Source organism: Melanotaenia boesemani, chromosome 2, assembly GCF_017639745.1.
Source record: "Melanotaenia boesemani isolate fMelBoe1 chromosome 2, fMelBoe1.pri, whole genome shotgun sequence".
NCBI lineage: Eukaryota > Metazoa > Chordata > Actinopteri > Atheriniformes > Melanotaeniidae > Melanotaenia > Melanotaenia boesemani.
In genome coordinates, this window is record NC_055683.1 from 1,356,676 (window position 1) to 1,487,598 (window position 130,923).

At 43.8% G+C, this 130,923-nt stretch overlaps 4 protein-coding genes across 6 annotated transcripts in view; 3 read left to right on the plus strand and 1 right to left on the minus strand.

Moving 5' to 3' along the window:
• zgc:86896 (uncharacterized protein LOC415190 homolog) overlaps positions 1-26,807 on the minus strand; it is a 34,663-nt gene extending 7,856 nt beyond the window's left edge. For both annotated transcript variants that reach the window (XM_042001465.1, XM_042001459.1), the window contains exons 1-8: positions 26,700-26,807; positions 26,088-26,190; positions 18,082-18,186; positions 17,757-17,979; positions 17,511-17,618; positions 10,290-10,496; positions 8,266-8,341; positions 6,933-7,123 (exon numbers count right to left, since the gene is read on the minus strand). In XM_042001465.1, the coding sequence (XP_041857399.1) occupies positions 6,933-7,123; positions 8,266-8,341; positions 10,290-10,496; positions 17,511-17,618; positions 17,757-17,979; positions 18,082-18,186; positions 26,088-26,151 (974 nt within the window). In that variant the 5' untranslated portion in view covers positions 26,152-26,190; positions 26,700-26,807. The remainder of the gene's footprint in view (positions 1-6,932; positions 7,124-8,265; positions 8,342-10,289; positions 10,497-17,510; positions 17,619-17,756; positions 17,980-18,081; positions 18,187-26,087; positions 26,191-26,699) is intronic.
• A 22,333-nt stretch (positions 26,808-49,140) lies between these two features.
• On the plus strand, positions 49,141-108,878 carry trpm4a (transient receptor potential cation channel, subfamily M, member 4a). The gene is made up of 28 exons (XM_042000961.1): positions 49,141-49,345; positions 56,029-56,090; positions 59,416-59,548; positions 60,037-60,217; positions 62,656-62,825; positions 62,900-63,077; positions 72,012-72,076; positions 73,018-73,236; positions 73,312-73,414; positions 78,964-79,082; positions 79,466-79,768; positions 80,200-80,301; positions 86,974-87,102; positions 89,182-89,311; positions 89,567-89,712; positions 96,491-96,603; positions 97,682-97,789; positions 97,890-97,936; positions 101,600-101,832; positions 102,337-102,452; positions 102,612-102,744; positions 102,988-103,162; positions 104,566-104,731; positions 104,816-104,997; positions 106,893-107,025; positions 107,640-107,712; positions 108,052-108,145; positions 108,258-108,878. The coding sequence occupies exons 1-28, from the start codon at positions 49,265-49,267 to the stop codon at positions 108,281-108,283; spliced, it is 3,720 nt and encodes a 1,239-aa protein (XP_041856895.1). The 5' UTR covers positions 49,141-49,264; the 3' UTR covers positions 108,284-108,878.
• Positions 108,879-114,888: 6,010 nt separating this feature from the next.
• Positions 114,889-121,583, plus strand: LOC121650187 (secreted acidic protein 1A). Its single transcript, XM_042001563.1, has 6 exons — positions 114,889-115,826; positions 119,757-119,836; positions 119,929-119,997; positions 120,736-120,787; positions 121,175-121,211; positions 121,295-121,583. Exons 1-6 carry the CDS (start codon positions 115,280-115,282, stop codon positions 121,335-121,337), a joined length of 828 nt encoding a protein of 275 aa, XP_041857497.1. The 5' UTR covers positions 114,889-115,279; the 3' UTR covers positions 121,338-121,583.
• Positions 121,584-125,006: 3,423 nt separating this feature from the next.
• Positions 125,007-130,923, plus strand: part of abcc1 (ATP-binding cassette, sub-family C (CFTR/MRP), member 1) — a 35,990-nt gene continuing 30,073 nt past the window's right edge. The window contains exons 1-2 of one of the 2 annotated variants that reach the window (XM_042000945.1): positions 125,007-125,254; positions 127,261-127,437. In XM_042000945.1, coding sequence (XP_041856879.1) covers positions 125,207-125,254; positions 127,261-127,437 — 225 coding nt within the window. In that variant the 5' untranslated portion in view covers positions 125,007-125,206. The remainder of the gene's footprint in view (positions 125,255-127,260; positions 127,438-130,923) is intronic. The other variant, XM_042000937.1, reaches the window with a different exon arrangement.

A 130,923-nucleotide genomic window follows, 5' to 3' on the forward strand; every position in this document is an offset into this window, starting at 1 on the left:
AACCTTCGCCTGGTCTGTCTGCATCTGCCCGCTCGTGAATACGTAACCCAGGAAGCTGACTGTGTCTGTGTGGAACTCGCACTTTTCCGCCTTCACATAAAGTTTATTCTCGAGGAGTCTTTGGAGCACTAGGCGGACGTGTTTCTCATGCTCTGACTGGGTCTTGGAATATATAAGAATGTCGTCCAGGTAAACGAAAACGAACCGGTTGAGAAAGTCTCTGAGTACGTCGTTTATAAGGGCTTGGAAAACCCCTGGAGCGTTGGTTAAACCAAAAGGCATGACAAGATACTCGAAATGGCCCAGCGGGGTCTTGAAGGCGGTTTTCCACTCGTCGCCCTCCTTAACACGGACCAGGTAGTAGGCGTTCCGGAGGTCAAGCTTGGTAAAGATGGTGGAGCCAAGAAGAGCCTCAAACGCGGAGTCGATCAGGGGGAGAGGGTAAGTATTGCGGACGGTGATCTTATTCAGGGGTCGGTAGTCGATGCAGGGACGGAGGGTCTTATCCTTTTTAGTGACAAAAAAGAAACCAGCAGCTAGCGGTGAGGATGAGTGTCGAATTATCCCCGCATCCAGGGACTCCTGGATGTACTTCTCCATAGTGTCTCGTTCCGGCCCGGAGATGTTGTACAGCCTACTGTTGGGCAGAGAGGAGCCGGGCAGGAGCTCTATGGCGCAATCGTATGGTCTGTGGGGAGGCAGAGACGACGCTTTTTGTTTGCTGAAAACCTCGGCAAGGTCGTGGTAAGCGGCCGGGACTGAAGTGAGATCTGGAACTGCCGTACTGCTAGAGTCTGTGTCTGCTGGGGGAACGGCTGATCTAAGACAGGCCCGGTGACATTCTTCACTCCATCCCATGATGGAGCCGGAGGTCCAATTAATTTGGGGATTATGGAGAGACAGCCAAGGGTGACCGAGCACCAGCGGGGAGTGGGGTGCTGAAATAAGCTTGAACTCAATTAATTCTGTGTGGTTTCCAGAGAGCTTCAATTTCACGGGAACGGTGGTGTGAGTTACCTGGGCGAGGGTGCGACCATCCAGGGCTTTGGCAGTTATGGGCTGCGGCAGCAGCACCTGGGGAATCCGGGCTTCTTCTGCCAAACGTGCGTCCAGAAAGCTATCCTCTGCACCCGAGTCGATGAGGGCCTGCACGGAGTGAGACTGACCGGAAAGGGTTATTGTGGCCGGAATCAGGGTCTTGGTTTGGGTTCGGCCCATCAGAATCCCGACCTGTACTGATGGGCCTGGTCTTTTGGCCGGATGGGACAGGAGATTCTGAAGTGTCCTACTTCCCCACAGTACAAGCACGCACCTGCTTGTAGCCTTTTCTGCCTTTCCATCGGGGTCAGATGTGTGCTACCCACCTGCATGGGTTCGGCGGCTGAAGAGGGGAAGGTCGGGGTTGGTTCGGGCGGTGTGAATGAACCCCGCCCTAGGAACGGGCCTTGGTATGGGGTCCGTCGTTCGCGGAACCTCTCCCGGAGGCGATTATCCAAACGTATGGCTAGATTTATCAACTCGTCCAGAGTTGTCGGTAGATCCAGAGTGGCCAGCTCGTCCTTCATGGTATCTGTGAGACATTGCAAAAAATGATCCATTAAGGCTGCAGAGTTCCATCCAGCGTCAGCAGCCAGCGTCCTGAACTCCACTGACAGTTCTGCCACGCTCCGATCTCCCTGCCGTAGAGACATCAGGCGTTTGGCCGCCTCACGGCCCCGAACTGGGCCGTCGAAAACCTTTAATAATTCGGTGGTGAAGACCTGATGAGAGAGAGTGTGGAGGGGCGTGGTCTCCAGGAATGCCTCCGCCCATGTTAGTGCCCTGGAAGTTAGTAGGCCAATGATATACGATACCTTCGATCGATCTGATGCGTACGTCTGTGGTTTTTGATCAAAGACGAGTGAGCACTGGAGTAGGAATCCCCTACACTTCCCCAACTCGCCCGAGAAAGGTTTAGGATCCGGGATGTGGACTTCACGTGCTGGCGTGGGAGGAGTCGGCGCCGGGACGGGTTGAGAGGCTGTGGAGGCTAAGAGCTGAGATGGCTGATTAAACAGGGCAGATAATGATCGGGAGAGATCGTCTAATTGTTTTTGTAGGACGAGTTGTCCTTCTCCCAGAGATCGGAGTACCTGAGAGTGTTGACCCAGTAGATTTCCTTGTGCGGATACGGCGTGATGAAGATCGCTTCCGGGTTCGGTCTTTCTGGCGGCTTGCTCCGAGGGATCCATGGTTTGGCTGGATTATTCTGTCATGGATGTGGTGTATGGATCCAAGGAGTAAGCTTTTGGAGAATGACAAAGAACAGTTTATTGAAAGGTGCAGATGAGGTTGGCAGGGTTCACTGAACGGACGGGCTGGAGCGGGCAGACAGGGTTTTCCAAGATGCAGGCGAGGCACGGACTGGTTCTTTGGAAGAGAGACGTCAACAGGTTAGTCACAGGAAGACACAACAGAATCTGATAACGTGTACGACTGGTTACCACGATGAGTAGTATAATCCAGCGATGACTGGAGGTCCGGGTGAGGTTTATATGGAGATGATAATGATGCCTTGATGTCCTCCAGCTGCGCTGTCCTGATAGCAGTGATTGGTGATCCAAATATGGTCAGCAGGAAGCAGGGAATGGAAGTGAGCGTGAGCCATGACACACACAATATCATCTTGGGCATAAGTGCACACAGCTTCTTCAGTACTTGGTTGAGCCAAAAAGCTGGACAAATCTTTCTGACTCATTTAGTTAAGCTAAATGTGGAAATGCTCCTTAAACAACTGAGTCTTTAGCTTGGTCTTAAAAGTGGATACGGACTCTGCAGATCGGACGGAGTTTGGTAGATCGTTCCACCACCGGGGAACAACAGAGGAGAAGAGTCTAGCTACTGATTTTGCGCCACGTTGTGGTGGGAGCACTAGGCGTCTTTCGCTGGTAGAGCGTAAGTTTCGAGAGGGAGTGTAGCTCTGGATTAAGGAGTGAAGGTAGCCCGGAGCCGTTTGGGTTATTGTTTTGAAGGCCAGAAGCAGAGCTTTGAATTTGATGCGTGCTGCAACTGGAAGCCAGTGAGAAGAGCAATTAGCAGTGGAGTGACATGAGCTCTTTTGGGCTGGTTGAAGACCAGACGTGCTGCTGCGTTCTGAATCATCTGCAGAGGTTTAACTGAGCATGCAGGCAGGCCAGCCAGTAAGGAGTTGCAGTAGTCAATGCGTGAAATGACCAGAGCCTGGACCAGGAGCTGGGTCGTGTGTTCAGTCAGGTAGGGTCTGATCCTTCTGATGTTGTAGAGAGCAAATCGGCAAGACCGGGAAACCGAGGCAACATGATCCTTAAAGGTCAGCTGGTTGTCTACCATGACACCAAGATTCCTGGTAGAAGATGTAGGGACTAGTGTGATTGAGTCTAGCTGCACACTTATCTGTGGTGGTAAAGAAGGACTGGCTGGGAAGACAATAAGCTCAGTCTTGGACAGATTTAGCTGAAGGTGGCGGTCCTTCATCCATGCAGAGATATCAGCAAGGCATGCTGATATTCGCATTGAGACGGTTGTGTCATCAGGTGGGAAAGAAAGGAAAAGCTGAGTGTCATCTGCATAGCAGTGGTAGGAGAAACCATGAGAGCTAATGACTGCACCGAGTGAGGAGGTGTATAGGGAAAAGAGAAGAGGGCCGAGCACCGAGCCCTGAGGCACCCCTGTTGTCAGCCCATGTGATCTGGACACGCCCCCTCGCCAAGATACTTTGAATGATCTCCCTGTGAGGTAGGATGTAAACCACGAGAGGACAGATCCTGAGATGCCAAGCTCTAAGAGTTTGGAGAACAGTATATGATGGTTGACAGTGTCAAAGGCAGCCGACAGGTCCAGCAGTATAAGGACTGAGGATTGACCAGTGGATCTGGCAAGCCGTAGGGAATCAGTAACTGACAGGAGAGCAGTTTCAGTAGAGTGACCTTGCCTATATCCAGATTGATATGGATCTAACAGGTTGTTGTCTTGGAGGAACTGTGAGACCTGACTGAAGACGGCACGCTCTAGTAATTTAGACATGAATGGAAGCAGTGAGACCGGCCGGTAGTTTTCAACCTGGGCTGGGTTGAGTGTGGGTTTCTTCAGCAGTGGGGTAACCCGAGCTTGCTTGAAGGCAGAAGGAAAGACACCGGATTTAAGAGAGGAGTTGATAATATGAGTTACTGCAGATTTGACTGTAGGTAAAATGCTCTGCAGGATGTCAGAGGGAACAGGATCAAGAGGACAGGTTGTGGGTTTTGAGCTGACTAGAAGTTTAGAGAATTCTGTATATTTCTGTATTGTAACTGTGACAGTCATCTTTAGAGCCTGATAGCAGCGATGTTCTACTGAGGTAAAAACTGGTTTTAAAAGTCATGAAGCTGGTGAAATCCAACTTTCTCAGCAATCTGGATATAAAGGAGGTCAGAGACAGTCTATAGGTGTTCATTATAGAGGCGTCTAGGGGAGGGGCTTAATGGCAGCCATCTTTAGAGCCTGATGGCAGCGAGCTGTTAACTATCAGCAGGAGACCAGTTTCTGCTGAGGTAAGAACTGGTTTAAAGTGGGATGGGATCATGTCCAGAATGGAACACAGGAATGCTGCTGAGTCCAGATCTCTGAACAGCTGTCAGTAGTAGCGAAACTACAGCAGGACCCTGAAGGCATCATGCCATGTTATCTTTGTTGTGAATTCTGCTGCTGCTTGTAAGTAGATGATAGTTTAGCAAGTGTGAATACCAAAGAAGAAGACATCCAACTTGTCAAAGAGTCTCACTGACAAGTTAAGACTTCACAAGTTTGTTTCAAGCAGTGAAAAGGTGCTGGCGACCATCCCAGAAGCAGAACGTATGACTGCCAAAGATCGAGACATGTCCTTGAGTTTACCACATAAATAGAGAGCTCTCGGAGAAGAGTGGTGCATTACACCAGACTCATTTAAGTTCAGAGTTCATCTCACCTTTTGGCCTTTTGGGAAAACAAATACTCCAATAAATGTACAAGGAGAGGGTGGGTTGAGATGAGTAACTTCCGAAAAACTTAAGGCCACAATGGGAGTCCTGGATCAAGGACTTGCCCAAATTGGCAGAAATGCAAATCAGAAGATGTTTCTTACCCTTTGGGTTTGGCAACGTCTTAAGATATGAGCTTCACCATTTTGCAGACACAAGTATCTCCGGATATGTGGAACATTCTTATCTGTGAGTGATTAATGAATCAGGTGAAGTTCATTGCTCTCTGGTAATGGAAAGATCAAGAGTTTGCCATCATCAGTGTCATGGCAACATCAAGACTCAAACCCACTGCTGCTGTGGTTGCAGTTCGAACCAGTGAAATGCTCCAAAAAGAGCTGGAACTTCAAGATCTAGAGTTCATTCAAAAGTTCAAAAGTTGTGCTTGGTTATATAAACAATGATGCCAAAAGATTCCAGGTGTGAAGCATGCGGCAATACAACCAAAGTACAGTCACATATCAGGTTTACTTATCAAACATGTTCATGAAAGAAGACATGACCAAGGACAAGGAATGATGATGAATGAACTGTGAATGAATGGATGGTGGATCCTGGGATGTAGCACTACGGTTTCTTCACACATTTTCAAATGTGTTAAAGCAGAAAGTACAGAAGATGTACCGAAGAACAAAAGACGAGTGACTTACCTTAAAACAGAATGGAAACAACCGCACCCTTTACTCACACTGGCATGGACTGCTTTGGTCCCGTCCATGTTAAGGAAGGAAGGAAATATCTGAAAAGTTATGGCCTCTTATTTACTTTTCTCTGTTCAAGACCCACACACTGAGGTCATAGATGACATGACAACTGATGCATTTATTAATGCTCTAAGAGCATTTATTGCCATGAGAAGACATATTCGTCAACTAAAAGCCAGCATCAGTGCTAGGCTAACCACATCTCCTCATAAACCAGCGGTTCCTAGCATTTTCCTCACCAATGAGGAGGCCACACTCCCACACATGAGAGCTCTTTGAATATCCAGACATCCAGCTCCGTCCATCCTCTGTGCTGTCATACATCAGTTTCTGTGTGGACAACAAGGAAACAGGGAAAAATATTCCCCAACTAGAAACCCTGGTTCAACACCACTGGCAGAGCACTGCTCCAGACCAGGGATTCAGCACTGAGGTCAGGAGATGGGGAGGCCTACGGGAAGGCTAGGGTGGGCCAGAACAAAGGCATCAAGGCTGCTAGAGCAAAGTACAAAGAGCAGATAGAGGCCAACTTCAAGGAAATGAATGGCAAGGTATCCAGAACATTACAGACTACAAACAATGCCACCACCTCCCCCTGCAGATACCTCCCTCCTTGACCCTTTTTCCACGCTTTGAAGAGGACAGCAGACAGGCAGAGGACACACTCCTGAAGACGGACACGCAGACGACATTTCGTCCATCTTCTGTGTCATTTACGCAGATAATTTAGTCTGTTTTCAGGGAGTGTAGCCATCCGTCGCTTGATGCAGAAAACGGAGCAATACCAGCAGAAACCACAGGGGCAGTGCTGAGCAGAACAGCTGACCTGCGACCAGCGAAAGAAACAAACCAGAGAAGAAGAAGAGGCTCAGGAAGGAAATAAAGCAGAAGAAGAATGAAAATGAGGACAACTGTAGAAATATTGCGAGCTTTTGAAGAAAAGCTGTGAGTGTTTAGGGCGTTTTGGGAGGTTGGAAACAACTTCATTAGCGCCACCAAACGGGATCTGAAACTGACGTTGGATCGTGGGAGTGAACGCTGAACTCAGCCCTGCCCCCTAGTGGAAGAACTGACTTAACAACCACGGCAACGTAAAAGACGCATTGAAGTATGTGGATGGTGACGTATGACAACGCTTGAAACAGACGTATTTACGTACGTAAGGGAGCAGAAATGGGCCGTAACACAGCCAGAGGAGAACCACATCATCCCTTACGTGATGCTGTTCTGATGAAGCATGTCCAGCTCGTTGTCCTCCTCTTCTGTGGCCTTTTTGTCCAGGTTGCGGAAGTGCTGCATGGCTGACATGCCGCCCTTGGAGGTATTCTTGGGGATGTCCAGCTTCTTCACAAACTGCAGCGCCCCAGGACCGTTATATGTAAACTGGTAGGGGCAACAGTCGTGACCCTGACATGGACACATACATAAATAAATGTGGTATTTAGATTTGGAAAGTTTAAAAAGGTGAAAAGATTAGCAAAGAACATGTGCCTAAACCTGGGACAACAGGTGATTTGGGTTCACTTCAACCTCAGAACCACATCCTTAGCCTCATAGCATAATTGCTTAAATCGTATTTTGGCAAATTGTGAGACTGTATTGGTCTACCTGTGCTCTTCTAATATTGCTGATTGACTGAATCATTGCCCATAAAACTTTAAAATATGTCTTAGGCAATTATGCTACGAGGCTGATGATATCTCTTGCAGCCCCATTGCTAAACTTCCACCTCTGCTCCCTAAAATTTGGACGGAGGCTTTTTAATATGGAGTAAATTATACAGTACCAAGGAGTAAGAGATTACATTCATATGTGAAGGATTTAGTCTGTGACCCTCTTTTCTCACCCATGTCATCGCTGAGACACATAAAAATAAATAAATGAAAAGCAGAAGTGTTTTCTCTCGTATTGTTTTACTGCAGCGAAGAAAATGATCTTGATGTGGGAAACCACAGCTGTCTCTACATCTAGGACGTAGCTGGAGGACGTGGCTAATACACTTCACTTGCAGCATTTAATTGTATTAATTGGAACAAATTAAATACACATAAATATAAATTAAATTAATAACAGTTAATTAAAAAAAAGAAAGAAAGAAAAAATATCTAAATAAATAAATAGCCAGACTCTGATACTGTTGCTCAATAAAAAAATGTTAAAAGATTTTAAAATAACTGAATATAAGTTTAGAGGATGCAGAATAAAACCCACAGAGTAAGTATTTAAAGTGATGAAATAAGTTTCCTTCTGAGCTGTACAAATATTTATTTCCAGAGAACCGAACGCTTCTCCTCCTAAAAGCTGTCGTAGTACATTTTCCAGCCACTGGGGGGCAGTAGAAAGCATTAAATCTGTTGGGTGATTCTTTAGAAGCAATTTGAGCTTCTGGCTTGTCTGAAACATCACTTCTGGCTTGTAATCTTATTTCTCTGCTTTCCTGGGAACTACATGAAGTAAACCAACCTTTGTTGTTTTAATTGATGTTTTGGATAATTGCAACTTTAAATGATGGACTTTATAAAAAAAAAAGCAGAGGAAGAAATGGTTACCGCAGCAACGATTTCAGTCGGACTGACAAAGAGGACGCTCAGCAGCGGCAGGCGGTCGGTGGTGAGCTGGGTTACCCTGAGCAGACAGGAAGGAAATTTTATTAAACAGCACCTTTCACAGATGAAAACCACAAAGTGTTTCACAATAAGAATAAAAAATAAAATGAATAAAGATACAAGAATAAGATAAGACATGATACATAAACCCTCGTTTAACTAAAAAACCTGTTTGAATAAAAATGTTTTCAACTGCTTTTTAAAAGAATTGACAGAATCTAGACATGTCACAGAGAGAAGCAACGTTCCACTGCCTGGAAGGACCGACGGCCTCTGGATGCGGAACTACCGGGAACCTCTGATCTGAAGACCACAGAGCTCGGCCTGGTATGTGTGAATGAATAAGGTCCAAGATGTAGACCACATAGAGCTCTAAAAGTAAGGACTTACTTACTGACTTACTTAAGGAAGGAGTAAGTCTTTTAAAATGAATTCTTGAATGGACAGTAACCAGTGGAGAGATGCTAAAACCGGGGGGATCTTGGTTAAACGCTGTACAGCCTAAAGACGGTTCAGCTCTTTCTTATTTAAACAAGGCTGTTACAGCAGTCTAAACAGGAAGAAATAAAAGCACGGACCACCGTCTCAGGTTCAGTCTTTGACTCAAAGGTTCTCAGCTTTTCTGTGTTTCAGTTGGAAGAAGCAGTTTCTGACTAGATGTCCAGAATGTTCCAGGGACAAGAATCAAAGATGTCCCCTAAATTCCTGAGGCGTGGCCGGACAAATGGCCTAAAGCTCTAGTATTATGTTTAATCTGAAATATTTTATTGTCAGGTGCAATAATCGAACAGAATTCAGCTGGAGGTAGTTTACATCGGTGAATTGTCTAATTATAAAGCCAAGCGGGAGCATATACAAGAGGACCGGGATGGGCCCTAAAACTGAACCCTGTGGTACCCCACACACCAGTTCAGCTTATCTGACATAATCTGGTTCACATGAACACTAAAAGTTCTATTGACACGTAAGATGAAAACCATTTTAAAACTGAACCAGACATCCCAACCAGATCATGGAGTCTGTTTATTAGAACGCCGAAGACAAATCCAATAAAACCCAGAAGGAGCATGCTCCAGAGTCAGCTGACACCATGATGTAAATGGCCTGTACTTATATAGAGCTTTTATCCAAAGCGCTTTACATGTACGTCACATTCACCCACTCACACACTGATGGCGGAAGCTATCATGCAAGGCGCTCAACCATGACCCATCAGGGTGTCTTGCTCAGGGACACCTCGACATAAGCTCTCCGGGCCTGGCTCGAACCGGCAACCCTCGGGTTGCAGGACGACCACTCTACCCACTGAGCCATGCCGCCCCTAACTGCCCCTAAATGTCACTGACGCCGTTTCTCTGGAGGGATTTTTACGAAAACCTGCCTGAAATCTTTCACCCAGGTCAAGATGTTTTAGAAAAACTGTTAGTTGTTCTGCAGCCACTTTTTCTTAAAGTTTTGACGTCAATGGGAGTTTAGATATGGGCCTGTAGTTTTTAGGTGGGGATGGGTCCAAGCTGGGCTTTTTAAGAACTGGTTCAACAACAGTGTGTTAAAGAAAGCAGGAACTACCCCAGTCAAAAGAGAAGTACATCCCCAGTCAATAAAGAAGTACATCCCCAGTCAAAAGAGAAGTACATCCCCAGTCAAAAGAGAAGTACATACACCAATCACACATGGACCAATAAACTCAAAAACACTTAAATAACACAGCTGGGAGGATGTCAGTGGGACAGAAGGAGGGGTTCATTCATCCAGCAAGACAGAGAAATCTGTTAATGCCACAGGTTTAAAGTGTGGAAAGGAGACTGGTGGAGTTTAAGAAACATGTTGCTGTCTGATTAGGAAAACAGGGATTTGGGGCATTGATGGGAACTATATACAGCTAATGGTGTACAGGGAGAGGTGATGATGTGAGGAGACAATGAAGATCAAGGTGGGGGAGTGATGGCTTTCTCTGCAGTACTCACTCCTTCCGCTGTGCAGCATCAACCACAGCGATGCTGCTGTTGTGGGCCACAAAGGCCAGCTGGTCTCCAGTGGGGGAGAAGGAGACGCTATGCACCCACCCACCACAGTCCTTATAGTCCAGAAGCACCTCCCCAAATGGCATCTTGGCTCCCCATGCCGTGGGTCCAGGCTTGTCCTCGATGTCCTTGATATAGGCAGAAAAAACCCTGAGAAGAGGACAGATCTGCCAGAGTTAGTCAGGTTTGATTTGTTCTCAAGCTTCATGTTTCCACAGATTAAACAATCATCACGGAGCAAGCTTTCCTGCTGCAGTCTGGCCTTCAGGAACCTTTTACATCCATTTCCAGAAAGTAGTGACAAAAGAAAGCTAAGCTACATATAAATACATCCTGCAGAAATGCCAAGAAGCTGTGATAATCAGTTTTAAAAACTTTTACAAAAACATGCTTTTACTGGGGTTTATTGTGAAGAAGATGACTGGATCAGTTCTCATTTCACTTCATTCTGCAGTATTCTACTGTATTCCTTTCACATTATGAATGATATTGTCATTCATGATGGGAAATTCATGGCTGTCCGTCCTCTCCTAACACCCATACAGAAGATTTACACCTCAAAGACACCAGTTGTAACCCGATCAGAGGTGCAGGGATCCCCAGCTTTGGTCCTCCAGGCCTACTGTCCTGCAGACTGTCCCTTCTTTAACACACCTGACTCAAATTAATGGCTCAATAGCAGACCTGTGCAGAGCTTGTCAGAGATCCATGTAATCTGAATCAGGTGTGCTGCAGCAGGGAAACATCTAAAACCAGCAAGAAAGTGGGCCTTGAGGAGCAGGGTTGGGGATCTGGAATGTAGTGGATGGCCATCATGTCCTGGTCCAAAGCACAAAATGGCTGCTGGGGCTCAAACTACACTTCTTCCCTCCTCAGTGGGAAGGGTGACCTGGGTTGGTCGACTGTGGAAAAAGGACATTTCTCACATCCCTGCCCAAGGTTGGGCCTCCACACGGGGCTCAGGCTCATCAACATGGTCACAGAGAGGGACAGTCCACCTGGTAGCCATGTTATGCAGGACAATACATGCATGTATGATGTTACATGCTCCTGGTGGTTCCACCTGCAGGTAGTTAAGGCATGCAACTCTCTCCATAACTCCATTTAAAAGCTGGACTCCACATCTTGTTCTGCTTTTAGCAACACTGAAGCGCCTGGGCTGGTGTGGCTGCAGCAGAAAGGCAGTCATCAGCAGTGGTAGGAGTGGATCTCCTGACACAATGCCATCCGGTCGGTTGGTTTGGAGCTCTCTGTACAAGGCATCCTCTCTCAGGTTACGAGCATCATGAACAGACCCCGGCAGTTTGATGGTGAGGTCAACGTCGCCCACAAGTTGGATGTTGATGCTGTGCCTCCCCTCCTCTGACGAGGAACAGTCTTCAGTCTGGTAACATGTGGACTTGGAGCCTTTTTTATTTAGGACATTTTCACAATAAACACACTGTAGGTGGACATGTTCTTGTTTTATATGTGCTGTGGCTCTGAAGAGGTGTCATACAATCGGAAGTAGGAGTGGGTTGGTCTCCCAGCTGTCCTTCAACCTGTCTACAGACAGCCACCACCCCTGGTTCAGAAGTCCAGGTTGATCAGGAGGATTATCCCAATTTGACCAAAGTACTTCTAGAATATCATGACCTTAAAGAGGTATTTAATAAACATCATGCCACCTCTCTTCCCCCACATCAACTGTATGATTGCGCTATCGAGTTTCTATCAGGAACTTTTCCCCCCAGGGGTCAGTTGTATTCGTTGTCAGGCCCAGAGACTCAAGCCATGGAAAAGGATATTGATCAATCTCTCAAAGCAGGTATGATTAGGGCGTCATCATCCGCCGCTGGAGCTAGTTTTTTCTTTGTAGAAAAGAAAGATGGGTCATTAAGACCATGTATAGACTACTGAAGACTTAACGACATTACAGTAAAGAATCGTTACCCCCTTCCCTTAATGGTTACAGCGTTTGAACGGATCCAAGGGGCTTCGATTTTTACTAAGTACCACCTCATCCGCATCAAAGAGGAGGACGAATGGAAGACTGCATTCAATACCCGTACTGGGCATTACGAGTATTTGGTAATGCCTTTTGGACTAACAAACGCTCCTGCAGTATTTCAGGCCTTGGTCAACGACGTCCTCAGGGACATGATCGGAATATTTGTTTTTGTTTATTTAGACGACATATTGATTTTTTCCAAAGACCTGTCATCCCACAGGAAGCACGTCCGGGCTGTCCTTCTCCGTCTCCTACAGAACAGACTGTACGTCAAGGCGGAGAAATGTGATTTCCACAGGCCCACCACCCCATTTCTCGGATTTGTCATCCTGGCTAAGGAGGTCTTTCGTCTTCATGGTCTTCCTGTCACCATTGTTTCTGATAGGGGTCCGCAATTCGTGTCAAAGTTCTGGAAAGAATTCTGTTCCCTACTTGGGATCCAGGTGGCCCTTTCTTCCGTCTTTCATCCCCAGACTGACGGGCAAACGGAATGGGTCAACCAGGAAGTGGAAACCAAGCTCCGCATTTTGTGTGAGCAGGATCCCTCTATGGGGTCACAGAACCTGCCGTGGGTGGAGTATGCCCTCAACTCCCTTCCTTCCAGCTCTACCGGCCTGCCCCAATTCTACACCGTGTATGGTTACCAACCCCTTGTGTTCCAGATCAAGGAGAGGGTTGCTGAGGTTCCCTCTGCCCATGCTGCTGCTCATCACTGTCATAAAGGTATGGAGCCAGGCCCGCCGGGCTCTGTTAGCTACTTCTGCCGTGTATTCCAGGTCTGCTAACAGGCGACGGATCCCCGCTCCCGACTACCAGGCTGGACAGAAGGTGTGGTTATTGACCAAGGACCTTCCCCTTTGGATAGAGAATCGTAAACTGGCTCCCCGCTTTATTGGTCCTTTTCCCATTGCTAAAGTGATTAACCCAGTGGTTGTCCGCCTTAGTCTGGGCTCACACCAGAAGACTTTTAAAAGATTTCCACAAGACTCTGAAAGACTACCAGCTCACATCTAAAGACCAATGTTTAGAGTCTTAAGTCTCAGCCTAATCTCAGACTGAGATTTGACAAAGACTGTGAATCTATAGGGTCACAAATTACAAGACTGCAACTAGATTCTTTTAGCATTTTTTGTGACATGTTGGACAGCTGATATGGAACAGGGCTGATCTGCACACAGTAAAGCAAGCAAGGGGAGAGTTTCCCTCCAGGAGGGAATTACACATCATCATTATTAAGTGTGGCTTTGCATCTCCACCAGGTGTTACACCGACTCATCAACATCTGGAGGATGAATGAGTTTTTATTCTCTTATTTGTTAGATCATTATACTGTAACACATAAATGATCCACAGCAGACATTTACTTCTAATAACCACCCGCTCCTCTTTCTGGACACTCCACCCGCGACGTTTCATCACCGGTTCTTGTTTGGTTTTTTTTTTCTCCCCCCCACCACCCCGTCCTTTTTTGCCGGTGGTCTGAATGTCGGGATTCCTGTTTCTGCTTTTGTCAGAGCTCATCTATTGGTTGTTGATCGTGTTTCGTCACTGCGACTTGCGATAATATCTAACATGTTAGAAATTGTTGCAGATCCAAGACTGGAGAAAGATTGACGTTAAACAGCCAGATTACCAGCTCACACCTAACGACCGAGATGACGGGAGCGCTGTGACTCTAGTAAAACTCCTAAGATTTCCTAAAGACTTCCATTTTTAGTCTGCGACCGTGAAAATCGTTTGGTGTGAGCCCAGCATTAGTCTGCCCAGGTCTCTCAGGGTACATCCTACGTTTCATGTCTCTCGGATCAAGCCTGTCATATCCTCTCGACTCGACCCTCATCGGATTATCTCGCCCCAAATTTACCTGGATATCAAACCCTGTTTTGGACCAAGCACGGATTCTGGCCTGCCCTGGATAAGTAGTCTCTTTCCTGCCACTCTGTGTATGACCTCTGCCTGCTATACTAACCACGCTGTTTGGATTTTGGATTGATGCCCTTATATTATATATTATATAGTTTTTGCAGATTCCTGAAAGCCACAGTCTTCCTGGATCCTCTCTCCTCGTCCTGTCAGACTGTTCCAGTTTCCCTGCACTTCCACCTATGCACTTCCACTTTTTGCCTCATCCTGCTCCTGTTGTGGTTGAATTGTCGGGTCCTCTGGGAGAACCCTTACATTCTGAGGGTGTGACAGTTGACTAACTTCCCTCCGAGTTGCCTTGATTGTGGCTTCCAGCCTCCTACTCCATGGTGCCTCTTTCTTGCCCTTCATATTGATGTTATGTTGGCAGAGCATCTCCAGGATCACTGCTGCTGTATATCAGCTCATTGGTTTCAGTGATGGCTGCAGTAGGGATTGTTCTTACTGCTGCATTCACATCAGCTAGAAGACTTTCTGGTGGTACTTCTCTCATTCTTGCTAGTCGGTGTCGGGGTTGACAGGCTCTCATCTTAGCCAGGATCTTATTCCTCAGGTCAGTTTCTCTCTCATTCATCTCATTCATCATTGGGGCTTGGTACCCAGTCTCTTGGGGGGGGGGGTTGATGTTAACTCCCCCTTCTGAGCCATCGTCCTGTCTCCCCCTTGCCATAGCATTGGCGTGTTGAATCTCATCATTCTCTAACTGTGATAGCAGCCGTTTGCAGATGCTGGAACACTGAGCTACGAATTGGTTTTGATGTCAGTGTAGAATGTGGGTATGGAAGTTTCCATATATCCCACATTCTCTTCATGTAGCCCCGCCCACTAGGATTACTAGAGTAGTAGCATTCCAACAGTGGAAACTTCAAGACTTTACAATTTATGACTTAATCTTAACTCGCTTTATCATACATCTCAAGAAAAGAACTTGCTTCTTTAAAACTGGTTTAGATACTGTGTGCGTAAAACTTTACTCAATGTTGTGATTTCCTTATATTAACTGGTTAAAATGGTTCCATTTATCTGGAAAACACAGTTAGGAATTTCATTCACAATTTTGGAACAATTTACTACATAGCTGTCAATAAGTGGAGTTAGAACGCCACCCAGTGTGTGTTTGTTCTTCAAGAGTCTTTGAAAAGTTTAGTATTTAAAACTTAAAAGCCTTTGTTTTGTCCGTCTGCGCCTTTGTCTTTGTTTATCCGTTTTTCGTCTCAGTTGTGCAAGTCTTTCATTTTTGCTCACTGCTTAAACCAGGAAGTGTTACCAAGCAACAAATACAAACCTTTTCTTCATCAGTGTGAAATCGTCCGTTTAGACTATTTGATTTTTCCCATTTTGAGCAAACTTTGGGAAGCAAGTCGGAAGCTGGTCCAGCAGGGCCAGTGAAGTCTTTACCATGAACGCTCCAGAAACCACCAAACATTTCTGTTCGAGGAATCGTTGCCAATCCGCCCCAATCCAGCAGACGCCAAGTAAGAGCGGCACAAAGCCATCCTTGATTTTAGCTGGTCCATTAAACTTCCTTTTCATTTAGAGTCCCATCGGATCTAATTTAGATTCACCCTTTAACTAGAAATTTCTAGGATACGTTCTATTAGTTTCACATTTTGATCAGACTAAATTTACAGGATAATTAAATTCAACTTTTACATATTTTCAACCTTATTTAACACAAAGTTCCCATTTACCAACAAATCATTTATGTTGGTTGTTTTTTCACAATCTTCCTTCTATCTGAATTCTGCTTTAAACTTCTGTTAGTAACCGTAAAGTGATGCTTAACCATTTCATATTTTTCTGATTTATGCTGATTTTCTGTTCATTTAATTATCGAGGGTTAATAAATTGTTGCATATCCTAATTTGTCATTTGCGTGGTTACTGTGGAAAAAATATTTCCTCAAACAAGAACTCACTGAATGTTCGTTAGATACTGACTGATTAATTACCTACCTGCCTAGATTTGAACTCACCGTGTAATAAATGTCCCAGGGATGACAAGACTCTTTGTGTGTGTGTGTGTGTGTGTGTGTGTGCGTGGGGGGGGGGGGGGCCTGGGAGCGGTGTGTGTGTGTGCGCGTGACTGCAACTCTGATGAGTAAAATGTGCCTTCAGACGCGAGTGTTGTGTGGAAAAGAGGAGTGGGTCCGGTGGGCAGGAGGAATCATGGACCAGGCTGAGGACGCATCGGAGACGTCTGCCGGGGTGAGAGTGGACAATGAGGACCGACCAGGTGACAGGACGGAGACAGGATGGAGAGGAACCTGGTCGTGTACAGAAGCTGCCAGTAGAGGGCCACCTTACTATTTGGACTTGGCTGAGGCCTGGCTCGAACATTTGTTATTTATTTATTTTAATCTAATTTTTTAAGAACTGTTTAATGAACATTCTTTGGCATATTTGTAGGAAACTGTGTTGCATGTTCGTTCATATAGTGTTCCCCCTCGGACCCATAGCTGGTATATTAAATATGATATATATTATATATATTAGGGCTCTCCGCTAACTATACTATACTATACTATACTATATTATACTTTACTATACTGTACTATACTATATTATACTTTACTTTACTATACTACACTACACTATACTATACAGTACTATACTATACTATATTATACTTTACTATACTATACTATACTATACAGTACTATACTATACTATATTATACTTTACTATACTATACTATACTATGCTATACTATACTATACTATACTATACTATACTATACTATACTATACAGTACTATACTATACTATATTATACTTTACTATACTATACTATACTATACAGTACTATACTATACTATATTATACTTTACTATACTATACTATACTATACTTTACTATACTATGCTATACTTTACTATACTATACTATACTATACTATACTATGTTATACTATACTATGCTATACTATACTATACTATACTATACTATACTATACTATACTATACTTTACAATACTATGCTATACTATACTATACTATACTATACTATACTATACTATACTATACTATACTTTACAATACTATACTATACTATACTATACTATACTATACTATGCTTTATGGAGTAAAGGACTTTGTGCTGCTCGTGTATGAAAAGAAATGCTCTATCAATAAAATTTGATTTGATTTGATATGATGCCTTACCATCCGATGTGATATGGTATCATATGGTTTCATGATTGTGGAGAACTGATCAAGTTTCCTTCATGTTTGGGTCTTGGTGGTGGTCTCACCTGCAGTGGAGGTCGGCAGACCCACTGGCCAGCAGGATGTTGTTGGGATGCCAGTCCAGACTCAGGACAGTAGAGCGAATGGGCTTCTTAATGTGTTTACTCAGCCACCTACAGAGAGGAGGAACCGTGCAGTGTGCAGGTAAATAAATTATGTTGTGAAGCTGCTGCACCACATTCACTAACCAGTAACCCCGTCCTCTACATGTGATGACAGCTGAACCACTCCAGTTGAATCCTGGTGCTCACCAGTTGTTCTCCTTCTCAAAGTAGCAGACAGAGATGAGCTGAGCTCCACTGCCCAGAGCAAACTTGTTCTCCAGAGGGGACCACTTCACGCAGGTGGCCGCACGGTTGATGCGCACCAACACCAGGGTGGGTTTCCACGCGGCGTCCTTCAGAGTCCACACGTAGGCGTTACGATCAGAGGCGCACGTCACAATACGGTTGGACTCTGGGGCCCAGTCGATACCTGGAAACAGAAACAGATGAACAGCTCTTCATCGACTGGCTTCAACAGCTGGAAGAAAAACCCAAACCTCTTCTTTCCGGGACAGGGGGTAAGCTACGGTACCTGTGATACGACCGCTGTGCTCAGTCAGCTCATGGATCTTCACCCATTCTTTGCCTTTTTTCTCATAGATGTTCACCTCATTGTTGTTGGGACTCACAGCGATCTCTGAAAAGATAACATCATCACAGTTTAGCCACGTCTGATCCGTAGCCTGAATGTTTCAGGGTTCATCTTCCAGCAGTTGTTCCTGTTATTTCTGTCAGCATGAAGACAGCAAAAGCTGAAAGATTGGTTTCTTCTCTGAGAACGTTAGAAGAAGGAAAAGTTGTTTTATTTCTGCATGTATAGGTATATATATATTAGGTATGTATATATTAGGTATAGGTATATATGTTTATGTATATATATCAGATTTCGGAAGGCGGATTTTCCTTTTGAACAACCCATTTTAAAGATGGGATCCTATCTGATAACCCGAATCCGATCGGATTACATTTGAACAACCGGCCCCAGGTGTTTACTTTGGGTGATGCTGCTGTAGGACTTTTATCACAGCTGCACAAACACTCACTTCTTTCCAGATCATCAGTTTTACTGGTTTCTTCATCAATGTTGTATATATATATATATATATATATATATATATATTTTTTTTAACAGAGCTGTAGGAGACGGCTGCCTTACCAGTATCTCTTACGCACCCGAGTGTTTCTTTCTTTCTTTCTTATCGTTTTATTTATCGTTTTATTCCTTATTATATATATATATATATATATATATATATATATATATATATATATATATCCTATTGAATATTTTTTTACCTCTAGTATGGCACTTGCACGTCGTCTTGTTTATTCAAGAGAGGAACTCTTTGCATTGAAGACTAACGTCGGAATGCAGCACAACGTACCGACAGAGCTGAGGAGGAAGTACAGAGGCTGCAAGTCAGGATCTAAGTTAAAGGCTGCTCGACGACGTTTTAAGCCAGTGATCCCCTCTGTACTAATGGGGAACATCAACTCACTACCTAACAAGATGGACGAGCTGTTGGCACTGAACAATCAATGGAGTTATCGCGAGTGCAGCTTATACATCTTCACAGAGACATGGCTCACTGATGCGATACCGGATGCAAACGTGGATCTACCGGGTTTCACTGCTGTGAGAGCTGACAGAGACATGAACGCCTGCGGTAAGAGCAGAGGTGGGGGGCTCATCATATATGTGAACAAACGTTGGTGTTGCCCAGGACATGTCTCAGTGAAAAAGGAACTGTGTTGCCAGGACTTGGAACTGTTAGCCGTTAGTCTGCGGCCATATTACTTGCCGAGGGAGCTTAGTCACGTGACCGTGCTCTGTGTTTACATCCCGCCCAGCGCGGATGCATCAGCTGCCTGTGAGAAGAAAGCCACAGTAACAGCAAGGCTGCAGACAAAGCACCCCGAGGCGTTTATGGTCATATCTGGGGATTTTAATCATGCTTCCCTGGACTCTACCTTGGCCTCCTTCTACCAGGCTGTAGACTGTCCCACAAGGAACAACAGAACAATAGACCTGCTGAACTCCAATGTGAAGGATGCCTACAGAGCCACCCCCCTCCCCCCACTTGGAAAGTCTGACCACAACCTGGTATACCTACAGCCACAGTACACCCCCCTGGTCAAAAGGATGTCTAAAACCACACGCTCGATCAGGAAGTGGTCACCTGAGGCAGAGGATGCTCTGAGAGACTGCTTTGACATCACTGACTGGGATGTACTGCTGAGACAACATGGTGAGGACATAGAGGAGCAGACTCACTGTCTGACGGACTACATCAACTTCTCGCTGGACGTAGTTTCCCCCAATAAGACTGTCCGTTGTTATCCAAATAACAAACCTTGGATAACACAAGATGTCAAAGCTGCCCTCAACAGGAACAAGGTGGCTTTAATGAACCATGACAAGGAGGCAATGCAATTAGCACAGCGGGAGGTGAAACAATGCCTGAAGGTGGCGAGGGACACCTACAGAAGGAAGGTGGAGGATAAACTGAGTGAGAGCCGTATGAAGAAGGTCTGGGATGGTGTCAACACCATCACAGGCTTCAGATCAAAGGCCATAACAGCGGGGGGGACAGTGGAAGAAGCAAACAGGCTGAACATCTTCTTTAACCGCTTTGACCAGCCCACGGTCCCCCCTCCCCCACTGCAGTACACAACCTCCCTGACTTCATCCCCTGTGCAGCCCCCCTGCCAACCTTTACCCCTCCCCCCACCTCAACACCCTCCACACATAACAGCTGAACAGGTGAGGGGAGAACTGAGGAAGCTCCACCCATGGAAAGCAGCAGGCCCTGACGGAGTGCCTCCTCGTCTGCTTAGGACCTGCGCTGCTGAACTGGGGGAACCACTCCAGCATGTCTTCAACCACAGTCTACAGCTGGGGAAAGTGCCTACCCTGTGGAAAACATCCTGTACTGTTCCAGTTCCAAAGAAAAAACATCCTGGTGAGCTGAACGATTACAGACCGGTGGCACTTACATCTGATATGGGAATATCTAATTTGTGTCCTAAAATGACCATCTGTATACTATTGGTGTTATATAACTGCTTGTTTTGTCCCAAGTGACCACCTGTATACTGTTTTGTTATATTATTCTGCTTGTTTTGGTGCCTGTGTAACTGCCTATCTTTGGAAGGGTGAGAAAAGGGTGTCTTGTAAATATGTTTACAAGACAGGATCTCAGGACTCATCCTCGCCTGTGGGAAAGGACCGGCCATCCTCTCTCTCATGCGATGTTGTGTTTTTCTAAATAAGTATAAAGACGGGGAAATCCCACATCTCGGTAGAGTCTGCTGCGGGTTACGTATACGAACGCCCAGCCGGGGTTTTCTAAGCCACTCTACCGGGATTGTTGGCTCTCCAGTCCGTGTCAAAGGTAGGGCAAGCTATGCTATGCTTATAAGGCTGAACCCATTGAGATGTAATGATGAGTGTCATGAGCTGCGGGGAATAAACCTGACACATTTATTCTAGCACTCTGACTTTGTGTGTTTCATCTGCCGACCACCACGAACCTCTAAAATCACACATTACAACATCCCAGCTGATGAAGACGATGGAGCGGCTCATCCTCAATCTCCTCAAGCCCCAAGTGCAACAGGCCCAGGACCCCCTACAGTTTGCCTGTCGCGCAGGTGTGGGTGTGGAGGATGCTATTCTCTACCTCCTACACCGTGTCCAAGTTCATCTGGATAAGGGGAGGGACACAGTGAGGATCCTCTTCTTGAATTTTTCAAGTGCCTTCAACACAATCCAGCCCCTGATGCTTCTGGACAAACTGAGGGAGATGCAGGTGGACTCCTGCTTGGTGTCTTGGATTGGGAACTACCTCACAGAGAGACCGCAGTAGTCAGATGAACCATCTCCAGCTTAACACCTCAAAGACTAAGGAGCTGGTTATTGACTTCAGGAAGTCCAGCCCACAACCACGTCCAGTGACCATCAGGGACGACAAGGTGGAGATTGTAGACAACTACAGGTACCTCGGGTTGTGGCTGGATAACAAGCTGGACTGGACATGCTGTACAGATCACCTGTACAAGAAGGGCCAAAGCCATCTGTACTTCCTGCGAAGACTGAGATCTTTTAACATCTGCAGGAAACTCCTGTGGATGTTCTATCAGTCTGTGGTGGCTAGTACGCTTTTTTATGCTGTTGTCTGCTGGGGGGGTAACATGACAAAAAGGTGTGCTAACAGGCTGGAAAAACTCATCAGGCGGGCGGGCTCTGTGGTTGGCATGAAGCTGGACTCCCTGGTGACAGTGGCAGAGAGGAGAACACTAAAAAAAACTACTGGCTATTGTGAATGATGCCAGTCACCCTCTGCACACTGTCATCAGTGCACAGAGAAGCCTGACCAGTAACAGGCTGCTCCTCCCCAAGAGTAGGACCAACCGGCTCAGAGACTCCTTTGTCCCCCGAGCCATCAAACTGTACAACTCTGCATTAGGCAGGAGGGGGAGAAGGAGGGGGGAGAGGGAGGTGTGCAGTCCGCCTGGTACAACACATGCACAATAACCCATACAAACAGTTGCTATAACTTATACGTGCAATAGTGAACTGGGAATCTGTACCACCTCTACTGTGTGCAATGCTTGTTTATATTGTTTTATTTAACTTATCTTATTGTTATTTATTGCATTCTATTTGTGCTTTTCTTGCACCTTGTTGCCTCTATTTTGCTTTGTACCTGTATATATTGTGTCTTGTGCTTGTCCTGCTTTACTGTTGGTGTTGTATTGCTGCTGGTCCCCAAATTTCCCTGAGGGCTCTCCGAAGGGATTAATAAAGTATTTCTATTCTATTCTATATATATATACATATAAACCTATATATGCGGAAATAAAACAACTTTTCTTTCTTCTAACGTCTTCTTCTTATATATATATATATATATATATATATATATATATATATATATATATATATATATATATACCTAAATTATAAAATTTGTTATACTTCCTTTTTTAAAACATGACCAGGGGCCTTATTTCTAAAGCCGGCGTAGGAAAAAAAAACAGTGTACACCAAATATAGTCGACTTTTAGGATTTATGAAAACTAAACTTGACAGGAAAAAGGTCCTACCTCCACGGCAACTCTGACCCAGGTGTTCACACATAATCTGGGAAAACGGAAATGGTGACACCAACGGTCCAGAATAAAACCAGGAAATGATGTGAAATGTAAGACATTTGTACACAATCCACTATCACCTTCCACACCACATGTTAGATATTAAAGCTGTTTGCAGACATGAATAAAGACACATTCCATATTAATCCTCCTAAGAGCCACGCTCGGGGAAACCAGGATTTCCAGGAAAAAGGGAGATGATATTAATAAGAAGCTCAACCACTAAAACATGTTCTGTCATCGTAAAATAAAACTTCATGTTATAAAACCCATCCAGATAAATAAGGAGCCAGTCTGCTGCCAGCATCTAGCAGCCAGTGTGGAAAGTAGCTTTGGTCCTTCGTTCCAGCAGAGCGGGACCAGACTGGAGGCTGGAGGTCTAGAAGTGATGCTACGCTAACGAAACACAAGAGGAGGATTTACTTTATTTATTCTAACACAATGTTTTTATTGTTGTCCTCATTTCTGTCCACATGGTCTTTATTTCCCGCAACTCCTTGTCCTGCTGGTTAATAGCAGCGAGCTGGAGCCCCGCCCACCCAGCTGGAGCCCCACCCACCCAGCTGAAACACCCAGCAACTAGACAGAAATATTATTCAACACTAAATAATCTGCTACTAACCTCAGATGTATCTGTACATATTTATTTTATAAATTAAAACAAATTACCACCATCATTACTGTTATTTAGAAGACGCTTTTCTCCTGTCTGGGATTCGAACTTCGATCTCCTGCATGACAGACGGATGTTCTACCGACTGAGATATTCAGCTACATGTCGGCGTTTCTTCCCTTCCCTGTGATGACAGCATCTCCACCTGCTGCCACTATTCTTTCTGACACCAGTAACGTCCACGCCGTGTCCACCAGTTAAACATTTTTACCTTTTCCAGCGTGGTCCATCAGGATCTCTGTCTCACAACCTGAAAAATTCCACTTAATCTCTCTTTTTCCCTCCTAAGCAATAATTGAAATGATGTGATGAATATGTATTACAGGCGTCCACCATTTATAGCCACCATGTGGGGCTATAAGGCGTTCCCTCACGTGCGCCCGCTATAGAGTTGATTCTGGTTTATAAAGGGAAACAGGTGGAGGACATGCGTAGGTGTGCGTTTATAAATCTGAAAGCAGAAGTGCAGCATTTCCTTTTTTGCACCGCAGACGCCGCCTGTAGTTTGCTTTGCTATGCACAGGTTGATAAATGAGGCCCCAGATCTGTATCAACAGTATCACTACTCTAGCATCACTGTGCCAGGTCATGTTTAGTTTCCAGTGAGTGTATTTAGGGACGACACATCAACTCAGTTCATCAAGATTTTCACAGTGGAGCTGAAATAAACTAGGAAGATGCTCAAAGAGAAGCTCAGTATCCATGTTACTCAGCACTAAGCTAGCGCTACATGGTCTGGTTTCATTTAAATAGGAGGCTAACAAGGCTGCTAGTTGGTTTTAAAGTAGCTGCAGCATTAAAATGTGGAGAAATAGATCCTGTAACCAGTCTGGTTCAGTAGACTGATCAGGTGGAGATGGACCCCAGACCCAGTATCAGCAGCCCCACAGCTCCCAATGTGGAGGTAGACACACCAGGAAGCAGTCCACCACCAGACAGTAGACCAGAACCGATACCCCTACTACAACACCAGGATCCAGCCCACCACCACCACCAGACAGTAGGCAAGAACCGATCCCCTTACTACAACACCAGGATCCAGTCCACCACCACCACCAGACAATAGACCAGAACCGATCCCCCTACTACAACACCAGGATCCAGTCCACCACCACCACCAGATAGTAGACCAGAACCGATACCCCTACTACCACACCAGGATCCAGTCCACCACCACCACCAGACAGTAGGCCAGAACCGATCCCCCTACTACAACACCAGGATCCAGTCCACCACCACCACCAGACAGTAGGCAAGAACCGATCCCCTTACTACAACACCAGGATCCAGTCCACCACCACCACCAGACAATAGACCAGAACCGATCCCCCTACTACAACACCAGGATCCAGTCCACCACCACCACCAGATAGTAGACCAGAACCGATACCCCTACTACCACACCAGGATCCAGTCCACCACCACCACCAGACAGTAGGCCAGAACCGATCCCCCTACTACAACACCAGGATCCAGTCCACCACCACCACCAGACAGTAGACCAGAACCGATACCCCTACTACAACACCAGGATCCAGTCCACCACCACCACCAGACAATAGACCAGAACCGATACCCCTACTACAACACCAGGATCCAGTCCACCACCACCACCTGACAGTAGGCCAGAACCGATCCCCTTACTACAACACCAGGATCCAGTCCACCACCACCACCAGATAGTAGACCAGAACCGATCCCCTACTACACCAGGATCCAGTCCACCACCACCACCAGATAGTAGACCAGAACCGATACCCCTACTACAACACCAGGAACCAGTCCACCACCACCACCAGATAGTAGACCGGAACCGATCCCCCTACTACAACACCAGGATCCAGTCCACCACCACCACCAGATAGTAGACCAGAACCGATACCCCTACTACCACACCAGGAACCAGTCCACCACCAAGACCACCAGATAGTAGACCAGAACCGATCCCCCTACTACACCAGGATCCAGTCCACCACCACCACCAGATAGTAGACCAGAACCGATACCCCTACTACAACACCAGGAACCAGTCCACCACCACCACCAGATAGTAGACCGGAACCGATCCCCCTACTACAACACCAGGATCCAGTCCACCACCACCACCAGATAGTAGACCGGAACCGATCCCCCTACTACCACACCAGGAACCAGTCCACCACCACCACCAGATAGTAGACCAGAACCGATATCCCTACTATCACACCAGGAACCAGTCCACCACCAAGACCACCACCAGACAGTAGACCAGAACCGATACCCCTACTACAACACCAGGATCCACATACTAAACCCCTTAACAACTTTTCTTGTTATAAAACAAAAATAAAAATAAGGTGACAAAAAAAGGAGTGGGCGGAAGCATTAGCTGATATAATCCCACCCTTATTAGCACGTAACTGAAGTCGTGTTGAGATGGATTCAATTTTAACAGTTAGGTTAACTTTTCACAAAAATGAATTTACTGGTAACCAGATCCATCGAGGTCCACCTGCTGATGAGGTCTAGGACAAGTGCTAATGACATTAACACTAATGATAACTGTAAACCAGACATCCTGCTCCTGGAATGTAATTATAGACAGGCAGGCTTTCTGCATCCATTTCCTGTATCGATAATCAGGTTCTCTGGTGTTTTCCAGACAACATTAAAGCAATTTAAGGTAGAATAAAAGCATCAGCTGAGTGTATTTGTGCTGTTTGACATACGGGTCCTGTCTTTGTTCCAGGCATGGCAAGACAGCGGTTCGAGGCCAAAGCTGTAGCGGGACATGTCTGAGCAGAGGCTGGAGAGGCTGCAGGAATGCGGCTGCTGCAGGATTAAATCAGGGAGGAGAACAGGAACTTAGTCTGAGACAAGAGCTCAAACAGCTCAATTACATTCACATTTAACTAACTGAATCGTGTTTTGATCCTATATGAATGTATATGTGACTGACACACCTTCATGTGACTCGTGGCATGACTACAAGATCACAATCAGCTGTTTTATTATGTCTGTACTTTTCTCTGCTTAAGAAAAGCTTAAGGAAAACTTTAGATTTTAGAAAACTAAGATACAACTATGACCAAAAACATTCAGACCAATCAGTCTAAGAGGTCTGAAGCCAAAGTTTCCAGCTCAGGTGGATATCTGGACGTAAATTCCAGTCATTACTTTCTTCTGTATTAACCATTGTCTTGACCAGACAGCAGCTTAATGTCATGATAAGTGATCTGTGTTTATGTGGGATTCTAGAAAGCTGGTGAGCTACATGAAAAGCCTTGGACAGCCAGCTGGCTAGCTCTAGCCTGAACAGTAAGGTGTGAATCATCTCTTACCTTCAGTGAGGAAGTGTTGGAGGAAGGAGCGACAGAGTGTTCGTGGACTCTGGACAGTCGACACGAATGGAGCTGAGCTGTGAGTCTGAGTGAAGGAAGAATGGGGGAGTCTCTGGAGGGAGGGGAAGAAAAGTGGGTGTGCCTGCTAACAGCTGGAACACAACGCTCAGCCATCAGAAAGCTGGCAAACACCAGCTTCACAGCACCAACCGTCTGTGGATTAAAGCCATGACTGATGGATGACTCTGCCTATTTTATCTGGAAATACCTTCTTTATCTTTTGGAAGCGAGCGATTTAATACAACATACATTATCTACACTGGGTCGGGGGGAAGTTGGAGCCTAACCCAGCATTCAGCAGGTGGGAGGCAGGTACACCTGGACAGGGACACCTGGACAGGTCACCAGTCCACTGCAGTAACTACAACATATACAATAAAAAATTTAAAAGTGGTTTTCTTGTCTAAGGTCATTTTAATCACATTTTATGGGAAAACTTTTATTAGCGTCTCACCAGAAGATGTTCCTTCACCTTAAAGCAGAAATGATGAAAACCCAGCCGCACATTTCATCCCTACATGCTCCTTCTATTTTATACCTGATAATAAACTACGGATTGATTTAGTTAGCTCAAGTCACCTGAAACCAGAGGCCTCACGTTGGATATTTATGACAAACCACATCTGGTAATTAATTCAATTCAATTCAATTCAATTCAATTCAATTCTATTCAATTCAATTCAAAGTAAATTTAACATTTAATTGGAGTTCATCTTTATATTTTTCATTTGTTTTAATGTAATTGTAACTAAATTCAGGTGTTGATGCGTAAATAAATGTTTGATAAATTCTTGATAAATATTTCTGAGCAGGGAGTGTATTTTATTTGTTTGACTTATAAAATAATTTTATTCTTTAACAAAACAAAAACACTTCTATAATCGGCTCCTCTCGCTCACCATGACGTCCCCACGACTTCCTCTGCCATGTTGGGGGAACCTGCTTCTGTTTCCGTCTTCCAGGTTTCTCTCCAGTAAACCGTGTTAGAAACATGCTAAAAACACGCTCCTCGCCGTGATCAGCTGACAGGAAGTGAGCGGTGGTTACGGTGCAGAAACTCTGATCCTACAATCTGCTGAAGGACGGATGAAGTTCAGGTTTAGAGGTTTCCACCTGTTCCAGTCTCAGACGTGGAGTTAAGTGGTGTTGGTGGAAGTTCCTACACCTGCCATCACGTTATTAACTACTGACCATTAAATCTAGACGGATGGATTAAACCTGCCAGGCTTCACCATCATTTCTAGCTTCATTATTGATCTGAAATCAGATTTATGATCTGTTCATCTGTCTGGATTCATTTCTGATCAATTCATATATTCTGGGTTTTCTAAAAGGAAAAGACAGACGTCTGGATGTTCAGGATTCATCCATTTAATACGTCTGGTTTAAGCTAAAGAAGCAAGAATATGAGGACGTTTATTTACTTATTACTAGGGCTGAACGATTTTAGGAAATGATCTAATTGCGATTTTTCTGCCCGATATTGCAATTTCAGTTCAATTCACGATTTTTTCAAAGCAAGCTTCAGTACAACATTCACAACGTACAGTAACATATACAAATATGACAGAAAATGGCATTATACCAAAGCATTAAAAGCTATTACTCTAATACAAGGATGAAAGCTAAAGGTAAGAACTGCTTTCAAATGTGTTTATAAAGAAAAACATGTATGCACATTCTTTAAAGTTCTTAACCAATGGCAGGTTTTAACTGCAGAACTAAAAGAGTTTCACCAGACGGCATCTGTAAATTCCTGAAGAGGACCAATGGCTTTGTTTATTGATTCAAGGACATCTGTGTCCTGCCAAGTGGGGACCAAGTGACGTGTCTTCTTGTCTTCAGACAGAACCTGAGACAACGCTTTGCTCTGCTCCAACACCCTCTCAACCATTTTTTGCCTCGAGCCCCATCTTGTTGGACAAATTAGTGAGTGCTCAGGTAAATGTAATTCTTGCTGTCCTTTTTCAGTGCCGTCTTCTTTTTCCAGCTATGAGAGAAGACACCAACCATCTGTTTGCAAAGTCCTGTTGCCCGTTTAACTCTTGCATCATCTTTAACAGCATTTTCTGGACCAAAAAAAAAAAAAAAAAAGAACATTAACATAAACAGTAAATGAGCATTACAGGCTGATAATGTCATAATAATGGAAAACTTTGCAAGGCAGATTTTAGCAAGAGAATAAAAGAAATCCAAGAAAACCATATTATAGAAAGCATTAAATAAATAAGTGATGAAGCACATGACACATTATTCATCATCTAATATTTATGTAAATATCTTATTATTATTAGGCTAATCACATAAATAATTTCTAATGGTTTCAAGGAAATACAACATCAAGAGAAAAACTACTGACTATACTGAGTACAGGTTGCACACATCACATAAATAAACACACACACACACACACACACACACACACACACACACACATATATATATATACTTACCAATTGCAAGATGCAGCCTGTGTCTAAAACACTGAAGTCTGGTCCATTCATTAAGTTCCACAGTTTTGATGACATTTGATGCATTGTCGGTTGTGATGCACGTCTGGGCCTCTTCTTTCAGACCCCAACTTGACAGACACTCTCTCAATCCCAGGGCAATATTCTCTCCAGTATGGTCAGAGGGAAAGTACTCTGTCTGCAGACAGCGACTTTTTAATTCAAAGTTATCATTTATGAAATGCACGGTGAAACTAAGATACGGTTCGGTCGTTCTGCCACATATCTGTAGTTGTGGCGTAATCCTCCACATGTTTCAGCTCTGTTAACACTTTTTCTTTACACTCTGCATACAGCTGTGGGATGGCAACCTGGCTGAAGTAGGTGCGGGAGGGAATTGCATATCTTCTGTCCAGCGTGCTGAGGAGGTTTTTAAATCCGTGTTTGGTGACCGTGTTAACAGGCACCATGTCCTTGGCAATATAGAGCGTAATGGCAGTCGTTATCGCCTGGTGTCTTTTGCTGGTCTTGTCATACGGAGTTGCACTTTGAAACGATGCTATAATTGTAGACTGTTTGCTACAGTGGGCCTGAGGATCATTTTCACTTGACTTTTCACCAGACTTTTTTGTCATGCACTCATCATGCAAATGCCTGTGGTGATTTTTTAAGTGCCGGTATAAGTTAGTTGTGTTTCCGCTAGACGTTGCAACTTTAGCGCGACAGGTTTTGCACAGTACCTGTTTCTGGTGCACATCTGCAGCCTCAAACCCGAAATATTCCCAAATGACCGACGTACTGTTTTTCTTGGGGTTTAAATTCCCCAACTCCGCTTCTGGTTCTGCTGAAGCCATTTTTAAACGCGTAAAGATTTCAAAGCGCAAGGAGCAGGTTAATACTGATTGGTTAGCGTGACCTGTCCATGAGCAGAATGCCACCTCTGATTGGTGAGCTTGCCAGGATGGTAGGATTACGGCATGTATGTGTAAAATAGTTGACACAACAGATCCTGGGTCAGTCAGGAGCGCTGTAAAAACTGCAGCTTTGACGATCACGTGATCACGTTGTCTGAAATTGCGATTTCGATCAGAAAACAATAAATCGTTCAGCCCTACTTATTACAGCAACAAAATACACAGATTTTTACTGGATGTGATAATCATTGATTATGAGCCTCCCTGACCTGCCACCTTATCGTGGTGGAGGAGTTTGTGCGTCCTAATGATCCTAGCGGCTATGTTGTCGGGGGTGCATGCCCCTGGTAGGGTCACCCATGGCAAACAGATGTCTAGCACCAAACCAGACATGGTGCTTATGCACCAAATAGCAGTTCAGAGTACCCACCCTTTTTGGAGTCCTTGGAGGGGGTGTTGGAGAGAACTCCTTCCAGGGACTCCCTCATTCTGCTGGGGGACTTAAAATGCTCACGTGAGCAATGACAGTGAGACCTGGAGGGGTGTGATTGGGAGGAATGGCCCCCCTGATCTGAATCCGAGTGGTGTTTTGTTGTTAGACTTCTGTGCTCGTCATGGATTGTCCATAACGAACACCTTGTTCAGGCATAAGCGTGTCCACGTGTGCACTTGGCACCAGGACACTCTAGGCCGCAGTTTGATGATCGACGTTGTAGTCGTATCGTCCGACTTGCGGGCACATGTCTTGGACACTCGGGTGAAGAGAGGAGCGGAGCTATCAACTGATCACCACCTGGTGGTGAGTTGGCTCAGATGGTGGAGGGAGGATGCCGGTCAGGTCTGGCAGACCCAGGCGTGTTGTGAGGGTCTGCTGGGAACGTCTGGCAGAGTCCCCTGTCAGAAAGAGTTTCAACTCCCATCTCCGGCAGAGCTTCAACCATGTCCCGGGTGAGGCGGGGGACATTGAGTCCGAGTGGGCTGTGTTCCATGCCTCTATTGTCGAGGTGGCCAGCCGCAGCTGTGGCCATAAGGTCGTCGGTGCCTGTCGTGGCGGTAACCCCCAAACTCGTTAGTGGACACCGGCAGTAAGGGATGCCGTCAAGCTGAAGAAGGAGTCCTATCGGGCCTTTTTGGCCTGTGGGACTCCAGAGGCAGCTGATGGGTATCGGTGGGCTAAGCGGAGCGCAGCTTCGGCGGTCGCTAAGGCAAAAGCTCGGGCATGGGAGGAGTTTGAAGAGGCCATGGAGAATGACTTCCAGACGGCTTCGTGGAGATTCTGGTCCACCATCTGGCGGCTCAGGAGGGGAAAACAGTGCTCCATCAACACTGTGTACAGTGGGGATGGGGGGCTGCTGACCTCTACTCGTGACGTTGTGAGGCGGTGGAGGGAATACTTCGAAGACCTTCTCAATCCCACCAACACGTCTTCCGATGGGGAAGCAGAGTCTGGGGTAGCTGGTGCTGGCTCTCCTATCTCTGGGGCTGAAGTCCGCCCAGAGTTCCCTAGGGTTCTAGGCGCAGCCGAGGTGTTGAGGGGATCCGGTTTGGTGGCCTCAGGATTGGGTCTCTGCTCTTTACAGATGATGTGGTTCTGTTGGCTTCGTCGGGCCGTGATCTTCAGCTCTCACTGGAGCAATTCGCGTGAAGCGGCTGGGATAAGAATCAGCACCTCCAAGTCCTAGACCATGGTCCTCAGCCGGAAAAGGGTGGAGTTCTCCCGGTCTGCAATAGGGTCCTGCCCCAAATGGAGGAGTTCACGTATCTCGGGGTCTTGTTCACGGGTGAGGGAAGGATGGAGTGGGAGATCGACAGGCGGATCGGTGCGGCATCTGCAGTGATGCGGGCTCTGCATCGGTCTGTCGTGGTGAAGCCCCCACAACCCGACTCCGGATAAGCGGCAGAAAACGGATGGACGGATGGATGGATGGATGGATGGGGATAATCATTGATAACCAGCATATAGCAGCCGACCACATCCATTCCACTGCGTTCGAATACTGTAGCAATGATCCCACACTAACTTAATTTATAAAGCACTTTAAAACAACCACAGCTGAACAAAGTGCTGCACACAAGTAGAACCAAGGCAGACAAACAGAAAAAAATAAACATAAGAACACACTAAAACCAGTTAACACAAAGAAAGATCAACTAACAAACTAAATGTCGCAGCCAAAGAATAAAAGCAGGTTTTAAGACGAGTTCTAAACATGGACCGTGACGGAGCCTCTCTGGTGTGTAAAGGCAGATTATTCCACAGCTGTGAAGCAGCAGCAGGGAAGGTCCGGTCCCCTCTGAGCTTCCTCCTGGACCTCCTGGAACTGCAGAAGCTGCCGGTCCGCTGACCTCAGGGACGAGAATGAAGAAGCTCAGACAGGTAAGGTGGGGCAAGGCCATTTAGGCATCTTAAAACAAACATAAGAAGTTTAAAAAGAAGCCTAACATGCAGCCAGTGGAGTGAAGCCAGGACAGGGTGACATGTTGTCTTTTGTAGGTTCCCAATAAAAGTCATGCAGCGCCATTCTGGACCAGCTGCAGACACAACGATGAAGACCAACTCGCTCCTACATGAAGTCCGTTACAGGAATCCAAGCGTGATGGTGAGGATGGCTAAAGTGGAGGTCTGGAGGGAGTTTTGTTTGGCACTTAGAGTAGCTTTTACAATAGTTTAGGACATGTGTAGGACAATCTTTGCAGAGGCCAGGCCAGTTAAAATGATGTTTTATCCAAGCTGTGGTTTTATTCTTACCCAGGTGGCCAGCTGAGGGAGCACAATACCCCAAGGAGGGCACCATGTCCCTCACTCCCTGAGGAGCCACTGTTAGCCAGCTAAAAACTGCGGTTGTGCTGCACTCTCCCTTCTTTCTGTGTATATTGCATACATGTCAATCAAAAGGACACGCCCCTAATTATGCCGAATTTCAAGATTAAATAACATCAGATGGATAAGTTAGACACAGCAGGATAACGAGAGTTAACAACTCCAACATTCTAAAGGTAAGTTTGTCCTTTCACCTTAATGTACATATCTGCTGTTTCTACATCTTTTCATCACCATGGATACAACAAATGGGGATGGTGTCATTAGTATGAACAATGTTGGGTTCTACAAACTCCCTCTGGACCGAAGTCCGAGAACTTCCAGAGTCAAGCAGTGCCATCCAAACAGCCTTCTTCCTGAGCTCCTGTTCATTATGCTGACGAGGCGTAAAACACAGTTAGACCACTTTGGCTGAGCTTTTTGGACACATTTTGTATGAAGACCACACTGGTAACAGATGAGCTGTTTGGGGGGCTTTTAATGGCTTTCCACCTTTCTGATTCTCACCAACAGTCTGGCATACAACTCCTTGGGGCTTTCATCAGGGTCAAGCTCAGAACGAAACCTCTGCCTCTAGGTCTCAGGGTTAATGTCAAACGTAGAAAGAAGGGCAGATTTTACTTTGTTATAGTCCAGAGTGTCAACGACCACAAGCACCTCTTTCTCTCCCAGTTAGCAATGGTACTAAGCACAACGCCCCGTCTGTCTTTTGTTATTGATATGCTAATGCAATATGTTCAAATGTGATAAGAAAATCTTCAATATCATCATCATCAGTCAATTTCTTGAACCTGGCTCATAATGTGAAAACATGAGACCGGATGAAGGCCGGGCGGAATCAGCTTGGACCCAGGGCTTAGCTGCAGACGGAAACTCTAAATCTGGATTACCTGATTCAGCAGCTTGGAGTGGAGATGTTCAAGCTGGACCTCCAACTAGAAAAGCTGCAACTGGTGTTGAATCTCTGCTCCTGGGGATTTACAGATATGCAATGAAATGTATAAATGTTTGTGAGCAGCATGGTTATCTGAGAAGATTAATTAGTGGTGATGTGAGCATCAAAAGCATAACATTGCAGCTGTTGAGCCAGGCTGTAACATAAGAAAAATACTTATATATCATTAAAAAATTCAGACATAATAATTTTCTGGCTGGGCTGCAGATGAGACCATGTGCAGCTTTATGTGCAGCAGGTTCAGTAGATTCTCAGTGGAGGAGACTTGGCTGCAGGTCTCAGCTGTTCTCCAGTGGAAACCTGAGTGTTCGAACACTTGTGTTAGAAATTTTTAAAACCAAAGTAAACTGGTTAACTTGTTGATTCTTTCAGTGTGTCTTGTGGGGCTGTAGCCAGGGCTGGTATGTAAGACAGATGTATCAGTTATAAAACATAAATAGTTCAGTATTGATACACACGTATACACACTAATTACTCTCAGAAAACCATGCTGCTCAAAAGCATTTATAAATTTTATTGCATACCTGTAAATCCCCAGGAGCAGGGATTTAAGGCACTTTAACACCAGTTCACACAAATATTTGATTTTCAGTTCTGTGGTTTTATGTTGACTGAGAGGTTGAAAATGTGAGTGTGTTTAGCGTGTCAGGTCAGTACAAAAAAAACCAGGAAAAAGACTAAACATGGACAGATCTGCAGCAAAGCTGTTTTTACCGCTGCTGCTACGTTACATCACATCCACAAACAAAATGCTTTAGCTCTGCTGTAAAAACATCTAGTTTTTCTATCAGTAGCACAGTTTTATTATCTACATTTTCTCACATGGTGGCCCTGAAATTTGACCCCCAATAGATGATCAATGGAAAAAGGTTCAGCAGCGAGGAGCAGATTTCTGTGGCGTGGAGGCGACAGGCCTCCTGCTGCACAGTCTGCACGGTTTTTAACCAAATGCAAGTACTGCCACCATTTTTCACCTGTAGAAGACTTGGAGTAGAGCACTGTGGGAAGAAAATAGTGTGCTGACGAGGGATGTGTTAGTCTGCACCGTCCACAGCGGACTGATTCGTGTTTAATCTCCATGTTGTCAAGGAAAGAGAAATACTGGCTTACAGTCTGACAAGAAGAAGGGAATTCTTTTTCATGGAAAGATCCTGAGGAAAGCCGGAGTATTTTCCTTTTTCCTTTTAGAAACCACAGCGTATTTAAACGCTGTTGCTCATATGAATCATCAATAAGCACAAATGTTACTTTGCTTATCGTATGAACCATGAAGCAGCAGTTTGACGGGCTTGTAGAAAAACTGGATTAATACAAGAAAATCATTAACATGCAGTTTAATTCCACACATGATAAACTAATATAACGTGCTGTTACAGCATATAATGCTAGTCTAGTTCCTCATCGCAAGCTACAACCTGATTTATAAGCAATAAAATTAAAAATCAGCTAAAATTCAGACTGAATAAATTAACTTTGTTATGGTAAAAAAAAAAACAAACACTAAATTTAGTTTTACGGGTTTTTGTGCAACAAATGTTGAAACCAAAAGTAAAGTTATAATAATATTAATAATAATAATAATGATAATTATACTACTACTACTACTAATAATAATAATAATAATAATAATAATAATAATAATAAAGGATTAGATTTATATAACGATTTTCAAGGCACCAAAGCGCTTAACAGCACAGTTATTCCTTCATAGCTGCTGATGCTAAGCTACATGTGTGTCCTGGGGCAGACTGACAGTCTCTCCGACCACCACCAAACATTCATATCCACATTCACACACCAGCAATGCCAACACTGGAGCAAGTGTCTTGACTTGGGGAGCGGGAATTGAACCCCCAACCCTATGTCTATTGGAGACCCACTCTTTCACCGGAGCTACTGCCACCTCAAGCAAGCCAGCTCTGCCAGCCCAGTTGATGAAGTTATGATGGAGTTAATAGGCATCATTATAAAGTAGTTATTTGTAGTAACTGTCATCAACAAAAGAGATGTTTTAACATGATCATAAAGCCTGGTTACAATGCAGCATGTGTCAGCTAGTTGTTCAACAAACTCCAAAAAGCAGAAGACTCAGCTAGCCGCTGGCCTGTAGCAAAAGTTAAGAAGTAGTAGTGAGAACAGCAGAAACGGTGGCAACCCCCCCTACAGGCAAACATACTGCACACAATGTTTACAGTCCAAACAACACGGAGCGTTTGTCATTGCACGGGTTCCTGGCACACCCATTAAACTGATGGACACCTCAGGGTTTGGCTAACAACATTGTGACTTTGGCGCTTTATTTAGTGAGTTTTCAGACCCATCATGACCATATAAAAAATGGACTGGCAGCAAATTCAGAGACTTTTCCTGTTTATTGGAGACTTTTGGAAACTGAGGTGAAAGCACGTTTACTTCTTCTCAATGAGCAGCTTCTAACCCCTCCCCCTTCCTTAGGCCCCTCCCCTGTCCACATTCCCTTCCCCCTTCCTCAGGCCCCTCCCCTGTCCACATTCCCCTCCCCTTCCTTAGGCCCCTCCCCTGTCCACATTCCCTTCCACCTTCCTCAGGCCCTTCCCCTGTCCACATTCCCTTCCCCCTTCCTCAGGCCCCTCCCCTGTCCACATTCCCCTCCCCTTCCTTAGGCCCCTCCCCTGTCCACATTCCCCTCCTCCTTCCTTAGGCCCCTCCCCTGTCCACATTCCCCTCCCCTTCCTTAGGCCCCTCCCCTGTCCACATTCCCCTCCTCCTTTCTCAGGCCCCTCCCCTGTCCACATTCCCCTGCCCTTCCTTAGGCCTCTCCCCTGTCCACATTCCCCTCCTCCTTCCTTAGGCCCCTCCCCTGTCCACATTCCCCTCCCATTCCTTAGGCCCCTCCCCTGTCCACATTCCCCTCCTCCTTTCTCAGGCCCCTCCCCTGTCCACATTCCCCTCCCCTTCCTCAGGCCCCTCCCCTGTCCACATTCCCCTCCCCTTCCTCAGGCCCCTCCCCTGTCCACATTCCCCTCCCCTTCCCTGTCCACATTCCCTTCCACCTTCCTCAGGCCCTTCCCCTGTCCACATTCCCTTCCCCCTTCCTGAGGCCCCTCCCCTGTCCAGATTCCCCTCCCCTTCCTTAGGCCCCTCCCCTGTCCACATTCCCTTCCACCTTCCTCAGGCCCTTCCCCTGTCCACATTCCCTTCCACCTTCCTCAGGCCCTTCCCCTGTCCACATTCCCTTCCCCCTTTCTCAGGCCTCTCCCCTTTCCACATTCCCCTCCTCCTTCCTTAGGCCCCTCCCCTGTCCACATTCCCTTCCCCCTTCCTCAGGCCTCTCCCCTGTCCACATTCCCCTCCTCCTTTCTCAGGCCCCTCCCCTGTCCACATTCCCCTCCTCCTTCCTTAGGCCCATCCTCTGTCCACATTCCCCTCCCCTTCCTCAGGCCCCTCCCCTGTCCACATTCCCCTCCCCTTCCTTAGGCCTCTCCCCTGTCCACATTCCCCTCCCCTTCCTTAGGCCCCTCCCCTGTCCACATTCCCCTCCCCTTCCTCAGGCCCCTCCCCTGTCCACATTCACCTCCTCCTTCCTTAGGCCCCTCCTCTGTCCACATTCCCCTCCCCTTCCTCAAGCCCCTCCCCTGTCCACATTCCCCTCCCCTTCCTTAGGCCTCTCCCCTGTCCACATTCCCCTTCCCTTCCTTAGGCCCCTCCCCTGTCCACATTCCCCTCCCCTTCCTCAGGCCCCTCCCCTGTCCACATTCCCCTTCTCCTTCCTTAGGCCCCTCCCCTGTCCACATTCCCTTCCCCCTTCCTCAGGCCCCTCCCCTGTCCAGATTTACCTCCTCCTTCCTTAGGCCCCTTCCCTGTCCACATTCCCTTCCCCCTTCCTCAGGCCCCTCCCCTGTCCACATTCCCCTCCTCCTTCCTTAGACCCCTCCCCTGTCCACATTCCCTTCCACCTTCCTCAGGCCCCTCCCCTGTCCACATTCCCCTCCCCCTTCCTTAGACCCCTCCCCCGTCCATTAGCTTCTAGCTCCGGAGACGTTCCCTCTGCTCCAGGACCGGACTGGAAGCTGCTGCTGGCTGATCCCGTCCTGCTTACCGTCACATATTAATGCCTGTTAATGAAGTGTGTGGAGGAAATGTAGAAAGTTAAAGTTCTGTAACATTTTGTAGAGAACAGCTGCAGCTGCTGGTTAAAGGACTTAAAACGACTCTTTAACTTTAGCTCTGATCATTTTGGGCCAGGGATGTTTTCTATCTCTGTTTCTACTGTTTTAAATGCATTATTCCAGACATCACCAGAGCTTTACATGATTAATGTCTGTATCTTTTATTTTATTTTTTTATTCAGTTCTCCACTAAAATCCATTTTAATTAAAAAATGTTGCTTTTTGGGGCAAATATTATTATGAGATTAAAATGTGATTAATTGTGATTAATTAATTACAAAGCCTCTAATATATTAGATACATTTCTTTAATCAAGTCCCAGCTCTAATATATACATCCATATACATTACACACTTCATTTAGTTGGTTTAAAGTCTTCTGTAGAGTTCATGTATCTCCATCTCCATCGGGTGTCACATGACCTTTAACTGTCTTGCTTATTTCAAGCAGAAATAGCAGGAAGAAGACTTCCTGAGTTGTCCAGCTACTGTTTCCTGTACTGTCTTCGTAATCTGGCATCATTGCCTCCAAGGCCACACAGACCAACACACAACCACACCCGAGAAACTCATGAGCTGAAGATGTAAACAACATTTTTGTCCTGGTTGTGCTGCAGAGACTTGAAGGTTTCCACATCACTACTGTGTTTTTTGCTTAAACCTGAGAGGCCCAGATCAGCCCAGGAGGAGGAAGAATGTTTTATTTGACTTGTAGGAACCACCTGGAGCATACCCAGGAGAGGGTCCAGGTCCAGACTTCTCCTCATGCACAATTAACTCTTGATCCTGATCCTCTTGGTTCTCATGCTTCTCAGACTCTTTTTCTACAACTACAATTATATTATTATATATTACTAATTATCTTAACCCATTAAGGCCCGACCCATGAAAAACTGGTAAGAAAAGTCCATTTTTTTTAATATGAGGTCTTTATTTGGCCCTTAAACAAAATGTAACAAAAAAATTTACATTTTTATGGGTAGATATCTACCATTTATTACCATGTGATATATTAAAAATATTATAATGTGGTTTTCTGCTTCTGGGTATCTATTAGGAGACAGAAGACAAGTATCAGATTGTGTACAACAGGATTTGAGCAAAGTTTTTACCATAAATTGAAACTGTATGTGACAAATATGCCATGTCTTGCTCTTATGAACTTGCTCTAATTATGAATTAAAGTAATAATATTATATTATATTATATAGTACTATTGTAATTTCCCTTTGGGATTAATAAAATATTTTTTATTCAGTTAATTCCAGATAATAATAATAATAATAATAATACATTTTATTTGTTGGCGCCTTTCTAGACATTCAAGGTCACCTTACAGGATAAAACACAAGAGTAAAACAAATCAATAAATACATTCATAAATTAACGGATAAATAAAACAATAATAAAAGCAGTGTGAAATATTACAGTGAGGATGCCAGTTTAAACAGATGTGTTTTGAGTTTGGATTTGAACAGTTGTATAGAATCAGAGTTACGGAGGTCTGGGGGGAGATGAGGAGCAGAGCAGCTGAAAGCTCTGCTCCTCATGGTAACAAGGCGGGCGGGGGGACGATGAGGTGGATGGAGGAGGAGGATCTGAGGGAACGGACTGGTATGGAGACATGGAGGAGATCAGAAAGGTAGGGAGGAGCGAGGTGATGGATGGCCTTGTAAGTGAACAGCAGGATTTTGTAGTGGATGCGGTAGGTGACGGGGAGCCAGTGGAGCTGCTGCAGAACAGGGGTAATGTGATGGGTGGAGGCGGTTCTTGTGATGACCCGGGCTGCTGCATTCTGAACCAGTTGAAGTCTATGAAGAGTTTTTTGGGGAAGACCGAACAGAAGGGAGTTACAGTAGTCGAGACGGGAGGTGACAAGACTGTGAACGAGTATGGCGGCGGTGTGAGGGGTGAGGGAGGGGCGGAGGCGGTTGATATTGCGAAGGTGAAAATATGCTGACCGGGTTATGTTATTGATATGTGATGTGAAAGACAGAGTGCTGTCAAGGATGACACCCAGACTCTTTACCTGAGGGGAGGGGGAAATGGAAGAATCATCAATGGGAATGGAGAAACTGTCAGATCTGGAGAGAGTGGATTTGGTGCCTCCTAGTAAAATTTCTGTTTTGCTGCTGTTTAGTTTAAGAAAATTTGAGGTGAACCAGGATTTAATCTCTTGAAGACAATCTGTGAGGGAAGATGGTGGGAGGGTAGAGTTAGGCTTGGTGGAGAGGTAGAGCTGGGTGTCATCCGCATAGCAATGAAAATGTATGTGGTGTTTTCTAAAAATATAACCGAGGGGGAGGAGGTAGATGAGGAACAGCAGGGGCATAATCATTTTAAGCTAATGTTCTGAACTCTGATCATGTAGAAAGAAGAATGAAAACGGCCACTGGTTGGCTTTTCTTCTTTTTTAATTGCTCATTAGAATAAAAAAAAACTCAACATTTGCAATTCGTAGCACAATGTTGCTTCAGTGAAACCTTTGAAACCTGGTTTTCTCCACATTAACATGACAGCATCACACAGTTGCTGCAGGTTTGTCGGCTGCATCCATGATGAGAATCTCCCGTTCCACCACATCCCAAAGCTGCTCTACTGGACTGAGATCTGGTGGCTGTGGAGGCCGTTGGAGTCCAGTGAACTCATCGTCATGTTCTAGAAAGCAGGTGGAGATGATCTGAGCTTTGTGACATGGTGCATTATCCTGCTGGAAGTAGCATCAGAAGATGCTCCACTGTGGTCATAAAGGGATGGACATGGTCAGCAACAATACTCAGGTAGGCTGTGCTGGTTAAACCAGGCCACGTTGGTACTAAGGGGCCCCCCCACCATTACACCAGCAGCAGCCTGAAGCGTTGATCCAAGGCAGGATGGATCCATGTTTTCATGATGTTTCCAGCAGATTCTGAGCCGAGCGTCTGAATGTGGAGCTGAAATGGAGACTCATCAGACCAGCAACGTTTCTCCATCTTCTATTGTCCAGTGTTGGTGAGTGTGTGTGAATTGTAGCCTCAGTTTCCTGTTCTTAGCTGGCAGGAGGCACCTGGTGTGTCTTCTGCTGCATCCTGGTCCAGACAACTGCTGCTCTCTGTGGTGGTGGGCGGGGCTCCGGCTCAGCTGTAGGGAGGAGGGGTGAAGCTGTGATTCAGGTGAGGCAGATGGGTGCAGCTGTACTACATGTCTGATCATGATCTGTCTTTATCTACAGTGGTGTGCTGAGGCCCCAAGAGAGCAGACATCCATGCTCGCTGTCCTGGTCGTCCTCTCATGCGTCACAATAAGCCAGAACCACATCCATGCTGTTGCTGTGCCGGGTGAATCCCTACAGCAGCAACACTGCTACACAGACCATTTCTGCCAACCATGGGGTGTCCAAACGTCCTCTTTTACCTGGACATGTCCTCTCTGAGAGCCAAACAATGAGTTTGTCTGGAATTTCAAATTCCTCTGGGATTTTGCTCTGTCTCAGCCTCAGATATGTTTACATGGGATTTGTGTTGTGCTTTAGTCCCTACACTTGCTGATTATTGACACCAAGATGGAAGGGGGGGGGGGGGGGGGGGGGGGGGGGGGCTGCAGTGCTTAGAGGCCAGAGTTACCTGGCAATGACACCATTTGCTCTCATAGATAAACAGAAAATAGAGCTACTTGTTGAACTTGTTTAACAGGGCGATGGCTGCAGGGGAAACAGGAGAAGACCAGGTTCGTGGTTTAGACTGAAGCTTTGACAGTTACACCAAAATCTGTGACCACAGGGGGCGGTAGCGTACATTTCTCTGTATGTATGTCTTAGAAAACACTTTTATTGAAGTCTGAGTTCATTATAATGCAGGTACAGTTAAGTCACATTCTGACGGAGGTGGACTCTTCTAATATGTGAGCCAGGATCACAGAGGTCACCACTTCTTTTCTTCTTCTCTGTCTCCTTTTCTTTCTTATGTTTCCGTGTTCATAAATATTTATTACATTATTGCTTTACAACGGGACAGCTCCACACGTATGTAGATGATACATAAAACAGTAACTTCATCATACTGCAGTAGCTTCGAATATGGACACATATACTACATGAGACCCCCCCCAACAGGTGTGGCACCGGAGAGTCAACCTGCTGCTCTGACTGAGGCTGTTAGGGAGGGAGGAGGAACAAGACCAGGCAGGTAAGACCGGTTCAGGCCTCTACACAGCAGGCTTTGTTGCATGTCTAATGAGTGAAACTGAACCAGCTGATAGGCCTGTCCTAAGAATTTAGGGATTCAGTTCAAACCTTAAATTATTTGTATTGCGCCAATTCATAAAAGTATCATCTCAGGCCACTTTAAAGACAAATCAATTCAAGCCAATTCATTTTCATCTTATCAGTATTCATTCAAGCCAATTCATAATCAATAACCTCGTTAAGGGAACTAACAGATTACATCGAAACTAAACGTCAATCCAATCCCCAACCTGAGCTGCAAGATCTGACAGTGGAAAGGAAAAACTCCCTTTTAACAGGAAGGAAAAACCTCCGGCAGAACCAGAACCAGAACCCGGCTGCCTGGACCGGTTGGGGTGGAGAGGAGAGCAAAGAGAGACCAGCAGACCCTGCAGCTTTTAACCAGGAAGATCTGCTGAGAGGAGAAACACGTTAATGATGCCGATACTGTCACGTTTCTACACGGAGGATGAGGAGCAGAGAGATGGAGAGGAAGAGCCCAGTGCATCATGGGACGTCACTCAGCAGTCTAAGTCTATGGCAGCGTAACTAAGGGATGTTTTAAATCTGATCATATAGGTAGACAGGGCGTCTGCCTCCCAAACCCAAACTGGGAGCTGGTTCCATCAGAGACGGGCCTGATAGGCGAAGACTCTGCCTCCCATTGGACTCTTAGAGACTCTGGAACCACAGGTAGACCTGCAGTCTGAGAGAGAAGAGCTCTGTTGGGAATTTATGGAACTATGAGATCTTTGATCTACAATGGAGCCTGGTCATAGAGAGCTTTATTTGTAGGAGAAGAATTTTAAATTCTATCCTGGATTCAACAGGGAGTCGATGAAGAGAAGCTAAAACTGGAGAAAAATGATCTCTCTGCTGGTTCTCACCAGAACCAGAATGGATCATCAACAATGTAATAATATTACACATTTAATTAGGAAGCAGAGATGAGCTGGTAGGTAGCCTAAACCTTCCAGTGGTGGTCTAACAGTGAGTGCAGTGATGATGAACTGCAGGTACATGGCCTGAGGGGGCTGTAGCGCAACCTCACATGATGGGACTTGTTCAACCAGGGTTACCTGGAAGAAAAAACTGAGACTGTGTTGTTCTAAATGCTGCACAGACAATGTCACAATCAAGAAAAACATCCAGGTTTCCCAACCAAAAAAACACTGATGACCAGTGAGGCCACAAAGCTCCTGAAGGAGCGTCCTACCGCCTTTAGCTCAGTACATCTCTGCCAGAGCTGAACTAAACAGGAGCAATAAAGGAAGCTAAAACGGTCTGCAAGAGTAAGACTGAGGATCAACTCACAGAGAAAAGCACACTGTCACAGGGTGTGGCATGGCTGACAGCACCCACCCACCACCCACAAAAGATACTGACAACACTAAACCGGTTCCAGGACTCCCGGCTCTGGCCATGAGACACGTGTTTCAGCTCGCTCACATGCCACATATAGTATCTCTTCATTCATTCATTATCTTGACCGCTTATTCCATGAGGGGTCGCAGGTTAGCTGGAGCCTATCCCAGCATTTTAACAGATGAGAGGCAGGTACACCTGGACAGGTCACCAGTCTGTCGCAGGGCCAACACAGAGACAAACAACCATTCACACACACTCTCTCTCCTAGGGAGAACTTAGAATGACCAATTAACCTATCGTGCATGTCTTTGGACGGTGGGAGGAAGCCGGAGAACCCGGAGAGAACCCACGCATACACGGGGAGAACATGCAAACTCCACACAGAAAGGCCACACCCCCCAGGTTCAAACCTCCCCCCCAGCCGAGGCTCAAACCAGCGACCTTCTTGCTGTGAGGCTGCGGTGCTAACCACCACACCACCGTGCAGCCCTATAGTATCTCTCACACTGAGAAATCATAGGACGATGCTGAAAAAGTCCAGCATGGACGTGTTTCAAGTGGAAATGTGGAACATCAAGCTTTGTAGTTGTTAAAACCTTTTGTCTCCGTGGCTGCTTGAAGGTGAGGAGCAACCATGTTGTGTCAGATGTGGGGTGAGATGCAAGGGGGTGTTGGAAGAAGTGAATGCCTGGGAACAACAAAGAGCTGGAGGTAAAACATACATCTTTTTATCGGAGCCCTGCCCTGCTGCTCCTGCCTCTATGTTTCTTGCTTCAAAGCACCTGTTTCTGATGCTGTTGCTTTAACACATTTGACTGGTTCCTCCATTTCAGGAGTCTGAGGTTGATTCATATTTTATTGTTTTCAAGCAAATAGCCACTGAGCCAAACTGGCCCAAAGAGTCTTGGTTCCTGTTGCTAAGGTGAGGACTGGTTGGAAAAGACCAGGATATTTGTGCTAGTCTGGCCACCAGTTTGGACGATGGTGCTGAAAAGAACTTTTAAGCTCATTAACTTGTGGAGGCGTAACACTGATGGGATTAAACCTGTATGATGGGATTAAACCGTATGATGGGATTAAACCGGTATGATGGAATTAAACCGTATGATGGGATTAAACCTGTATGATGGGATTAAACCGTATGATGGGATTAAACCGGTATGATGGGATTAAACTGTATGATGGGATTAAACCTGTATGATGGGATTAAACCGTATGATGGGATTAAACCGGTATGATGGGATTAAACTGTATGATGGGATTAAATCCGTATGATGGGATTAAACCTGTATGATGGGATTAAACCGTATGATGGGATTAAACCTGTATGATGGGATTAAACCGTATGATGGGATTAAACCGGTATGATGGGATTAAACTGTATGATGGGATTAAATCCGTATGATGGGATTAAACTGTATGATGGGATTAAACCGGTATGATGGGATTAAACCGTATGATGGGATTAAACCGTATGGTGGGTTAAACCGTATGGTGGGTTAAACCGTATGGTGGGATTAAACCGGTATGATGGGATTAAACCGTATGATGGGATTAAACCGTATGATGGTATTAAACCGTATGATGGTATTAAACCGGTATGATGGGATTAAACCGTATGATGGGATTAAACCGGTATGATGGGATTAAACCGTATGATGGGATTAAACCGTATGATGGGATTAAACCGGTATGATGGGATTAAACCGGTATGATGGGATTAAACCGGTATGATGGGATTAAACCGTATGATGGGATTAAACCGTATGATGGGATTAAACCGTATGATGGGATTAAACCGGTATGATGGGATTAAACCGGTATGATGGGATTAAACCGGTATGATGGGATTAAACCGTATGATGGGATTAAACCGTATGATGGTATTAAACCGGTATGATGGGATTAAACCGTATGATGGGATTAAACCGGTATGATGGAATTAACCTGTTAAGCCCAACGGACCCACCAGTGGGTCCAACAGGTGTAAACACAAGTTCATGTGTGTAAAAAAGTTACTTTAGTGATGTAAGGATTTTTTTTTTATAATGTGTCTTAAAGAAGAAAACCTAATGCCACTAAATCAACTCTCCAAGTGCATTTAGTCAACAAAGTATTTGTTTAATAACTTTAAAATACATATGCCACAAACAACAGCGCCACCATAACCAGTAACACCCGAAACAAAATGCAACACAACGCGTTGGGTATCAAATGAAACTAGAAAAGCTGCACTTTCATATGATACCAAGCATAAAAAGATATTCATCAAGCTCCTCACGTCAGTCTCAAAACAAACACAAAGCTAACCGTCGCATATCACAGCAGCCTTATCAGACAGCATGTTTATCACCAAATACACCAAATCCCAAAGCTATTCTCACAAACAGCGATACTTTTTTTATTTCCTCACCTTTTGGTGGTCATTTTCAGTCTGTCCACATTGTTCTTTAACCAAAACTCACAGCGTAGTAATCCATAATGGTGAAACTGCGTCATGCGCTAACATGTCATATGCTCCCATTCACAGCCATTTTGTTGTCTTGTTGTGGGTCTTGGCAGTGTAAATAAAGTTTGGTCAAATTCTACATCTTACAAGCTTTCCAAAGATATCTTACACATGAACGACACTTTATCTGTCAGGTTTAAATACTTGCGCGTAAACAAGGAGCATCGTTGCCATTTTGCTGCAGTTACGCACGTGGGCGCACCGGAAAGAGCGAATATCGAACAGCGTTCATTTCTTTGCTTCATTTTAAGTTTTTATCCATTTAGAACAAAGGATAAAAGCCATAAACATGTCCAAGAAATTACACAGAACCAAATACACCGCGTTAGAAGCTCTGGAGGAAATACAGACACAGCATAATTTGGCACAGTTTGTGTATCCAAGTGGCCAAAAATAGAAAGTCCGCCTGGTTCTATCCACACTAAAACCTGCATAACAGCTATGAGCTTTGTTCTATTCTCATGAAACTTTGTACAGTTGTAGTCAAGAAGTTGCTGAATCCATGCAGTGGTATCTTTATACACAGAATGATTTCTGTCATGATGTTTTCATCTGTGTACAAAAAAAGGATATTTTTTATTTTTACCTATGGTTTATGACAATTTGCACAGGCATATTAACATTCACAATGTTTCTGACACTGGATTTATATTCCATAGGGTCTTACCTATCCATTGAGACCACGCTTATGTATATTGACCTAAAAATTACAGAGTTATTGTTGATTTAATTTGGGTAGGTCTGTTCAGGCAAGCTACACCTCCAAAAACCCTCGGGCTCAAAGGGTTAAACCAGTGTGATGGGATTAAACCGGTATGATGGGATTTAACCGTATGATGGGATTAAACTGGTATGATGGGATTTAACCGGTATGATGGGATTAAACCGGTATGATGGGATTAAACCGGTATGATGGGATTAAACCGGTATGATGGGATTTAACCGTATGATGGGATTAAACCGGTATGATGGGATTTAACCGGTATGATGGGATTAAACCGGTATGATGGGATTAAACCGGTATGATGGGATTAAACCGGTGTGATGGGATTAAACCGGTATGATGGGATTTAACCGTATGATGGGATTAAACCGGTATGATGGGATTAAACCGGTATGATGGGATTTAACCGTATGATGGGATTAAACCGGTATGATGGGATTAAACCGGTATGATGGGATTAAACCGGTATGATGGGATTTAACCGTATGATGGGATTAAACCGGTATGATGGGATTTAACCGGTATGATGGGATTAAACCGGTATGATGGGATTAAACCGGTGTGATGGGATTAAACCGGTATGATGGGATTTAACCGTATGATGGGATTAAACCGGTATGATGGGATTAAACCAGTGTGATGGGATTAAACCGGTATGATGGGATTTAACCGTATGATGGGATTAAACCGGTATGATGGGATTAAACCGGTATGATGGGATTTAACCGGTATGATGGGATTAAACCGGTATGATGGGATTAAACCGGTATGATGGGATTAAACCGGTATGATGGGATTAAACTGGTATCTGTTCCTCCGTAGTTTCAGTGATTGAGGAAAATCATTTTTAAAGTATACCCCAGGTACTCTGTGTTATTTTTGTGCTGCAGCAGGAATTGATCATAAAAGTCTTTTTTGTGTACTCTCGTAGTAATTTTCCTTTGTTTTTATATTTTGTATTTTTCCTCCTCATCCTTTGTTCTGTGTGAAAAGGATTCTCGAACTAAACGTAGTATCACAGTTTTCCTGTGATCTCCAGACTTAAAAAGTCAGTGCTGAAGTCACCACAAATCAAAACAGTCTCTTCATTATGCTTTTAATTTAATTCAGAAATCTTCTTTGTGAATTGATCAAGGTGTGACCCTGGTGTCCTACAAATGCAACTCATGACTGTTTTTTATCTTTAACCTCAGTTTCAGTGGTTATAGATTCTATCAAATCATAAATAACAACTTGGCTTTAAAAAGCTGACTTCTCAAGCAGGGCATGAAATGTGCTTAACAAATAAAACTGCCTTGCTTACTCAGGATGGAAAGATTCCAGGGAATTAAATGTCTCCTGCCTGCAGCCAATCACGAAGCAGCTAATTGATCAGTTCTTGTGGCTGTGATGCTGCAGCAGACCACATGGCATCACCGGATGACAGAACATCTCTGCGTCCTGCTGCTCACGCTGAGCTTCCTCAGGGGATGCAGTCGGATCCTCAGCTTGCTTCCACGGCTTCCACCATGATAACATGCAAGTCTTAAGTCTGGCGTTCCGCCTAGAAGAAGGAAGAGGGTAGATCATCCCTGCCATGCATGTCATTAACATCCTGACATGTCCTGCGGTGCTAACAGGACTGGTGTTTTCAGGTTTGATTCGCCCTGAACTAAAAACTGATTTAATTTGAGACATGACGTCATTGAACTCATTCCTGCCTGTTGATGACGTCATGAGTTCAATCCTGACGTTTATTTCTCTTCTTTCTCTTCTACGTTGATCTGGAATTTTTTACTGACATAGTTTTGTATTTCCTATTTTTGCACCACGAATTTAATTCAGTTGAATTTTATACTTGTATTTTATTGCTGATTTCCCAGTCTGGGATCAATAAAGTATGTCTGTGCTTCAGGAGTAAAAGAAGAAGAATTTCTGATGCTGCATTCATTTCCAGGGCTTGTTTTTTTTTATCTAAACGCATGGCGTGTGTTCTGGTAAAGAAAACAATGAGATGTTTATTTCAGCCAAGCCATGTGCAAACTGTGTTATTTTCGATTAAAGGGCACTTCTGAAATATTTTGAAGCACGTTTTGATATTCACCCAGGGCGCAACACAAGCCAGGATATTTTTACTTATGTTTTACCTGCAGCTACACAGGTAGTCCCACTGACACGCAGTCTGCTCACCACAGAGACCAGTTTTAAATAACATGTAGTTACAGCTTTAACGATACAGAAGATAAAGTTCATCTAGTGCAGGACCGCCCCTGGTTCCAGTCTTATAACCTGTCTCTTCCTGCACCGGCAACGCCTGTCTGAGGCAGGTGTGAGACTCACGCGCAGAGCCAGGTATGTGTGGGCGCAGCGTGGAAGCTGAGGGAGGAGCTGCGGGATAATCGCGGCTGACCTGTAGCTCCGGGACCAGACGGTGGAGATGCAGCGCGGGATGAACGACGTGGAGAGAAACCGGGACGGAGGTGGAGGAAAGTCCGGGACCCCGAGAGAGAAGGATCAGGTTTGTGTGCACTAGTTCACCAGGAGATTCCAGCTAAGGCACGCGGAAGAACCTGTAGGAAAACTTTGCAGCGTTTCTGGGTTTGTCCGCAGCTGCTGTCACGCAGCTTCTGGACTTAGATCGTGTGACGTTGGTCTTCAGCTCAGAATAAACATCTGCTGTCTTCTAGGTGGGAAGGGTGAAGCTGCGTCTCACTAAACTTCATATAAAGACAAAACTGCATAAATTAATCACATTTTTAAGATTTTAGAAAGAATTTTCATATAATACGGGTTCAAATTTAGATCTGAATAAATCACAGACGCGTGGAGCAGAACCAGCCGCAGAGAGCTGAAAACTGATTTTTAAAATTTAACTGGCTCTACTTAAAAATTTATGCAAACTCTTCGCCCCAAAACTAAAGCTTTGGTTCATAAACGTGAGTAAACTAAATTACTTTTAGTTCCTCAAACTTTTACAAACTTGATCATTTTGATTTTGCTGGAAGTTCATGAAGTTGTGGAAGAAACTTGATTTAATAAATTTCACATAAATAATAATTAAACACTTCTCAAAATCTTGGTTATATGATGATACACATGAAGATTCTACTACAGCTTCCTAAAAGACGAAAAGTAAATAGTTGCTGCTTTGCAGCAGGAAGTTGGCATGGATGTGGGATGGTCTGATGTCCCTGAACGCAGCAGGAAGTTGGCATGGATGTGGGATGGTCTGATGTCCCTGAACGCAGCAGGAAGTTGGCATGGATGTGGGATGGTCTGATGTCCCTGAACGCAGCAGGAAGTTGGCGTGGACGTGGGATGGTCTGATGTCCCTGACCGCAGCAGGAAGTTGACGTGGATGTGGGATGGTCTGATGTTCCTGAACGCAGCAGGAAGTTGACGTGGATGTGGGATGGTCTGATGTTCCTGAACGCAGCAGGAAGTTGGCATGGATGTGGGATGGACTGATGTCCCTGCAGGAAGTTGGCGTGGACGTGGGATGGACTGATGTCCCTGAACGCAGCAGGAAGTTGGCGTGGATGTGGGATGGACTGATGTCCCTGAACGTAGCAGGAAGTTGGCGTGGATGTGGGATGGACTGATGTCCCTGAACACAGCAGGAAGTTGGCGTGGACGTGGGATGGTCTGATGTTCCTGAACGCAGCAGGAAGTTGGCGTGGATGTGGGATGGTCTGATGTTCCTGAACGCAGCAGGAAGTTGGCGTGGATGTGGGATGGACTGATGTCCCTGCAGGAAGTTGGCGTGGACATGGGATGGACTGATGTCCCTGAACGCAGCAGGAAGTTGGCGTGGATGTGGGATGGACTGATGTCCCTGAACGCAGCAGGAAGTTGGCCACCACCATCAGCTCGTGAACTCGTCTTAATTGCACTCATTCAGCGTAACTTTATTGAACATTTTGCTTCAAAGTTCATATAACTTATTTAAGCTTATGATTACGAACAACTAGATTACAGTATTTCTCAGCTGCTAAAACACAGTTTTTGAAATATGCTCTCATTTAAACCCATAATTTAAACTACTTTCACAAAACCTCTAACAGTAACAGCAAACGTTAACAATCAGCTGGAAATAGTTTGTTTGTGCCCAAAAGCAAACACTGCTGACAATTCATGCCCCAAGTTTGTCAAATGTAGAACACTACAGAGCAGTCGGTACACACTTCACAGAAAACACATTAACCACAAGTTATAGAAATAAGTTTAAATTTTCATACATATATACATATATATATAAATATATATACATATATATATAAATATGTATATATATATATATATATATATATATATATATATATATATATATATATATATATATATATATCCATTTTAGGATCAATAGGTCAAGTTTACCTTCATGATAACTGTGAGGGGGGTGAATTTTTTTCTAACTCATCATGGATGTTATTTAATCTTAAAATTCAGCATAATTAGGGATGTGTCCTTTTGATTGACAGGTATCCAAAATCCGCGGCAAGAAGGCAGTGTAGCACAACCGGGGTTTTTAGCCGGCTAACAGCGCGCCTCCGTTAGCTGGTTAGCTACCGTTAGCAGGTTAGCTACCGTTAGCTGGTTAGCTACCGTTAGCTGGTTAGCTACCGTTAGCAGGTTAGCTACCGTTAGCTGGTTAGCTACCGTTAGCTGGTTAGCTCTTAGCTACAGGCAGTTCGGAGTTTGATGGGTGTCAATCATCCACCCCCACCTTCACAGTCCCCCTTTCAGCTCCACCTCCTTGCCCATTTTTGGATTTTCGGGGCATCATGACATGCGTGACGCTACCAAGATGGCGACAGTGGGACCGCCCAATGAGCTTCAATTCAGCCCTTCAGAAACCTACAGGTGATGTCACAGAGGCCCCGCCCATCTTTTATATACAGTCTATGGTTACAACCAGCGGTAGATTTAAAGGTGTATGGAAAAGCCTTTCTAGCTTGCAGTGTGTGTGTGGCTTGTGCAGGGATTTTTATTACCAGCTGGATCTGCTTTCTTTTCATGGTAACTGAAGCAGGAGGAGCTGAAAGTTTCTGAGCTATTCTATCCTCTGCTGATGAAAAGAGGCGTGTTTGAGTTTCTGTTTGTTCTTCTGAAACCTTTGTTCACAACAGAGCTGCACCTTCAATGAAGTGGTTTCATGTGTAACACAGTTTAACCCTTTAAAGCCCGACCCAAGAAAACATGTAGAGAAAATTCTATGGCTTTATTTAGCCTTTTAACAATATAAATATTTAAATATACATACATTATATATATATATATATATATATATATATATATATAATTATTTTGTACATAAAAATTATTGTAGTGCAAAAGGTATCCACCAGAGGGCAGAAGAAAAGGATCAGACTGTGTGCAGCAGGACTTTGAGCCAAGTTTTTACTATAAAGTGACATAAAAGGTTAATAAGGTGATAAATAAGCAGTTCTCGGAAATTGTACATAGCAGATACGATACATACAGGTTTAAAGAGATAAATGTGAACGCTGGCCGTAGACATTTTCCTTGCAGACAATCTGACTTGTCGACAGAAGAATTGCACACATGCTGGAGATGCCTGGTTCCATCTGGGTGCAGCACGCCGAGTCCTTTTGTTAAGTTTGCTGGTCGACCTTTTGCGTGGAACATCGTCCTGTTCTGAGCAGAGGTGATAAGCAGCAACCGTCTCTTCCTGTCTGACGGGTCAAGCCAGGACTCCTGATAACATGAAGTTTTACTAGTTAATCTGCTTCTGGTAGAAACATTCAAAGGAATCAAGGTTGTCATCATCATCATCATCATCACACAGTTAGTTCTCATGTGTTTATTTTACTGTAGGCTGACCTTGAATGTCCTGAAATAAAATGTATTATTATTATTGTTCATTATTTATGACATACATGTTTTATTAATCCTTTCACCTCCACCAAGACAGCCTGTCTCTGCCTACATCCGTCCGTCAGTCCGTCTTTTAGCAACAAAACTCAAAAAGTTATGGGCAGATTTTGGTCAAATTTTCAGGAAATATCAGAAACGGAATAAAGGAAGAAGTGATTAGATTTTGGGGGTGATCCGGATCACCGTCTAAATCCAGGAATTATTTACAGGTTTCTTTACTACGAGGAGATGGGGATCATTTTACCATGACAGCTCAAAAATAAACCCACCTTCTAGTACCAGATCATCCTCTTCACCAGGACCACCTTCTAGTACCGGGTCGTCCTCTTCATCAGGACCACCTTTTTGTACCGGGTCGTCCTCTTCATCAGGACCACCTTCTAGTACCGGGTCGTCCTCTTCATCAGGACCACCTTCTTGTACTGGGTCGTCCTCTTCATCAGGACCACCTTCTAGTACCGGGTCGTCCTCTTCATCAGCCTTCTAGTACCGGGTCGTCCTCTTCATCAGGACCACCTTCTAGTACCGGGTCGTCCTCTTCATCAGGACCACCTTCTTATACCGGGTCATCCTCTTCATCAGGACCACCTTCTAGAACTGGGTTGTCCTCTTCATCAGGTCCTCCTTCTAGTACCGGGTCGTCCTCTTCATCGGGTCCACCTTCTAGTACCGGGTCGTCCTCTTCATCAGGTCCTCCTTCTAGTACCGGGTCGTCCTCTTCATCAGGTCCTCCTTCTAGTACCGGGTCGTCCTCTTCATCGGGTCCACCTTCTAGTACCGGGTTGGACCTTTTTAATCCTGGTGTGATAGATGAAGCAGGTGGTGGAAACCTTCCTCAGAGGTTTTCTCCACATTAACATGACAGCATCACACAGTTGCTGCAGGTTTGTCGGCTGCATCCATGATGAGAATCTCCCGTTCCACCACATCCCAAAGCTGCTCTACTGGACTGAGATCTGGTGGCTGTGGAGGCCGTTGGAGTCCAGTGAACTCATCGTCATGTTCTAGAAAGCAGGTGGAGATGATCTGAGCTTTGTGACATGGTGCATTATCCTGCTGGAAGTAGCATCAGAAGATGCTCCACTGTGGTCATAAAGGGATGGACTGCTGGTCTCTAGCATTAGTGTTGCTATAGAAACCTCTGCTTCTTCCTACAAACATCACACATCGTACCGTTGCTGTTCAGCTCCACACGCGATGCTACAAACTGAATTGAATGGGGCGCAATGCTGAGCCACTTCACATATGACTATAGGTGGAAGATAAAGTAGTTCCTTTCAAATGGGTATAATTTAGAGAAGATCTTGATATTAAAGTTACTTTCCACTGTTTTCAAGTTCTTGACAAACTGGATTTTTACCCCAAAACATTAAAACATCAATATTCTAACATGAAAATCGATTATTGAAGAGAATAAGCTGGTTTTGGTAGTATCAATATTTTGGTATCAGTTCGGCCATCACTGGTTTTTAGCTAAATTGTGGCAGCAACAATATTAACCCTGCAGTCTGTTCCACCTTATCGATGGAGAAAAACCAAACAGAACTGCATTAAGTTCATCAGATTTTATGGCCCAAAATCTGTATGATTAGCATTTTCCTGCTTTGGCTTTTCTTTTTTTTCCCCATTTGTCATTTTTGCCATGGTTTTTCTGTCGAACATGTGTGTTAGTGAGGGGATGCCGGTGGCTTCTACTCATCTGTTAGCAGCTGTATTTCTTCTTCAGTATGAAACTAAGTCAAACCGAGAAGAAGACGGTGGAGACGGGCAAATGAAAACAGTGAGATGAAGAAGTGATGTGGTGAGTGCAGAGCTGGTGGAGGGTGTGGTTAAGGCAGTGGTTCCTGGGTCCGGTTCCGGTACCACATGCTTCCCGATGCTTACAAAGGAACATACGAAGAAATGGGCCAAGAAATAGTCATTATTTTATTGGCTGCTATTCGTTATCTATATTTTTCAGTTGTTGAATAGATAAGTATTACTGAGGATGGCATTAATATTGTAATGATTATTAATTTTTTTATATTATATCAGTTTATTATTTAATACATATGACGCAGTGGTGTGTGGCTGGGGGGTGAATCAGTGCTGGCTTCTTCCCACTCCCTTTGTACTTTTATACTTTTCCTTCGTTTGTATATTCATTTTGTTTTCCTGTTTTTTTAATTAGTCTTTTGTTCAAATAAAAGCTTTCAATCAATTCATTCCCCAAGTCTGTCAAAAGTAGAACACTACACAGAACTACACACAAAAACACAATGACCAGAAGTTATAGAAATAAGTTTTAATTTTCACTGAATTCTTCGTGTCAGGAGCACAAACCTGCCCATTTCGGGTTTACAGTAACGTAGATAAAAAATAAACACTCTGTAAAAGAACATGAAAAATGCCTCATGAGGTATAATTTCTCATAAAATTTAAATATATATCACAGCTGCCTTTAAATTATATTATAGATAGTAAATATAAATTTCCTCTTGAGCAAACTATATATATATATATATATATATATATATATATATATATACTGTATATATATATATATTTTTTATTTTTTATTTTTTATTTTTTTTTTCTCTCCTGATGGTTTCCATTATTCAGCCAATTCATCCTGTCTTCTTGCTGGATCAGGCCACAGAACCTCCTCCACATCCTTCTCTTACCTGTACAGGTATCCTCTGTCCATCGTAAAACCCTCTCCTACCAGTGCTTCTTGAACTGCTGATGTTGGTTCCCTTATCAAAATCCAAAGGTGAAATCAGCTTTGAGACATCCTGTGAGTCGTGACACCAGCTCTTTATAATTGTGATCAAGATGTGTTGCAGGTGTTTACCATTTTGTACAACAAGTGCATCAGAAACTGAAACGTGTTCATAGTTTCTAACGAGGTGAAACATGCTTAAGGTTTTGACCACAGCGGTCTGATTTGATACCCGTGTTTAGGCTTCTGGTTTAGCATAGAGAATGGAGTTCAGTGTTTTAGCAATTGAGAAATACTATAAATAAAAATCAAATGATAAATCAATAATGTAAAAATTAACACTTAAATAATAGTTAATAAATAAAAAAAATATTAACTACATCAACCAAATTAAAAGAAATTACATTTAAATAGACCGGAAGAGATTTTTCACAAATTAGCGACACTAAGCATCAAGAGGTGAAATATGAGAATAAAAATTTCTGCTTTAATGTTTTTCCATATTCAGAATATTCGTGATTCCGAGGAACATCAGAGATTTTTGGCTTTTTATTTCTCTCCTGTGGTTCAGTGTTTTACATGAAAATGTCTTTTATTCACAGAGCTGGATTCCCACTGGCATCAACAAACGAGTGTGCAGCAATTTTGTTCAAGACTCTTCCAGGTAATTATCCTCTCTAAATCCATCCATCCATCCATCCATCCATCCATCCATCCATCCATCCATCCATCCATCCATCCATCCATCCATCCATCCACCCACCCACCTATCCATCCATCCATCCATCCACCCACCCACCTATCCATCCATCCATCCATCCATCCACCCACCCACCTATCCATCCATCCATCCATCCACCCATCCACCCATCCATCCATCCATCCATCCATCCACCCACCCATCCATCCATCCATCCATCCATCCATCCATCCATCCATCCATCCACCCACCCACCTATCCATCCATCCATCCATCCATCCATCCATCCATCCACCCACCCACCTATCCATCCATCCATCCATCCACCCACCCACCTATCCATCCATCCATCCATCCACCCATCCATCCACCCAGCCGTCCGTCCGTCCATCCATCCATCCACCCACCCACCTATCCATCCATCCACCCACCCACCTATCCATCCATCCATCCATCCATCCATCCACCATCCACCCACCCATCCATCCATCCATCCACCCACCTATCCATCCATCCATCCATCCACCCACCTATCCATCCATCCATCCACCCATCCATCCATCCACCCATCCATCCATCCATCCATCCATCCACCCACCTATCCATCCATCCATCCATCCATCCATCCATTAAACTATGAAATAATGTTTGGAATATTTTTAAAATGTCTAAAGTTGTATAAACCTGGTTGTGTAATAATGATTTTTGTTGTTCACAAATGAGCCGACTAATATTCCTCATCTGGATGAGTAAGATCTCTGCTAGGGGCGGGGTTTCATTGTGACTGGTACACCATGAGGCCAATTATATGCTGGGAAAGACTAGAACCATACCATCATGTAAAGGAAGGAAGGGTAGAAGTGATGTGTTACAGACCTGTACCACAGAGACCAGGAGCTGGATTTAAATCAGTTCGTCAGGAAAATGTGGACAACTTAGTGAATCTAAAGTTTCATAGTGTTCAGACTTTCGTTTGTTATTTGTTCATTTAAAGGTTTGATTGCAGGAAGAGGTTTGTGGCTTCCACCTCTTTACCTCAGCTTGGCCATAGAGACATGACCTACATCAACGTCTCTGCCAGCTCAGATGTTGGACACCTGCTGGTCAGCTGGTCATCACCATCTATCCTCAGACTTGCTTCAGTATAGCTTCATTTACAGAGCCTACTGGAACTCCTCCACTTGAGTTGAGTCAGGTCGAGTCGGGTCGGGTCATGTCGGATCGGGGTCAGGTCAAGTTGGTGGGGGTAGAGTCGCATGGGGGTCGAGTCAGGGTCGAGTCGGGTCGGGTCGAGTAAAGTCGGGTTAAGTCAGGGTCGCGGTCGGGTCGGATCAAGTCGGGTTAGGTCAAGTGGGGTCGGGATCGGGTCGGGGCGGTCTTCCTTCTCCTCCATATACCACTGTCATGGATGCTCAGCACCATCGTAGTCCCTCTGGAATTCCAGCAGCCTTGACTTGGCTCTCTGGGTCAGGGAGGGGGAGAGGCCGACCCGCCGCCAGCCCAGAAGGCCACGAAGCCAAGACAATGAGGTCGTTCAGCAGTCGGACGTTGCTTTAAATGCTTTCTTGATGCCAGCGAATTCCTTGCGTCTTTTGACGATCTCGAATGAATAATCGTGGTCGAAAAAGACATTTCTCGAGTTCACCTGGATCTTGCCTTTCTTCCACAGGCCCTTTAAAACCTGCTCTTTTGCAGTGTATTCGAAAAAGTTAACAATGATTGGTCTCGGTGGAGATCCTGGGCCAGGGTTACCAGCCAAGGAACGGTGGGCATGTTGAATTTTAAAGCTGAAATCGTCCTCCAATTGAAGATTTGTCCTCAAGAGCTTCTCGATAAACAGCAACGTGGAGCTGCCCTCCTGGCCCTCCGGGACACAGATTATGCGCACATTATTTCTGCTGGACGGGGCCTCCAGGTCTATTAGTTTGGCCCGAAGCCTTTTCTCCTCCTCGAGGCAGGTGCACAGCGACCGCCCAGCTCTCAACTGGGCCAACGCGGGACTCAACCTCATCTGTTCATTGGGACAGAGCTTGTATTTCACCCACCATATTATCCAGTTTGCCATTCAGTTCCTGGTCCACGTTGTTCCGTGTGCGCTTGTTGTCAGCCTTTATATCCATTTTCAGGGCGTTTATCACCTAAGCACGTCTGAGTCTTTGCTAGCTGCTAAGCTAGTGCTATCGCCACCGGGATTGTTTGCCTTGGAACCCAAAGCGATTTTATCAGAATTTCTCAGCATTCTTGTCCTCCTGCCGTCTTACTCCCTCCGAATCAGAGACACGTAGAGATGGGCTGAATGAATTTTCGATTTTTCTTGGAGACCAAGGTTGGTGTGGGAGAAGGGTCATAAAGTGCGACCGACTACTCCATGAGCGTCACCGAAAGTCTTCTCCTCCATCTTTCTGTCATCCTGCATGCATTGCTGCTGCCTTCTTCTGTAGTTTGCTGACCATTACGATGTCTGGTTGGTTAGCCATCATTTTTTCAGTCCGGATCTGGAAGTCCTGAAGGAAGTGATGCAGAACTTCCTGGACCCGGATACACCTGCTCCACGTATGTTGAGCAGTTCTGGTCATTGAGGGTGTCATGGTTCACGGTGTGGGTTCCTGGTTCTTGTTTGTTTTTGGTCTGCTCTCTGGTTTGTGATATGTTTTGATCTTGGTTTCTAGTTTGTGGTTTTCAGGTTTTATTTCTGTTGATCATGTTTTATTGTTTTGGTTTGTCATATTTAGTTCTGTTTTGATCTTGGTTTCTAGTTTTCTGTTAGGATCATCGTTTGTGTCATGTTTAATTTTTTGTCTTGAGTTTTGTCACGTTTACTTAAGTTTTCCTGCTTGTGTTCCTGTGGTTTCTGTTTCTGTCTCGTTAGGTCACCTGGTCTAATTACTCATTCACTCACCTGTTCCTTGTTCCCTCTGTGCATATATACCCCATGTTTTTCAGTTTTCTCTTGTCAGATCCTTGTGGTTCATCCCCTGTATTGTGTGTTTCCCTGCTTCTGAGTATTTGGAGAATAAAAGCTTTTACCTGCACCGACCTGCCTTCTACCTGTGTTTGGGTCCTCGCTGTCCAAGTAATATAGTACTGTATATAGTACTATAAGTACTGTTCTGTACTGTCCAAGCTTGTAAATGATCCGATCCTCTGAGTCAGGTGGGACTTTTTGGAGGTCTGACTGGATGCTGAAGCAGGCTCATGGATCTGTAGCGTATAACTACATAAGAAGTTTGAGACACTTTCAGCCACAGAATAAGTGGTTTGTGTGGGTTTTTTGTTGTGTGTTTGTCAGTAATGGAGCTCGCTGTCGGTGTGGCGGCCTGCGGGAGCAGCATGAGTCCTTGGAGACCGGACGCTCAAACGAGTGTCCCACCGATGCGTTTGGAGAGCTGGAGTTTACTGGAGCTGGACGCAGCCACAGCCATGTGAGCAGCACTGTTTCACGCACACACTCAGACACACAGCTGCTGCAGCGGTCCAGTATCATTCTGTTCTGCAGAGAGAACTGACCCAGTATGGTGTCAGTTAACTGGGTTGATCTGCTTCTACCAGTTTAAGACCAGCCAGATTCAATGAAGATGTACAGGCGTGTAGCAACTGTGTGTTCTTTTTGATATCATGTGTGTGCTTCTGCTTCCTGCACCTGTGATGCAAATCAAATCAAATCAAATCAAACTTTATTTATATAGCACCTTTCATACATAAAATAGCAACTCAAGGTGCTTTACAGAGAGTAAAATCCCCCAGAACCCCAGCTCAAGAGCAGCAGCCCACCCCCCACCCCTTCCCATCAAACACACACACAACACAGAGGGTAAAAGCAAGTTAAAACAAAGCAGTTTCCCCACTAAGGGACTAAGAAAGGTCTTTTATTCATATTCTTATTTTTCCTAATAACCTCTGTCTCGCCCAGTTCCTGCGGCTGTCATGTGACACTCTTCCACAGACTGTGTACACCCTGATGACCACTCGCTGGGGTCTGCCTTCACCCAACCTGGTGGTATCGGTGGTGGGGGGTGAAGGCCACGAGAAGATCAAACCCTGGGTGAGAGATATCCTGAGAAAAGGGCTGGTCAGGGCTGCACAGAGCACAGGTAAGAACATCACAGGGCCGTCTGAATGCAGCCTGCAGCACAGATAGAAAGACTTTCATTCATCTTTTTGTTTTCATGATCCCAACCAGCTGCAGGAGAAACTGCATTCTAACATTTTACACACATATCTGCTGCAAAATAACACAATAATAATTTTAAACTATTAAGCAAACAAGTCGGTTTTTGTTTAATATGTGGAAATGAAAGAATAAACTTCTACAATCTGCTGGACAGCGAGCAAAAGAAGCAAGTTCATGAGACTGGAGACTGTGTCTACCAGGTGGGATCGATCCGTGAATCGGATGAGTTGGATATTTGTAGAATTGTGCCAGGTGGGAATGATCCGTGAGTCTGATGAGTTGGATATTTGTGGAATTGTGCCAGGTGGGAATGATCCGTGAGTCAGATGAGTTGGATATTTGTAGAATTGTGCCAGGTGGGAATGATCCGTGAGTCTGATGAGTTGGATATTTGTGGAATTGTGCCAGGTGGGAATGATCCGTGAGTCAGATGAGTTGGATATTTGTGGAATTGTGCCAGGTGGGAATGATCCGTGAGTCTGATGAGTTGGATATTTGTAGAATTGCGCAAGGTGGGAATGATCCGTGAGTCAGATGAGTTGGATATTTGTAGAATTGTGCCAGGTGGGAATGATCCGTGAGTCAGATGAGTTGGATATTTGTGGAATTGTGCCAGGTGGGAATGATCCGTGAGTCTGATGAGTTGGATATTTGTGGAATTGTGCCAGGTGGGAATGATCCGTGAGTCAGATGAGTTGGATATTTGTGGAATTGTGCCAGGTGGGAATGATCCGTGAGTCTGATGAGTTGGATATTTGTAGAATTGTGCCAGGTGGGAATGATCCGTGAGTCTGATGAGTTGGATATTTGTGGAATTGTGCCAGGTGGGAATGATCCGTGAGTCAGATGAGTTGGATATTTGTGGAATTGTGCCAGGTGGGAATGATCCGTGAGTCAGATGAGTTGGATATTTGTAGAATTGTGCCAGGTGGGAATGATCCGTGAGTCTGATGAGTTGGATATTTGTGGAATTGTGCCAGGTGGGAATGATCCGTGAGTCAGATGAGTTGGATATTTGTAGAATTGTGCCAGGTGGGAATGATCCGTGAGTCAGATGAGTTGGATATTTGTAGAATTGCGCCAGGTGGGAATGATCCGTGAGTCTGATGAGTTGGATATTTGTAGAATTGCGCAAGGTGGGAATGATCCGTGAGTCAGATGAGTTGGATATTTGTAGAATTGTGCCAGGTGGGAATGATCCGTGAGTCAGATGGGTTGGATATTTGTGGAATTGTGCCAGGTGGGAATGATCCGTGAGTCAGATGAGTTGGATATTTGTGGAATTGTGCCAGGTGGGAATGATCCATGAGTCTGATGAGTTGGATATTTGTAGAATTGTGCAAGGTGGGAATGATCCGTGAGTCAGATGAGTTGGATATTTGTAGAATTGTGCCAGGTGGGAATGATCCGTGAGTCTGATGAGTTGGATATTTATGGAATTGTGCCAGGTGGGAATGATCCGTGAGTCAGATGAGTTGGATATTTGTAGAATTGTGCCAGGTGGGAATGATCCGTGAGTCTGATGAGTTGGATATTTGTGGAATTGTGCCAGGTGGGAATGATCCGTGAGTCAGATGAGTTGGATATTTGTAGAATTGCGCCAGGTGGGAATGATCCGTGAGTCTGATGAGTTGGATATTTGTAGAATTGCGCCAGGTGGGAATGATCCATGAGTCTGATGAGTTGGATATTTGTAGAATTGCGCAAGGTGGGAATGATCCGTGAGTCAGATGAGTTGGATATTTGTGGAATTGTGCCAGGTGGGAATGATCTGTGAGTCAGATGAGTTGGATATTTGTCTAATTGTGCCAGGTGGGAATGATCCATGAGTCTGATGAGTTGGATATTTGTGGAATTGTGCCAGGTGGGAATGATCCGTGAGTCTGATGAGTTGGATATTTGTAGAATTGTGCCAAGTGGGAATGATCCATGAGTCTGATGAGTTGGATATTTGTAGAATTGCGCAAGGTGGGAATGATCCGTGAGTCAGATGAGTTGGATATTTGTAGAATTGTGCCAGGTGGGAATGATCCATGAGTCTGATGAGTTGGATATTTGTAGAATTGTACCCAAAGTGCTGTACAGATAAGATGACAACAAATAAAACATCAAATCATAATAAAACAAGCAGTTTAAAACAGTAAAATAACAGATAAAAATATAATTAAATTAAAAGACCTAGCCTAATGATCCTGCTCTCTAGGGTTAAAAGCCAAAGGTGTGTGAAAATGTCCAAAATAAACTTTACATCCATATAAATAGAGTTCATTCAATGAATGATGAGATGGAAAATCAAATGCTTTCTATATTTATACCTTAGCATTCTTATATACAGTATGATGAACTCCACCTGTCCAGGTGCCTGGATCTTGACCGGCGGTCTGAGAGAGGGTGTTTCCCGCTGTGTGGGCGAGGCTGTGAGAGACCACCGGGCTGCAGCTCCAGCTCCATCCCAGAAGAAGCTCATCGCTGTGGGGCTGGCCTCCTGGGGCCTGGTGCACAACAGACATCAGCTGGTCAACCCCAAGGTACTTGTCCTGTCAGCTGTCTGGAAACCAGAACTGACGGTATCAGCTTCTTAACTCCTGCTGTCTGTTTGAAGGGGAGTTTTCCTGCTCGTTACTACGTCCAGAACACGGCACGTGACTCGTGCTGCTTAGACAACAGCTGCCAGGCTTTCCTGCTGGTGGATGATGGGAGTGTCAGTCAGCGGGGGGCAGAGACAGCCTTTCGTGCTAACCTGGAGGACTACATTTCCCATCAGCGTACAGGGATTTGGGGTGAGATAACGAGATGCTTGATGTGATGGGAGAAATATTTCACAGAAATGATTTTGTATTTCAAATCCGTCCTACTGTCACATGCATGTCAGTGTCTCTGTTTTGGCTGCAATGTCTGTATTTGGATCTTTAGGTGCAAAAAGCTTCCAGTGATGTAAAATTCTGTTCAGTTTCTTTTTGTTTTCCCCTTTAGCCGTGTAACATCAATCTACACTAATACACCGATACATCAATACACAGACACAACAATACTCCGATTCAACAATACATTAATACTCAAATACATCAATGCACCGATACATCAATGCACCGATACATCAATACATCGATACATCAATACACAGATACAACAATACCCCGATACAACAATACACTAATACTAAAATACATCAATGCACCGATACACCAATGCAAAGGGGGGAGGTGGACCCATTAGTGGACTGTAGAGGCAGGTGGCAGACAGGAACAAGATTACTGTCATGGTCTGTGGATTTGGGTGTTGGGGGTTTTGTTAGTCTGGTCTGTTTGAGATCTGTCATTAATTTTGTAGTACTTCCACTTGTGTATTCAGTTTTGCTATCTGCTTTCTGTTTAAGTTGCTCATTCAGGTCACCTGCTCCCTATTACTTCCTCAGTGAATTTATTCCACTTGGTTTTGGTTTTTTCTTTTGTCAGATCATGTGTTGTGTCCTCAGGATTGGCTTTTCAAAGTCTTTTGGTTCTATTTACATTAAACTTTTTCCCTGCATGCATCTGCCTCCTGCCTTTTCATCCTGCAGTTGGTCCTCACATCCCACTCACCATGACATGTACCAATATATGAATACACAAATAAACCAAAACACCAATATAAGATTACACGAATACATCAATACACCAATATACGAATACACACATACACCAAAACACCAATATACAAATACACAAATAAACCAAAACACCAGTATACAAATACACAAATGCATCAATACACCAATATACGATTACACAAATACACCAAAACACCAGTATACGGATACACAATGGCATCAATACACTCATATATGAATACACATATGCATCAATACACCAATATACCAATACACCATTATACGAATACTTAAATATACCAATATACCAATATACCAATGCACCAATATACCATTGCACCAATGTACCAATAGACCAATGCACCAATATACCAATATACCAATGTACCAATATACCAATACACTAATACACCAATATACCAATGCACCAATATATGTGTACACCATTGCACCACTATACCAATGCACCAATATACCAATATACCAATGCACCAATATACCAATACACCAATATATCAATATACCAATACACCAATACACCAATATACCAATATACCGATAGACCAAAATACCAATATACAAATACACCAATACACCAATAAACCAATATACTAATGCACCAATATACCAATATGCCAATGCACCAATATACCATTGCACCAATACACCAATACACCAATATACCAATACACCAATATACCAATATACAAATACACCAATACACCAATATACTAATAAACCAATATACCAATACACCAATACACCAAAATACCAATATACAAATACACCAATACACCAATAAACCAATATACTAATGCACCAATATACCAATATGCCAATGCACCAATATACCATTGCACCAATACACCAATATACCAATACACCAATACACGAATATACCAATATACTGATACACCAATATACCAAAATACAAATACACCAATGCACCAATATACCAATGCACCAATATACCATTGCACCAATATACCAATATACCAATATACCAATACACCAAGATACCAATATACAAATACACCAATACACCAATATACCAATATACTAATGCACCAATATACCAATACACCAATACACCAATACACCAATACACCAATATACCAATATACCGATACACCAATATACCAAAATACAAATACACCAATGCACCAATATACCAATATACCAATGCACCAATATACCATTGCACCAATACACCACTATACCAATATACCAATACACCAAGATACCAATATACAAATACACCAATACACCAATATACCAATTTACTAATGCACCAATATACCAATACACCAATACACCAATATACCAATATACCGATACACCAATATACCAAAATACAAATACACCAATGCACCAATATACCAATATACTAATGCACCAATGTACCAATATACCAATGCACCAATACACCACTATACCAATATACCAATACACCAATATGTCAATACACCAATGCACCAATTTACCAATATCCAATAACACCATCCAGCCGGTGCTGCTGCGGGGGAAGCTGGAAGGAGCTGGTGTGGATGGAAAGCTAGCCGCGTGGACCATCGACTACCTCACCAACCGGCCACAGTACGTGCGTCTGCAGAACTGTGTGTCTGAGGTGGTAGTCTGCAGCACGGGGGCCCCTCAGGGAACAGTGCTCTCACCGTTCCTCTTCACCCTTTACACCTCGGACTTCACCTATAACACCAGCAGCTGTCATCTCCAGAAGTTCTCTGACGACTCAGCCATTGTGGGCTGTGTGTCTGAGGGGAACGAGCTGGAGTACCGGTCAGTCATCAGGGACTTTGTGGACTGGTGTGAGCGCAACCACCTGTGCTTAAACACCAGTAAGACCATGGAGATGGTGATTGACTTCCGGAGAAGGACACTACCCCACACACCGGTGAACATCCAGGGGAAGGAGATTGACCGGGTGGACAGTTTCAAGTACCTGGGTGTTCACCTCAACAATAAACTGGACTGGTCACACCACACAGACGCCCTGTACAAGAAGGGCCAGAGTCGCCTCCACCTCCTGAGGAGACTGAGGTCCTTTGGAGTATGCAGGCCTCTGCTAAGGACATTTTATGACTCTGTGGTAGCCTCTGCTGTCCTCTACGCCGTTGTCTGCTGGGGAGCGAGCAGCACCGACCGGGACAGGAAGAGACTGAACAAGCTGGTCAGGAGGGCCAGCTCTGTCCTGGGCTGCCCGCTGGACTCTGTGGAGGAGGTGGGTGAGAGGAGGATGTTGGCCAAGCTCACATCCATCATGGACAACACCTCTCACCCACTGCACCAGACTGTGGGGGGGCTGAGCAGCTCCTTCAGCAGCAGACTGAGACACCCTCAGTGTAGGAGGGAGTGCTACCGCAGGTCCTTCATCCCCACTGCTGTCAGACTGTACAACTTGTCTGTATAGTCATAATACTGTGTAATATTTATTTATATTTTACTGTGCAATACCCCCCATTATCAATGTCATCATATTCTTCATATCCCACCATCACCATGTAAATATGTATATAGTCTGTGAAGTTGTTGTTATATTTTATTTTATTTTTATGTATGGATGTAGTGTGTGTGTGTGTATGTATATATATATATATATATATATATATATATATATATATAATGTATGTGTGTATGTATGTATGTATGTGTGTATGTATGTATATATATGTATGTATATGTATATATGTATATATATATATATATATATATATCTTTATATTATAACGGTACATATTTTTGCTTTTCTTAGACTTGTAAATAATTTCTATTGCACTTTCTTGCTGTGATGCATGTTCACCTTATTTTGCCTCTCTGTACTTTATTCTATAACAAGAGCTGCTGTAACAAGTGAATTTCTCCACTGTGAGATAATAAAGTCTAATCTAATCTAATCTAATCTAATCTAATCTAATATACCAATGCACCAATATATCATTGCACCAATACACCACTATACCAATATACTGATACACCAATATACCAATATACCGATAGACCAAAAAACCAATATACAAATACACCAATACACCAATAAACCAATATACTAATGCACCAATATACCAATATGCCAATGCACCAATATACCATTGCACCAATACACCAATACACCAATATACCAATACACCAATATACCAATATACAAATACACCAATACACCAATATACCAATATACTAATAAACCAATGCACCAATACACCAATACACCAATATACCGATATACTAATACACCAATATACCAAAATACAAGTACACCAATACACCAATATACCAATATATTAATGCACCAATGTACCAACACACCAATATACCAATATACCGATACACCAATATACCAATATACCAATACACCAATACACGAATATACCAATATACTGATACACCAATATACCAAAATACAAATACACCAATGCACCAATATACCAATATACCAATGCACCAATATACCATTGCACCAATATACCAATATACCAATATACCAATATACCAATACACCAAGATACCAATATACAAATACACCAATACACCAATATACCAATATACTAATGCACCAATATACCAATACACCAATACACCAATATACCAATATACCGATACACCAATATACCAAAATACAAATACACCAATGCACCAATATACCAATATACCATTGCACCAATATACCATTGCACCAATACACCACTATACCAATATACCAATATACTAATGCACCAAAATACAAATACACCAATGCACCAATATACCAATATACTAATGCACCAATGTACCAATATACCAATGCACCAATACACCACTATACCAATATACCAATACACCAATATGTCAATACACCAATGCACCAATATACCAATATACCAATGCACCAATATATCATTGCACCAATACACCACTATACCAATATACTGATACACCAATATACCAATATACAAATACACCAATATACCAATACATCAATTTACCAATACACCAATACACCGATACACCAATATACCAATATACCAATACACCAATACACCAATATACCAATATACCGATACACCAATATACCAAAATACAAATACACCAATGCACCAATATACTAATGCACCAATATACCATTGCACCAATACACCACTATACCAATATACCAATCCACCAATATACCAATATACAAATACACCAATACACCAATATACCAATATACTAATGCACCAATATACCAATACACCAATACACCAATATACCAATATACCGATGCACCAATATACCAAAATACAAATACACCAATACACCAATATACAATATACTAATGCATCAATATACCAATACACCAACACACCAATACACCAATACACCAATATACCAATATACCGATACACCAATATACCAAAATACAAATACACCAATGCACCAATATACCAATATACCATTGCACCAATATACCATTGCACCAATACACCACTATACCAATATACCAATATACTAATGCACCAAAATACAAATACACCAATGCACCAATATACCAATATACTAATGCACCAATGTACCAATATACCAATGCACCAATACACCACTATACCAATATACCAATACACCAATATGTCAATACACCAATGCACCAATATACCAATATACCAATGCACCAATATATCATTGCACCAATACACCACTATACCAATATACTGATACACCAATATACCAATATACAAATACACCAATATACCAATACATCAATTTACCAATACACCAATACACCGATACACCAATATACCAATATACCAATACACCAATACACCAATATACCAATATACCGATACACCAATATACCAAAATACAAATACACCAATGCACCAATATACTAATGCACCAATATACCATTGCACCAATACACCACTATACCAATATACCAATCCACCAATATACCAATATACAAATACACCAATACACCAATATACCAATATACTAATGCACCAATATACCAATACACCAATACACCAATACACCAATATACCAATATACCGATGCACCAATATACCAAAATACAAATACACCAATACACCAATATACAATATACTAATGCATCAATATACCAATACACCAACACACCAATACACCAATACACCAATATACCAATATACCGATACACCAATATACCAAAATACAAATACACCAATGCACCAATATACCAATATACTAATGCACCAATGTACCAATATACCAATGCACCAATACACCACTATACCAATATACCAATACACCAATTTATCAATATACCAATGCACCAATATATGTATACACCATTGCACCACTATACCAATGCACCAATACACCAATACACCAATACACCAATACACCAATATACCAATACACCAATACACCAATACACCAATACACCAATATACCAATATACCGATACACCAAAATACCAATATACAAATACACCAATACTCCAATATACCAATACACCAATATGTCAATACACCAATGCACCAATTTACCAATATACCAATGCACCAATATATCATTGCACCAATACACCACTATACCAATATACTTATACACCAATATACCAATATACAAATACACCAATATACCCATACACCAATATACCAAAATACAAATACACCAATGCACCAATATACTAATGCACCAATATACCAATGCACCAATATACCATTGCACCAATACACCACTATACCAATATACCAATACACCAATATACAAATACACCAATACACCAATATACCAATATACTAATGCACCAATATACCAATACATCAATATACCAATACACCAATATACCGATACACTAATATACCAATATACCAATACACCAATATACCAATATACCGATACACCAATATACCAAAATACAAATACACCATTGTACGAATACACCAATATATCAATATACCGATACACCAATATACCAATACACCAATACACCAATATACCAATATACTGATACACCAATATACCAAAATACAAATACACCAATTTACCAATATACTAATGCACCAATAAACCAATATACCAATATACCAATGCACCAATACACCACTATACCAATATACTAATACACCAATATACCAAAATACAAATACACCAATACACCAATATACCAATATACCAATACACCAATATACCAATACACCAATACACCAATATACCAATACACCAATACACCAATACACCAATATACCAATATACCAATACACCAATACACCAATACACCAATATACCAATATACCGATACACCAAAATACCAATATACAAATACACCAATACACCATTACATCAATACAGTGTCCCGTTTCAGTAAATGTTCAAACCAATAGATCAATCCAGAAATCTTGGTGTCATTTTGGACTGAATTTTAACATCAGAAACCAGATCAGCCTATGACCGGCTGAAGAACAGACCAAGAATAATGAGAATGACACAGCATGATGAAGAAAAACATCTCCATCTGTTTTCAGTTGTCATGACTCCTGGGATGGCGTTTAACAGGTCACTCTAAAAATCTGACACCTGCAACTTGTCCAGATGCCACTGCTCCAGACCCCTCACAAACCAGTTCTGGTTTATGGTCTAGAATATAGACCTGATCAGCTAATAACAAATGAGCTTTCCTGGTTCTGGTTCTGGTTCTGGTTCAGAATATAGACCTGGTCTGCTGATGACAAATGAGCCTTCCTGGTTCTGGTTCAGAATATAGACCTGGTCTGCTGATTACAAATGAGCCTTCCTGGTTCTGGTTCAGAATATAGACCTGGTCTGCTGATGACAAATGAGCCTTCCTGGTTCTGGTTCAGAATATAGACCTGGCCTGCTGATCACAAATGAGCCACCAAAACTTCTAAGATCATCTGAGTCCTGTTTGCTTTCTATCCCAAGAAGTCTGATCCACACCTGGAGAGTCCTGGAAAACCTGGAGTCTGATCCACACCTGGGGACTCCTGTAAAACCTGGAGTCTAATCCAGACCTGGACAGTTCTTGAGAACCCGGAGTCTGATCCAGAGCTGGACAGTCCTGGAGAACCTGGAGTCTGATCCACACCTGGACAGTCCTGGAGAACCTGGAGTCTAATCCACACCTGGAGAGTCCTGGAAAACCTGGAGTCTGATCCACACGTGGACAGTCCTGGAGAACCTGGAGTCTGATCCACACCTGGACAGTCCTGAAGAACCTGGAGTCTGATCCAGACCTGGACAGTCCTGGAGAACCTGTATTCTGATCCACACCTGGAGTCTGATCCACACCTGAACAGTTCTGAGGAACCTGGAGTCTGATCCACACCTAGATAGTCCTGGAGAACCTGGAGTCTTGATTCAGACCTGGACAGTCCTGGAGAACCTGGAGTCTGATCCAGACCTGGACAGCCCTGGAGAACCTGGAGTCTGATCCAGACTTGGACAGCCCTTGAGAACCTTGAGTCTGATCCACACGTGGAGAGTCCTGGAAAACCTGAAGTCTGATCCACACCTGGAGAGTCCTGGAGAACCTGGAGTCTGATCCACACCTGGAGAGTCCTGGAAAACCTGGACTTGATGATCTGTAATGAACTTTTCGTGCCCTCTACATGTGATGATGTTTCCTGTTGTTTGATTTTCTTCTTATCACGTGCACGTGTACGTGCACATGCAGATCAGCTGGCTGTGTTTACCTCGTCTGAGCCAATAATCATAAAGCACAAAAAACTGGAGTTAAAAGTTTTACGTGCAAATAATGGATTTATTTTTAGTCTAATCCTCAACACCTGCATTTCTATACAAACACATTAAACAAAATAAACAAAGAAAAAATTAGATCAAACACTTAAATATTAAATAAATTAACAGTAAATGCATAAAAATGAATATATAAATAATAGTAAATAAAAAATGTAATAACTTAATCGACTAAAAGGCACAGGTGTCCAGAGGTAAATATCCAGTAGCGTACAAGTAGCTGTGAGGGGAAAGAACTGGTCCAGTTAATCCAGGAAACCCAGGAAACCCACGACTTTCTGGAGAGATCTGGAGAGAAGTATTGGATGGGAGTGGAATTAAAAGTGTTTCTGGTATTCTTTTCTTTCTTTTTATAGTAAATGTTTTTTCTTTGACTTTTTTTTTGTTTGAACGACAGGTAGTGGCAGTATTGAAATCCCAGTGATCTGCATGCTCATCTCAGGAGACGCCAGCATGCTGCAGGTGAGGAAGCGGCCACGTCCAGAAATATCTCGGGTCTACATAGACTAGAAACTCAGTTTTTAATCAACTGAGTCAGATTCAATATATCAATTTTTCATAAGATCCCACTCATCAGTGCAGCTGCCATGGTGCACATGCACGCGAGGATTACTACTACTTAACAAGCTGTCCCAGGCAAACATCACCACACTGAAACCATGACAAGTTCCATATAAGCAAACAATCGAATTACTGGATAAGAAACCATTAAAATATCATCACTGCACAATTCTACAAAAGCGTAACCTCCTCAACTGGAAGATCATGAAATATGCAAGCTTGTAATGTAAAGAATTAATGGCCTCCCTCTCCTCCACTTAGCTAGCTGTTAACGTTCGAAATGACTCACTCTGACGTTTGCCCTGCTGACCTCATCACCCTCTTATGTCGTCATAACACTGGTTATTAAATACTTTTAACTGTATTTATTATTTTAGCATTGTGATTGATCATATTTTAGACTCTTCACTGTTATTAGTGTTTTGTATGTACATTTATCTTCATTGTTGTTTACAGTGTGAAATTTTATGTTGCTTTTTCCTCCTCGTCCAGGGACTGCAGATGTAAAGTAGCCATTTGGCTAACTCTGGTACATTTACAGTAACGTCAAACAAACCAAATAAGTAAATAAATCCCCTCGTACTAAGCAGAGCTGCAGCTCATCTAAAGCACTTTTTATTTAAATCCTACTTCATTATTTACTTCTGATTCCTTTAACTTCAACCTGACAAGATAGTTGACGCAGCTTAAATGAAGAGCTTTTATTTGTAAGAACTGAATTTGATCCAGTTTGAAGTTGATGAGGCAGTCTGCAGCCTCTCGATCCGAACCTTCCACCTCACGGCTCTGACGCCGTCCATCTGTCTGACTTCCTGATTAAACAGCGTTCTGCTCTGCCTCAGAGACTAGATGCCTCTCTGAAGAAAGCGACGCCCTGGCTGGTCCTCGCTGGTTCTGGTCCGGCTGCAGATCTCATCGGCGAACTAATGGACACCTTCTACAACCTCGGTCCCACCTCTCCATCACCAGAGGGGGAGAAGGCAGAGTTCTGCGACCGGGTCCGCAAAAGGGTCCGCAGATACTTTCCAGCCGAGGCCGAGCTGGAGGAGCTGGTGGAGAGTGTGAGTCCAGGGATGCTGGGGGATGAGGGGATGACTGTGTTCTGGTTCTGTAAATGTTCTGTTTTCTTTCTCCAGGCTATGAGTATTTGTCAGAACCGGGAGCTTATCACAGTTTTCAACGGAGCCCAGGATGGTTCTGATGACTTTGACACAGTTGTCCTCAAAGCTCTGGTCAGAGGTGAGTAAAATAAATTGTCATTTATTTATAAGGTTCTGTTTCAGGATCAAGATGGGTTATAATAAATGAGAGAAATTTTATAAAACGTTATAAAAACCTACTAATCATCGATCTGGGATGTTTAGCAGCACTAACAGGCTGGGAGAAGCTGTCCATGCGCTTGCCATGACACCATTAATGCAGACTGAAACGCATTCTCGCGTAGGCAAGGCCAGTTTATCTGTAGCATGATTCAAAGTGCGTTGCAGAAAACACAAAAATACAAAACATATTATTTATTTTTTGAAAATCATCGTGAGATTTCCCTGTCCAATCATCAATTGGTCTGAGGTTACGAGTCGATTTGTCCGGATAATCCGCTCCGAAATGGGTCGTAGCCGACAATCGGGAACATTGAACATGTTCAATATTACAGAGCCGATTTCTGAGGAACGCAGACAACTCGTGCATTGTGACTGCGTGGATGGGGACGTGGTACGGACTGTAGCCAATCAGAGAGCGAGCTGGCTGGGGAACAAGGAAGTAAATAAAGTCCGTGTTCACACCGTCTCCAGTCTGTTATTTTTTCACTTCTGGCTTTTTGTTAACAATAGTCCCAAAACCAACATCATTCCCTCGTCCTGTATGTCCTCTTCCATGCTGGGTGTTGTGTTTTCCGGTTGTTGCTATGTTTCTTCTTCTACGTTTTTTGCCGGTTGTTGCTATGGTTCTTCTTCTACGTTTTTTGCCGGTTGTTGCTATGGTTCTTCTTCTACGTTTTTTGCCGGTTGCTGCTATGGTTCTTCTACATTTTTTGCCGGTTGTTGCTATGTTTCTTCTTCTACGTTTTTTGCCAGTTGTTGCTATGGTTCTTCTATAATTTTTGCCAGTTATTGCTATGGTTCTTCTTCTACGTTTTTTGCCAGTTGTTGCTATGTTTTTTCGTTCTACATTTTTTGCCGGTTGTTGCTATGGTTCTTCTTCTACATTTTTTGCCGGTTGTTGCTATGGTTCTTCTTCTGCGATTTTTGCCAGTTGTTGCTATGGTTCTTCTTCTGCGTTTTTTGCCATTTGCTGCTATGGTTCTTCTAAATTTTTTGCCCGTTGTTGCTATGGTTCTTCTTCTACGTTTTTTGCCGGTTGTTGCTATGGTTCTTCTTCTACGTTTTTTGCCGGTTGCTGCTATAGCTGTGTCCCAATTCAGGGTCTGCACACTTCGAAGTGCGGATTCGTCGGCCACATACGTCATCGCGGTGCGCGAAGTACTGTCCCAATTCACAGAATTTGAAGGACCCTCCGAATCCACCCTTCGAATCCGCACTTCGTTTGGCCTCAAACGAAGGATGCTTGTGATGCATCCTTCGCGGCCTCTTTTCTCCCACAATTCGTTGCGCACAGGACGGTGGCGAATCAGCAACCTCAGAAGAGTCGTATTAAGTTTAAATAAAGTTTTATTTTAAAAAAAAGTTCGTTTTTTTAACTACACTTTAGTATAAACGTTACAAAACCAAGTACATTTAAAGCATGTTTGTTAAATGGTGACATTAAAATTCGGTAATATTTGATATTCAGATACTTTTAAGGGGTTAATTAAGTGTGTACCGGCTGGAAAACAACAGAGCCTCAAACCGTTTTTTTTTTTTTTTTTAACTGTCGGTGTTGCCGCTCCGTGTTCAGCGTCTACTAACGTTTCCTACGAGTAATTTCTGAGGTTTAAGTGATTAAACGTCCTGTGTTGTTGCTATGGGAAATTCTTGTAGACTAGGTAGGCTGTCCCATTTCACGAACGTTAAGCAGACTTCGAAGTGTGTAGACTACGGAGGACACTCTGTAGCCTACGTAGTCTGCGCACTTCGAAGTGTGCAGACCCTGAATTGGGACACAGCTTATGGTTCTTCTACATTTTTTGCCGGTTGTTGCTATGTTTCCTCTTCTACGTTTTTTGCCAGTTGTTGCTATGGTTCTTCTACAATTTTTGCCAGTTATTGCTATGGTTCTTCTTCTACGTTTTTTGCCCATTGTTGCTATGTTTTTCGTTCTACATTTTTTGCCGGTTGTTGCTATGGTTCTTCTTCTACATTTTTTGCCGGTTGTTGCTATGGTTCTTCTTCTACATTTTTTGCCGGTTGTTGCTATGTTTCTTCTTCTACGTTTTTTGCCAGTTGTTGCTATGGTTCTTCTACAATTTTTGCCAGTTATTGCTATGGTTCTTCTTCTACGTTTTTTGCCCGTTGTTGCTATGTTTTTTCGTTCTACATTTTTTGCCGGTTGTTGCTATGGTTCTTCTTCTATATTTTTTGCCGGTTGTTGCTATGGTTCTTCTTCTACGTTTTTTTGCCGGTTGTTGCTATGGTTCTTCTTCTACGTTTTTTGCCGGTTGTTGCTATGGTTCTTCTACGTTTTTTGCTGTTTGTTGCTATGGTTCTTCTTCTACATTTTTTGCCGGTTGTTGCTATGGTTCTTCTTCTACATTTTTTGCCGGTTGTTGCTATGGTTGTTCTTCTACGTTTTTTGCCATTTGTTGCTATGGTTCTTCTTCTACGTTTTTTGCCGGTTGTTGCTATGGTTGTTCTTCTACTTTTTTTGCCGGTTGTTGCTATGGTTCTTCTTCTATATTTTTTGCCGGTTGTTGCTATGGTTCTTCTTCTATGTTTTTTGCTGGTTGTTGCTATGGTTCTTCTACATTTTTTGCCGGTTGTTGCTATGGTTCTTCTACAATTTTTGCCAGTTGTTGCTAAGTTTCTTCTTCTATGTTTCGACGTTTGTCCTGTTCGGAGGACTAGATTGTAGATGACTTGCTGGACAGCATCGTCATGTGTGTGTTGTTCTGTGATTACATTTGCAGAGCCACCACACACAGTACAATCATAACTGATGTTTTATCTTCACGTGTGAGGTCTTAACCAGATAAAAAATCTCATAAGATCTAAAAATCGTTACGTGTGTACCAGGCCTTAACAGAACCAGATCCAGCTCTGGACTCTAAATAAAAACTAGTTCCATGCAGCAGAGAACAGGTGGGTCTTTAACCTGGATCTAAATAAACTGAAGCTGAATGCAGCTTCTCTATGTCTGGTCCTGACTCTGGGAACTGATAAGAACCTGGATCCAGATGACCTGAGGGTTCTGGTAGGTTCATACTGGGTCAAGAGGTCTCTGATGTATGTTGGTCCTAAACCATTCAGAGCTTTCTAGACCAGCAGCAGAACTTTAAAGTCTATCCTCTGACGGACCGGCAGCCAGTGTAAAGACCTCAGAGCTGGACTGATGTGGTCCACTTTCTTGGTCTTAGTGAGGACTGGAGCAGCAGAGTTCTGGATCATCTGCAGGTGTCTGACTGATGTTTTAGGTAGAACCTGTAAAAACACTGTTAGAATAATCAAGCCGACTAAAGATGGAAACTGGACTAGTTTTTCTAGGTCCTGCTGAGACATCACATCTTTTACCCTTGATATATTAAGTATAAGGGTAAATATTAAGCACTGAGCTGCAGGAGGAGAGCTCTGGCCAGTAAGCTAACTAGTGCCAGTCCCAGTCTGGACTAGTGCTGTGAAGGCATCCAACCAGTAATCCCTGAGACTATCAGCAGATTTCTCTTCAGCTTCTGTGGATAATCTTTTATGATCAGGTTAAGTTTTAATCAGTCAAACTTACATAAACCCACACATACATACACCCACATATACATACACCCCCCCGCGCATACATACACCCACGCTCATATACACCCAGGCATATATATACACCCACCAAGTGGCAACCTCCATCGGTGAAATGTAAAGCCTATGCAAAGTGCAAAAAGTTGCAGTTCCCCCCTCATCCACTAGGGGCTCCAAAACAGAGCAAATCCCCATAGACTCCCATGTTAAAAAGACCAACTTCACAGCAGAAATAAACATGTTTCAAGCCTGGTACAAAAATCCATTTTAGGATTAAAAGGTCAAGTTTACCTTCATGACAACTGTGAGGGGGGTGAAGTTTTTTCTAGCTCTCCGTTTGGATGTCATTTAATCTTGAAATTTCGCATAATTAGGGGTGTGTCCTTTTGATTGACAGGTATCCAATATCTGCAGTAAGAAGGGAGAGTGCAGCACAACCGTGGTTTTTAGCCGGCTAACAGCGCCTTAGCTTTAGCTCGCCTACCTTCATTAGCTGGTTAGCTCATGTTAGCTCCAAGTTAGGTCGGTTAGCTCTTAGCTACAGGCAGCTCGGAGTTTGATGGGTGTCGATCATCCACCCCCACCCTCACAGTCCCCCTCTCAGCTCCGCCTCTTTGCCCATTGTTGGATTTTCCGGGACTAACGACACGCGTGACTCTACCAAGATGGCGATGGTGGGAACGCCCAACGAGTTTCACTTTTGCTTTTCAGAAACCTACCGGTGATGTCACGGAGGCTCCGCCCATCTTTTTATATACAGTCTATGACACCCAGGCATACATACACTCACAGACAGATAGATAAATTAATGTCCTAAACTTCACCTTGGGAAAAATAAAACACTGGAATTTAACTAACAGATGTTAAACTAACCAAAACATTTCATTGGGTAAAATAAATAAATAAAAAGGAAAAGGAAAATTGGTATTAAAGACTATTAAAAAATAAATAAAAGGCTCTTTAAAACTAATTAATTAAAAATGTGAAAAGTCTGAATGTGTTGAAAAAGTAAATACTGAGTAAACAGGTAAAAAAAAGAGTAATAATAAGAAGCAGAGTTAGCATGAGAGACTTTGGGAGAAATAAATTTAAGTAAAACACCAATTATGAAAAGTACAATCATATTCAATCGAACGCGTTACTAAAAGGTAGGTCTTAAGTTTACTTTAAACATACGAACACTCCCAGCGTGCTCAGGTTGTCTGAAAGGCTGGAAGGTTGATCCACGGGTGAGGACCATGAACACCAAGAGGTTTCTGTCCCACCCCCCAGGAATAAAGAAGAGACCAGCCCCCACGCCCTGAGGGCCCTGGGAGGCTCACAAACGAAAAGCAAGGTTGATAAATACTCAGGAATAAATTACTTAAGAGCTTCAAAACTAATAAAAGTATTTTAAAATCAATTCGGAAGCTCACAGGAAGCCAATGCAGCTCTTTTAAAACTGGTGAGCAGTTTCTGGTCTTCGCCAGCAGACGAGCAGCTGAGTTCTAGTGTTTCAGGAAGAAGAGGTGATAAAAAGATGGGTCAGGGTCTCTGCATTGGCCTGAGAGGAACCGTTGCACTCTGGTAACATTCCTGAGATGAACGAACAATCAAATCAAATTACAATCAAAAACAACTCCGAGGCTCTTCAGAAAGATTAGAAGAGACTGATTTTAGCTTTAAAAACAGTCCAAACTTCAGACTAAAACTGAAGGAGTTTTCCGTGTCAGCATGTGGTCAGTCACTAACTGAACTCATTATCTTGGTCCTGATAAAAAGTCTTTTTTTTACTGTTCTTTCATTTTTTATTTCCATCTTTGTATTTATTCCTATTTCAAACTGCATTTTGGCTTCACCTCACCTGCAGCTACCCTCCAACTGATCCGGTAACTCACACGTCTGTTCTGGTTGTTTCCTGTGTGTGTTAAGCCAGTAAACGTGTGTCCAGTAAAGCCAGCGAGTACATCGACGAGCTGAAGCTGGCTGTGGCCTGGAACCGGGTGGACATTGCCAAGACTGAGCTGTTCACCGGAAACATTGAGTGGAGGGTACGTCTCTGACTGACCGAGCTCACGTCTGATCCCGTTAACGACGCAACGCTCAGTTGTTCTGCTGCGAAAACCGCGCTGCTGAGCTGCGTCTGCAAAGGTCGTTTGTTTAGTGCAGCACTACAGTAGATGCCAGTAAAAACTTTGCACTGCTGCTTCAAACAACCTTCTTAAGTCCAATCCAATCTAACTTTATTTATAAAGCACTTTAAAACACTAGACCAGTGTTCTGTACAGAAGAATAAAAGCACAGAGAATAAAATCTATCAAAATAATAAAAATGAAATGAACTGACTTTGCTGTGAGAAACGTGGTGAAATCCATGTTTGCTCCACAGACTGGTGAGGAATGTCTGATTTAATTAACATGTTTCTCACCTTCAGTATGAGGACCTGGAGGAATCCATGACTGATGCTCTGATCAACAACAAACCCCAGTTTGTGCGTCTCTTCTGCGAGAATGGGCTGAACATCCTGGATTATCTGACATATGAGCGCCTGGAGAGCTTGTACCGCTCCCTGTCGGACGGCTCACTGGCCTACAATCTGCTGCAGAGACGTCTGAATGAGAGGCAGGGCCTGGCCGGGTCCCAGCACATCATGGATGGACCCGTGACCCCGGCTCTGAAGAGCCCTCAAAACGCCCTGACTGCACCTGTTTCAGCGATGGAGCTCAGCTTGTTTGAGGTGAGAAAAGTTCTGTAGGTGCAGGAGAAAGATGTGGACCCTCACCGTCCTCTTCATCAGCTCCACCCTCTGGTGGGCCAGTTTTGGTCCCCGGCCATGTGGTTGACTCCCCTGATCTACCATTCTTTCTGTTGGGTCTTTTTCGTATACTTTTTCATATTCATATTATATTTTTCATCTGGGATTTTTAACTTTATGAGCTGGATTCCTTCCGAATCCAGTTCAGAATTGCTGGGACCAATCCCAGCCCTGGCTGGGTGGAGATCCAGGTCCAGCCCAAACAGAACTCCAGTCTACAGAAACAGAGACCAACTAACCTGCTAATAACTAATGAAACAAGCTGCTGATGTGTTTTCCTGCTAAATAATCTGTTTGCAGAGTGCATTGCTGCTCTGTACGCTGCAGTAACGAGGTGTCTGGTTACGCCGCAGGTTTCCAGGCTGCTGTGGGATCTCTTAGGTGATATCTGTCAGCCCTTCTACTACGGAATTCTGGGTCTTGACCCGAACATCCCCATCTGGAGGGCTCTGAAGGTCAGTAAGGAGAAAAATCTGTCAGACATACAGGTATGAAAATCATTTTTCTGACTTATGTGGTTTGGAAAACATGATGCAGAGCTGTAAAGGTCAATGTTCTTCCTACAAGAGTTAAACTTGAGTGTGTTCTGTTGTGGCTTTCATGCCACTGTATGGGACGCTCTCTGACAGCCACATGGAGAGGATATTAATCAGATCACGGACTGCATCATCCATTACATTAAATTCTGTGAGGATACCACCATCCCAGCCAGGACCGTCCCCTGTTTCCCCAACATCAAGCCCTGGATCACCAGCGATCTGAAGCCTCTTCTCACTAGCTACGTTTACATGGAGCACTTTTAATCCAACTGAACGTCCAGTCAGAATAAAAATGCGTCATGTAACATGTCAGCTGATCCGATCGGCCTTGATCGGAAAGAATTTTCAATTCGATCGAGATGGGAGACCTTTTCACAATCATATCAGCAGGAAAAAATAACCATTAAAATGTTAAGTTATGTATTGCAAATATATCTGGTCCACATGTTGATGACCCTCCTTCTTTCACTCCCTCTTCACCTCACTCTATGGTCACTTAGATAACACACTAACTATAGGAGGTGACTTTAACATTATATTGGACAAACACAGAACCACAGGAAGTCATCGAGTCTGGAAATACTCAAACTGTAAAACATAAAGGATTTTGGTTTTTTTTATTCTTGGCGCTCTCACCATCCCACACTAAGAGAATACACCTTCTTCTCTTCAGTTCACCATTCCTATTCTAGATTAGATTATTTCTTAACTAGCAGCTCGCTGATGAATGACATGTCAGAAATCAGAATCCATCCTATTAGCATTAGTAATCATGCACCAGTATCATTCACTCTGAGAAATAAGAACAATAAACCAGCAACTAGAAACTGGAGATTTAATATGTCATTACTTAAAGATCCTGAGTTTATCAGCTACTTCAAAAGAGAATGGTCCTTATATCTAGAAAACAACGACGTGCCAGAAACTTCAGTGTGTGTTCTTTGGGAAGGAGGAAAAGCAGCATCCATCCATCCATTTTCTTCCGCTTATACGGAGTTGGGTTGTAGGGGCAGCTGCCTAAGCAAGGAAACTCAGACTTCCCTCTCCCTGGCCACATTCACCAGATCATCCAGAGGGATCCCGAGGCGTTCCCAGGCCAGCCGAGAGATGTAGTCCATCCAGTGTGTCCTGGGTCTTCCCCGGGGCCTCTTTCCGGTGGGACGTGCCCAGAACACCTCACCAGGAAGGCGTCCAGGAGGCATCCTAACCAGATGCCCGAGCCACCACATCTGGCTCCTCTCGATGTGGAGGAGCAGCGACTCTACTCTGAGTCCCTCCGGATCACCAAGCTTCTCACCCTATCTCTAAGGGAGAGCCCGGCCACCCTGCGTAAAAAACTCATTTCGGCCGCTTGTATTCACGATCTTGTTCTTTCGGTCCCTACCCACAGCTTGTGACCATAGGTGAGGGTAGGAACGTAGCTTGACCGGTAAATCGAGAGCTTTGCCTTTTGGCTCAGCTCCTTCTTCACCACGACAGACCGATGCAGAGTCCGCATCACTGCAGACGCCGCACCGATCCGCCTGTCGATCTCCCGCTCCATCCTTCCCTCACTCCTGAACAAGGCCCTGAGATACCTGAACTCCTCCACTTGGGACAGGACCTTATAGAGAGCACTCAACCCTTTTCCGGCTAAGGACCATGGTCTCTGACTTGGAGGTGCTGATTCTCATCCCAGCCACTTCACACTCAGCTGCGAATCGCTTCAGTGATAGCTGAAGATCACGGCCCGATGAAGCCAACAGAACTACATCATCTGCAAAGAGCAAAGACCCAATCCTGAGGCTACTGAACGGGATCTCCTCAGCATCACGGCTGCGGCCAGAAATTCTGTCCATAAAAGTTATGAACAGAATCGGTGACAAAGGGCAGCCATGGCGGAGTCCAACCCACACTGGAAACTATTCTGATTTACTGCCAGCAATGTGGACCAAGCTCTGACACCGGTTGTACAGGGACCGGACAGCTCGTACAAGCGGGTCCAGCACTCCTTACTCCTGGAGTACCCCCCACAGGAGTCCCCGGGGGATTCTGTCGAATGCCTTCTCCAAGTCCACATAGCACATGTAGATTGGTTGAGAAACTCCCATGCCCCCTCAAAGACCCCGAAGAGGGTGTAGAGCTGGTCCACTGTTCCAGTGGGATGAAAACCATACTGCTCCTCCTCAAACCGAGTTTTGACTATCCAACTTACCTTCCTCTCCAGCATCCCTGAATAGCCCTTATCGGGGAGGCTGAGGAGTGTGATTCCCCTGTAGTTGGAGCACACCCTCCTGTCCCCCTTTTTGAAGAGGGGGACCACCACCCCATTCTGCCAGTCCAGGGGGACTGTCCCAGATGCTGCAGAGGGATGTCAGCCAAGACAGCCCTACAGCATCTAGAGCCCTAAGGAACTCTGGGCAGACCTCATCCACCCCCGAGGCCTTGCCACTGAGGAGCTTTTTAACCACCTCAGCGACCTCAGCCCCAGAGATAGGAGAGCCAGCACCAGCTACCCCAGACTCTGCTTCCTCATCGGAAGACGTTTTGGTGGGATTGAGAAGGTCTTCGAAGTATTCCCTCCAGCGCCTCACAACGTCCAGAGTCGAGGTCAGCAGCCCCCCATCCCCACTGTACACAGTGTTGACCGAGCACTGCTTTCCCCTCCTGAGCCGCCGGATAGTGGACCAGATTCTCCTTGAAGCCTTCTGGAAGTCATTCTCCATGGCCTCTCCAAACTCCTCCCATGCCCGAGGTTTTGCCTTTGCGACCGCCGAAGCCACACTCCGCTTAGCCCTCCGATACCCATCAGCAGCCTCTGGAGTCCCACAGGCCAAAAAGACCCGATAGGACTCCTTCTTCAGCTTGACAGCATCCCTTACTGCCAGTGTCCACCAACGAGTTCGGGAGTTACCACCACGACAGGCACCGGCGAGCTGCGGCTGGCCGCCTCGACAATAGAGGCACGGAACACAGCCCATTCGAACTCAATGTCCCCCTCCTCACCCAGGACATGGTTAAAACTCTGCTTGAGATGGGAGCTGAAACTTCCTGACAGGAGACTCTGCCAGACGTTCCCAGCAGACCGTCACAACACGCTTGAGTCTGCCAGGCCTGACTGGCATCCTCCCCCACCGTTTGAGCCAATCCACCACCAGGTGGTGATCAGTTGACAGCTCCGCCCCTCTCTTCACCCGAGTTTCCAAGACATGCGGCCGCAAGTCCGATGATACAACTACACAGTCGCTCATCGAACTGCAGCCTAGAGTGTCCTGCTGCCAAGTGCATATGTGGACACTCTTATGCCTGAACAAGGTGTTTGTTATGGACTTTCCATGATGAGCACAGAAGTCGGACAACAAAACACTATTTGGATTTAGATCAGGGGGGCCATTCTTTCCAATTACGCCCCTCCAGGTCTCACTGTCATTGCTCACGTGAGCACTGAAGTCCCCCAGCAGAACGAGGGAGTCCCCGGAAGGAGTGCTCTCCAACACCCCTTCCAAGGACTCCACAAAGGGTGGGTACTCTGAACTGCTGTTTGGTGCATAAGTACAAACAACAGTTAGGACCCATCCCCCCACCCGAAGGGAGGCTACCCTTTCGTCCACCAGGGTAAACCCCAACGTAAAGGCGCCAAGTGGGGGGCAATGAGCATGCCCACACATGCTCAGCGCCTCTCACCAGGAGTAACTCCAGAATGGAAGAGGGTCCAGCCCCTCTCAAGGACAGTGGTTCCAGAGCCCAAGCTGTGCTTTGAGGTGAGTCCAACTATATCTAGCCGGAACCGCTTAGCCTCGCGCACCAGCTCAGGCTCCTTCCCGCCAGAGAGGTGACATTCCAAGTCCCTTGAGCTAGCTTTTGCAGCCGAGGATCAGACCACCATGGTCCCCGCCTCTGGCAGCTGCACAGCTCACACTGCACCCAACCACTATGGCCCCTCCTGCAGATGGTGAGCCCACGGGAGGGGAAAAGCAGTAATGAGAGGGAAAATAATTTCCTTCTCTTGTCATAAGAAAAAGAAGGAAACTTTGAGAATCTCAGAGTTAGAACTCAGAATTAAATCCCTAGAGGAGCTTACCATGTTTCCCCAGAAGAACACACTATGAACGTTATAAGGAAAGCTAAACTTGAACTTAATGAAATAATAGATAAAAACACAATTCTTGGTGCAAAGACTTCATTTGGAGAACTTTGAACATGGAAATAAATCTGGAAGGTTCCTGGCTAATCAGTTAAAAACAAACAAGGAGAAAACAACCATCTCCTCTGTCAGAGATCCAGAAGGAAACATCAGTCAGGACCCTGACAAGATAAATAACACTTCTAGATAATTCTAGAAAACTTTATTTAAATCACAGCTAAACACAACAGATGAGAATATTGATCAATTTCTTGGTAACATAAATCTTCCAGAATGAAAACATGAAATAAAATAACCTTGGATTCACCAGATGGTCCAGGTCCAGGTGGTCCAGGTCCAGATGGTCCAGATGGTCCAGGTCCAGGTCCAGATGGTCCAGGTCCAGATGGTTCAGGTCCAGATGGTTATCCAGCAGAATTCTACAAAGAATTCTGTTAAAACCAGGAGTTTTTTAAAATATATTCTTTATTAATCCCAGCTAGAAAATTCTTTCTCTGCATTTAAACCATCTATAATTCTGTAAATAAAGGGATGTACATCTGCTTGAACTTTCCCAGCTGGCTACTTGTCGTTAGGCATAGCGGTGGTGGAATCTTCAGCCAAATTGTTGTGGAGAACATTAAATTCTCCTTTAAGGGCAGCGGCCCGCTAAATACCCGACCAGTTCTCTCTGAGAGGAAAGATGGTCACTCAGCTGGTAAACTAGTCACTCAGCTGGTTACTGGTCACTCAGCTGGTTACTGGTCACTCAGCTGGTAAACTAGTCAATCAGCTGGTTACTGGTCACTCAGCTGGTAAACTGGTCACTCATCCTCCTCTGCATTTACCCAAACATACCCACCAATCCATCATCATTATTCTATATAGTCTGTTTACCTTTTTTATTATTATATCTGTTCTTTATTTATGTTAATTTGATGGCTGTTGCTGTAACAGAAAAAAATACCTCACAGGATTAATATAGTACTTCTGTCTATCTTTAGGATTTCTTTGGATTTTATTCAAGTAAAAGCCTTGGAAGCCCATTCTAATTTTGTAACACTCCTTAACACTCAACAATGGTTAGATCATACTTTTCATATTAAATTGTTCCAGTTTGTCTGAATTTTAATGCTTAATACAGGAGTAGCAGTAAGATACCCTTTTTGAAGGCTGCTGAGCACAGCTTTCATGTAACACTCCCAGATAGCAGACATCTTTGGGCCCAATCTGGGCCACTTCTGGCTCTTTTGGCCCAGTTACAATTCTGGGAAGTGTTATTTGGGCCAGAAGTGGTCCTCAAATGGGAAGCCTTCCTTATGGCAGTTTCTTTGTGGGCGCCATGTGGTGGTCACAAGACTTTGTGAGTCATGTGAGTTCTGGCAGCCAAGCTCAATGCCGTGAATCAAGGCCAAATTTTTAAACTGGGCTTACCCTTATCTTACCACTCTAAGCACATTTGCATGAGACAACAGTGAGTGTGCCGACAGAAGTTATATGAAACTGAAGCTCTCAGAACTAACACATCACTCATGCTGCAGGTGGTGGAATAATTCATACATCTAAACAGTCATCTAGACTCAAAAGGGCCCAGGAACATTCCACAAAAACACTATTTATTATTTTACATGGTTTTCCAGCGACAGTAAAATTTAAGTGTATATTAACTTTCAATGATCCATGATAACAGCATTATTTATCACATGTCATCATAAAAACATCACTATCACTACTATGTTGCTAAGAGACCTCTATTTAGACCTGGACATGATGATGAAGCCACTTCCTGTCAGACTTTCCACCAATCAGAGAGCTTAGATTGACGGTAACGTCCAATCAGGAGCAGCCAAAGATCAACCAGTGAGCAGAAAGTTCTATGTGTGTGTGAAAAGAAGAAAAATAATGCTCCTCTATGGCTGGAATAAAGCCAAGAAGACATTTCTGATTTAGTGAGGATAGCAGGTAAATAGTAGCATGAGAAACAGGACAGATGGGTATGATCAGCTGACTCAGGTGGAGCTGGTCCTGTCCACTTGTACGAGGGTATGTTAACACCTTGTGACAGTTTGTGGCCCTGAAAACGAAATTGAAGAAAACACCTTCCGGGTTGCAGATTTCTGCATAATCCAGCTGCGCGGATCATGACTGTGGACGGGATAAGCAGCATCTCAGGCTCGCAGCAACAGATCGTGCGCTGCCATGTGCATTGTTAGCTCGTTTGTATCCACAGCAACGGCAGACTTAGCGACGATTGTCCTGAAGTTAATCAAGTTAACAGAAAGGTTTCATAGGAATGAACAGCTGCTAAGAACACTGAACGGGTTCCTAACCTTACAAAGGTACACTTCTTTAGAGATTTGAAAAGAGCATCAGAAACTGTTTACAGCCTTTCAGTTCAGGCCTTCTGTAGAAAAATCCTGAAGGCTGTTGGTACAACTTAAGCTAAGAATGATGGATGACTACTCTGTGTCTCTTTTTGACCTCAGCAAGTCAACAAGCTGCTGCTGGGGGAGTGTCCATACCGGAGCCAGCGCTGCCTCTCACCCTGGGCGGCTCTCTTCGTCTGGGCCGTGTTACAGAACCGCAGTGAAATGGCCATCTACTTCTGGGAGATGGTGAGAGTCTTAATCAGCTTCCACATGCTTAGAACATGTGGCTTTTACATGTCTAGTGAGGAGCAAATCAACATTACAATCCAGTCACCAATCACCTGACAGCATCATTACAAACTGTAAATCCGTCTTGGATCCAGTAATCATCTGTAAGACGTTCTTCAGGAAGAACATGAGGAGTTGTTACTTTTTTTTCATTCTTCGACCAACCAGATGATCATGTTGGACACCCCAGCAGACGAGGAGCCTCATTTATCAAGCTTGCATAGGAACAAAAACCAGCGTATGCCAAATGTAGTTAACTTTTAGGATTTATGAAAACTAAACTTGACAGGAAAAAGGTCCTACCTCCACGGCAACTCTGACCCAGGTGTACGCACATAATCTGGGAAAACTGGAAACGGTGACACCAACAGTCCAGAATAAAACCAGGAAATGATGTGAAATGTGAGACATTTGTACACAATCCACTATCACCTTCCACACCACATGTTAGATATTAAAGCTGTTTGCAGACATGAATAAAGACACATTCCATATTAATCCTCCTAAGAGCCACGCTCGGGAAAACCAGGATTTCCAGGAAAAAGGGAGACGATGTTAAATAAGAAGCTCAACCACTAAAACATGTTCTGTCATTGTGAAACAAAACTTCATGTTATAAAACCCATCCAGATAAATAAGGAGCCAGTCTGCTGCCAGCATGTAGCAGCCAGTGTGGAAAGTAGCTTTGGTCCTTCGTTCCAGCAGAGCGGGACCAGACTGGAGGCTGGAGGTCTAGAAGTGATGCTACGCTAATGGAACACAGGAGGAGGATTTACTTTATTTATTCTTACACAATGTTTTTATTGTTGTCCTCATTTCTGTCCAAATGGTCTTTATGTCCCGCAACTCCTTGTCCTGCTGGTTAATAGCAGCGAGCTGGAGCCCCGCCCACCCAGCTGGAACACCACCCACCCAGCTGGAGCCCCACCCACCCAGCTGGAACATCCAGCAACTAGAAGGAAATGTTATTTAACACTAAAACTGTTACCAATCTCAGATGTATCTGTACATATTTATTTTATAAATTAAAACAAATTACCACCATCATTACTGTTATTTAGAAGACGCTTTTCTCCTGTCTGGGATTCGAACTTCGATCTCCTGCATGACAGACGGATGTTCTACCGACTGAGATATCCAGCTACATGTTGGCGTTTCTTCCCTTCCCTGTGATGACAGCATCTCCACCTGCTGCCACTATTCTGTCTTTCTGACACCAGTAACGTTCAGGCCGTGTCCACCAGTTAAACATTTTTACCTTTTCCAACGTGGTCCATCAGGATCTCTGTCTCACACCCTGAAAAATTCCACTTCTTCCCTCTTTTTCCCTCCTGAGCCATCATGGAAATGAAGTGATGAATATGTATTACAGGCGTCCACCATTTATAGCCACCACATGCGCCCGCTTTAGAGTTGATTCTGATTTATGAACAGAAAAAGGTGGAGGACGTGCTTATGCATGCTTTTATAATCTGAAAGTAGAATTGCAGCGTTTCCTTTTTGTGCCGCCTGTAGTTCGCTTTGCTACACACAGTTTGATAAATGACGCCCCTGACTGTGGTTGGAAATCGGCCATTTTCCTGTCGAGTTTTTGGTTTCAGCATTTACGTCCATATGTTAGGGTTTGTGGGAAGACAGGCAAGAACCAGGAAGGAGCAGACAGCGGATTCTGTAAAGTGGTAACAGGTTTATTTTAGTGAATCCAGAATCCTTGGAAAGCAACTGAGGCATGGGTGGTGGCAGGGCAGCAGGCCAGGCCACAGCTTGTGGTGGGTCCTTCCGACTGGAAAGTGGCACTCTTCACTAGGGTAAGGCAATGATCTGGCGACGAGTGGACTGCAGACTGGCTCGTATGTAGGCTGGCAAAGCCAAACAGCAGCAGGTGAGTGGCATCTCCCATTACCACCAGGTGAGGAGAATCTCCAATTAGCACCACCACCACCATGCCCAGTAGGATCTCTGAATCACAAGTAGCAGAAACAGAACATGACAAAACAGTGAAATACAATCCCGACGACATATGTGTTTCCATGTCAGGCCGGGGAGTCGGTGATGAGCGCTCTGGGTGGCTGTAAGATACTGAGGGAGCTTTCCAAGCTGGAGAGCGAGACGGACAGCAAGCTGGAGATGAAGGAGCTGGCACAGACATTTGAGAATCTGGCACATGGTAGGTTTGGCCAAAGCCTCCTGTTCTAGTCATTTTACCATTTAGTTTAGAATTACCTGTTACCCTTTGGCATTTCAGTAGGTTGCAGGCAGGATGCTTTGGGTGATCCTGCAAGACTGCAGAAATGCCAGGGGGTTAATCTAAGCTTCATGCCACACCCAGTCAGACCGTTGTTCCTCTTCACCAGTTACTTCCCTGCTGCTAACAGATATGAAGCAACTGATTCTCTGTTTTCTGTTTAACTGGTGTGTTAAGATGTGTTTAGTGAGTGTTACGAGAACAGCGAGAGTCGCTCCTTCACGCTCCTCATCAGGATGTCTCCTGTGTGGGGGAAAGCTACATGTCTGCAGATGGCCACGGCAGCTGATGCCCGCCTGTTCTTCAGCCATGATGGCGTCCAGGTAGAGATGCTGCTCTGCTGCCAGCGTATTCTGACTCTAAACTATACTCTTTACTCTGTTTCACCTACACATTACTCAGTTTCAGGGCTCCAAATGAACTTTTCTGATCAGCAGCCAATGTGGTTGGTGTATTAGTTACCAGCCAATCAGAATACTCCCTGGCCACATTCTGGGGAAATAATACAGATTATAAGAGGAACTGAATGCATTTAATCATACATGTTCCTTTAATTTGTTGTTACTGATGTTTTCCATGAAAATGCTAAAGAACAACATTCTCTTAAGCATCTCTCTTACCACATGGAACAAAGTAACTTAGTAACCAGTTACTAACCTGCCGTGTTATTTACACCATCCAACATTACACCAGCCACCACATCCATGTTTTTCCTTGTACGTCACTTACTTCATATTTTGCCTAATTTTGCAATTATAGTTTGTGTTGGCAATTTTTTATTCAGTGTTTTCATAAAAAACACCTACACTCATTATTTAGATGAGAAATGAGATGAGATAGATGTAATGTGATAAGATGATGAGATTAGAGATGAGATGCAACGAGGTAAGATGTGATGAAAAGAGGTGAGATGAGGAGATTAAATTCAATCATCTTTAATTGTATGGTGCCACCTCACAACATCATCTCGGGGCTTCACAAATCATTTGGAGCCAATTCATAATCAATAACGACCTCGTTAAGGAGAACCAAGAGATTGCATCAAATCTAGACTTTGATCCAACCCCTATCCTGAGCTCCAAGAGGCAAATATGGAAAGGAAAAACTCCGTTTTAACAGGAAGGAAAAACCTCCGGCAAAACCAGAACCTGGATCAGGGAGGCCGGCCATCTACCTGGACCGGTTGGGGTGGAGAGGAGAGCAAAGAGAGACCAGCAGACCCTGCAGCTTTTAACCAGGAAGATCTGCTGAGAGGAGCAGAGAGATGAAGAGGAAGAGCCCAGTGCATCATGGGACGTCACTCAGCAGTCTGAGTCTATGGCAGCATAACCAAGGGATGCTAGACCCCCCCCAGCTATAAGATCTATCAGAAATGGAGGTTTTAAATCTGATCTTAAAGGTAGACAGGGCGTCTGCCTCCCAAACCCAAACTGGGAGCTGGTTCCATCAGAGACGGGCCTGATAGGCGAAGACTCTGCCTCCCATTGGACTCTTAGAGACTCTGGAACCACAGGTAGACCTGCAGTCTGAGAGAGAAGAGCTCTGTTGGGAATTTATGGAACTATGAGATCTTTGATCTACAATGGAGCCTGGTCATAGAGAGCTTTATTTGTAGGAGAAGAATTTTAAATTCTATCCTGGATTTAACAGGGAGTCTAAAACTGGAGAAAAATTATCTCTCCTGCTGGTTCTAAACAGAACCCTCGCTGCAGCATTCTGGATCAGCTGGAGACTTTCAGGACATGTCTGGGACAGAACATCAATAAGGAATAGCAGTACTCCAGCCTGGAAGTAAGGAAAGCATGGACTAGTTTTCCTGCATCACTCCTAGACAGAATGTCCCTGATTCTAGCCATATTACGTAAGTAGAAGAAGGCGGCTGCAGACACCTGTTGTAAATACGAGCCTAAAGACAGATCCTGGTCAAAAATAACTCCAAGGTTCCTCACTGTAGTGCTGGAAGCCACATTAATGCCATCCAGATTAATTACATAGCTGGACTATAGACTGTAGAATAGAATTATGTCATGAGTTTTTCAGTCCAAAGACAAGAACCTCAGTCTGTCTGAATTTAGAGGGACAAACTCATCGTCTTTGTAATCTAACAAACTGGTTGGTTTCGTCAGGCTTCGTGGATAAATGAATCTGAGTAGCATCAGCTGAGCAATTAAAGTTTATACCATGCGGTCTAATGATAGTACCTCAGGGAAGCATGTGTAAGGTGAAAAGCACTGGACCAAGTACAGAACTCTCTAACAAGATGAGTCCAGACAGGAGTCCTTCATCTAAACCATGAAGAGATCATTGGTAACCTTCACCAGGTCTGTCTCTGGGCCATGATGAGAGACAGTGGCTCAGGCGGTAGAGCGGGTCGTCCAATCAATAATCAGAACGGAAGGTTGGCAGTTCAATTCCCACTCCCCCCCCCCAGTCATCTGTCGTTGTGTCCTTGGGTGTCTTGTGTCTGATACTTGCCTCCAGTGTTGGCATTGCTCGTGAATGAATGTGGATGAACGTTCGGTGGTGGTCAGAGAGGCCGTAGGCGGGGATTGACAGCCGTCAGCCTGCCCCAGGGCAGCTGTGGCTACACAAGTAGCTTACCATCACCAGGCATGAGTGAGGAGTGGATGAATAATGGATACACAATGTAAAGTGCTTTGGGTGTCTTAAAAAGCGCTATATAAATCTAATCCATTTTTTTATTATTATTATTATTATTATTAAATTCCAACTGAAATTCTTCAGATTATTTCTGCTCAAATAGTCAATCCTCAGTCCTTATACTGCTGGACCTGTCTGCTGCCTTTGACACGGTCAACCATCATATACTGTTCTCCACACTCTCGAAGCTTGGCATCTCAGGATCTGTCCTCTTGTGGTTTATGTCCTACCTCACAGGAAGATCCTTCAGAGTATCTTGGCGAGGGGGCGTGTCCAGATCACATAGGCTGACAACAGGGGTGCCTCAAGGCTCGGTGCTTGGCCCTCTTCTCTTTTCACTATACACCTCCTCACTCGGTGCATCATTAGCTCTCATGGTTTCTCCTACTACTGCTATGCAGATGACACTCAGCTTTTCCTTTCTTTCCCATCTGACGACACAACCATCTCAATGTGAAGATATCAGCATGTTGCTGATTTCTCCACATGGATGAAGGATTGCCACCTTCAGCTACATCTGTCCAACACTGAGCTTATTGTCTTTCCAGCCAATCCTTCCTTACCGCCACAGATAAGCATGCAGTTTGACTCCATCACGCTTGTGCCTACGTCTTCTACCAGGAATCTTGGTGTCATGGTAGACAACCAGCTGACCTTTAAGGACCATGTTGCCTCGGTTGCTGGATTTGCTCTCTACAACATCAGGAGGATCAGACCCAGCCTGACTGAACACACGACCCAGCTCCTGGTCCAGGCTCTGGTCATTTCACGCATTGACTACTGCAACTCCTTACTGGCTGGCCTGCCTGCATGCTCAGTTAAACCTCTGCAGATGATCCATCACGTCTGGTCTTTAACCAGCCCAAAAGAGCTCATGTCACTCCATTGTTAATCGCTCTTCACTTCAGAAAAACTTACTTAAACATTCTGGTTGGGAAGGAGGAAGGTTTAGATGAATCTGATATTCTGCTTAAGTCAGAGAGCTGTACAGGACAGAAACCATCCAATCAGAAACCAGCTTCCACAGACGTCTCTACAACTGCTGTGGATGAGACATCATCAGTAAAGGGAAGGATTTTGTGGGTTTTCCCATGTAATAGAAACTATTTTGTTTATAAAGAAAGTCATGAAGTCATCCCAGCTGAGAGTTAAAGGAATACATGGCTCAACGGCACTATGGCTGTTAGTCAGCCTGGCTACAGAGCTGAAGAGGAACCTGGACTAGTTCTTGTTCTCTTTTATCCATGATCAATATTCATCTGTTCTAGCCTTACGCAGGGCTTTCTGATCTACTATGAAACTTTCCTTCTAGACTAAGCGAGACTCTTCTAGACCAGATGAACATTTCCTTTCCAGCCGCCTTGATGTCTGTTTTAAAGCTTGTCGCTGGGAATTAAACCACCAAGCTTCTTCTGACTGCTTGTCTTCTTTTTTAGAGGAGCAGCATTATTTAGTGTTGTAGGCATTAACGATGTCGTTCTAGCAACAAAATGATCAACCTGTCGGAGTCGAGCTCGGATGGATGATCTCTGTCCTACTGACAAACAGCATCGTAGGAAATATTGATGACATTGATTCTAAATCTAGTAACAATCTGACAAACATCTGCTATGATCAGTTTTCTTCTCAGCCATTGTGTAGTCAAGTAAACTCAGAAGTTATTGAGAAATAATCAGATAGAAAAACTGTTAGTTCTTCACCATCGATGCCGCAGGTCAGAACGAAATCAGGAGTCTGGTCATGAGGAGGAGGTCTGCGGACATTTAGGGAAAAGCCAACTGAATTTAAAAGTTAAAAGCAACATTTAAGCCGGCATGTTCATGGTCAACATGAATGTTAACGTCACCCAGATCAGCATCGTCATCAGTATTCAGCACTTAGTTCCATCAGAGGTCTGAAACATCAGTCAGAAACAGAAAATGTCCAGGTGGACGATACACTACTGCTAGCAGAAGCGGCTTCTCTCATTTCTATTTTTTTTTTTTCTTTTTTTTATTCTTTCTACCTTGTCTTGTCCAGCATGGTGGCGACGGAATGATGGTCTGGCTGCTGTGTTGTACTGAACAAATTTGCTTTTTCAAGGGAGCTTTATGGGTATAAGCCTCCTCTTGATAATCTGATTTTATTTTTTTATTTTTTATCTTATTTATTTATTTTGAATCATGGAATTTATATAATCTTGCTGGACCTGATGAGATGATATAACGTGATGAGATTAGATGTGATAAGATTAAATCAGATTAAATGAGATTAGATGAGATGAGATGAAATGTGATGAGATGACGTGATGTGAATAGAAGATGTGATGTGATATATCTGAGATGATGAAAAGACATGTGATTAGATCTAATGAGATTAGTTGAGATGTGATGCGGTGAGATGAGATTAGATAAGATGGGGTAAGATGAGCCAATGATATAACATTATTAGATGTGATGACATGAGGTGAGCTGAGATGAGGGAATTGGATCAGATGAAATGAGGGGATAGACTCCTATGATGACTAAAAACGATGGATCCAGGCTTCACTTGCCCAGAAATGAGTAACCAGAGCTCTCCTCTGGAGCGAGTCATGGAGGTGGGGCACGGAGGTGAGTGTCTGGTGGCTGGGCCTTTGCCCATGGGGCCCGGTCGGACTCAGCTCGAAAGGATGACATGGACACCCACTTCCTGTGGGCTCATCGCCTGCAGGAGGGCCCATAAGGCTCAGTTGCAGTGTGAGCTGGGCAGGTGGGGACCCCGGCGGTCTGATCCTCGGCTACAGAAGCTAGCTCTAGGGTCGTGGATTGTCACCTCTCTGGTGGGGAAAGAACCAGAGCTGGTGCATGTGGTTGAGCGGTTCCAGCTAGATATAGTTGGACTCGCCTCGATGCACAGCTTGGGCTCTGGAACTGTCCTTGAGAAAGGATGGACTCTCTTCCATTCTGAAGTCGCTACCAGTGAAAGGCACCGAGCAGGTGTGGTCATACTCGTTGCCACCCGACTTGCCGCCTGTACGTTGGGGTTTACCCCCACCTGAAGACATAGGTAGGGGGACGGGTCTTGACTGTTTGTGCTCATGCACCAAGCAACAGTTCCACCCTCTTTGGAATCCTCGGATGAGGTGCTGGAGTGCACTCCTGCCGGAGACACCCTCGCTATGTTGGGGGACTTTAACGCTCATGTGGGCAATGACTGGAGTGGTGTAATTGTGAGGAACGGCCCCCCTGACCTGAATCCAAGTTGTGTTTTGTCATTGGACTTATGTGCTTGTCATGGATTTTCTATAACAAACACCATGTTGGGGCAAAGATTGACTTTGTAGTCGTATCATCAGACTAGCGGCTGCATGGTTTGGACACCCGGTTGAAGATGGGGCAGAGCTGTCAACTGATCACCACCTGGTGGTGAGTTGACTTAGATGGTTGGGGAGGATGCCGGTCAGACCTGGCAGACCTAAACATGTGAAGGTCTCCTGGGAATGTCTGGCGGAGCCCCCTGTCAGAAAAAGTTTCAACTCCCAACTTCAGCAGAGCTTCAACCTTGTCCTCGGTGAGGCAGGGGACATTAAGTTTGTATGGGCTGTGTTCTATGCCTCTATTGTTGAGGGGGCCAACTGGAGCTGTGGCCGCAAGGTCGTCGTGCCTGTTGCAGTGGAAATCACCAAACTAGTGGGTGGACACCAGCAGTGAGGGATGCGTCAAGCTGAAGGAGGCCTCTTATCCGGCCCTTTTGGCCTGTGGGACTCCGGAGGCAGCTAATTGGCATGGTCACGAGCTGTGGGTAGTAACCGAAAGAACAAGATCATGAATATATGCAGCCGAAATGAGTTTTCTCTGCAGGGTGGCCGGGCTCTCCCTTAGAGATAGGGTGAGAAGCTCTGTTATCCAGGAGGGGTTGAGACTAGAGTCGCTGCTCCTCCTCATCAAGAGTAGCCAGATGAGGTGGCTCGGGCATCTGGTCAGGATGCTCCCTGGTGAGGTGTTCCAGGCATGTCCCACCGGGAGGAGGCCCCCGGGGAAGACCTAGGACACGTTGGAGGGACTACCTCTCACGACTGGCCTGGTAACACGTCAGGATCAAGCTAGTGAATGTGGCTGGGGAGAAGGAAGTCTGGATTTCTTGCTTAGGCTTAGGCAACTGCCCCCACAACCAGACCCCAGATAAGCAGAAGAAATGGATGGATGGAAATGAGGGGAAGAGATGAGACAAGAAGACAGGATTTGATGAGATGAGATGTGATGTGATGACATAAAATGTAATTAATCGATGAGCTGTTATGAGATGAAATGAGGATACTACAGATGAGAGAAGATGAGATTAGATGAGATGTGGTTAGATCTAATGAGGTGAGATGCCATACGATTTGGATTTAATTATCCTCTGTGTGGATGTTTGACTGCAGAAGTAGCATCTGAAATGAGATTTTGAGCAGCTCTTAAAATGTCCCATGTGCTGCAGTCTCTGCTGTCTCAGATCTGGTGGGGTGACATGGACAGAAGTACTGAAGTTTCGAAGCTGATTCTCACCTTCTTCTTGCCCCCCCTCCTCTACACAAACCTTATCAGTTTCAGGTGAGTTTGTTGTCTTCTTGCAGTGGTCCTGTTCTCTGTGCTTTCAGCGTGATTTGATTGTGTTTCATGGCTCTTATTGATTTTGTTTTGATTCTGGGGAAACAAATTTTTTCAGTGTTATGTTTTCATTTTGGTTTTTCTGTAAATTATAGCATTTACATTTTTCAGTTTTAATTAAAAATTCAAACACAAAGACATTACAAAAATTATGATCTAGATTATAAGAAAACAACAGATCTTGACTATATCAGACCTAAACTGATCTAAGATTATAAAAACAAATAGATGCCCTAAATACACTGATGCCCAATGCTGTGAATCAATAAATGGATGAATAGAAAGATGAAAATACAACCCCAAGTCCAAAAAAGTTGGGATGCTGTGTAAGATGTAGTTAAAAACTAAATGCAATGATATATGATGATGTGAAGATGGACAGAGGTTCACTAATCTGAGACAAACTGGGTCTCAAAATTATGGAACACTTTTAGAAAAATGTTCATCAGACTTTGAAGATTCCACAATCTACAGTGTATAATATCATCAGAAGATTCAGAGCTGAACTGGCCTGCCTGCAGTCCAGACCTTCTACCAATACACAACATCTGGAGCATCGGAAGCAGAAATCCAGCAACCAAGGTCCAGGTCTGTAGAGCAGCTAGAATCCTGCATCAGACCAGAATGGGACAACATTCCTCTCCTAAACCGAGACAAAACAGATGGTTATTGACTTCAGGAGGCCAGAGGAAGACTCAGCTCCTCTAAGCATTGTGAAGAGTCTTTTCCTTTAAATTCCACACATCACCAACCTGGTTTACCTGGTAAATGTCGTTAGAGAACTGAACCCTTATGCAGTTTTACCTACAACATCACTCCTGCTTATGCATTTTTGCTTAAACCTCCTAAAAATATGCAATATATGTGTGTAGGTGTGATATTATTCATTAGCTGTGCGCTATTTATTTATTGTTACTGTGATGGTCTCATCTCTTCCATCGTCTCATGTGTCCACTGGAGCATCATCATGTTGCTGTGCACTGTCCAGTAACAGTTAAAAACTGATTTGTATGTGTTACAGGGAACAAGAGGAGGATGTTAATTCCATGGCCGTCCTTCACGGCAGAGACACAGACAGCGTGGATGGAAACGATGCCACCGTTTTCTCTTTTGCTGACATCACACAGAAGTAAAACAAACGCACGTGTTTCTACATAGATCAGACCACACTTTAGTTGGTGATTTATTTCTTACTTCCCCAAAACATCTGGGATTATTTGTATTTGCAGTGAAGAAGATGCAGAAGAGCTCAGGGCTCTGAAAGAAAACCCGACAGGTTAGTTTGGATCTGTGTTCTGCTGTTGGTGCCCCATCCCGGTAAGATTATCTAAATCCATCTCAGAGGGCCAGTTGTTCAAACGTAATCTGATCCGATTTCGGTTATCGGATAGGATCTCATCTTTAAAATGCGTTGTTCAAAAGGAAAATCCGCCTTCTGAAATCGGTTTGGATCACATAATCCAATCCTGGTTGTTATCTGGATAAAACCCTCAATTTGGGTTGTTCAAAACTTCTGAGTAGGATCCGGATAACTTTGATCCAAAAAAACAGGATTATCCTGATCCCAACAGAGGGAGGATTACACGGCGGATTTCAGGAAGTACATGCAGTACACCCTAACAGCTGATCAAATAATAGAACTTTTTATTCGGTGCAGATGCTTATATTTGTTTTTTGCACCTGACTTGTTTAACCGTTACAGGGATAAAGTGGTTAAATAGGCAGAGGCTCCTATTAAGCCTTTCAGCGAACTAAAGCAAGTATAAAACATAACATCATCTTGTCCCCATGAAATAAACCCCCAAACAAATTCTATAAAAAAAACAAACACACATACAATAATCCATCTTCCTGTCAGTCATCGCTGCATAATCAGAAAGAACCTGTCAGAAATAATGTCTAACGATGCATCCCTCCCTACACGTCCCGTCCATCCCTCATTCTGGCAGAATGCCAGAGGTAGGTCCGGTACCTCCAAAGAAGCTCAGATGCGTCATTAAGATTGTCACAGAGAGGGACAGTCCACCTGTTTGCAATGTTATGCACGACAATACATACAGCTATTATGTTACATGCTCCCAGTGGTTCCACTCGCAAGTAGTTAAAAGGCATGCAAACCTGCTCTTCTACTTGTTGTTTTTCACATGGCCGGCAGCCCACATTGTACATGCTGAAAATCCAGATTTGGGTGATCCAATCCTATTTTGCTGTGGAAAAACTGGGGTAAGTCGAAATATGTGATCCACCTTCCTGAAAAATGGGATACCCAAAAAATTAGCTTGTTTTCCGGATTGAATTTTTTTGAACAACCAGCCCAGAAGGATCATCACAGAGGGGAATGAGAATAAAATAAGGTTTAATCAATGCAGCGTTTGTATTATTGTACATCCATCTACATCAATACATCAATTCAACAACCAACAAGTCAATAACATTGATCAATACAGCCTACCATGATCAAAGATTTACACCCCTTAGAATTTCTATATGGAGCTGGTTTCTGACCATTTTTACTTTTTCTGGCGTTAAGCCCCTGGACAAGAAATCTTGATAAGCAGCTACAAATCCTTCCTGTTTTATCCAGGATTATCAGTCACCTCCATAACTTTCTGATTGGAGGCAGAAATCCTGATCAAAAATCTGACTTTCCATCTGAAACCTGAAACATATCTGGACCAAGTTTCCTCTACCAGTCCTTATTCTGGTCCTATGTCCATCATGGTTCTAGTCCTGTATCTATTCTGTTCCTGTATTCGTTCTGGTTCTAGTCCTCCTTCTGCTGTGGTCCTGTGTCCATCCTGATTCTGTTCTTGTAACCATCCTGGTCCTGTATCCATCTTGGTTCTTGTCCTATATATTTTCTGGTTCAGTATCAGTCCTGGTTCTGATTTGTATCAGTCGTATTTATGATCCTGTATCAATCCTGGTTTGGGTCTTGTATCAGTCATGGTTCTAGTGGATTCCAGAATCCTAGTACACAGATGGGAAAACTAGGTTGGACATTTTGGAGTGGTCCTTAACTGGTTAAACCAGATCCAGGTCAGGGTGGAGTTATTTAGTTGGCAGCGGTGGATCTGATCAAGTGACTTTCTTGGCAAGTGACTTGTAGAGTTTCATAGGAATCAATTCTTTGCAAGTCACTTGTGGGGTCAAGGCAAGTAAAGGCAAGTCCTCTTTATCAGGTTCACCATAGGAACTAACCTAAGGCATCGCTTCTTGGCATGTGACTTGTGGAATGCCCCAGAGATCAATTCTTGGCCAGTGACTTGTGAAATCCCCCAAGGATCGATTTGTAGCGAGTGACTTGTGAAGTCCGCAAAGGATCAGTTCTTGGCGAGTGACTTTTGGAGTCCCCCAATGATCAGTTCTTGATTAGTGACTTGTGGAGTCCCCCAGGGATTAGTTCTTGGCAAGTGACTTGTGGATTCCCCAATGGATTGGTTCTTTGTGCTTGATTTATGGAGTTCCCCTGGGATCAGTTGTTTGCAAGTGACCTGTTGAGTACCCCAGAGATCAGTTCTTGGCAAGTGACTTGTGGATTTCCTAGGGGATTGGTTCTTGGTGAATGACTTGTGGAGCCCTTCAGGAATCATTTCTTGCAAGTGACTTGAAGCACACCCAAGGGATTGGTTCTTTGTGCTTGACGTATGGAGTTCCCCAGGGATCCATTGTTGGCACATGATTTGTGGTGTCCTCTAGTGATCTTTTTTGGGAAGTGACTAGTGTATTCCCTAAGGGACCGGTTTTGGGCGCGTGGCTTATGGAGTCCCTCAGGGATCAATCCTTGGCAAGTGACTTGTGGAGTCCACCAGAGATTACTTCTTGGTAAGTGAATTGTGGATTCCTTAAGGGATCGTTTCTTTGTGTGTGACTTGTGGGGTACCCCAAGGATCAGTTCTTGGTGCATGATTTGCGGAGTCCCCAAGGCATTAGTTCTTCGCCTGTGAAGTATAGAGTTCTTAAGGGATCATTTTCTGGCAAGTGACTTTTGAAGTCCGCCAGGGATTGGTTCTTGGTGCATGACTTTTTGATCTCCCTAGGGATCAGTTCTTTGGAAGTGACTTCTGGAATCCCACAGTGATCAATTCTTGGCAAGTGACTTGTGGATTCTCTACGGGATAGGGTCTTGGCACGTGACTTGTGGAGTTCTCCAGGTATTTGTTCTTGGTGTTTGACTTATGGAGGTCAATAGGGATCAGTTTTTGGCAAGTGACTTGTGGATTACCTAAGGAATCGGTTCTTGGTGCGTGACATATTGTGTTCCTCAGCTATTAGTTGTTAGTGCATGACTTGTGGTGCCCCCATGATCTTTTCTTGGGAAGTGACTTGTGGAGTCCCCCAGAGATCAGTTCTTGGTGTGTGACTTGTGGAGTTCCCTAGGCATCAGTTATTGGCAAGTGACTTGTGGATTCCCTAAAGCATTGATTCTTGGTGCGTGACTTGTGGAGTGCCCCAGCAATTAGTTCTTTACGCATGACTTGTGGATCCCCTAAGGCAGAGGTGTCAAACTCCATTCCTTGAGGGCCGGTATCCTGGGGGGTTTTCATTGTTTCCCTAATCTAACACACCTGTCTGAAATAAATGGGTTATTGTGAAGAAGTTGACAAGAAGCTGTTGGATCCATTTGATTTTATTTAGGTATGTTGGAGCAAGAAAATAACTAAAACCTGCAGGATAGCAGGCCTTGAGGACTGGAGTATGACACCCCTGCCCTAAGGGATCGGTTCTTGGCCCATTATCTGTTCATCTTGAATCTGCTCCCTCTGGGTCTGATATTATAAATGTTTAAATAGTTTTAATATCATTAATTTAGTTTTTTTATATCACTATATTCAGTATAACCCTATTAATTCAATTATATTATATAAAGCACATTGAATTGCAGTCCTGTATGAAATGTGCTATTTAAATAAACTTGCCTTTTTTTGCCTAAACCCAGGTTCTTCTCCAGCCACCCCTAAGAGACCGTACATTTTGTGGAGGTGGAGACAGTTCTGGTTTGCTCCTGTTACCTCATTCCTGGGCAACGTGCTGATGTACTTCCTCTTCCTTTGCCTGTTTGCCTACGTTTTGCTGGTGGACTTTCATCCCCCGCCCCCTGCTGGCCCCGCCCCTCTGGAGATCATCCTTTACTTTTGGGTTTTCACTTTAGTCTGTGAAGAGATTCGACAAGTAAGTCCTCTCTAAAACAGTTATTTAATTCATTCATTCATTCATTCATTCATCTGTAGCAACTGTGTGATGCTATATTTGTCAAAATGGAATAAAACGTCTGACAAATGTTTCGAACACCTTGTTCAATCCATCACACCAAGAATTAAAAAGGGGCTCTGTCCCGGTAATAAAAGGTGGACCTGATGAAGAGGACGACCCAAATGACCCAGGACTAGAATATGGTCATGATGAACAGGATGACTCGGTACTAGAAGGCAGATCCAATGAAGAGGATGACCCTGTACTAGAAGGTGGTCCCAGTGAAGAGGACAATGTGGTACTAGAATCGGGTCCTGGTGAAAAGAATGACCTGGTACTAAAAGGTGGACCCGATGAAGAGGCCAACCCGGTGCTAGAAGATGATGTTTTTAATCACATGTTGCTGCTTTTAATGATCCAGCTAATTGCACATGTTTAACAGATGTGTTTTTATCCTCCTATTTGTCTCTCTTGTGCCAACAGACCTTCTTTATGAGCAGTTTATTTGTCCTTCAGAGGATGAGGAACTATATTGAGGATGTGTGGAACAAATGTGACCTGATTGCTATCGGTCTCTTCATTTTGGCTGTGTGTTGCAGGTAATTCTTCTTCTTTTACTTCTTATACAAATAAAGCTCAGTATCTCAAATATTTGCTGAATGCTCCTCCATTTTTCCTCATTGCCGTCTGTAAAGTGTGATGTTGGTGGATCAGTCTCGGGGAAGTGGAACCACTAACTGGCTGCTTCTCTTTTACAGGATGTTTCAGCAGACATATCATTTTGGGCGAGCCGTCATGGCCGTAGATTTTATGGTGTTCACTCTACGTCTGATCCATATCTTCGCTGTCCACAAACAGCTTGGACCAAAGATCATCATCGTGGGCAAAATGGTGAGGACCCACGGGGCTCACAGGACGGCCTGTACGCAACAGGCGATTGAAGGACAAAGGCAAAGCAGAAGAAAAACATGGTCTTTTCAAAGGGCCACTCTGCAGTGCATCATCTCCAGAAACACTAAGCATTACCTTAGACATGCATCCAGCCAGTTTTATAGAACCAAACATCTGATTTGCTGCTCACCACAGGGCTAATCCCTCTCTGGATAATCTCTGATTCATCCCTGTCTTCTTCAGGTGAAAGATGTCTTCTTCTTCCTGTTTTTCCTGGCGGTGTGGCTCATGGCCTACGGAGTGGCCAATCAGGCGCTCCTGTACTCATATGATCCGCGACCTGATTGGATACTTCGGCGAGTAATCTACAGACCATACCTGTACATATTTGGACAGATTCCTCTTCATGAATTGGATGGTGAGTACCTGTTTTTTACTTTGCAACTGCAACTTTATTTATAGCACATTTTAAAAACAAAAAAGTTGAACAAAGTGCTACAATGTGCTCATAACATTAAAACTATTAAAATAATTGGGATGGCAGTGGCTCAGGTGATAGAGCAGGTCATCCAATAACCGTAGGGTTGACGCTTCAATTCCCACTCCCCCAGTCATCTGTCGTTGTGCCCTTGAGCAAGACACTTCACCCTCCTTGCCTCCAGTGTTGGCATTGCTGGTGAATGAATGTGGATGAATGTTTGGTGATGGTCAGAGAGTCCGTAGCCGATTGGCTGCCACATTTCCATCAGTCTGCCCCATGGCAGCTGTGGCTACACAAGTAGCTTAGCATCACCAGGTATGAGTGAGGAGTGGATGAATAATGGATATACAATGTAAAGTGCTTTGGGTGCCTTGAAAAGTGCTATATAAAATCTAAAAAAAAAAAAAAAAAGTAGCATACAAACAATTTTTTAAATTTAAAATATATTGAAATACAATAAAATAATTAAATAAAGTAAAATCAGATCAAAATGTGTGCGTGTTAGATGGGTTGTTTTCCACAGCCTGTTCTAGTCTAGTTGATTAGTTTTATTTACATTTTCCCAATTTTGGGGATAAGTCAAACACTGAGGGCTTGTTATGTAAGGTAATGTAAGTACAGGATAGCTGGTGTAGGTAGTGTTCATTCAAATAAACTGCTCTCTAAATGTAAGGTCTGGTCACAGTATGAAGATGGATTTGTTCTTTACCGTTAGTTGTATGGTTGCTCTTATCTTTGTTTGAAGTTGTCATTTAATATAAATTAAATTTCATGTTTTGGTAAATAATATAAATACTGTTGAATGAGTGTATTGTGATCTGGTGCAGGCCTTGTTTATTGCACTGATTCGAGGTTTGGGAAACAGGAGTGAGTACTTTAACTTCATTACATTAAGTTATTGAAGAGAAATGGGGTGGAATTGCCTTTCCACCACCAATAAGGGTGTTTTTTTTCTTTTAATATCATGCCTGCATGTATTCTGCTGAGTGAAACTGGATTGTCAGTTGCTTTCATACGTGAGATTTTTGTGTTATAAGTGCTCGAAATAAAAACAATAATTTCTTCTTTATTTAACCAGATAAAAATACATTGAGATTAAAAATCTCTTTTCCAAGAGTAACCTGACCAAGAAAGCAGTACGAGCATAAGTTTATAATCTACCAAAAAAAAAAAACAAAAACAAAAACAAGGCGCTGCATTTTATCTGTTTTTTGCATCACTAGCAACTCCGGCTAATGTAGGCTAACAACTCCGGTATGGTTCCCCTCTGTTATTAAAGCAGATTTTATACTTTCAGATCAGGTTATTCACATTTTTTCCTTTTATCTTCTTGTCTTTAGCTGTGAACGTGGGTGAAATAAACTGTACAGACATCGCTGAAGAAATTGATGCAGGTGCAGAACCCTGCATGAGCACCTACGCTAACTGGCTCGTCGCCATCCTCCTGGTTATCTACTTACTGTTTTCCAACATCGTGTTGGTTAACCTGCTCATTGCCATGTTCAGGTAGATTAAAAGCATCTGTTCCACCTTTGAGACAATGTTCAGAGTTCAGAGATCCGACTGCATGCTGTCATTTATCCTCTGCAGCTACACCTTCTCCAAAGTGCAGGAGCACAGCGACACCTACTGGAAGTTTCAGCGCTACAACCTGATCGTGGAGTACCACTCCAGGCCCTGCCTGGCACCACCTTTCATCATCATCTCACACCTCCACCTTTTTATCAAGAGGACCATCTGCCGCATCCCATCTGTGAAGAGCCGACACTTCGGTGAGACGAAAGCTGTTAGAGCCGTTGGAGGACGTGTTTTTATCATCGTTGTCATGGCAACAGTTAAGACTTAAAAAATTATGTTATTTCAAAAAGGTGATGTCATCATGTAACAACAGTTGCTGCATCAGTCTTTGCAGCAATGTTAGTTTTCTTTTGCATATTTCTTCCCTACAGTGTATTATAATAATAATAATAATAACAATAATAATAATGATGATAATAATAATAATTATTATTATTATTATTATTATTATTATTATTATTATAATAATAATACCAGCCTGTTCAAGGAATCTAAAGGGATTTTAGAGATTAAAGATCAGGAGGAGTTTCCATGATATCTCACACCTTCATCTACAGCTTTACTCTCACAAATGACACCTCAAACTTTGTGTTATTCAAGAACATTAAAATTTCTAATAATTACAAAAAGCTTAGGGTCGTGGGTCACCGGGACCCCCTTTGGAGCCAGGGCTGGAGATGGGGCATGAAGGCGAGCGCTTGGTGGACGGGCCTTTGCCCATGGGGCTCAGTTGGGGCTCGGAAAGCTGAGCCCCCCGTGGGCTCACCACCTGCAGGAGGGGTCATAGGGATCAGGTGCATTGTGAGCTGGGCGGCTGCCAGAGGCAGGGAAAGCTGCAAAAGCTAGCTCTAGGGACGTGGAATGTCACCTCTCTGGCGGGGAAGGAGCCTGAGCTGGTGCGCAAGGCTAAGCGGTTCCAGCTAGATATAGTTGGACTCACCTCGATGTACGGCTTGGGCTCTGGAACCACTGTCCTTGAGAGGGGCTGGATCCACTTCCATTCTGGAGTTGCTCCCAGTAAGAGGCACCGAGCAGGTGTGGGCATGCTCATTGCCCCCTGACTTGGCACCTGTACGTTGGGGTTTACCCCAGTGGAGGAAAGAATAGCCTCCCTCCGCCTCAGGGCGGGGGGACGGGACCTGACTGTTGTTTGTACTTATGCACCAAATAGCAGTTCAGAGTACCCACCCTTTTTGGAGTCCTTGGAGGGGGTGTTGGAGATCACTCCTTCCGGGGACTCCCTCGTTCTGCTGGGGGACTTCAGTGCTCACGTGAGCAATGACAGCGAGACTTGGAGGGGCGTAATTGGAAAGAATGGCCCCCCTGATCTAAATCCAAATAGTGTTTTGTTGTCCGACTTCTGTGCTCATCATGGATTGTCCATAACGAACACTTTGTTCAGACATAAGAGTGTCCACATGTGCACTTGGCACCAGGACACTCTAGGCTGCAGTTCGATGATCGACTTTGTAGTTGTGTCGTCGGACTTGCGGCCGCATGTCTTGGAAACTTGGGTGAAGAGAGGGGCGGAGCTGTCAACTGATCACCACCTGGTGGTGAGTTGGCTCAGATGGTGGGGGGAGGATGCCGGTCAGGCCTGGCAGACCCAAGTGTGTTGTGAGGGTCTGCTGGGAACGTCTGGCAGAGTCCCCTGTCAGAAAGAGTTTCAACTCCCATTTTCAGCCATGTCCTGGGTGAGGCGGGGGACATTGAGTCCGAATGGACTGTGTTCAGTGCCTCTATTATTGAGGAGGCCAGCCGCAGCTGTGGCCGTAAGGTTGTCGGTGCCTGTCGTGGCGGTAACTCCCGAACTCGTTTTTGGACACTGACAGTAAGGGATGCCGTCAAGCTGAAGAAGGAGTCCTATCGGGTCTTTTTGGCCTGTGGGACCCCAGAGGCCATGGCAGGCTAAGCGGAGCGCAGCTTCAGCATTCGCAGTGCTGTGTCACACTGAGCTTTATCAAAGCAGTAAAAATACTGAGATAGTGTGAAGAACAGCCACGTAAAGTCAAGTTTTGGGGAAAGCGTCTGACCTGTTAACAGATGTCTACTTACATTCTGACCATGCAGACTGATTTTCTGATTCCAGCTGTAGAACTGCAGGACACCAAAGCCAGCAGGCTCAACACGTGGGAGGGTATCCAGAAAGAAAACCTCCTCTTAGCTCAGAATAAGCAGCAGAAGGACAGCGACACGGCACGGCTACAGCGTACATCTGTCAAGTGAGTTTTCTTCATTTCTGAGCTTATTAAGATGAACATTCGTTTATTCACAGCTCTCCCTCCACACAGGTTTATGTGGGGTGGGGAGAAGATGGCCTTTCTGTATGTGTAGATTCTCCCTGTGTGTGTGCATGGGTTTTCTCTGGGTACTCCGTTTTCCTCCCACCATCCAAAGACATGATGTTAGGGTAACAGGTCACTCTAAATGTGAATGTGACTGGTTTTAGCTGGACTTATACATATATATGTATGTATGTATATATATGTATATATATACATACATATATATATATATACATATATATATATATATATATATATATGTATATATATATATGTATGTATATATATAATTATATATATTTGTTGTATATATATTTCTTTAATATATATGTGTATATGTGTGTGTATATATACATATATATATATATATATATATATATATATATATATATATTCATATATATTTATATAATTTCGTTTTGTTTGTTTTTTTTATTTCCACATACATACAGTTATACAGATATGGCTTCAGGCCATGATGGTTTAGCTCATTTCCATCTTGTTGAAATTAGCTAAACTCAGAGTTACATGACTTTGAGTTGTCTTTGCAGGGTGGACAATGTTCTGAGGCAGATGGCAGAGATCCGTGACCATGACAGAAGGCTGCATCTGGTGGAAACCCAGGTCAGTAATACCAACATTCATATTCTGTATGCAATGATTTCTATTGATTGTATTGTGGTAAAATACATCTGGGCCCAAATAAAAATGTCATCAGATGTTTACTGCAGTGAACAAAATGAAGAATTTTTAACACTACTATAGATTTAACATGTCACTGTCACTGATCTAGGTCCAGTTTTTAGACAGGGTTGAGTCTCAAAGGTCCATTCCTGCATGTTTTTGTGTCCATGTTTGATCCTGTGTTTGTGGACCGTGTAGATGGTGTGTCTGGTTTATCTGTAGCTGTCCCTTCTGCCCGTTTAGCGCTCATCCATCTCTGTCTACATGTCTCTCTCCCAGCTGGAGTACTGTTGCAGCACCCTCTCCTGGATGGCCGACGCTCTGTCCCACAGTAATCTGATTCAAGCCAGCCGGCCGGCTCCTATTCTCAAAGGTGACCAACCAACTGAGCTAAAACCTTCAGAGATGTGGTGTCTGATCTGTGTTCTCATGTTTTAGTTTTTGTTTGCTTGCCATGTTGGGATTAATGTTTTCTTTTCCTATAGATCTGACTCCACTGTCTCCAAGATGAGGCCAGGATCTCCAAACACAGAGAATGAGTCACCTTCTAAATCAGGGCATTCGACACCTGCAGGGATCTCCTGACTTCAACCCTAACCACTTTAACTCGAATATCCCTGCAATGTGCAAATTTACTAATGTACTCACACCTGGATGTATCATAATATAGTTTAACTCAGGGCCATCACTGTTGTTTGGTGTGGAATTTCGTGTGTTTTATTCTGTAGGTAGGTATTTGTCAATAGAAAAAAAGCTTTTTTATACAGTATTTAACCAAACATTTCCTTTTACTGCCACCATATCAAGATACAAAAAATAAATAAAAATAAAATGCCTACTCATGCTTTCAGTTTGTCAGTGTAATAGCAGACCTCAGCTGTCTGTGGTTCAATTTAGTAAAAACTGACTGCAGATCTATTTTATAATGCATGTAATAAAATAAACTGAACCTCCTCTCCTGTCATATTTTAACACCTTTGGGTGTAAAACTCAATTTGCATGCCATCAGAGTCATAAACAAAACCACCCAAAACTACCTCAACAAACATTGTTTGATCCATCCATCCATCCATCCATCTTCTACTGCTTATCCAGAGTCGGGCCGCGGGGGTACCTGCCTAAGCAGGGAAACCCAGACTTCCCTCTTCCCGGCCCTTATCCGGGGGGATCCCGAGGCGTTCCCAGGCCAGCCGAGAGATGTAGTCCGTCCAGCGTGTCCTGGGTCTGCCCCGGGGCCTCTTTCCGGTGGGACGTGCCCAGAACACCTCACCAGGGAGGCGTCCAGGAGGCATCCTATCCAGATGCCCGAGCCACCTCATCTGGCTCCTCTCGATGTGGAGGAGCAGCGACTCTACTCCGAGCCCCTCCTGGATCACCAAGCTTCTCACCCTATCTCTAAGGGAGAGTCCGGCCACCCTGCGGAGGAAACTCATTTTGGCCACTTGTATTCAATATCTTGTTCTTTCAGTTACTACCGACAGCTCATGGCCATAGGTGAGGGTAGGAACATAGATCGACCGGTAAATCGAGAGCTTTGCCTTTTGGCTCAGCTCCCTGAGCCAATGAAGAGTCCGCATCACTGCAGACGCCTCTCCGATCCGCCTGTCCATCTCCCGCTCCATCCTTCCCTCACTCGTGAACAAGACCCTGAGATACGTGAACTCCTCTACGCGGGCCAGGACCCTATTTCAGACCCGGAGAAAACACTCCATCTTTTTTCTGGCTGAGGACCATGGTCTCGGATGTGAAGGTGCTGATTCTCATCCCAGCCGCTTCACACTTGGCTGCGAATCACTCCAGTGAGAGCTGAAGATCACGGCCCGATGAAGCCAACAGATAAACTGGATATAAACCTGTCGTAAAATCAACACTGCATATCTTTTCCAGTGCACCTTGGCTCGTTCAACTAATGAGAGGAAGAGATGAAAAGAAAGAGAGAAATTGACAGAAAAAGAGATAAGACAAGAGGCAACATTGGACTGACTTTTCCTCTCTGGTGAGATCTCGGAGAAGAGACAGGATGAAGATGATGCAGAAGAAGCCGTTGATGTCAGAAATAAGACGGGAAAAAAGACAATGCTGGATTAGTGTCATTAGGGGAGATCTCAGAGAAGAGACGGGATGAAGACGATTCTGGACTAGCCATCAACAGGGTCACAATCTGCTCTGCTGCTCTACCACACCCCTCATCAGCTTAACTGCTTCCACCTGTTGCTGTCACCAGCTCTCCATCTCCAATTAAACCAGTACAGTATATGCAGCTTAACTCCACTCTTTGCCAGATTGCCTTTGCGTTACTGCCTGACTCTCCAGCACTTTTTGTCGGTATGCTTTCCTGGTATCGACCCAACTTGCCTCTGGCCATTGCTTTCACACATGAGCCCTGGTATGGATCTGCACCCAGTCCTCACCCAAACCACTTTCTAGGAGAATTAGCAGTATATTTGTGTTTTTCCCCCCTCCACTGAACTCATAGAGCCAGTTGAGAACACTTGGACTATTACATGGTCACAAGTCTTTCACAATTCTTGCCTACATTGTTGGTTTGATGGTTACATGTATGCCTTGCTCATGGGAAACCTGGGTTCAAATCCAGCCGTACAAACCCTTCTGTGATTTTTGATAGCTGTGATTGTCTTCAACCTGTCTTAATAAAGATTGTTTAAACAAGAAACTTAATTGATTTGTGCTGCTATTGAATCCACTACACACTCTTTATAGTTAGGGGAGTTCTCAGAGAAGACACGAGATGAAGAAGATGCTGGATTAGCCATTGTTTGGGGGAACCACAGGGAGAAAATCTGACAAGGTAAAGAAGTGGGCATTTAAAAGTGAGTATACTGACCTCACAAGCTGTTTCATCAGATCAGGAAACATGGTCTCATGTTACCAATGTTTCCAGTAGAAACAATGGAAGAGTTTAAAAAATCTCCTCCTTTCCAAAAAAGAAAATCAACTTAGATGGAGAAACATGGTTGTTTCCAACAGCGTGTGTACAGGTGTATAAAATAAGAAGTCAAGGGATCTGGATTAAAAACTCAAAACAATATTGTTGGAAAGAGCAGTGTTTTCAGGAATATTGCTTTGACTTGGCAATTCGGATGATCTGGGATGGATGTATGGTAAAGACCATCACGTGAAAGAAGTTTAGCTATCCCAGACTAATAGGTAAACTTAACTGGTCCCAGACAAATAGGAACTGGAGCAGAAAAATTCCAAATAGAAAGATAAACTAGACTGGAACACTTAAAGAAAGATAAGTAAAATGGAGTGGACCACTTCAAGACAAACATGTAAACTTGACTGGACCCATTCCAGACAGATAGATAAACTGAACTGGACCAGTTCCCAGAAAGTAAAGGAAACTGGAATGGACCCATTCCAGACAGATAGTTAAACTGGAGTGGACCACTTCCAGACAAACAGGTAAACTTGACTGGACCAGTCCTGGGCTAATAATTTAAGTGGAACCGACTACTCCAAACTGATTGGTAAGCAAGAGTGGACCATTTACAGAAAGAGGGCTGAATTGAAAAAGACCAGTTCCAGAAAAATACTTAGATTGGAATGGGAAAAATACTTAAACTCGAGTGGACCAGTTCCAGAAAAAGGGGTAGAATGAGGTGGACCAGTTTCACACAAATAGGTAAACTTGACTGGACCCAATTCAGAGAGGTAGGTAAACCAGACTGGACCCGTTCCAGACAGATAGATAAACTGAACTGAACCTGTTCCAGATAAATAGATAAACTAGACTGGACCAGTTCCAGACAAACAACTATACAGTTCCAAACAAATGGAGTGGACCATGGTCAGACAGATAGGTAAACTGGAGTTGACCAGTTCCAGACAAATAAATAAACTGAAGTGGACTAGTTCCTGATAGAAAGATAATCTGGACTGGACAAGTTCCAAACAGATGGGTAATTTGGAGTAGTTCAGTTCCAGGAAAATAGGTAAACTGGTGTGGAACATTTCTAGACAAACAGTTGAACTGGACTGGACCAGTTCCATTCAGATAAGTAAACTGAGTTGGACTAGTTCCAAACAAATAGGTAACCTGGAGTAAACCAGTTGCAGATAGGTAACTAAGCTAGACTGGACCAATTCTGGACAGATTTCTAAACCAGAGTAGACCAGATCCTAACAGGTAGAAAAACTAGAATGGACCAGTTCCAGACAGATAGAAAAACTAGAATGGACCAGTTCCAGACAGATAGGTAAACTGGAGTAAACCAGTTCTAGACACATGGGTAAAATGGACTGGATTTTTCAGTTTTAAGGTTGGAATCATTTTTATTCCTTCTTCAAATTCGGCTCTGTCTAATGTTCAGGTTTGTCGGACTGTATATGACCTGTCCAGGATGTACCCTGGTTCTCACCCAATAACTGCTGAGATAGGTAGCCCCCCCCAAAAGCAAACTTATTCAGACTCCAATGCAGATGAGGAAAACCCTGACAGATCAGCGTACAGCCGTACAGTTCTTGCCCATATGCTCATTCAGCTGTGTCTATGTAGAAATAAAAGGATTCCAACCTGAAAAAGTTAAAGATACAATTAAAATGCTGTAAGAGTGTCCGGTTGTGGCTAATTCCTGATGCCATCTTTTAGTGTTTTAGTGCAGACCTGGGACAAATTAACTCATGAAACATAAGGAAAGGTGTTGATTGTTCTTGTTCATAAACATTTAGATCTTTAAATGATTCTTTTAACTCACATGTTTCACACACACACACACACACACACACACACTCATATAGACACACAAGATAGACACACACACTTCACTCCCCTTGGGTAACTGTATCTTGGAAAGTGATTTCCCACTTTAGAAAGTCCTTACATGGAAAGTGCTTGGGATGAATTTGGCACTGGATTCAACTCGGAGATGAAAATGAATCCTGCTGGGGAATTTCAGATCTGCTTGATGAATGGGCTGATGAAGTGCACTTGCTGTCATCTCTTTACCTCACAACACCTTTTCCATTTCTTTTTGCTAAGACTGGAAAATGTTCTGTGTGAGGATGTTTGTTTTTGCTCTTTGTTCATCAGCTTGAGAAAACTCGGTAAAAGTCTCAGATATCCGTCAGCTGTGATCCAAACGGATGCAAAGTGACAGATTTCCTGTAGCAGTTGTTAGACAGAACAGGGCGTTAACTAAATGGATCTAATGGGTCAATGCAAGCAGACTCATGCTCCCAACTAAGCAAGAAGAAATGTCTTTGGCATGTCTGAGCTCATCTCCACTTTCAACCACTTTGCAGTCTTCATCTCGATCTGATCTCCTCTCTCTTCTGTCCTTTGCTCGGTCAACCTCAGCTGTTTCTTCCTGCTGCTAGTGTATCACCATCAGAAACTTAACTTAACTTAACTTAACTTAACTTAACCTAACTTAACTTAACTTAACCTAACTTAACTTAACTTAACTCTTCTTAAAGATTGCATCGCATATAAAGCTGTAAATACAAACTGATACAGGTGATGTTGGCCCTCATGTTTTATTTCACCAAGGGGAGACACACGAGTCTGAAAAACGTTTTTCTCTCCCATTTGTGTGCTAGATGAGCAAAACCTCTAGTACTGATGATGTAACTGAATTTGCTGCTCACTGAAATTTTATGTCTTCACTTTGAATTTGACTGACTGATAGTGATGTTCTTCACTTGAATCTGACATGATTTGTGCTTTAAATTCAACGTTCATGTTGGTTTATTGAACGTTTTATAATTTCCTTAGCATGGGAGTTACATGCTTGAATCATGGACCAAAAAAGATTTAATGGCTATAAATTTATTCCTGGCTGATAAAAACTAAGACACACTTGTGCAAGCCAATATAAAAGCAGTACAGCTAAGGGATGTTGGTGCAGGAACCACAACACTGCAGCAGGAAGAAAATAATAGTTTTTATTATCTTTAATCGTGTTTGGTAAGGAGGCGTCTCAGATGTTCCTCCGGCCAACTTTTTTTCATGCATGAGAAGGTGAGAATTGACAGAGGATGGGAGATGCAGCTTTGGTCCAGCAGACAGAGCCAGGCCAGATCACATTACACTGACTCTAACAGTGTGTGGTTTTAAATAGTGCCGTTTTCAACTCCTCCCTGTAGAAATCCTTCTATTTTGGGGATAGCATGTTGGGGGAGGGACAGAAAAGTAGTTGGGCCACAGATCGGTGTCTCTGCTTGGCACTGAGGTTTGCTTGTATGTACACTTTGGCTACATCAGCATAATTGAGATCCTGGAATTATGAGATTTAATTGGTTAAAACATGCTGAGAAAAGTGTCTGATAAGTTTATCTTGAACAGTAACATGAAGCTACATCATTTAACCTGATGAAATGTTACACAACAAAGTCATGATTTAGCTATTTGTAGGGCCAAAGTGTTTGCCATGAGACCAGTGAAAGGTCTAAAGGTTATTATGGGATTTATCCCCAGGAACATGGATGTGTTGATGGCAACCCTCCCATTAGATCACAGAACATGTTCGGTCTGTGGCTGCAGGGTTTCAGCTGGATCCGGACCTCTGTGCAGATAGAAAAGGGGGCCACCAGACCACCATTTCTCCTGTAGAGCTCTGCACTGATGTGTGACTCCGTCGTTATTCACCTTCACTTTCATACAATCACGTATCTCCACAGAAATCCAGAGCTGGCTTAACAGTAACAGTGACCCCTAGTAGAAAGGTAGAAAGGTCAAAGATGACCTGTAATAGTTAATAATGTCATGGAGGTCTGGCCACAGCATGGCAACTCATCTGTCATCATCACTTCTTCTAACATGGGTCACATATGGTCACATAAGGCCACATATCACCTATAGGAAGATATAAAAATCCTCCATCCCTCACATTTTGGTCATCTTTGCCTGAACCTACTCCCCCAGTGAGGCTCTCCAAAGAAAAACTGAAACATCTGATGATGATGGAAAAGCAAGTATGCCCCACTTATACCTTAAGCCACCTCCAGTCATTCCCCTTCACTCCTGCGAACCTAACTTATGGATAGCCCAGGCCAGCCCACCAGCATCTGGTCCTGTCAATCAACGTGACTGCCCCCCCTCCTCTTCTCAGCTTACCCCAAAGGTCGGTCTCGCTCTTTTTCTGTCGCCCTCACATTAGTCGTCTCTGTGCCATCAGCATTGACCAGCTACTACCAGCTCCCCTCTCAACTCATCACTGCAGTCTTAACTGATCACACTGGTGGACGATAAGACATCCTGCCCCTGAGTGGCCCACAATCAATGCCAAGACGCCTGCTTCTGGAGGATAACTTCTTCTCTTTTTTTCCCAGGACTTTTCAGGACGTGGGAGCGAGTATCTAGACCTCTTGGAATATTGTTTGTGCCTGTTGGATGCTGATAGCGTGTCTGGCCACTACGTTAGAGGGCGCGTTCGCTGGGCTCGGGTCCGTTTGGGGACATTAGGTCTAAAGAAGCTGCAGTGCTGGACTCCTGCAGTGATTCCAGGTTCCTTCCTCGTTAGTTGACTCCGTCTCAGCTGCAAACATGGCTTCGTTGAGAAGTTTGATCCTGGCGCTGCTGCTGGCGCTGCTCTGCTCCTTCCACACCCCGCTGGCTCCCAGCGCCAAGGCCCAGGACCTGCCACTCCGCTCGGAGGAGGGCCTGATGGCTGACGACGACGACGACGACGACGATGACGACGACGACGACGACGACGACGACGACGACGACGACGACGACGACGACGGCGACGACGATGATGATGACGATGATGATGATGACGATGATGATGATGATGATGATGACGATGATGACGACGACGACGACGACGATGACGATGACGACGACGACGATGACGACGATGATGATGACGACGATGACGACGATGACGACGACGACGATGATGACGACGACGACGACGATGATGATGATGACGATGATGATGATGACGATGATGATGATGACGATGATGACGACGATGATGATGACGATGATGATGACGACGATGATGACGACGATGATGACGATGATGATGACGATGATGACGACGATGACGATGATGATGACGATGATGACGATGATGATCATGAAGGTCAGTGGGTTTAGATGTGACTTCCTGTCTCCTGAGCAGCAGGTCTAACATCAGCCATCGCTGATAGAAAAACATTTTTCACTGTTTAAAAACAACATTTTAAAAGAGAAAAAGGACCAAGCTGGAACGTTTGATGGTCAGTGATGGCTGATGTTCAGCTGTTCAGGTGCCTACATACACAAAGCAGGACAGTGTGTAAAAGGGGAGGAGCTAAGCTCACCACTAGCCACCCTCCTCTCATTAGCATTCCTACAACCTCAGCATCTCTGTCCTATCTCGTGTGTCTGAGCTCATTGGTAAGCCCAGTCCCTCCTCCACCCCTTTCCAGCTGTCCATGTCCCTTGCTGTCTCTGACACTCTGTTCTTTTCCTGCTTAACTAGAGTTATGAGCACTCTGGGGAAATTGAACTGGCCCATCTGAAGTCCAACTGTCTGAAGTCCTTCGTACAGTGCACTAGATATGAACTTGGGGACTGCAGAAGCATTGATTTGAGAGAGAGAGAGAAAGAACCAAAAACCCAATTTCACATGAGCCAAGCCCGACTTGGACGTCAGTCTTTGGGGGTCATTAGAGATCTTTTTGATTTGTGTTTTGTTTGGAAAAAAATGGATCTTCCTTTCTCATTTGTTTTTGGATTAAAATGACATTCATTTGTGTTTTTATGTGAACCTGCAGAGAAAGAAAGAGAGACAGTGATATTGGGAGGGAGATTTGTGGATGGGGGGTGTGTTAAAGGAACAGACAGAGGGGGAATAAGGGGTGTAGGAGGGCCACCACCGAAACTCATTAACTTACCATCAAATTTAAAGTTTCTCTCTTTCTCCATATCTCTCCATCTCTTTCTTTCTCTGTGGAGCATTCATGCAGCTGACTGTTGAGGAGCTCTGTAACCACCAAGTCTGCTGTTTGTTTCTGTAAAACTTTATTATCACACCACCGATTTACCAGAAAGCTGATGTTCTGATTGATTAGAGGAAAATGTCTGAATATTTGAGGTTGAGTAACTTGTTTCAGGCCCCTCCCTCCTCACTGATTCAGCCTGATGGAGATATTTATCTTCTTTGTAAATGTCAGATTTATGTGAAACAACTCGCCTGTTTGGAAATGTTACTGATTCATTTTTCCGAGCGTCAGGAAAGAGTGTTTGGGAAAAGAGAGAAACATCTCTTTGGAAAACAAAATTGTGAAGAGATGAAAAGGTTGTCTGCTTTTTCTCTTGTTGTCCAGAAGAACAAACTGTGATTTGTGAACAATCTTGTTGAAAATCTTTAACCCTGCTGTTCATTCATTAAATAAAAAAATAATCCTAAACTGATGAAATGTAAATCTGTAGAGCTGTAAAGGTGCATGGAGAGCATGATTTCTCTGAGATGTGTGTAAATGTCGTCATGTTTCCTGCATGAGGACCAGACCTGCAGATGTTTGCCGCTTGTCTCAGTGAGTATCTGTCCAACCTGCTGTAAATACGCTGGTTCCAGAGGCACCGTGCAGATGTTGGGGATTACAAATGTAATATGACTTCGATTAAAATAAAAGGAGAACTTGGTTCTTCAAGCAGGTTTTTGGGGGATTATTCTGCAGCTCAGACGACTGAATGCACATTTTCAGCCAGAAAATCGCTGGTTTGATCCCCAGCTTCATCGTTTACATGATAAAACGTCCTTTTGCCAGATAAAGCTCAGTTTCTGTGGATGAACACTAAACGGTTCATTCATCCTCTAAAAATACAAACATTATTACTGTATTTAATCTAAAATGGCCTTTATATCTCCTTGTGTCAAAGTTGTAAATGTTTTTGCTCCTTGCTGTATTCATAATGTTGATCATACACAGATTTTACGAGGATTAAATGCATTATTTAAATCCTCAACCACAATTATTACACTTGGACTTAGTATAATAATATCCTTTTATTTAAATATTTAACTCATTTTACCACCAACAAGCTGTCATGTTAAATATTGCTGGAGTAGTAACAGTTGTTTTCCTACGTTTACTTAATATGAAATATATTTTGAATACATTTACCATTATTTTTCAGTTGACCCTAAACATGAATTTAAACTGACCATACATCAAATTCAGTAGATTTACAACAAACGTTTCTGTAACTGGAACTTATATGATGACACCGATGCTGAAAATCACACAGTAGCTACTCCTGCTTAAAAAAAGCTTTAATGAAATAAAAATCAGGTAAATAAACACAGTTTACAGTTTTTACCAAGCAGCTGATTTATCGGCATTCTTCTGTGGTTTAGGAGTTTTACAATTACTTGAAAAGTTTGATCTGTTTTTCTGAATTAAAAAGATCATTTAAAAATATTTATTTTATTTTGTTTATTTTATCTTTTGAAATGTATAAGCTATATTTTTAAATTACTCTCTCTTTTTCTGAATTAAAGACACGCTACAGAACTGATCCAGCATAGTCTTCATCCTGCCTCTACTCTGAGACCCCTGCAGACAGTAAAAGTCGGTTTCACCTCGACTCTCATGTCTCTTTCTCTCTTTCTTTTCCTCTCTTCATAATGTCTTTAGTTTCTTTCTTTATCAGCCACGTTGCGCATTCAGAACTGCTGGTGTGTTGATATCTGCTTGCTAGCATGTTGCTAGCATGTTGCTAGCATGATGCTAGCGTGTGAAGTGAAGCTTCAACGTCACACGGGGTCCTGGATGAAAAGGTTGTAAAGTTCCGTTTCTCAGCCTCAGGACGCTGCTGGACAGCACCGTTCAAGAAATAGATGTCACTGTGTCATCAAACATGTCCAGAACGCAGCGTTTTAAGGTCGGAAAGTTACGTAATGAAACTTTAATAAGGTTATTTTAACAAAAAAGAGCAAATAAAGAAATAATAAATTAGAAAAAAATCTATTTTTGTCTTTCTGAATTTATGAGAAAGTTAAAAATAAAAGAAAGAAAACTGTTCTCTGTCTTTCTGAATAAACAACATACATCCGACCATGTTAACACCTGCAGGTAAAAAACAGAGCAAACACCTAATGAAAGTCATTTAGCGTCTTACAGGACGACCCTTTTTACCGTAGACCTACAACTCAGCTCTGCAGAGGGAAGTTTTGTCATTGACAGGGTTGTTTTTCTCTCAAAGGAAACATCTTTGTCATTTGGAATCGTAATAAACGCAGTGACATAGCCGCTGTGACTCTACGGTTCAGATGCTGCAGCCTCTGGTACTGCAGATACCTCCTCCTCATCATGGTAGACCTCGTAAATTCAGAAAAAATAGAGGATTTTTTTTTCAATTGTTAAATCATCTTGTTAACCTGTTAATATCTAAGGTTAAGGTACATACAGTTTCTGAGACCTATTGCATCACTTAAATTAACTTAAAACCCTGTTGTGCGCAATCTTCTGCCCCCTGGTGGACACTTTCTGCACTACAACAATTCTACAACATATTGCAGCAACAAATGGAATATTATTTATTTATTTATTTATTTATTTACATTTTGTCAAAGTGCCAATTGATGATTTTAAAGGTAAAAACTTGGAATTTTCTGGCCACTATTTTTTACCTTAAGCGATTCTAATACGTGTTTCTGTGTTGAAAGTCACCCCTAGCACACACAGTCATATAAACTTACCTACATTAGCTTGAGAACTACATTTGCCTCATTGGCTCAGGTCTTTACTGATCAGTTTCAATAAAACCTGAAATCTGTTCTATTTAAGTTCCATCCTATTGAGACAACAGCTCACAATGAAAACTTATCTGTGTTTTCTGACTTCTTCATCAGAAATAAAAACACACAAAAAGAAACACACCAGCACAACCTAATTAAGGTGTAATTAAACCAAAATCTCCAGAAAATGTATGTGTTTGGTAAAAATACTTCCACATTATCTCAGCATTAGCAGGAGATGGAAAAGGTATTTGTGTGTCATGTATTTATTTATACTATGTGCAGATGATGATGACGACGACGACGATGATGATGATGATGCTTACCACAAAGGCTCTCTGTGCTCATTCTGTGAATTCTGTGAGGTATGTCAGAAGCCTGATAATAAATGTTGGTCAGTAAATGCAGCATGTTCAAGATTTCTTCACTCTGGATCTTTTCTCACGTTTTCTTCCAGCACTGCGACAGCTGCGATAAATGTCCATGTGAAGAAGGAGACAAGTCCGAACACTGTGATGACTGCAAGGTAAGAAAATCCTCACTTTCACTCGGGTGAAATTTTGGTTCCAAACCAAATTTTTCCACCAGTGGTGGTAGATCACCATGAAAATTGCACCTGTAACGGCTGGTTTTGATCAGAGTTTCTACAAACATCCAGCAAGCAGACTGGAAGTCAGACAGACCACAATCACTGATGATATTCAGGAATATGTGAGAAGATGTCTGAGTTTTTACCAGAGTTTAGATACGAGTTCAGCTCTAGATTCCTTCTAGAGATGATCTGACGTCATAGGTCCTTCTACGTTCTTCAAGAAAGATTTCATCCCTGGACCGGTTCTTAATATATTGAACCACCCACTGCTTCAGGCCGGCCTCTGGGCTGGTTCCCAATATCTGGAACCATCTGCAGCTTTGTGCCTGCTTCCAGACCAGTTCCTGGTATCTGGAACCTTCCACCGCTTCGAGCCGGCTTTCGAACCGGTTCCTGGTATCTGGAACCATCTGCAGCTTTGTGCTTGCTTCTAGACCAGTTCCTGGTATCTGAAACCATCCACTGCTTCGGGCCGGCTTTCGAACCAGTTCCTGTTATCTGGAACTGTCCGCGGCTTCGGGCCAGCTTCTGGTCAGGGTTCTGGACCAGTTCCTGGTATTTGGAACCATCAGCTGACAGAGGCAGAGGATCTCTGGTATATCTGGACTGTGTCAGGGAAACCAAACCACCAAACAGTAAATATGTCATTTATTTTGTCTGTTTTCCTTCCAGATGTGCACGTTCTGCCACATGTGTCCTGTTTGTGAAACCGTGTGCAAGCCTGGTGAGTGATCAGGGAGATCGATATGTTTCTGTTTGTTAAGATAAAATAAGATAAGATAAGATATATACTAAAGACATAATAATAATAATAATAATAATAATAATAATAATAATAATAATAATAATAATAATAATAATAATAATAATATTAATGATAATAATAATAATAATAATAGTAAAAACTACAAGTGTTCATTAAAGATCTGATAGCTACAGGAAGCGTTCAGAAGAACACTGAGGCATAACAAGACGGTCACTAAAAGAGCTGAATGTTCTCCCAAAGGAAAGATGATGCTGCGGCATCACTACGGCTAGGGAGACAGGACTGGGTTGCACTGGTTTATGGTTTTGTTCTTTGGCTTTAGTCTGACTTTGTTTTTTCCTCCAGGAGGGTTTGTTGATGAAGTTACCGGATCAATCTACAAGTAAGTCTTATTTCCAGCCATCTGAGTTCTGTTAAATCATTCATTAACTACAGTCTATAAACTCTTCGTCTCTTCATCCACAGAACTGTGGCTGACGTCTTTGATGATGATGATGACGACAACTGAACCAAACCAAATGTCGCCACCATGTGGCCAAATGAATATGTTTCACCTTCACTTCTGATTTTCCTCAAGTCTTTGTCATTTCCCATGTGGAAGCCTTAAACATTTGCTCCACGATGAGTGAATGGAAACTGTTAAGAGAAGCCTTAATATATTTGTCTACTGCTGTTATCTGACAAGTTTTACTGAAAAGGAAAATATCATAAAGTTTTATTGGATTATGCTGAATAAAGAAGGGTTTCATTTTCACTGGTTGTTGTATTGGTGGTGAAAACCCTTTTAGCCTTAATGCAACATATATTTCATTAAACAGATTTATTACAGAGTGATTTACAACATATTGGGAGAGCAGTGTAGGGGTCAGTATGTTACTCAAGGGCATGCTAAGCCAGAGCTGGAGCTAGACTTTTATACATGGGAGTCCAGACTTATTCAAGGGGTCCCTACTTTATCAGAGGGGTGGTATAATAATGAAGGAAATGATTGCATTCCTCTCTAACACTGTTGTGGTCAAGTCAGAGAGACATGAGAGATAAAACATCTTTACATTATTAATCTGGATCGGTTCTGGTCTACTGTCTGGTGGTGGTGGACTGGATCCTGCTGTGGCTAGCTCCACGTTGGGAGCTGTGAGGCTGCTCATACTGGGTCTGGGGTCCGTCTCCACACGATCTGTGTCCTTCCTCTTTACTAAAAGTCAGAAATATCTCTCTTTCTCTTCATTCTTGTATCTTCCTCTACAAAACCAGACTGGTACAAATAAAAAGTTGCCAAATCATTCAAACATTTAAAAACCAGTAAAAGAATTTTAAAATATATTCTAAAACAGACAGGAAGCCAGTGCAAAGAAGCAAGAATCAGGTTGATGTGGTCAAATTGCTTTTTCCCAGTAAGCAAACAAGCTGCTGCATTTTTAATATTTTGAAGCGTTTTAACAGAAGATTTGTCAAGACCTACACAGAGACTGCTACAGTAAACAACACGTAAAGAAATAAAAGAATAAATCACTGTTTCTAGCTGAGGTGGAGCTTAACCTTAGCCAAATGTCTCAGATAACAAAAAGCTTGCTTCCACCACAGAGTTAATTTCTTTACTAAACTTAAAATTAAAGATAAACCCAGGTTTCTTGTGGAAGGAGCACAAAAAGAACAGAGTTCACCAACGGCACTGTTGCAATTATCTGGTAAAGTCTGGTTTTCAACAACAGTTTCAGTTTTATTTTTGTTCAGGCTAAGAAAGTTAGCTGAACGTCCTGAAGGCAGTCTACAAAGCTCTTGTTTTTAGAGGTAAATAAATTTGCACATCATCAGCAATACAATGAAATGTGATGTTTTGATTTTTAAAGGCTGAACCCAGAGACAGTAAGTAGATGATGAGCAGAAGTGGGCCCTTATGATTTAGCTGAGGAATTTTGGCCCAGCTAGACTGAAAACCTCCAATCAAACAAGTAGGACTTCAACCACTGGTGGACAGTGCCCTGTTTGCCCACATGCAGTTCCAGCTGAGACAAAAGAATATTATGATCTATGGCAGGGATCTGCAACTCCGGTCCTGGAGTGCCGGTATCCTGCATGTATTGGTATTCCTGCAGTAGCTCTCCTGATTCAAATGAATGTGTCATTACTTGTGCAGAACTTGACAACAACTTATTGTAGAGCCATTTTATTTCAGTCAGGTGTTGCAGTAGAGAAACAATGAGTACCTGGAGGACACCGGGCCTTGGTCTGGTTCCTCCTGGTATGGTCTGGTTCCTTCCGGTACAATCTGGTTCCTCCTGGTACGATCTGGTTCCTCCTGGTACGGTCTGGTTCCTCCTGATACGATCTGGTTCCTCCTGGTACGGTCTGGTTCCTCCCGGTACGATCTGGTTCCTCTTGGTACGGTCTGGTTCCTCCTGGTACAATCTGGTTCCTCCTGGTACGATCTGGTTCCTCCTGGTACGGTCTGGTTCCTCCTGGTACAATCTGGTTCCTCCTGGTAAGGTCTGGTTCCTCCTGGCTCGGTCTGGTTCCTCCTGGTACGATCTGGTTCCTCCTGGTACGATCTGGTTCCTCCTGGTACGGTCTGGTTCCTCCTGGTACAATCTGGTTCCTCCTGGTACGATCTGGTTCCTCCTGGTATGGTCTGGCTCCTCCTGGTACAATCTGGTTCCTCCTGGTAAGGTCTGGTTCCTCTTGGTACGGTCTGGTTCCTCCTGGTACAATCTGGTTCCTCCTGGTATGGTCTGGTTCCTCCTGGCTCGGTCTGGTTCCTCCTGGTACGATCTGGTTCCTCCTGGTACGGTCTGGTTCCTCCTGGCTCGGTCTGGTTCCTCCCGGTATGATCTGGTTCCTCCCGGTACGATCTGGTTCCTCCCGGTACGATCTGGTTCCTCCTGGTACGGTCTGGTTCCTCCCGGTACGATCTGGTTCCTCCTGGTACGATCTGGTTCCTCCTGGTACGATCTGGTTCCTCCTGGTACGGTCTGGTTCCTCCTGGTACAATCTGGTTCCTCCTAGTAAGGTCTGGTTCCTCCTGGCTCAGTCTGAATTTTTGTTCCACAACGACAGAACATGTTTTACTGGTGGAGCTTCTGGTTCATAACAAACATTGTTCTCTGGTCATCCTGATTTATTTATTCAGGAGTTTTAACACTAAACATTCCTCTTTATTCATACTGCAAACAGCTTTCATATCCAACACGGTGTGGAAGGTAATAGTGGATTTTAACAAATGTCTCATCATCTCTGGTTTTATTCTGGACCGTTGGTGTCACAGTTTCCCGTTTCTCCGGTAGCTGACGAGAACTGATGTACGCTGGTTTCTGTATGCAAGCCAGCTTTAGAAATGAGGCCCCTGGTTTGGAAAGAGATGCATTTGGGAAATGAAACACACACATGCAGAGCTCCACTTACAATAAGCAAATTTTTGTGTGAAATATTTTATTCTAATGTAGTTATTTTAAATTTTCCATGAGACTTTGTGTGGACGAGCTGTAAATTTTCAGCTTTGCATGAAGGATCCAGAATAACCTGTTTCCACAGTAAATTTACCATCTAATACTACAACATCAGCACAGATTTGAGGTACTTTAATCTTTCTTTGCTCTTTTTTAATAAACCTTTGTAATTTCACTTCACTTCATATCTAGGGGGACATGTCAGATTTATCAGACAGCTGCAGGTCCCACATCACACATGATACAAAAATAATGTTCTCTTATTAATTAATAAAACACCAGAAACTAAATGACATTTTCAAAGTAAAAAACTTGAGGTGCACCTTCATTCTAAGGACAGGGATGGGTATATTTATTTTCATTTAAGAAACTGGCATCACATCACATGGTACATCGTAATCCATATAATCTTTGAACGTATGTGTACCACTCTACAAAAAGTCAAGAGTAAAATAACATAAAGTTCTAAATAAAACAAAAGAAAAAACATATATTAATGACGTTTTGTAATGCCTTTTATCTCTAACCCTGAATGTATCACAGTTCTCTGAAAAATTGGTTTGTATTTATTTTTGCTGTTTTTTAATCACATACATTCAGCATATTTTAGAGTTCTACTTTAAACACTTAAAAAGAAAAAAAATGGTCTCGTTAAATCTTGTGGAGATGAGATTTTACCAGAATAATTAACTAGTTAGTGACCCATTCATTTTTTCTTACAGTGAAATATTAGTTGTCTCCACCTCACTTCAGTAGTACACCAGCTCCACCTGCAGGGGGCGCTGCCAGTCTTCCCCTGTCATAGTTACTTACCCACGAAGAAGAGCGCGGTGCCATCTTCCGGTTATCTTAACAGGCTGGTTACAAAACAACAGCTGAGCTGAGAAAAACACTCCGCAGTGACTGGACTCGGACTTGTGTTGCGTCTCAGCGAATGGGGCTTGACAGGTTCTGCGGTCCGGACAGTTCCGACCCATTCTGGGTGAGTTTTTTCACGACCTTCATGTTTCTCCTCAAGTCGCCCGGTTGTTGTTAGTACCGGTACATGCTAAGTTAACCCCGGTAGGTTACCGCTTCATCACGACTCGCGCGCCGGGTTGTCAAACACACCACAAGGAACGTGATGTACAGAGCCGGTGTTACCACGTCCCGACACGAACAGGACCGGACCGGTTCTGGCTCTAATGCGTCCGGTATGACGATGTTTGTTTTAGCTCGCGCTGGGATGAAAGTGACCCGGTTGTGAAACGGGTCGAAATGAGATGAAATTCCATCTGTTACACCAGGGAAGTTATTTTATTTTAAAATAAGTAAATTAAAAAAATATCCAGAGATAGTCCTTTTTTATTTTCAACAAACTGACTAAATTAAAACCCATTTTAACAAAATAAAAGTCAAACGAAGTCCTGTGACGTAATGAAAATGAGCAGGAAGAAGAATAAAACTTTTCTTTGCCTCTTTATCACGTTTACAGCCTTATATTTAACATGTACTAAGACATGCCTCTTAGGTGAGCCGCAGGGCCCAGCCAGCCTCCTGCTGGACCTTTCTTCATCTTTCTTCAATGCTCGGGTTTTCATTTCTTTCTTAAAGGCAACTCCACTTTCTACTTTTTCCATTTTTTTTATTGAAGTTAATCCACAGACGACCTCCCTTCACTGAAACGCAGCTTTTCCTCAGCTCAAGACCTAAATGTTAGTTTTTCAGAGATCTCCTTTAAGTCAGAACAACGTTCCTCTTTTTATTACAGTCTCGATTATTCAAACTTCGGTGTCTTTTTGTGAGCTTTGAACATGATTTATAAAATGCAACATTCCTCTAAATCCTGGAATTTTAACTTGATTTAATGAACCTTTATTTATAACTTGGTGAACCTTTTCTTGTGGAACAGTTTTAATGTGGAAAATAAAGGCTCTTCAAACGGTTTCTGCTCTAATGTCTCCTTAATTAAATGAAAGCTGATGTATGGCTGTTTTGCTCCAGACCACAGCCAGGGAACAGATACGCAGCGCCGGCATCCAGCAGGTCCTGGAACTGGTCTTCACATGTTCACTTTGCCATGTGTTTCCCAGTCTAAGTTTTCATCCACAACCACTCGTAGAAACTTGGTTTCTTTGACTCTTCATTTTACAACCTTCTATGTGGTGCAGACGTCTGTGTTTATGTTAGAGAATATCATGTGGTGAGTTTTAATAAACTTTGGAATAAATGGAAAAACAAGACCGAATAAAATCCAGTGGCCATTAAGTCTGTCATGGAATTAACTCGTTAGAATAAATTAAATAATAAAGAACAATAAAAGAAAAAACATTCAGAGGCTCTTATGTAACTAATGTCAAGGAATTATTCAAGTAGGAAAAATAAATAAATATGCAGGGATCAGGGAATTTATTACATTTTTAAGTAAAAAAATGATAAAAGAGTTCAAAGGTATTCAAGTATGTAATAATTTTTTAAATCCCAATTAATGAAGTGTCTCAGCAAATGTATTAAAAGCAAATATCCATAAAGAGTTTCTACAAGCTAATATAATGAGATTTATGGCGTCCCTCTCTGTCTAACCAGGACGAACAAAGAGCTAATAAAGAGCAGGCATCGTCGACGGTCGATGACAGGAATTAAGTTTGATTCTTTCTCTTGTTTCATTACCGATGGAAACGTGTCAAGCTGGGTGGAGAGGGACGTTTACTCAGTGCCAAACCTCATTTTTAATTATAATTCAGCATAAATTTCTCATCAGGCCACATGACGTACGCAGCCATGTAAATATTTTCACTTCCTTTAGCTCTTCCCTTCGGTGTCATGATTAGAAACCAAGTTAAATAATCAGGTGGAAGAATGGTTGTGTTTTGGCGTTCCGCTGCCCCTAGTGGCCGGAGCTCAGCACTGCAGCCTCAGAGGATAACTGGGTTTATTTTAACGGCTGCTCAGTTAGGTGTGCAGTTTCTTGGAATAATAAATCAATCATTTTTGCTTTTTCTGTTCCAGGACTGGAACCGTACGTGGAATACTTCTAATCCAGACCTCACCCAGTGTTTCCAAAACACTGTCCTGGTGTGGGTGCCATGCGTCTACCTCTGGATTTGTGCCCCCATCTACCTCGTCTACCTCTGCAGCCATGACCGGGGCTACATATGTATGAGTCACCTCAACAAAGCAAAAACCGTGAGTCAAGTTTCTGATGAAGTGATTAATGTTTGTCAATCTGAGCGTAGCCTGATGATGGCGGTGGGGTCGTGATACCGGGAGGCTCAGGTAGAGAAACTCTAAACCAATCAGGATGAGGTAAGGCACCTTCACCTTGTGGTTCGCACACACTTCGGAAGCCAGGGCCCTCTGAGGCTGTGTGTGAATGTATGTGCGGCGGTCAAGTTGGTTGGAGAGGTCCCGATCCAGATTTGAATGTGCTGTTGTTGCTTTATGGGGTGTGTGTTCTGTGTGTTAATAATTTTGCTTCTTAAAGTGAAGCATTTCTGGTGGCTAATGGGAGCTTGTGTTTGTATGAATACAAGTTCTCTCAATTCTCTTCACCGAGTCCTGGCTGGACAGTAATACCGACGTAGCGGTGGCGCTAGCCGGCGCTCTCTACTCCATGCCAACCAGTCTCCAGCTCCGGGTAAGACCAGAGGCGGAGGTTTGGTGCTGTACCCTCACAACTCGTGGTGTACAGCTACGAACGTTACTGGAACCTTCTGCTCCCCGACCTGGAACATCCGGCAGTAAGTTAGTGCTGGAGCAGCTGTACTGCCTGATTACCGGGCAGATGAACGCTGGGATGGTGGCTGGGGACTTTAACCACGTGGAATTAAAATCTGTTCTCCCAGATTCCTCAAATTCATAAACTTTCCAACTTTAAAATACTGGAGCAGGTACTAGAACGTTCCAGGAGCAGACAAGGCTGCAGCAGCTCCTCACCTCGGGATGTGGAGCTGATCCCCTGCCTGCAGACCTCTGATCTGCAGGACCAAACCACCACCAGAAGCATCCAGGTCTGGACTGAAGAGGCTTCCTCAGCCTGTCAGGACTGCTGTGAGCACACGTACTGGGGAGGGTTCAAAGACGATGCTGATGTGGAGGAAAACACCTCGTCTGTGCTGTCCTATGTTCACTTCTGATGCTGTCCTACCCACAAAGACCATCCCGGTTTTCCCAACTGGAAGCCATGCAGCTGAAGTCCTGCTCACCTCCACAGCCAGAGGCAGCATCAGCCTCTTACCCTGCAGCTGCACCAAGTCACCTCCACCCTGCCGAGGATCCACGTCAGCAAGGTTTAGGGTCCAGATCAGGTCTCAGGTCGGACACTAAAACCGTGTGCAGAGCAGCTGGCAGAAGATTTTCTGGACCTTGTCAACCTGTCCCTGCAGCTTTCCAGGGTTCCTGTCTGCCTGACGTCCTCCATCATTGTTCCTGTGCCCAGAAAACCAGCATGACCTGCCTCAGTGATCACCACCCATCACCTCAGTCATCATGAAGGTTTCCAGCGGATCCTCCTAAAGCACATCAAGGCCATCCCTGCCGGCCTGTACAGCCTGCATCTGGCCTACAGGGAGACCCGTTCTACGGAGGATGCTGTCTCCATAGCGCTTCACACGGCCTGCACTCACCTGCAGCATCGCAGCACCTGTGTTAGGATGCTGCAGGTGGACTTCAGCTCAGCCTTTAACACCTGCTGGCCCTGAAGCTCCACAACCTGGTCTGCCAGCATCACTCTGCACCTGCATCAGTGTGTATGTATACCGGTGTTTAATCGGCAAAGCTCCAGCCCATTATGATTATTTTGAAAAGGGCTGTATCTGCCGATCAGCCAGGCTCTACTAAATATAACAACAAGGCTACTAAGTTGTTAGCTGAGCTCTGACGTGCACCAGTGTAAACGATGTACCGGACGAGATGATCTCTGTACTTACTGCTCAGATTATTACCATCAGGTTCCCTCTGCTTTCTGAGTGTCGATGCGACTGAGCACCTCATACATATGAATGAATTTTTATTGTCATTGCACAACAGTTACATCAATAATCATTGGCAGTGAAATTCTTAGATCCCAGACTCTCCTAACAATCTAAATTAAATATAAACCACAATAAAAATAGTAAAAATAATAAAAAATAAGTTATACAGTAAAATATAAAATAAGCAATGAGAAGATGTTGTTTTTTAAAGGTGGTGTTGCTGCTGACAGCGTTAAGAAGTCTTATGTCCATGTTGGAGGAAGAAGAGCCTCTGTCTGGCTGACTTTGTAATAAAGCCAGTGTGATGAGTCCAGGTGAGGTCCTCACTGATGTGAACCCAAGAACCTGAAGCTTTGACTCTTTCCACCGTAGCCCTGTTGATGGAAAGGGGGGCGTGTTCCTCCCTCTGCCTCCTCCTGAAGTCCACAGTCAGTTCCAGGGGTCGGCAGCCTGTACCACTCAAAGAGCCGTTTGGACCGTCTGGCACGTGTAGGCAGCGGTCTACCCCAAAAATAAAAGGACTATTTCACTGAACAATGAAAAAGTATGAATATTTTCAAAATAAAAGGCAGTTAAAATGTTTGTCATACTTGGTTAATGTTATTTCTGCTCCTGAACCTCAGCGTACAGCGTCTGTATCACCTTCATCTTTACTCGGGGCTGGAAGCTCATCTGTGAGGCGTGTGCCATGTTTGCTTTCAATAAAGTTCACTTTGGAGAACACCTGCTACATATATGTGAATCTAAAGATCGACAGGACTCTAAGTACATAGCACACTTTTTCATGTTCACCTGAACGTCGGGGGAAGCATTCCAAGGTTTGAACACAGGTTTTTCCGGTTTGGAGAAGGTTTCGATATCACGTGTGATTGTGAGCGAGAACAGCTTCAAGGTCTGCTGTCAAGCGTTTAAACTTGGACACCCGAATGACTTTGTCTTCTGTGTCTGAACTCACAGGATCGTTTCCCTAACGATGTTTGCAGTGATTGCAGTAAATACTCTGAATTTCTCATCTGAGCTTCTTTGAACTCTCTCAAACTGGGGAAGTGAGACAGATACCTTTCTGTAAATCTCTGGCAAACACGATCAGCTTGCGCTCGAACCTCCTCTGAGGTGTGTGTCCTTTTCCCTGAAGAGCTGTGTTCAGCATGTTCAGGTGCTGTCATGTCTATGAAGTGTAGCTTTTCAAGCCATTCTGACTGTTCCAGCTCAGGACGTCTGAGTCCTTTGCTGCTCAGAAATTTTTCACTACTTTCAGCAAAGCGTGAAAATACATTTTAACTGAATACACAGTTCATTCTTTTCAAAAGCCAGGGAGCCGCATCAGAGGGATGAAAGAGCCGCGGGTCGCCGACCTCTGATCAGGTCCTTAGTTTTGTTGACGTTAAGATGGTGATTGTTGTCCTGACACCAAGATGTCGTATGTCACATACCATGCCATGTTATTTCTAAAGCATCATACTGGCTGACCAGAGTGCTGTTCAATCAATTAAAAAGAGAAAAAATCATAAAAACCGTACAAATAAAGAACAAGGAATGCAAATAAGGATCTAATTGACCACATAGGAGCTGTAAAGTACATACAGAGGGTAACGATTAGGCCCGAAGACAACTGGCACGTGCTTGAAAGCCACAGAGTAAAAGTGTGTTTGTGAAGGAGCCGGTCTGACCGTGGGAGTCGTTCCACAACAACTGAACG

Coding starts and splice junctions, on each gene's coding strand:
- LOC121650187 (XM_042001563.1), top strand. CDS start 115,280: ATGGCTTCGTTGAGAAGTTTGATCCTGGCGCTGCTGCTGGCGCTGCTC. Junction 119,998..120,735: donor AACACTGTGATGACTGCAAG/GTAAGAAAATCC, acceptor TTTTCCTTCCAG/ATGTGCACGTTCTGCCACAT. Junction 121,212..121,294: donor GTTACCGGATCAATCTACAA/GTAAGTCTTATT, acceptor CTTCATCCACAG/AACTGTGGCTGACGTCTTTG.
- trpm4a (XM_042000961.1), top strand. CDS start 49,265: ATGCAGCGCGGGATGAACGACGTGGAGAGAAACCGGGACGGAGGTGGA. Junction 89,713..96,490: donor TCAGCCATGATGGCGTCCAG/GTAGAGATGCTG, acceptor CATGTGCTGCAG/TCTCTGCTGTCTCAGATCTG. Junction 103,163..104,565: donor TCCTCTTCATGAATTGGATG/GTGAGTACCTGT, acceptor TCTTGTCTTTAG/CTGTGAACGTGGGTGAAATA.